Source organism: Tenrec ecaudatus, chromosome 12, assembly GCF_050624435.1.
Source record: "Tenrec ecaudatus isolate mTenEca1 chromosome 12, mTenEca1.hap1, whole genome shotgun sequence".
In the NCBI taxonomy this organism is placed as follows: domain Eukaryota; kingdom Metazoa; phylum Chordata; class Mammalia; order Afrosoricida; family Tenrecidae; genus Tenrec; species Tenrec ecaudatus.
Window position 1 is genome coordinate 13,252,510 of NC_134541.1, and position 143,177 is coordinate 13,395,686.

Genomic DNA, 143,177 nt, shown 5'->3' on the forward strand with positions numbered 1-143,177 from the left:
AGTGTGAATTGTCTTCAAAACAGTAGGCCTAGTTTTTGGTGGTTATAGTGTGTGGGGTAAGGGTTCGGATTCTTCACCCCTCCCCCACCCCCAGCATGGAAATCTAAGTGACCAAGCATTAGTTCAATTAACAAAATACAACACAGGGAATACTGATTCTGCAAAGGGTGGTGGTATAATTTGGGGACAGATATGAGTGAATGGTTGAACAACATGATGAACAGTTTACTATTGGTCTCTGAATTGCACATGTGAAGACTGTGGGAATGTGACATGTTTTGTTACATTGAAACAACACACACGAAAAAACAAACCCTTACTGCCATCAGTGGATGCCGACTCAGATACTCTATGGACAGGGTAGAACTGCTCCTCTGGGTTTCAGAGTCTGTAAATCTTTATGGGTGTAGAAAGCCTCATCTTTCCCCTATGGAGAAGCTGGTGGTTTCAAACTGCTGACTTGTGGTTAGCAGCACAATGCACAACCACGATGGTGCCAGAGCTCACACACTATGCCAGCAGTGCTACACACGTGGGTAAATTTATTCCAATTAAAAAAGAAAGGAAAGATTTCTTTCTGCGTATAGAGAAAAAAATAAGCAAACATTATATGGTGTTATGTCAGTGCTCAAAGCATTATTTTTCAAGCTCTCTGTAGATTAGAAGAGTTGTAAAGAAAATGTTGGGGCAAAATGATAGGCAAATAAAGTGGGAGGGGGACTTTTGAAGGTTAACACAGTCTATGGAAATCATGCCATTTGCATTTGGGCTACAATGTACCAACCTTGATTTTATCTGTAGGGCAAACAACAGCTATCAAAGAAATCCTTGCCAGACATTATTGCAAATGGGGGTGGGGATTTCAAAACGTACTGATTCATCGTAGGGCATTCTGATACGATTCTTTTCTTAGGCCTGATAATCTCACTGTCGTTATGTAGAAGACTCATTTTTCTATGGGATTACTGCTGATATATTGAGGCAGGAAGCAACGTATTTTTAAATAATCCAGCAGCAGCAACAACAACAAAAAATGTAAATCTATGCATTTCCATAGACACATCTGGAAGAATGGTTAACAATTGTTGAATCCGGATGGAGACGGTACAGGCATTCTTTGTATTAAAGACATTGGGAAGAGGGGACATTTTGTGAGTGAAACAAAACTTATTTTCAAGCGAGATTATTCTGGCTACCTTGAGGTTTCTGGTCCAGAGCCTTCCCTGGACTACATCACTTCATCTCCCTCGCACGTCTGTGGGATTGACCACTCTAGACCTGTTTCAGCCCAGGGTGATTAAGCCAAGATCTGAACCTGCATCTGTCTGAGTCAAAATTCTTTGCTTCCTTTTTTTTTTTTTGTTTAAGCTTTTCATCTCTCCTCCTAGAATGCTTAGAGGATCTTGGGAGAGCAACCTGCATTTCTTCTCTACATACCAGGCTTCACAGGTGTTGCCAGAAGTCCTGGCAACCATTTGATGCAGGAGAATGTTACTATGAACATTCTCCACTTCATGAAAGCACAGAGAAGTTAAGCAATTCACCTAAGGTCACACAGCTAAGTGAAAGAGCTAGAAGTTAGGTAACCTAGACAGCCCGACCCTAAAGCTCTCTACTTAACTGGTTTAAAAACACACAAACCACCATACTTTTAAAAGTATAATTTCTTTAGGGCAGTGGTTCTCAACTTTTCTAATGCCGAGACCCTTTCATACAGTTCTTCATGTGGTGGTGACCCCCCAACCATAAAATAATTTTTGTTGCTACTTCATCACTGTCATTTTGCTGGTGTTATGAATTGGGCAACCCCTGTGAAAGAGTTGTTCGACCCATTTTGGGGGTTGCGACGCACAGGTTGAGAACTGCTGCTTTAGGTTGGTTCTCAAAGTATAATCCTCTGGTCTCCTGACTACTTCCAGCATACTGAAACGGTTCCTTCGGTTCTGATGTATCCACTTGGGGGACACTGGTCTCTCTGTTCAGTTGACAGCTCCCTAAAGCTGGGGCTGGCTCGCCAGCCCTCTAAACCTGGGCTTCTGTGACCACTCTGCTCTCTGAGGTGTTCTGGCCTGAAAGTGATCTGAAGACACAGGTTCTAGGGATAGGAAACCAATTTGCTTGCTGGCTGAACATTAGGGCCTACATGGAATTCGGAGGGAGTTATAACTCCAAGGTCAAGGGTCTGCCTCGGCAGACAGGTCAGTAGAGAAATGAGCCCTCACTGGAACGCGTGGGTCAATAGCTTCTCCCTCTCCAAAACGGTTTCCTCATTTGCACAGTCGGGATCTGAGAGCACCCATCTCATAGCACTGATGGATGGAGTTAAGGAGATAGCTCAAGTCTGGTGTTCTCGGTGCATGCCCTCCCACAACTGTTACCACTACATTTGCAATGTTTCTGTGGGGTTCCACCTTGCCCACATTCTAAGTTCATGTTTTTTTGACTCTTCCTGCCTCCCTGGATTTATCCACACCGGCCTTGGCTGGATTCAACCTGGGGACCCCAGGGTTTTCCCTGTCTCAGGGCCTTTGCATCTGCTGTTTCTCCTGGTGGGAATGCTCTTTGCCTAGCTTATTCTAAAACCATTTGGCTATGCCAGGTTCCCCCCACCCTCTTCTCTCTCAGTTCATGTCAACTCCTGAGCGAGGCCTTCCATGAGCACCCTTGTCTGTTTCCAACACATTCTCCCTTTTTATTGTGCTCACATGACTAAACAGTGCATATTGTGAATGGATTAGCTTCTTTTCCCCCTCCTCCTTGAGTGTAAATTCCAAGACAGGGATTTTGTCTGCTGTGCTTTCTATTAATCTCCAGATCTAAGAACGGTGTTTGTCGTCTGTCTGGCGTTCAGTAAGTAAATGGCTAATTGAATGAATGAATGAAGAATGAATGAATGAATGTCATAGCAGGCTGTGCCCCTGGGTTAACAAGTCCCGCTCTTCTGCAGCAGTGGGCAAAGAGCCTGGTCCGGTATTTTGGACTGCCCCTAGGTCCCTAGTTGGGGGTGCCCGTGCGTGGAGCCCACTGCCACAGGAGTGACGCTTTCCAATAGCCTGGGCGGTGGCCGCGAGCGGAGAGGGGCTGTCGCCATTTGGCCCCTTAGCTGTGGGCCGCCGAACCGCTGCGGGGGTCGAGCGGCGAGAGCGCGCGGGCCCGGGTCTTTTGCGACGGTGCCCAGCGGCGCTGGCCCCGCCCCGCCCCGCCCTCCCGCCCCGCCCCCGCCGCTGCGCTCGTTCGGGGCCGCTCCGGCTCCCGCCCGCTTCAAGTGGCCCGGCCCGCGGCGGCCGGTGGCTGGGAGCGGCGAGGCGGCGGCGGCGAGCGGCGGCCCGGGAGGCCCGCGAGGAGGTGGCCGAGGCCCAGGCGGCGGTCCAGGCGGACGGGAACGGCGGGAGCAGGCCCGGCCCGGCCCGCAGGCGGATGCGCGGTTGCAGCATGAGCGTCCGCCGGGGGCTGCTGCGGCTGCCGCGCCGCTCGCTGCTGGCCGCGCTCTTCTTCTTCTCGCTGTCGTCGTCGCTGCTCTACTTCGTCTATGTGGCGCCCGGCATAGGTAGGTGGGGGCTCTGTTTGGAGGGGAGCGAGGGAGCCCCCGCCCCGCGCCCCAGGGGACGCCTGGACATTCCCGCCCGTGCACCCCGACAGGCTCCCGGAAACCACCGCCCCTCCCGGCGCATCCCCGAGCGGCGCCGGGCCCCCTTTCCCGCCCGCGCCTCCCGGGGCTCAGAACTCCCGCGCCCCCTCCCCGGGGTCCTGTGCAGCCCCCGTTCCCGGCATTCCTCGCTCACGGACCCCTCCGCCCCTGCGCCCGGATCGCCAGGCTTCCCCACCTTCGGGTTCCATCCATCCTTCCCCGCCGCTTCCTGCTCCCGGAGCACGCTCCGCGCCCTTTCTTCCCAGCACTTCCCTGCGGTCCCCCGCCAGGTCCTCCGCCGGCGCGCGATCGCCCTCGGAGCAGCTGGGTTCCAATCCCCGGCCATGTGGAGAGCTCTGCCCGCTCCGGGCTCCGAACCTGAGCTCCCAAGGCGCCGCCTCCCCTTCTCCCGAGGGGCGGGGGGGGCCCTCCTCTCCGCTCCCCCGTGCCAAGGGCACACTCTTGTCACCTCCCCCTCCCCCTCCCCCCCCCCCCGCCCTCCCCGTCCTCAGCTAGAGTTTCCTCCTGAATCCACGACCCGGGGAAGGCGTGCGGTCTGGTCTCTTCCTTTCGTTTCCTGCGCTCCTGTGACCCCAAGGATGGAAGGTGTCTTCCCAGTATCCGATGCCGCCTGCTCTGGGGACCGAGGGGAAGTTTAAGTGGGCCCTGGAGGATGAGCTGTGACCAGGGCTGTCGGGAAATGGTACCAGGTGGGAAGGGGGAGTCTGGAAGGAAAGATGGAGTACGTACTCATTCTTCCATTGTAAGGAAAGACGGCTTGTCTGACCGCCGAACCCCCGCCCCCATCACGGCCACAAAAGTAGACTGTCAGGACTCCAGAAAGGAACAAGTGCAGAGTGAAGGTGAAGGGCAGCTGACACAGAGGTCAGCCTCGGATGGGGATCCAGTGTGACCAGTGTGGTCTTCGGCAAGTTGCTCAAAACCAAACTCCCTGCCGTCCATTCGATGCCGACTCATAGTGAGAGCAGAGCTGCCCACGTGTGTTTCCGAGACGGTAACTTGACCGGAGTAGAAAGGCCCGTCTCCACTCACCCCCACCCCATGAAGCAGCTGGTGGTTTCCAACCCAGGACCTGGTGAATCACTAAGCTACCAGGGCTCCCTGGTCAAATTACTAAGCCTCACCTTCTCTGTAAAATGGGAGTCCTAATCCGAACCTCAGTGGTTTAAGAATAGAAATTGATAAGCCCTTAACACCGTGCTTTCAAAAGATGGCAGCTATTCTATGTAATTTTGTAGACAGAAGGAAGTAGGTGGAAGGCTTGAGGAATTTTCGTGACTTGGCAATGCTGAGGGGCTCTAGAGAAAACCTCTGTTTGGGTGGCTTAGTGGGGAGGTGTGTAAATGCTGTCATAAAATTCTGGGTAACTTGAATGGCAGGAAAGGGGTGATGATTTAGCTGCTGGGAAATACCTTTTTGGATCGTAATAGCTATTTCTCTGTTCATCTGTCAACACTCAGCAGATCGCCAAACAGAAGTTGCCAGCTAATGCAGGAGGCTCTCATCTGATTTTTTCTTTTAAACATATTTCCCTCAATGGCTAATACTGATGTTTTACACCAGAAATCAGACGTGGGAAGATAGAGTAAGCAGCGTATCAGCTTGCCCAAGCAGTTACTAAGTGTCTTAGCAGGAAACACACCCCTCTAGGAAGCTACTGTAGGCGCCCTGGTGGTGTCGTGGTTGCGCATTGGGCTGTGATCCTCATGGATGGCAGTTCGAAACCTCCAGCCGCTCCTTGGGAGAAAGACTGGGCTTTCTACTCTTGTAAGCACTCAGAGTCTTGGAAACCCACTGGGGGAGGTCACTGTGAGTCAGCATTGGCTACATTAGCAGTGAGTGGAGAAGCTACAATATGTGGCCCATAGGGGTTGATGGCATTTTTTGGCAGAAGATGAAGAGATGAGTTATTATTAGTGGGATTAGCTCAGTGGGAAGAGATTCTTAGTATATCGAATATTGGGCTCTAATAGAAATGGGTATCAAACAATGGATGTGAACCTAGAGGCAGTCTTGGATTCATACCCCTTTTAGCATGATTTCCAGGGAAGCCAGCCCCTAACACATCATTACGGGTCTGGTAGGTGCAATTGTACAGCGATAATAAGTAAAGATCATAGTAAAGTTATAGAGAACATGAGAGATATTAGAGAAGTATTGAAATAAATGGAGTCAAACACGTTTCATGATAGCATGCTCACTTCTGCCCCTCTTGATGGTCCACGTGGAGGGAGAGAGAGAGAGAGAGTTTAATGCTAGCCCAGGCCCCTTTTATATTCTCTGGGGACGTGCAAGCCCCCTAATTACAGGTGAGGACATACGTCACTGGAAGGGGCTGTCCTATAGGTAACACAGTCATGAGAGGGGGGTGGTCTAGGGACATACACGCAATAGGAAGGGGAGGGATTGGGGTTATACATGTGACAAGATGGGCAGATCCTAGGTTTAGGATGGTGACTTAACCTTGACCTATTCCCTAGATCTCCATAGGAACCATTGTCAGTAGGGTGTAAACCCCACCTACTAGAACCAAATAGATGTCTGCAGGAGTCCATTGTCTTTTACAGCAGGGAGTGGGGCCTGCCATATAGTCTGACAACTGATCTGGATCTGGTAGAATGTCTGAGCATCTGGCCTCCCCCCACAACATGACTAAACATGACAGCTATTTCTGGGGTGGGTGTATAAACCAGCCATATCTGAATGGTGAACCATCCCCATTGGACTGGTACGCACCTTTTGATTAGCAGGGTTAGAAGCCAGATTTTCTAACAGAAATGAATTTGTCAGTTTAGTTAAACTTTGTCAACCGTGGCTTTTGAGGTCAGTGGCACCCCAGTGTAAAGTGATATGTTTAGATGGCTACTTCATTGATAACTGAAAAAGATGCGAAGAAGCCTTAAGAAAAAAAAAAACAACCCTAAAACATAAGTCTCTTAAAGGGCACTTGCTTTTATGAGTCCTGTTCTGGGAGCGGGAAAGGAGAGGGTACAGAGGATGGGTGTGGAGTGGTTTGACGCCTCTTCGAGCAGTCCTGGTGACACGTGCAGCAGTTTGGCAGTTTTACTTTCCTGACAATGAACTTAACATTTCCAAAGGGCCGTCTTTGGACAGTGGGGTGGCAAATCTTTTCAAAAGACGAAGGTAATCTAGGGAAATACCAGGAACCCTGGTGACGCCGTGGTCAGGTGCTCAGCCTTGAACTTAAAGGCTCATGGAACCCGGCGGCCGGAGCTCCCTCTGTGAGAGAAACCTGGGCAGTCTGTTTTATTTAGTAACATGAGAGCCTTGTAAACCCTGAGACAATTTGACTCTGCTCTGTAGGGTTGTCTTTAAAAAAAAAAAAGGTAAATATAAGATGGTATGTGACTTAGGTTGCTTGAAACAATTATAAATATGAACTTGAATAGGATGACCCACGTGGAATTTCTGTCTCAGCAGTCTCAAACAGTTGTATATCAACCATTCATGTAGTTCACCTTAAATTATGTCTTTCCAAGAGATGACACTTCCGTTCTCTGGCACCGTTGATTGTGTCAGGCCTGTATTTCCTCCTGGATTTCACTCCCCCCCCCCCCCCTTCTTTGGCCTTTGATTTGCTTCTCTGGTGGCTCCAGGGCGAAAGAGAGTCCATCATGACTCCCCAGAGTGTGTTGTAAGGCTCTCCAGAAATAGGTAGGTGGCCTTGAGTGGAAAATAAGAGACAACCCCTGTGTGATAAGTGTTTTAAGTTGCGGGTGAGGAAGTGTAACCAGGAAAAGGAAGTTCAGCCTTGTCATGCCAGTGAGCCTTCATCTCTTAGAGGTGACCTTTCATCAGAGCTAATGGAAACTCCATTGGGCCTGACTCATTTGTGAAATGGGGGAATGGTACCCCCTGGGCTAGAAAGCCATAGTAGGAGGACTCTTACTAAGTGTGATGTCACTTACTTGTAATAAATACAGGGAGCTCTTCTTAGTTACTTCCTTCTTGTTTTCCCCAACAGTTTTATTGGCACGTGGTTTACATATCATTACAACTCACTGTAGTTCATTCAGTCACATCAAGGAGAATTGTACAATCATTACCATTATCAGTTTTAGAGCACCCCACCCCCTTTAATGGTGACATCACCTTCAAAATGAATTCAGCTATCAGGATCTGTTCTAGCGCCCCTCCTCCACCTCACCACCTTCATTAATACTCCCTCCATCCCCTTTTCGTCCCTATTTAGCTATTTGACCATCCTTGTGACACTCCCAGTTTATATATGCATGTATATATATATAAACTTGAGGTTCATCAGATTATGATGTTTTTGTTATCAATGAAAAACAGCAAGAGACCAAAGTTATTCTATAGGGCCTTTTAATTTTTACATTAGCAATTTTAGAAGCAGACCTAAAAGCGTGGGGCAGAAGGTGTAAGCAGGTGGTAGATATGAAAAATGGGAAGGGAACGTCGAGGTGCCAGTGATGAAGCATATAAATGGACACCTGCGACTTCTCTCCAGTCCCCGCCCCACTGCGATTTTCATTTAATCGCTGTTGAAATACATCTATTTCTCTGAAGGCTCTGAAGAAAACTTTGAACTTGCTGATGGCCCTTTAACTTTGAAAAACAAAAACAAATGAAGGCCTAATCTTTTAAAACATAACAGAAGGCAGCTATTTATAGATGCATGTATGAAATGCTGATGCTGGCATGGTAAGGTTGTATCGAGGTTATTGACCTTTGAGACTTGCTAAAGTGTTGTAATAATCAGTTCTTTGAAAATTCAACTGGATTTTCTCCTGGCCTCTGGTGATTGAAGAACGGAAGTGGTGAATGATTATTTCCCTCCTGGTCTGGCCTATTTAGTTGTGAAACCCTATCCCTCCCCCCACACCCTCACATATTAGTCTATTTCTTAATGCAGAGCCTTAAAACAAAGGAAGAAACCTGAAGTTTCCCAACACTCCATCAGTTGATGAGCTTGTGGAAAAATGTGACACTTGGTCTGGTGGAACGGGTGAACTGACATGTCTGTGTACCACCAGCTGCGTAAGGCCTGACCCAGCTTGGTTCTTCAGGGTCTCCTCTGGGAGTCATGCCTGATTGGAATACCAGATTCATCTAAAACCATTGGGGAAATGGGGCAATTCCGCTTTGTTTCTTAGCCAGGAGCCCTTGGATCCTGAGGGTCTCAGAGAAGACTTCGTGAGGATTGAAGGGGGCTGCACACACACCATGATGGAGCAAGGGGGAGAGCTGGCCTACTTAGTGTTAAGAAACATCTGATTTGTGGCTAGGACTTTGGGAGGCCAAACCCACACCAAACGTATCCCATGTAGTCAATTTTCACTCATAGCATTCTTGTAGGGTAGTGTTGAACTGCCCGTCTGGATTTCCAAGACGGTCGGTGAGTAGGCTAGCTCATAACCCACTACTGCACCGGAGCTCAATGGGCAATTCTAATCCCACCTGATAGAACCATATGACCTTGAGCAAGCCACTTGATTTCTATGATCTTAAATTTAGCTCCCATACACACAGAAAGGAAAAAAAAAAAAAAGTAAAACTGTTTCAGAAACTGAAACTGTATTCTGGTCAGACTTTTCCTGAGCTGTTTCTAGATACAGAAAGTTGACAATTTGTTTACGTCTCATATCGGTGGCGGTAGTTTGGTTATCAGTCTTGAACCTAAGAGTTTTTGAAGAAGATAAAGTTTGAAGTCGTGGTATACAACTTTTCCTCATAACCACAGGGCATTTTCACACACCCCTCAGTCATAAGAAGAATGCAGATAGACCCCTTTTTCCTTTCCAAATGCTTCAAAGCACTTTCTGTGTTTTTCTGGAATGAAATACATCTGAGAAAATGAGGACTCTTTCATTTTAGAGAATTTAAAAGCCACATCCCTGTTAAAGATAGCTTTCTCTTTCCCTAACACACATATCCTCTCTCTCTGTCTGTCTGTCTGTCTGTCTGTCTGTCTCTCTCTCTCTCTCTCTCTCTCACACACACACACCACACATACACACTTTCTCTGCATGTAGTGTGTCAGGCTTAGGAGAAACCACTGTTTGGAGACCAGGCTGAGGCCCAAAGCCTGGACAGCAACTCTTTTGATGAAACTGTGCGCTCTGTTCTGTCTCCTCCAGGATTTTGGAACTGGCCTAGTATTGGGCGGTCTTTGGAAGCAGCCATTCAGATCGTGAATTGGCTAGCCCAGAGGTCCCCAGACTTTTTTGTACTGCCGCCCCCTTTTCAGAAAAAAAAATAGGGCTCAGCATCCCCGGGCAATTAGGCACTTTGTTGTTGCAGCCCGCCGCCCAGGATAGCTTTTTCAGCCACCCCTGGGTGGCTCCAGCACTCCCCATGGGACCATGTCCCACACATTGGGAAACATTGCTTTTGGCCTGTAGATGATTGGGCGCCAAACCTGACTGCTCTTCTCCTGAACTTGCCAGACAGTGTCGGCCGCATAGACTCAGCACCAGAAAGAGGGGGGCTCACTTGTTGGGACCACTTTTGAGAGAGAAGTCCCAAAGCGGTGGAAAGTGAAGTGCTACTGGCTTGTTTGCTTCCTGGAAATGCACCATCTTTTAGATTATGGAAGACAGATGCTGGCGACAGCCAACCATGTGCAGCCAGCATGAAGGGAGAGGTTTGGTGCTCGGGGGACCCATGAAAGAAAGACCCGGAGCCATGTGGAGGGGGACGTTTGTCAAGATAAGGATAATCTGCCACCGACAGAGTGGGCGTAGGTCTAAAAGAAGTTACGCGCCCGCCCTGCCTGGAGAAGGGGCAAACCCCACTTGTGCTCTCAGTGAAAGGGCAGTTATTCTTTAGTGTCTGCTGGTTGTTAGTTACCTTCCAGGTGGTTGTAACTCATAGCGACCTTAGAGCCAACAGAGCACAACACTGCCTGGTCCTGCACTAGCCCCTTAATTGTTCTGCTGAAGTCTCTAGGATGAGCCAACTAAAAGTAAGCTTCCTGTGCAAGCGAAGTGTACATTGTAGACATTTGTGAGGAAACAGATGAGAGGAATTGGACATCCGTTGGTCGATAAGCCAGGAGTTGAGTGTCTGCCTATGAGGTTGCCAGCCACAGGAGATATTTCCATGGAAACTTTTGGCTGCTCTTATTTTAGAGACCCAGCAAGTCCAGGTTTGGTCATTCATTGGCTCATGGTTGGGAGTGAGTGAGTGAAAGGTAACCCTTGAGGCACATATACAATCTAATTGAAAAGACAAGGACTAGTTAAAGGGATAATTCGGGAAAAGAGTAGAAGACAGTAGATCATCAATTTGCTAAGTTGTGTGATTCTGACTCTTAATGAAATCAGATGTGTGGAAGAAGAAATTCCTTCAACAACTAACTTTTTTTGGATACCCCCTCTGTTGGATACTTGGGTGTTGAGCCTTTTAGAAGTGAACAAGGTGGAACATTTCTGGTCCCATGGGGGCTTTTATTGAAAATGGGAGGTTTCTGCCCCGCATACTTTTACTCTATCACGGTGGTTCTTAACCTGTGGGTCGAGACCCCTTTGGGGGTCGAACGACCCTTTCACAGGGGTCGCCCGATTCATAACAGTAGCAAAATGACAGTGATGAAGTAGCGGTGAAAATAATTTTATTGTTGGAGGGTCACCCCCACATGAGGAACTGTATGAAAGGGTGGCGGCATTAGGAAGTTTGAGAACCACTGCTCTAACGAGAGAGGCAGTATCCATGCTGATTTCAGGTAGGGGTAGGAGTGACCGAGGGGCCGCTTTCGATCGAGTGCTCAGCCTCGTTGAAGAGGTGAAGGGAAGAACCAGTCACTCAGGCAAGAGTGGTGGGACTGGGTGGTGGGTTATATAGCCCATGTAAAGACCCCGAGGCAGGGTGCACTTGTACCCATGTTGACGGATCCCAGCGAGTGAGAAAAGAAGGGTGGGAGTCAGATCAAAGGACCCTGTAGGCCGTGGGAGGAGACACTGTAGAATAAGAGTCCATGCTAGCCTCACAATCATCCAGACCTAACTTCCAATCCAATAGAAGATACTACCTTTCTCCCAAGGTTGTTATGAAGGTCAAATAGAGAGTGCGCACCCAAGGTCTTAGCTAGGAGCTTGACACAAAATCCCATGGTGTTGTTGGGTACTGTTGAGTTGTTTCTGACTGTATACAGGTAACAGCACATTGCACTTCCCTGCCCTCTGCCAGCCCCCAGACAGCCATCCTCACAGTGCACGTCCTGTGTCCAGCCATCTCATTGAGGCTCTTCTTAACCACCGACCCTCTGCCAAGCATGATGCCCTCCTGTAGGGACTGATTCCTCCGGAAACCACGTCTCAAGTGAGACAGGCTCACCGTCCTTGCCTCTAAGGAGCGTTCTTTCAAGGTAGATCCGTTTGTTCTTCTGGCAGTCCACAGGATGTTCAGTATTCTTTGCCAACAGCGCCCCTCAAAGGATCTTAGGTCTCCATTTTTTGTTGTCCCTGAGGTGATTGCAAAGACTCTGGCTTGGGCCAAGTGGACTTCAGTCCTCAAGGTGGCATCTAGGCATCTGTATACTCGATAGAGGACTTTTGCAGCACATTTGCCCAAACCCATAGATACTTTGATTTCATAACTGTACCTCCCTGGTGCTGCTTGCCCTCTGTTTATGATGATCACTTATAACCGTAGAACGTGTCCTTTGGTTTACTGCTCAGTACTCATCTGAGGTTTTGGAGGGCTAAATCCCAGCCTAACTTGGCCAGTCATGAAACGTGAAACTTTTATCTCAGTCTCTCCATCTATAAACTGAGAAAATTGGACGGTAATACAGATTTTGGGGGTCCTTCTCAGATCTGGAGGTATGATTCTGAGTATGTGTGAGTTGAACCTACACCTGGAAAGAATATGCCCCCCCCCCCCAAATCCAGCAGTGAAGACCTCTCACTCCCACCCCCACCTGCCAGCACCATTTTTTCAAATTCAAGTTCTCCATTTCCCTCATCTCCCACCTTTGATGAGGTGCTGAGACATAGATCTGAGTGGCTGTGGGATGGTGGGTTCTTGAGTATAATCACCAAATGTCACCGGTTCACTTTTTTTGTTGAATGAAGTTCATCCCATTTCCACTGCCGTCAAGTTAATTTGAACTCTGTGACCTGTGAGGGGCCCTGGTTCACAGTGGCTGTATTGGGCTGCTAAGATCAAGGTCAGCGGTTCTACATGAGTCAAAAATTACAGTCTCAAAAGCCCACAGGGGCAGTCCTCTCCTGTCCGATAGGGTCACCCTGCATGGGGGTCAACTCGTTGACCTTCGGTGACCTTCAGTGACCTTCAGGACAGCCGAGAGCTGCCCAGCTGGGTTTCCCAGGGTGTGACCTTTCAGAGGCACTCTGTCACGATTTTCCCCTCGGAGTGGCTGCTAGGTTCAAGCTGCCAGCCTTTGAGGTAGCAGCCCAAGTGCTTAGCCACGGTGCCACCGAGACCCTCACACTTTAAATGCGATTGTTTTAGAGCACTTCCTTGGGAAGAATTCAAGACATGGCCTTTACCCCGCCAACGTCTTCTTCTGTGGCCACTGGCGGGGAGGTGAGGGGAAGGAAAAAAGAAATTTGTGTTGTGTCAATCTGAGGGATAAAGCGGACAGGTTTTCATTAGAAGCTATTTGATGATAAGAGCGTTTATTTATTTTTTCTTCCTTTTGGGTTGGGTGTTCTTTTGTCTCCTGGGCAATCCTTTTAAATTTTAATCTGCTAAGTGAGCCCCTCCGCAAGGGTCACACGTGTGCTTTTAAGCACGAAGTAGAGCCCTGGACTCATGAGTGGCTGCCTTAACCCCAGTTCTCTAGGGAGTGGGTCGTCCGAGGAAAACCAGTCTTTTTTTTTTTTTTAATCTTTACAAGTCAACACTTCACATATATTGGTCTGAAAAGCCTGCTGATACATAAATAATTTCCTTCTCTGAAAACCAGTCTTAACGTTTCGACTCAGTTGTTCTTTTTCAGCGACCATGCGGGACTGACGATCTCCCAGACCCTTGCCGCCCCACAAGTCCAGTGTCTTCCCGACTTGGGAATCACTCTGAACCATTGCTGAGTGCGGGCCCTGGCTATTGTTCCTCCGCCTCTGTAGGTTACAGAGGCCCGGGAGCTGGCTGCGACTAGACCAGAGCCTGCTCATTGTTGCCGAGCCAGCAGTGCCTTAGCTACTGTCATCAATTATGGAGAATTGTCCTCTGGGCGATTGGTGGCCTAATTATGATGACGAGACATGTTGTGGAGTTGCAGGTTGTCAGAGAGCGCAGTATTGTGTTTTAAAACTCAGATGAATCTAGACTATACTAGTGACGCCACACACCCCCAACTATTTATTGTTTTTACTCAAGAGCTGCAAAACGCTTAAGTATCCGCCCTGGGGGCGGGAGTGTCTTGCTCAGTTTGGGTGCTTCACTTTCCAGGTAGGTTCTGAGTGTGTGCTGGACACATATTTTAAGCCCTTCGCCGGCTAAATTCTCATGTGTTGAGCAGCCATCAACTTGGAAAGATGATTATATTTTTTTCCTCACAGAATTGTGAATCACCCTCTTGTGGAGAGCTCCATGTTTAGACCTAAATTATAGTCCCGACCATGATGAGCACCTGGTTCCTGACTGAACGACAGCATCTATTTTCACTGCTCCGGTACCAGTCAGTTGTGACATACGTTGAATACTTATTATTTTTTTAGGCTTTAAGTTTTCATCTTTACTGCTTTGTATTGTCGGTATCTTTCTAAACTGGAGAGTGTTTTGAATCTCTCTTCCTGCCAGCGAGTGGATGCCAACGGATCCTAATAATCCCCCTGTAGATTTCCCAGACTAACTGTTTCTGGGACTACCCAGAAAGCACCGTCTTGAGGGTGGGGTAGAGAGGGGGAACCGATTACCTGGATCTACATATAACCTCCTCCCTGGGGGACGGACAACAGAAAAGTGGGTGAACGGAGATGTCGGACAGTGTAAGACATGACAAAATAATTTGTGAATTATCAAGGGATCATGAGAGACTGGGGAGCGGGAAGGGAGGGGGAAAATGAGCTGATGCCAGGGGCTTGAGTGGAGAGCAAATGTTTTGAGAATGATGAGGGCAACGAATGTACAAATGTGCTTTACACAATGGGTGTGTGCATGGATTGTGATAAGAGTTGTATGAGCCCCTAATAAAATGATTTTTTAAAAAAGCACTATCTTCCCTCTAAGCAGCTGGTGGTTTCAAACTGCCGACCTTTCGGATCACAGCCCAACTTGTAACCATGATGCGACCAGGGTTCCCGGTGCTTTGAATCGTAAGGCACAGCCCTGAGCATCTACAAGTGGACATCCGAGCCGGATAACATGGGCACAGCGCCCGCTCCCGCTCCTAACCAGCTGCTCCAGAGGGACAACAGCATGAAGCCAGGTGCCGCTCAGCTCAGCGTCCCCCGGGGACGACTTGTGTGGAGTGGCTGCTGTCTGAGCTGCTGCCTGTTGGCCTCTGCCTCATCAAGATCAGGAAGTAACATTTTCCCAAATATCGCGCTGCGGTCATGGTTCCTAGTTAAAAAAAGGAAGAATCCTTTATTCTCGTTCGGAGAAATGGCAAAAATCACCAACTTACGGAGGCCAAAGCCGATGACGTAATGGCCCGTTTAAGGAAGTCGAGCCAGCTGTGGCAAAAGTGATGCGCGTAGACGGAACTTTTCTTAAAAAAGGGTATTTAATCCGTTCACCTTTTCCGAAAAGCTTATTTTACCCACTTCCTCCTCATCTTTCGCGGAAGGCGGGGAGGTTCTGGGCCTGGGAGAGCCCTAGCACGTCACATGCAGGTGACTCTGAAATGCACGAGTAAAACTGGAACCTGAATGAGCAAGTCACTTCCAAGTGAATCTGCCTTCTCGCTGGAGAGGACGATACTGTTTATGTTAATCCACATTTTGACTGAATTCCTTTTGCCCCAAACGACTCTGTGCTTTTAAAATATGCTACTTTGGTGAACATTGTCATTTAACTCTAGCCCCTCAGTGTAGCCCTCCTCTGCCCCTGAGCCTCATGGCACTGTGGATGGGCGCTCTTGCCTGGGGAGGTCGGCCTTTGAACCCTCCAGCCAGCGCCCTGAGGAAGGAGGGTGTAATCCGCCTGCATGAAGATTGACAGCCTTGGACACCCTGTGGGTCGGTTCTCCGGTCACGGATGGCAGTGGGTTGGGATTTTTTTGAACATCTCTGTAGACCATTGCTGGGCATTTCTATAGAACTATATTACTGACCTGACTTCTGAGAAAGCAGAACTAAAGGCTTTTTTGGTTTCTTAAGATTTGAAAGTACATTTGGTGGGGTTTTTTTTCTTTCAATTCTTGATTCTTTATCTTTAAAGTGGTGCTCTCCATTTGCCACACGTGAGATGCCCTGTCAAGTCAGACTGATGAAACAGCGACTGTTTTACTTGATATTTTTGAGTTGATTATTTTGCTTACCAAGACCAAACTCTTAAGTTTTGCTCATTTCTGCTTTGGATTGCAGTTTTCTGCAAGTGCCTATGAGCAAGAGCCAGATGTTGGCACACACACTGTTTGTTGTGTGGGGAAATACAGTGTACTGGTAATGAATAGTATGGAAGAGAAATGTGGTAGACATTATAGATTAGTGAACAGAGTGAACGAGGCAGGCTCCAGGTACATATATACATCCATGTGTACATGTATGTGTGTGTTTATATATATGTTTTTATACAGAAATAACATTTTGGTTGTAAAAAAAGGCAAGTTCATTTTACTTGGCATTTTGTGGGCCTCTCCAATCTCCATTCACCAGCACCTGCTCTTTTGCACGTATTTAAGAACAGGTGGTGGTTATAAAGGTGAGTGTGGTGTGCTTGGTGTTTTTGTCTTCAGCCCTTGAGAACCGGAAGTTCCTTTCTCACCGGAGCACACCATTGTCCCCTGCCTCCCCAAGCCACACGGCCCAGCCACAGGGTAGCTGGTTGGGGATGAGGATTGGGCTGAGCTGCCCATGTGATTCCCAGAAGACTGTGGGATGTGACTGGCGTAGAGGTTTTTTTTGGGTTTTTTTGTTTTGTTTCCTTTGTCACATCAGAAAAGGAAGAGATTGCCCAGAGAGGAGGAAATGCATGCATATAACATGCAAAACCTGCTGGACTTTCACAACTCAGAGGTGGGCAAATTCTGTAATTTGTGGTGGCGTCCACCCCCATCCCCCGTTATCAGCTGAAATACAAGAGTGTTTATTTAAATGTGAGCGGTAATGGATGATAAAACAAAGACAGCTGGCTGCTTAGAAAACTGCCTTTATTTTAGAAATCAAGGGGAAGAATGACAAACTTGGTTCTGCACCTGCCCATTCAGGCTCCTTCCTCCAAGTTAACGTTGTGAATTCATTCAGGGTGTGGGTTACAGTAGTGAGCAGAGCAGGTCCCAGGTCCCAGGGAGCATGTAAGCCATCGACTCCAGAGCCTGGCTTCCCGTAGTACATACTCACGGTGTTGCGAGGGACTATCTGTTTATTATAATCACTTTATTTGGGAGCTCTTGCAAGTATTATATCAATCGATCATTCAGTTAGAGCAAGCATAATTGTACAGTTGCTACCACCATCAGTTTCAAAACTTTTTCTTCCTTCTTGAACTCTTTGATATCAGCTCCCCTTTAACCCCCCTCCCTCAGGAACCCTTATTATATATTATTATTATTGCCGCATCTTATATATCATCCAATATATCTGTCCACCTCTAATTCTGTTATTCATTCCCCTGGAGTGGGGTTATACAGTCATCATTGCTATTGGTTGCCTCCCCTCCCCCAGCCTTCCCTTCCCATACCCTCAGGGAGTCATTACTTGCAGGGCTTGATACTTGTAAAAAAACTTGTTTCAATGAAGGTCAGTCCGTTCAACTGACTTTCCTTGGTGTTTACATTCTCGAATAGCCAGGGATACATTTTAACTTAGGGAGCCTAAAGAATTGTAAAGGTTGTCTTGTAAAAGACACTTAGTTTATTTTCCACCCCTTTGGTTGTACAGGTTCTTGGTGATGTTCATAGATACCTGGCATGCTTCTGCCTTGTAGTCTTCAGAGCAGAGGCACGGTGAGGGCATCGAGCAGTGACCTAGTTTACTTCATCACACACCCCCTGGACCAACGGGGGTAGGGTAGGTTTACAGGCCTCAGCCTCAGTGTCGAGCTTAGAAGAGGTTCTTTTTCTTCCCCTTTGGCTGGCTCCTCTACTGCTCCTTCTCAGACCCCTAGCTCCGTGTGAGTGCATGGGCCTCCGTTTCTCATTTCATTGATGTCCTAACTGCCTAGAATAGTGTGTGGCACACCACCAATCCCAGCTGGGGGGGGGGGGGGGAAGGCGGGGCTTTCTGTTTGTAAGAGTAGGCTTGTCTTAAAGGGCTTTCTTGGCTATAACCTTTATGGGAATCGAGCCTCAGGCTTTTCTTCCGTGCTGCCACGCTGGGTGGGTCAGGTTAACCCAGCCCACTGCCATGTGATCTCGAATGACTCATGGTGAGGTTAGCTAAAACAAAACAAAAATCTCCTGTTGTCTGTGAGTTTGTTCTGAACCACAGTGACTTGTAAGATGGTTACAGCTGCCCCGTAGGGTTTCCTGGCATCTTGTTGGAAGCCCACTTCCTCCTCGTCCATGGAAGCTGCCGGTTGGTTCCGAGCCAGATGTTTGTCAGCAGCTGGGCTCTTAACCCACTGCACCACCGGGGCTCCTGGTTAGTAGTTGAGTACCCACCAATTGGACCCCATTTGGTGCACAATGAAGTGCATGCTTCATATGTATTTATTTTGTTAGGAAAGTGGAGGTTGTGGTAGGTACATACTCTGTCAACTTGTGAAGGGGTGGAGTCTAGCCTATCAATCAGGTCACAGCCAATGAGGTCTCTGTGTCGGCATGGCCGTCTCATGAGGATTCTGGGAATGTCTGTCTTCCTCCCGGGAGTGGGACACACGCTCTCTCTAACCCCTGGGAGACATTCCTGTTAACAAGCCACGTGGACCTACGCAGACAGAGCCAGAGCTCTCCGAACTGAAGGAGGAGCCACATGGGGACCCACGCCAGGGCTGAGATGTGGCCACCACCACTGTATCCCCTGTGATCTTCCTGCTCTCAGTGTCATTGCATGTGTTATGGGAGTCTGAGAGGAATTTACAGACTGGTTTCAGACATATGGGCTAATATTGGACTTATGGACTTGATCTGGGCTGGGATGTTTTTCTTAGATACAATTACTCTTTGATAGAAAGCGCTCTCACATATATAGGAGTGTCTCTGGATTTAAAGTTTGGAAATGTATACCCAGCCAGTTCCCTGCTTACTTGCCAATGTTAAGGCCACTGTCAAACTGTCTGTGTTTCAAGGCAAAGGGGCAAAAAGAATCATCTGAAAAAAACGATGGATTTGTAAAACTGTTCATAATTGACAGTATGATTCATTAAGCAGTTTCAGATTAATCATGCTCAGTACAATCAGATTGATGACTGTGGGCAGCTAGTTGGTGGGCAGATAGATGATGAGTGGGAGTTATAAGTTTTGTCTATTTAGAAGTCAAGTAGGATTTTAATCCTTAGAAGTCATAAAGAAGTGCTGTATACACTTGATTATATAAGCTGACCTGAATGTCAGCTGAGGCACCTAATTTTACCATAAAAATAAGGTGAGCAGATTTTAACATTGGTAAAAGCGGGACACCAGCCGGGCACCATTGATAAAACTGGCGAAAGAGCCACATGGCAGCCGAAAACCGTATACCCTAACTTGTCGTGCATTCTTTCCAGAAATTGGGACTTTTAAAAAACACTGCGGGACGTGGGAAAAACTGTTAAAAATCAGGACTGTCCCGCCAAAAGCAGGATGTCTGGTCACCTTACACAAAAACTGCATAAAAAATGTGCTGAAAAACTTGGATTATGCATGAACAAAGTCACAAAGGTTTAGGTTTTACGTGTATTTAATGATGCTGTGCCACGCCAGCTTATAAATGAATGTGTGGACGGTTTGTGTTCTCCCTAAACTTGGAATTGAGATGAAAAAGGAGTAATAAACGGAAGAAACTGCTCAATCTTGATTTAGAGTTGCACGAACACAGCTAGGAGTATTGTTCCCAATTGTTCATTAGGAAAATATTTAGTTGATGCTGTAACTGGCGTGGGTTACAAATTTCTGATAAAGGTATACCTTGGCATCCTGCATATGTTTGCTAATCTCTGCTTTGAGAGGTGGCTTATGCCTAGGACATGAGAAATTGTTGGGCATTTTACTTCTTCCCAAGAGAGAAGGAAAAAGCACTTTCTGAAATTGGAAGACCATGTGGGCTCCTGGAAAGCAAGTCTGATTCATAGTAGATCGTTTCTCCCTTTTCTTCCCTGACCTGGGGCCACAGATTCGGGAGTCCTGGAACATCTCTGCCCAACTCATGAGCCTGGTCTTTTGTATGATTTCCCTCTGGACCCACGTGTGACCCCAGCAGTTGGTATGGTGACCAGACACCATCTAATTCTTCAGTCTCAGGGTGGTGGAGGCTCTGATTGGGAGTCTTCTGTGCTGGTTGGAAGGTGGAGAGAAGCTTGCCTCTTCTACACTAGGATTACTGTGTAAGTTTTCCATAAGAGCTTGAACCGGGCCGTACTAGACCCATCAGATGCATAGCCTGCACGGGCAACCATTCACGGTCCATCTAGTGAGGTGTGTTGTGAAGGTGGGGCAGGGCTTGGGTTTGGGTATTGGCTTAGTTTTCTGCTTCATTGTTGGCTTAGCACGCCTAACCTTTTCACTGGCTTTTGCAAAGCCTGCCAAATTGGAAGAAGGGTGTGAATTCAAGATATTTGGGTTTCTTTTGGCACTGGGGAATTATCACCATGCAGGAGCACCTTTCGGGTGAACTTTATGCTTAAGGTGTAATTTTTTTAAGGTGTAATTTTTAAAAAACAACTTTTATTGTAGAAGATCTCAAACATACAAAAATAGTGCAACTGGTGTATTGGGCTCCACGGACAGTGGTAAAGTTGTGACGCAGCCAGGGAGCCATCATGGGAAACGGGAAGGGGGAAGGGCCGGCTGCCAGACCCCCCAGAACAGAACACGGCAACAAAAACACACGTGTAGGCAGCTTTGTAACCTGGCTCTTTAAAGCTTCCGGATGCTTGGATCTCGCTTGCCTGGCTCTCTCCGTGAGTGTTTTATCCGTACAAAGGAAGATGGGGTGACTGTGGAGGCCCAGGAGAGCCTCTTTGCCCGTTTGCCTGGCCCGGAATCAAGTCCTGCACCAAGGAGTTCCCGCACTCCCTGCTTTCACAATCCCTTCATCACAGGGCAGGGAAGGCAGGCAGGCTTCCCTGTGAGCATGAACACCTGGGTGGACAGGCACTCGGAACTCAGGGGCGCAGCAGCCACTTACAAGGACATTTCCAGAGGTTCTCTTTTCTTTTTCTTTTCCTGACCTGACCTTCTTGAACTCTCAAAGTGTGGGACAGGAAGAAGAAAGGTAGACAGGTTTTCCCAGAGTAAACCTTCCTGTGCTGGCCTGAGACCTCTCAGGTGCTGCTACAGGAGCAGGTGGCCGGGCTGCTGGTGAGGCTGAGGGTTCTGGGCTGGGGAGCTGGGGAGTTGCCACTTACTGTTCAGGGGTGCAACACCTGTGCCTTTTTGGCTTCCTTGCCCCACCATCTCAGTACCCTCCCCTCCCCTGCATGGGTTGCTGATTTCTGTAGCCTTTTGTATTAGCTTTGACCAAAACCCAACGCAAACTTTTCCCCAGAAAGAGTGGTGAAAAATACCCCCCTTAGGGCTTGTTTTGTCAAAAAAAAATGTTGCAGCTTGTGTCTGGTGACATTCCTCAGACAGATTAAATGCCACCGCGATCTAATGGTTATATGGCCCTCTTCATGACTTCGCTCTGTGATTGAAGGAGTCAAACACTCCGCTTTGTGTAGATTGGAAGCTTAGTATAATACTTGTGAAAAGCCAAGTTTTTCACATTGTGAATTTTGAACACTTGCCAGTAAGCTGTTGTAAGTTTTGTGTCATCGGAAACAGTCTCCAGAATGATTCATGCTTAATTAGAATTCGGCAAATATTACCACCCTGTTGTGCTGAGCAATATTTTTAAGCTATTAAATCAATTTTAAGCACTATAAAAAACCCAAATTACAATAATTTATTCATAATCAGCTTTTTGTCACGTGTGTTTTCATATGTTTGTTTCCTAATTTTCATACACACGGGCAGATACTTGAAAACGTGCTATCTTAGGAATGGAGGGGCTGCGAGAATTGATTTTACAGGGTGGCAGCAATTTAATAATGGCTGTGTTAGAACAATCTCTTACAAGCTTTTTGCTTTAAACTCTCTTCCTGGCTGGTTCTGTGTTCTACCACTCCAGCCAAACAAAGCATCTTAAAGGAAGGCTGTCGAGAACACCTGCCTGCTGTCTTCACCTTTACCTGGAAAACTTGATGGGAGAGTCTAACCTTGTTGGTGTTGAGTCTCCTTAATCTCAATCCTGAGCACTATCCACAGAGGTCAATGGCAGAATTTAAAACGTCATGAAAGGTCCTAGCAGGCTGGCTAATTTAATGGGAGAGTGTAATGGGTTTTCTGTTTCCTCCTTTGGGAAATCTACAAAGAGAAAAGCTAGGGACTTTTCTCAGAAACCTGTTGGGACGTCAGTGAATTTCGCTGCCATTGAGTTGTCCCTTATCAGTTTGCCAGGGGTAACAACATCGTGAGTGATTGAGAAGCTCTTGGGGGATCCTCAGAGGACTCCTCAGAACCCAAGAGGGATGGGCTGGCCGCCATCCCAGGCATGACCCTGGCTGCTGGGTTCTTTCAAATCCAGCCTGTTTGTCAAGCCTGTAGTTAAAAGCAAGGCTTTAAAGTGGATCATTCTGGTTTGACCCCTATGCCGAGCATTTGCTGTTCCACCTCAGGACTCTGAATCAGAGTCTAGAGTTTAACAAGATCCCCGGGGATTCTTCTGTCCCAGACTAAGACTCTGGTCAAAATGTAGGTGGGAACGCAAATTCCCAGCAGGAGTCAAACCCTGGTTGAGAATAAAGATGTCAGGTTCGCTTCTACTGCCCTTTCTAGGCTGGCCTGCTCTTTCCTGGCCCTCAGAAGGTTCCCACCTGGAAACGCTGTGGAGCATTGGATGATTAGCTTGAAACCAGTGGGCAGTTCCTTTTTTGACACCTTCTTGTTTTTAATGATGAAGTCCATCGATACACAATGTGGGGGTGGTTTTGATGTTATGTGATTTACGCTTTCTGTAGGGGTAGCGTATGTTCCTACACATCACCGTGCTATGCAAAAGCACAGAACAAAGGGACAAAAATGGGGTTAGACGCATAATCCTCCAAAACCTGTGAAAAGCAAAGGAGCTAGGTAAAAAGGTAGTGGCGCTTCATAAATTTAAGTCATTGAGACATCCTGTAAGTACGATTCATTACTTTGAAAAAGACCCCAAGTTTGCATGTAGAAGTGGGTCAGACGTGCTATGAAGTGGGGGAAGAAGAGTTGTTTGAGATTGCATTGCAAGTTCTAACAGCAGATGCGTTACCCTCTGATGTGTGAGGGGTCTGCAGATCAGTGTGTTTTCACGAGTATTTCTCGCTGATGAAATTGTGCATGAGCAAACACAACATTCAAGCTATGCTTACATCATTCCCAAATCAATCAGTTGCTTCGGACCAAATTTGTATTTTGAAGACGAGCAGTCTAACAGTACTGACAGCATAAGATAAAATGGAACTTTTATACAGATGTGAAAATTTTCAAAGAGTAGAATATGCTATGTCTTCAGAGATTGCTCATTCTTCTTGGTGGAGTGTGGTACTTAGAAGTCAAAATCGGGTGCTGAAGGTAGTCATTGCTATTGGGATGTTGAGTCTCGTAGGCCTCCGCGGCATGTAAAAACCCAAATTCCCTGCCGTCAAGTTGATTCCGACTCCTAGCGACTTTATGTACACACACACACACAGAGACCTATATTTCTATAGGTATGTATGGAAAGTGAGGAAGAATCGATGTATTGGAAAAGAATATTGAAAGTACCATGAGCTGCCAAAGGAACAAATCTGCCTTGGATAGAAATGTAACCCGAATGCTACTTTGAGGCAAGGATGGTGAGACTTGGTCTTACTCCTTTTGGACATGTTGTCAGGAGAGACCAGTCCCTGGAGAGAAGGGCAGCATCTTTGGTGAAGCCCTCGATGAGATGGGTGGACGGACACAGTGGCTGCTACCACGGGCTCCAGCATAAGGACCACCATGAGGCCGACTCAGGACGGGCAGTGAGCTTCCTTCTGTTGCACGGAGTATCGCCGTGCTCTGACCCAAGTCGACAGCACCTAACAATGAACACAGTCATTGGAGCCTCTGCGCTGACACCAGTACCCTCCCCTCTAATCCAGCCCCTCTGGGCCCATTCTTGTCTTCTCCCTTGCCATATCCTTTCTCTGCTAGGGAGAAATCTGCCCCCCCCCCTCCCTAAGATCAGAATTTACTTGAATGATTCCTCTCTGTACCCTTTCCACAGCCTCTAAGTATGCATCCATTCTATTTACTGGACTGTCTTCCTTCTCCACTTAGGGCCCAGTCACATCACTACCCTCCCGCAGGATGCCCTCCAGACCCTTCTAGGTAGTTAGTGGCTTCTCCCCTGTGGACACAGCTCATCCCTGCTTGGATTCACTTCCTGCTCCGGTCCCTCGCCCCCTCCCTGCTCAGATGCTCTCCTCTCCATGCCCCCGCCACTCCCTGAAGGGCAGCTCTTGCCACCTGCGGTGCTTACACCCTTCTGGACCATGGCAACTCCCCCATCACCCCCTGGCACGCGGACCTGCCTTGTTGGCCCACCGCATGACTTTGGGACGAATTCATCTCAGAACAAAAGGGGAACGGGAAGGACTCGTAAAAGTTTTTGTTCAGTAAGTTCACATTTTGGGAGACAGTTATTTGCCTTAACTTTGTCATGTGGCCTGCATCCTGAAAATGAAGTCACTCTAGCCGTCTGAGAAGAGCTCTGGTGACATACTAGGTCACACACTGAGCTGCTAACCACAAGGTCAGTGGTTCAAACCCCCAAGCCGCTTTGTAGGAGAAAGATGGGGCTATCTACTCCTGTAAAGAGCTAAAGTCTCAGAAATCCAAAGGTGCAGCTTTACTTTCTTATGGGTCAGAATTGATTCGACGGCAGGGAGTTTGCTTTTTGGTTTTATACTGGCCTGTAAGAAAAAAAAATGTTTTGGTCTGAAATTCTTTAAATGCTAGTTTTTTAAAAAATATAAAGTGTTTCTGTATGTTCAGGCTTGTCTTGATACTTCCTGAAGGCTGGACATCTTCAGCGAGCCAGCAGACGACACAATTATGATGAACGGCCCTCCTTCTAAGTTTTCTTTTTAAATTATTTATTGGGGCCTCTTACAGCTCTTATAACATTCCATATATAAGTTGTATCAAGCATGTTTGTACATATGAGCATATTTGTGCATATGTTGCCATCATCATTTCCAAAACATTTTCTGCTTGAGCTCTTGGTATCAGCTTTTTACCCCTCCCTCCCCCATCTTAAGGAACTCTAGGGCTGCCGCCATGGGTTAGGCTCTGGGGATGCTAACCACGAAAGGTTGACAGTTTGAACCCACCAGCCACTCCGCAGGAGAAAGATGAGGCAGTCTGCTTCTGTAAAGATTTACAGCCATGGAAACCCCGTGGGGCATTAACTGGGTTGCTGTGAGTTGCAGTCGACCACTGCAGGGGGTCTATTTCTCTCTCTCTTTTTGGTTTAATCTTGCTTATGCCTTTGATAAGGACTATAGTACTGTGGTGTTGGAGAAACCGGCTTCCCAGAAGTGGCTGTTTTTGTCAGCAGTTTGAAATAAGCAGGCTCATGAGCTGAGATTCCTGTCCTTCCTCCTCCCGTGTCCGAAGTCCATCCTCTAGGGCAACAGCGCAGCTGCTTCCTTCTTCCCAGCCCTTGCTCTGTGCCAGCCCCTACACTACTACTTTGCCTGGGGGGAGGCGGGGGCCCTGGCAGCCCAAGACTGCGGGGGGCGGGTAGTTCACCAATGAGGAAGCCGAGGCCTGGAGAGGTCAGATAACCGGTTCAAACTCGCTTCGCTTGAAAAGAGCAAAACCATAGTTTGAACCAGAGCCAGCTGTTCTCCAGGGCCCTGGTGGCGTGGTGGTTGTACATGCAGCTGCTAACCGGAAAGACAGGTCCCGGGTTCCAAACCCACCAGGCACTCTGTGGGAAAAGGACGTAGCCACCTGTTTCTGTGGAGATCATGACTTTGAAAACCAAACAGGGCACTTTCTCTTCTGTCCTGTGGGTTCACTATGGGTCTTAACTCACTCCCTGCCCATGTTTTTGTTGTTGTTTTACATGCTCTTCAACAGAGGTGCCCAGGGGGCGCAGTGGTAGCGCACTGGGCTGATAACCACAGGCCAGCAGTTTGGAACCACCAGCCGCCCCGTGGGAGAAAGATGAGGCTTTCTATTCCCATGAAGAGTTGCAGTTTGGGAACCCCTCAGGGACCATTAGTTCCACTTGCCCTTATAGGGTCTCTGTGAGTCTGAAGGAGCTCAGTGGCGCGAGTCTGTTTTTTGGGGTCACAATGGTGTTTGCCACCCAAAGGTTGGTGGTTCAAACCCACCTTGCCCCCTCCATGGGAGAGAAGACCCACTGAATTCCTCCGTTAAGGATTTACCAAAACAACAGCCCAAACCATGGCCATCAAGGCAATTCTGACGCGTAGGGACCTTATAAGACAGACTAGCATTGCCCCATGGGGTTTCTGAGGCTGTAAATCGTTCCAGAAACAGACCGCTAAGACCTTTCTCCCACGGTGACTGTTGCGTTCCCACAGGGACCTTTCAGTTGGTAACTGAGTGCTTAGCCCCGGGTCACCAGCAGCCCCCCGTAAAGACGGCTGCTTAGGGAATGTGCTGGGGCAGTTCTGCTTTGTTCCGAGGGGTCACGATGAGGCAGAGCTGACTTGGGGTACATATGATTGTGTTACCTCAGTGGTGTTAGGATAGCTGTGCATACACCCAGTTCCACAGTCAATGTTTTTGATTTCCTTTTGATTTATGGGAGAGCAAATATAAACTCTTAAAAGTCAATACCATTAGCTTTCTGGAGACAGACACTGGATTACTTTGTACTGGAGTAAGCCCAAAGCCAGGAGAGGTGCAAAGCCTGGGAACACACTGCTTCTCCCCTCTGGGGATGCTGCCTTTCCTTATACAGAGCTGGTACTTTGAAGCACGAAGAGCAGTGTTTCTCATTTTCCTCCCTGGGAAGGAATTTGAAAATCAGAATCTTACAGAATGTTATATTTCAGCTGTCTGATTCTTAGACTTCCGCTGGAGGATGGACGGATGGGCCACTCCTGGATTTGTAGGGAGAAAAGGGGGATCCTGGTGGCAGGGGCGGTTGGGGGAAGGAGGGTGCCCTGAGTTCCATATAGAACAGGCAGTTTGACAGGAGAAAAGGTTTGTTTTCTCCATATCTCTTTTAGACTTTGCTATCGTTTGGTCCCAACGTCTGATTTTTTTCCTTGGACCCCAGTGGAGCTTGTGGGTTAGATGTCTGACTGCTAACTGTAAGGTTAGTGGTTCAAGGCCACCTGCTACTCCATAGGAGAAAGATGAGGTTGTCAGTGCTCGCAAAGTCTGTGCTCATAAAATGTAGTCTCTCATAACCCTCTATAGCAGCGGTTCTCAACCTGTGGGTCGCGACCCCTTTGGGGGGTGGGGGTGGAATGACCCTTTCACGGAGGTTGCCGGATTCATAACAATAGCAAAATGACAGTTATGAAATAGCAGTGAAATAATTGTATGGTTGAGGGGTGGTCACCAAAACACGAGGAACTGTATGAAAGGGCCGAGGCATTCGGAAGGTTATAAACCATTGCTCTGTAGGCTCACTACAAATTGAAATGGATTCAGTGGTAGTAGGTTTTGGTTATATTTTGGAATTGAAAGAAAGTACAGGCAGCGTAGCATGCATGCCCCTTAGCAGTGAGGATGGTGGGCAGGACTTGGTGCCACCCTGTGGCCATGCTATCAGGGGCCCGTCCTAGAAGACGTCGAGCTTGGGGAAACAAGCGGGTCTTTGAAAAAGAGGAAGCCCTTGGTGACTGGACCGGCACAGGGCCTGGAGCAGGGGGCCCTAGCCTGGCAGTGATGGTGAGAACCGGGCAGGACGGGGCTGTGTTCCTCTTGTTGTGCGGAGTTAGAACCAAAGCAGTGGCACCTGAGAGCTCCAGAGGCTGAGAAAGGAGCTTTGGTGAGGGAATGATTACATGCTGCACACCGGAAAGCTCGACTGGACAGACCCAGAGGCTCAGAGGGAGAAAGACCTGCTGATCTGCTTCTGCTTCCATGAAGATGAATCATCCCCGGCCGCCACCTCACCCCCCATGGTGTTGAGTTGATTCTGACTCATGGCAACCCTGTAGGACAGGGTAGAACTGCCCCATAGGCTTTCCTAGGCAGCAGACTGCCTCTCCCGGGGTGCAGTCTCTGGGTCGGAATTGATGCAATTTGACCATGACCAGGGCTTCTTCAGTAACAATTCCGGAGATTGCTGTGAGTCAGAAACAAACCCCCTTGAAGGGCCCCTAACAATCACAATGGGAATGGAACCAGACCTGGATGAAGAGGCGCTGATCACCCTCAGGATTTGCCCTGTGACTGGTGTCAGGCATTTGGGCGGCAGCTGGGCCTGGACTTGGGGAACCTGCCCCAAGGCGATGTCTTAGGCCGGCATTCTTCTTTATGCAAAGCTGCAGGCCTGCCCTGGGGTCAAACTGGCACCTGAGCCTCTGAGCCCAGAGCTGAGCCTTTCAGTCTCTTACAGTGAGAGGAACGCATGCCTGTCCCTTGATGATGTAGAATCACAAGAATAGTAAGGATATTTATATTCAAAATTCCTAGACTCCTGGAAGTCAGAGGTGTAGAAAGCTTACTTGTCACCTGGCCTGCAGACTGTTAGGAGCACTTAGCAAGCCACCCCCACTGTGCTCTGCCCTGATTTTGGCAGAGAGTATGAGCACCTGGGTGATAGAGAAGCCCAGCGGCCGGGGCAGCACTGCCTGAGCTTTGCTGTGTGTTCTTTGGGTGCCTCTCAGCCAGTTACAGGACCTCTGTGGTTCCAGCTCCTCCTGGGGTGGGCATGGTGACAGGTCCTACCTTTCTTTGCAAGGTGTCTGGCAAGGGCATCAGGGCAGACAGCTCCCCTGCCTACCGAGAGATTGTCATCGGAGATGGGTTTTAGGGGCGCACTGTGGGGCAAGCGCTGCACTGGCCTGCTTACGGTCTGTGGTTCCTACCAGCTGCTCTGAGGGAGGATGGGCAGGCGGTCTGCTCTCAGAAGGACTTACAAACGGAAGGTCCCCATGCATAGCAGGTTCCACAGCTGTCTCATTCAGGGTCTCCCCCTGTCTCATTGGTGTCAGGTCAGAGATTCTCAACAGCAGACGATGATACCAAGATACATATTTTTTTTTGGAGGGGGAGGCGCTGGGGGTCTTGGGAGTGAGGCAGAAAGAAGCTTGTGTATAAAGAGAGCAAAGGTGTACTCATGCCGGTTTTAAAATTCGACTGCGGTGAGCCAGCTGAAAGGGAAACCCTCAGTGAGTGAGGAGAAGGAAAGCGGGTGAGGCGACTGCCTGATGCCGCCTCACCAACCCGGGGCCCAAGGTGTGGGGTGGGCAGCAAGGGTCAAGAGGTGTCAGGGGCAGTCACCGGAGCTCTGGAATCAGTGTGATGGCCAGTCAGAGGTTTGAGGGGCATTCCCACTCATTCACTGCCATCCGGTAGGTTCCGACCCACGGCGACCCGTAGGACAGAAAACAGTCCCTGTGGGTCTCTTACAGGAGCGCAAAGCCTCCTCTTACCTCCTACAGAACGGATGGTGGTTTCAGACTACTGACCTTGTGGTGAGTCGCCCGCCCAACATGCCACCCCTGCACCACCAGCGCTCCTGGGGGGTTGCTGCGTAGCTTCTCCTTATTTCAGATAAAGTCATCAGAACACGCAATTTGGAAGGTGCCACAAAACAAATTTAAAGAGAGGCCCAAAGCCTCACAACCCAAAGATAACTCACTAGTAGCCAGCTGTGGTGGGATATGATACTTTTTTTTCCTATTCGTTCGTTTATTTATGCAACTGTTATTTATTTAGAAAATGCCAGTAGATGTCAGTGACCACTGAGCATTAGAAAAAAGCATGGCCCGTTCCGGGAGAGAACCAACATGGTCGTCCACGTCACAAAGATTATACAGCCTTGGAGTCCCTGGGGGCAGTTCTGCTCAGGCCTGTAGAACTTTGTGAGTCTGAATCTACTTGATGGCAGTGGAGTTTCACCTTTTTATTTTTTAATCATTTTATTGGAGGCTTTCACAACTCTTGTTACAATCCATACATCAATTGTATCTGACATATTCGTACATCTATTCCATCGTTCTTTTCTATACATTTACTTTCCATTGAGCCCTTGGGATCAGTCCCCCCCCTCCCCCAACCCTCATGGCACCTTGTTAGATGGTAGATTGCTAATTATTCAATTCTCACACCAACCGCAGTCTCCCTTCCCCTCTGGTTTCTGTTGTTCTTCCTCCTGGCTGGGGGTGTGTGGTTATGTGCCATTCATTGCAATCGGTGCCCCCTCCCTCCCCACCTCTCCCCACCTTCTCCCAACCCCTTTGGTATCTCTATTCCCATTCCTGTTCCTGGGTTCCATGTGTTGTGAGTTTTATCTCTTGCCTATACCTATGTACATTCTCCCATCTAGTATACATGTACATAGGCCAAATACCCCTATTGTTATGGATAAGTGTATTTACATAAGCGTACACCTCTGATAGTTTGCCTATCTATGCCTTTGCTTCCTAGAGCTTGCCTCTGTTTCCTTTTGCCTCCTCCTGCCCTGCCATCACTTTCCCCCTTCTTCCACCTCTTAGTGCTTCCTCTCCACTAGCTTGGTGTTGCTCTAATACTCACAGGATCTCTACCCTCTCCTGGATGCTGCTTCCTCTTCCTCAGTTGTTCCCCTGCCCATGACGCTCTCCGCCCACCACACCCTTCTCCCCAGGGGATATGTATAATTAAAAAAATCCCAAACATAGCTGAGCTCCCTCATAGATGTTCGGTGTGATATAGTGGCTAAAATGTTAAAGTATCTTCTAGAAGCAAAGCACCTGTCAGATTTCCAGGCTTGTAAGAACATGGGAACTCTTCACCTCACAGAAGAACGTTCTTTGGCCAGTGTCTAACTTCTAAAGCAGACCAGATTCCCGTCTTTGTTGGGATAACTTGTATTTTCCCACCAGGGACGAACTTAGGAATGAGTAATAATCATAATAAAAAATAATAAATTGCTTACTTAACTCTGGCAGAAGTTTTGCTAGTTCAGCAAGCTCCTATCTGTTTATGTGTTAAATAGTAATCCAGGGGGAGAGCATGGACATAACTAGCTAATTTGTGATCACTGACTGGTTGCCAGATCCAGAGATGTAATCGGGGTTCACAGCAGAGGAAGCACTCCATTCCTGCAAGGAAAAGATTATGTTTGTCACGTGCAGAAAGGAAGCCAAATATAAGTATCCAAGAGGTAAAGATGAAGCTTTATGAGTGGGGATTCTTCCCGAGAATAATGATTTGTTTCAAATATACAGAATATGCGGTCAGAAATGGAGCCATTCAACTGTGGGACCTAAGAATCATTGGGTTCTTCATCTGTACTATATTGAGAATCTGAAGACTACTTGGAAAACGTACTGTCCTGGAAATCGTCCAGCAGCATAAGCCCTGTCCAGGAGCACTTTTGTCAAGATACTTTCTAGGGATAACACGCGATACAAGTCTATCCGCCCCCATCCTTCCGCCCTGAACTTCAGTTTGGATATTTTCTGTTGGCTGGACTTCTGGTTGGTGAAGTCTCTCTTTGACTGGGTCTGATTCAATGGTAAACCCGTCTACAATGTTTTAATTTCTTCTCGGTTCTGGAATTTTTATTTGTTTCTCTTTTTTCCCATGAATTCCAATTTTCTGGCAAGATTCTCCATTTTCCTCATCTCAGTTCTTGTTTCCCCTCCTCTGTTTTCTTTTAAATAATTTTAATCGGGGGCTCGTACAACTCTTCTCACCGTCCGTCCATCCATCCATCCATCCATCCATCCATCCATCCATCCATCCATCCATCCATCGTGTTAAGCACATTTGTACATTTGTTGCCATCATACTTCTCAGAACATTTGCTTTCCACTTGAGCCCTTGGTATCAGCTCATTTTTTTACCCTCCCTCCTCACCCTTCCCTCTCTCATGAACCCTTGATAATTTATAAATTATTATTATTTTGATTTCTTAAAGGTGCTGGACCCCCGTGAGACAGACTAGCACCGCCCCATAGGGTTTTCCTGACTGTGATCAGCCAGACGCAGGGGGCCAGGCCTTTTCCCCACGGAGCTGCCGTCCTTTGGGTTAGACCGCAGCCGTTCTCAACCTGTGGGTTGAGACTTCTTTGGGGGTGGAGTGACCCTTTCACAGGGGTTGTCTGATTCATAACGGCAGCAAAATGACAGTGATGAAGTAGCAACGAAAACAATATTATGGTTGAATCGGGGTTACCACACCATGAGGAGCTGTATGCAAGGGTTGAGTGTGGCACGAGGAAGGTGGAGAACCACTGGGTTAGAGGTTTAGCATCCTGGCCTCTTAAGCCTCCATGTTTATTTCTTCACGTCTCAGATAGCGCCAAATGCCAGTCTCCCCGCCTCTTCGTGGCAGTGTTCCGCGGCCTCGGTGGTTTGCCTACTTCCTCTGCCAGGTGCCCCATGCCCCGTGCCTGCAATTGGCAGGTTCCCCGAGGGAGAAACGGCAGCTGCAGTAAGTTGGTGCAGCTCTCAGGGGTTCATTCTTCTCTGAGATGTGTCCCCTCAAGGTCTGGTTGCTTCAGCAGCTCTCCATGCTCTTTAACCCCTTTCTTTGTGTAGAAATGTTATGCAGTTTTCCTCCTTGCTTGCGTTAGGAGCTCTGATCTAGTCAGAGGTCGATGAGAGACTGCCCAGGTCTAGCACACAGTGGGCTTTCTTTGTACCCTCTCTTACGGGAAGGAGGTGACTGTCAGCTGTGCTCCAGTTACTGAGGAAGACATGCTTGATTCAAAGGAAGTGAGAAAGAAATATCTGTTTATTCATCTAACCACCACCAGCCAATATCTACTTACCCTTCATACACCTCTACTATAACTTTTTCTCCGAGGGAGCAATAGTTATTTAAAAGCGTGTTGCTAAGCTCATCTCTGTTAGTATTTTGATAGGATAAAATTTTTTTTGGCTAAGTTGCAGAAGTTTTATTTATTTTTATTTTAAAACATTTTATTGGGGGCTCTTGCAACTCTTATCACCATCCATCCATCCATGGTGTCCAGCACATTTATTTATTTATTTTTACATTTTATTAGGGGCTCATACAAATCTTATCACAATCCATACATATACCTACATCAATTGTATAAAGCACATCCGTACATTCTTTGCCCTAATCATTTTCAAAGCATTTGCTCTCCACTTAAGCCCTTTGCATCAGGTCCTCTTTTTTCCCCCCCTCCCTCCCCCTCCCTCATGAACCCTTGATAATTTATAGATTTTTATTTTGTCAGATCTTGCCCTATCCGGAGTCTCCCTTCCCCCCTTCTCTGCCGTCCGTCTCCCAGGGAGGAGGTCACATGTGGATCCTTGTAATCAGTTCCCCCTTTCCAAGTCACTCACCCTCTACTCTCCCAGTATCGCCCCTCACACCCCTGGATTCCCTGTGCCTCCAGCTTCCATATGCACCAGTGTACAACCTCTGCCCTATCCAGCCCTGCAAGGTAGAATTCGGATCATGGTAGTTGGCGGGAGGAAGCATCCAGGATCTGGGGGAAAGCTGTGTTCTTCATCGGTACTACATCGCACCATGACTGTCCCATCGCCTCTCCTAAACCCCTCTGTGAGGGGATCTCCAGTGGCTGACACGGGCCTTGGGTCTCCACTCTGCACTTCCCCCTTCATTCAATGTGGCACACATATACATACATATATATATATATATATATTATTTTTTTAACATGATGCCTTATACCTGGTCCCTTTGGCACCTCGTGATCGCACAGGCTGGTGTGCTTTTTCCATGTGGGCTTTGTTGCTTCTGAGCTAGATGGCCACTTGTTCACCTTCAAGCCTTTAAGACCCCAGACTCTATCTCTTTTGATAGCCGGGCACCATCAGCTTTCTTCGCCACATTTGCTTATGCACCCGTTTGTCATTGGCGATCGTATCATGGAGGTGTGCAGTCAATGATATGATTTTTTGTTCTTTGATGCCTGATAACTGATCCCTTTGGGACCACTCGATCACACAGGCTGGTGTGTTCTTCCATGTGGACTTTGTTGCTTCTGAGCTAGATGGCCGCTTGTTTATCTTCAAGCCTTTCAGACCCCAGTCACTATCTTTTTTGATAGCCGGGCACCATCAGCTTTCTTCAACGATTGGATAGTTCTTATGAAGGAATCCTGGTGGTGTAGTGGTTCTATGTTGCTCTGCTAAGCCTGAGGTCAGCAGTTCAAAACCACTAGCCAGCTTTGAGGGAGAAAGATGAGGCTTTCTACTCTTCAAGAGTTAGAGTCTTGGAGACTCAGAGGGGCAGTTCTACCCTGCCCCATAAGGTTGCTATGAGTCAGAATTTACTCAATGGCAGTGAGGTTTTTTTTTTGTTTTTAATGTTGGAGTATAGGTACTGTCCTGTGCATCCCTGTCCTTCACCAGCTAGATGCCAAGGGCAGTTCCCCACCCGTTTGTGACAACTAGGAATGGCACCTCATAGTCCGAAGCATCCCCTGGTTGAGAACCACTGGTGCAAAGGGAGGGGTGCCATGCCCAACTTGGGTGATCACCAGAGGAGCCGTTGTGAATTCTGACGATTGGACTGTATTCCAGCTTCGGCTCCTGCCCGATGGCTTGATGGTAGAAACTGGGGAGCTGCACAATGGCTCTAAGAGTAAATGCACTCTATCCCCGCTTTAGTCAGCTAGCCCTCTGTGAATTGGGAGCAGGGTTCGCTTGCTCTAAGGGTGACCAGAGACTCTCGGGGTGTCCAGAGCTGTTGTGCTGCCATTTCTCATCACGGCTCTGAACGCCAGGCTCCTGTTGGCCGTTGCTCTCCAGGGTGCTCCTGCCCCTGGCCACCCCATGGACAGCAGAGGAAAGGTGGCCTGACCTTGTGCCGTCCTCACCAGCAGGATTGAGTCCAGGGTGGCTTTTCCAGCCTTGGCGGTGGCTCTCCATGCCTGGTCTTTGGGCTGTGAGGCTGGGATGGACAGAGAAGGTTGGAGCCAACGTGCCCCTGGCACTTAGTCACTAGGTAAGACTCCTCCTTCCAGGCCTTTCTTCACAGTCTTTCTTAGCCCGGAAGCCCCATGACAGCCTGGTATTTGAAATACTGATGGGGCAACTTGCAGTATTAACTGCAACATACAAACCACCACAGCATGACAGACTGACAAAGGAGTGGTAGAACACATGTACCCAAGCCAAACTCACGGCCATCAAGTTGATTCCAACTCCTGGCAACCCTATTGGACAGGGGAGAACAGCCCCTGTGGATTTCTGTACCTTTAAGGAAGCAGACAGCCTCATCTTTCTTCCTCGGAGCCGCTGGTGCATTTGAACACCTGATCTAGCGGTTAGCAACCCACTGTGCCATTAGGGCACCTTCAGACACATGCACAGGAGTTCTTTAAGCGGAGGGGGGGCCCACTAGACACAGGAGTCTATTCAGAATTTAAAGGACCATTTGGAACTTCAGGTAAGAAGGACAGAGAGCGAGGTCAGAATAGGGCTAAAACCCAGGGCTCAAAAAGAACCAGACACAGTTTAGAATAATCTTAACCGAATGGACCTTTCCTGAATGGTATGGGGCTGGCCAAAATTATGTAAGCCGCTTGCTACGCTCTCGCTCTTAGGCTGCAGACATCTTACTGTTTTCCAAGTCATTGTGCTTGGATGCCAGCGCGCCTATTAATTATGCACAACCTTTTGCCGGTGCCGTCTGCTGGGTGCTGAGTCAGAGGAGACTGCTGTGGCGGCCCCCGCAGCACTCACACTCCACCCTTTGTCTAGCACATTGAGCTCGTAGAAAGCCGCTCTTTAAACCCGTAACCACAGCGCCCAGGAGCAGGGTGTCTCCGGTCGTCTCCTCTTCAAGAAGGAGGCTAGAAGCCCGGCCCAGGGCTGCCTGCACAGGAGGGATGGCCTGCTGTGGAGCATCCGGCTCAATGTTAGGCGAATGGTAGCTTTCCAGGACAATCGGGGTGTCCCCGCTTCCCTCGCTGCTGTCTGCAGGTTCCAATCTCTAACATTTTACAGGCTCCCACCACGCTGCCTAGGGGGAGGTAAAATGTCGGGGCGGGGATGGGACCAGCCATTAGTTGTTCAGTGAGCACTACTGCTGTGAGCTTTCTACTCCCGCAAACAGTTCCGGTCTCAGAAAACCCACAGGACGCCCCTGTGAGTCAGCACTGACTCGTTGGCGGCGCCAGTACAACTCTCCCCACCTTCGCCGACCCGCCTGGTGCTGGATGGTGGCTCTGCACCTGACCTTTGGAACTCAGCCGTTGCTTTCCAATTCGTGCCTGTCTGGGCCTCTGAGGGTTTTTCCTGACTGATTGCTTCGGAAATACCGTCTGATGAGGGGTCATGGGTGGCCGTGGGATTTTGAAGCAGCTGGTTTGTGCTGTGGGATGAGGGGCCACCTCTCGCCCCTGCTGAAGCACCTTCTGGAGGTGGGGCCCCGGAGAAAGCAGGTAGGGCTCCCACGAGCGTCACGTCTCAGGCTAGTCTCAGCCCCTTGCTTAGGTGTGACACATCGCAGCATGAACTCGCGGTGGTGTATTAAGGGCTTAAACTGGGATTTTCCCAGAGTGGCTTTTAAATGCAGCTTAGCAGTGGTTTCCTTGATCCGAAGACTAGAACGGATAAAATAACAGCAGTGTGGGAGCTAGCTCTCTGTACACTTGGTAACTTTTCTCAAAATTGAAAGTGATAGGAACAGAGAACCTTGCACACACATTATTGCTTCCCTGTCCCGTAGGTGGTCAGCACATCTGTGGGGAATTCGTTTGGATGGCAAGGGATGAGACCACGTGACTTCTATCTTAAAAGGCTGCCTCTGGCGGCCAAGGCCAGACTAGGATGGGTGAGGTGTGAGGCAGAGAGAGTGGAGTGCCCATGAACGGGCACAGGAAGACAGCAGGTGGGGCCGGTTTGTGGGCAGCAAGGCCAGTCATTTGGGTTTGGACAACTTGCGGCTGGCTGAGATGACTGTGGAGTCCCCTGAGTGGAGAGGCAGGGTTGGTGGGGGCTCTCCATGCCTGGTCTTTGGGCTGCAAGGATGGGCTGGACTTAGAAGGCTGGAGGCAGCGTGCACCTGGCACTTCATCACGAGGTGTGCTGAGATCACCAAGGTAGTGAACGTAGATGGAGCCAGTTCAGGTCTGCACCTCCAACATGAGCGAGAGCGACCATAGCCTTGTCTGCAGTGTTGCTGCGAGACCTTGTGAGCATTCATGCTGATGGCTGGTGCTTGTTGTCAGACTTTAGACTCTGAAGTGGCTTTTAAGTCTAGAACCGTAATGTGCTTGCGGCCAGGTGTCCCTGGGTGGTCCAGATGTCTGAGTACTTGGCTACTGACCTGATGGCCAGTGGCACCTATCTACCCAGAAGTACCTGTGCACAAAGGCCTGGTGATCTCATTCCAGAAGGTGCTGACCATTGAGAACTCAGATAGAGGCAGCTCTGTTCTACAGCTATGGGGTCGCCATGAGGCGCAGTTGGCAACTTTTTTCCTTGACCTTACTAGCAGAGTGATTGTTCTTGATAGTGCGCCCTCTCTTTCTCCCTTCATTGAGTGATTAATAGAAACTTCTTGTACTGAGTCTTATTTCTAAGAGGACTGCTTTCCTACACAGGGGTCCCCACAGCTCTGCCTGTGTCGCAGAATAATTGTGGTCTGGGTGTCTGGGGCGCTCTAAGAGCTTGTGGAAGCGGCCCTTCAGCACGCGTAGTCATCTCGTTTATTTGTACTACTGTAAAATTACAACAGTGATGTTAAGTAGCTAGATGGTTTGCTTTCTGGGAACACAACTTGGTGGGTCTCAGCCAAGCATAAGGCATTTTTAATCACAGGATGACTTGTTTTGCATTTGAAATGGAAAGCATTTGAAAGTGACAGTGAAATTTAGGGATCAAGTCAGCATCGATGTTCTTCTGGAAACAGTAACATGTCTTCAGGCGCAAATGTTCTGGAGAGCCTGATTTTCCTGTTTGCTCACGTAACTGACTGCTGAGCTTGGGGCAGGGCGTGGACTGTTTGCCTGCCTGCCTGTCACCTCCCAGCAGGTGCAGTGGGAAGACAGCTCCTCTGTCACAGCTCCCTCCGTAGCCTGTCGGCTACAATGCCAGAATTGATGGCCGTGATTTGCATTGTGGGAAGAGCTGGCTCTCCTCTGGGGCCCAGGGGTCAAGTCTTCTGTAGGCCAGGCGGACATGTGAAGGAGACGGGTGGTTTCATGCCGGTGGTACTGCAGACGGGGCTCAGCAGAGAATGAGGGTCGGGGGTGGCAGAGAATGACAAAGAACAGAATGACGTGTGTAGCTTTACTTCAGGGCCGGCAACTGCGAAACAGTAGATGTGTATGTTGATTTCAAAATTACGGGCAAAAGAAAGTTGGAAGCAGGATGACATTTCCCAGGTGGATCCTGGGTTTAGTCTAATTTTCAACGAGTGCTTCAACGGATTCATACTTATGACCCTCGGTGCATCTATGCACGTGCATATATGAGAGTCACTGGGCATCTTGTTAAGTGGTGGGCTCTGATTCAGAATCTGTTGGGTGGGGTGGGGGGCAACCTCTCTAACCAGAGCAACCAAACCAATGGGAGCCCTGACTCCAGTAGAACCTTTGGGGAGCTCCCCACAGGGTACCCCATCATCCCAGCAAGTCTGACAAGGAAGCAAAACTACCCATTTTTCCCTCCTTTGGTCTTGTGGCAAGCTTTGTGTTTGGGCCCTAGATTTTTTTTTTTTTTTTTGCTCGGGGCTCCCGGAAGCCTGAGGACTAAAATGTTGTCACCGGGAGCAGTGCGTGGCAGTGGCTCCAGACACCAGAGGTACAATTTACCTTTTTAATCTTTGTGCCATTTCAGATGTTGCCTGACCAAGACCAGTGTGGTCATGGTTTTCTAAGAAACAATTTTAATAGGAAATTGGACTTTCTAATGAAAATAATAATGAGGAATTGAGCTGAGGAGACTAGCACCTTCCTTGTACTTTGCTCAATAGATCGCTGACTCGGCCGAATTCCTTGGTGGCTCCATCCTGCTGTGGTGGCAGTGGTGGTACAGACAGAGGGGAGGAAGAGAACTGGAACAGAAACACAGAGTCCACATTGAGCCCAACACCGCACAGGACTTGTTCCGGGCTGTTCATTGGGCCAGGGATGCATGCTCAGACAATAACAGTGGTATCTGGTGAACACAGAAAGGCTTTATTAACCTTTTAAAAATGTTAATGGCAAACGACCAAAGTCCAAGTGCAAAGGTCAGGAACTTGTTTTTTTAAATCATTTTATTGGGGACTCACACAGCTCTTATCACCATCCATCCATCCATCCATCTATCCACCCGTCCATCGTGTCATTTGTACATTTGTTGCCATCCTCATTTTCAAAACATTCTCTTTCTACTTCAGCCCTTGGTATCAGCTCCTCATTTTTCCCCTCTCTCCCCCATTGTCTCTCAGGAACCCTTGATAATTTATAAATTATTATTTTTTCATGCTCCAGGAACTTCTTAAGTTGGATCAGAGTGCTGCTTGATTCTCAGCTTGTTTTTCTATCAAATGGGAATATGATAAGAATAATATCTCCTTTATAGAAATTAAGCGAAGCCCCGGAACTCGTAGCTCCTTGTTTGATGAAGGGGTGCACAGGAAGACGTCACCTGACAGGAGCATGCCTGGTTTCATGTCACCCTCCCTTCTTCCCAGGCTCGGTAACCACCAACAATGCATCCTAGGCTTTTTTCACGCTCTGATGGCCAGCTCCGTATGGGGCCTGCCTTTCGGAGTTTGCACCCACCCAGTGGGTGTGTACACTTCAGGACTCCCGGCTGGCACCCAGCTAGTGGGGAACGCCCAGCCCTTTGCAGCAGGAAGGCACCTGCATTCTTGGAACTGTGGTGAGTAAGCCCAGGGCTATAAATAATGCGCTGACAGGCCTCCAATCTGGCCCAGTTCCAGGGGTGGTGTTGCTTTTCTGTCTGGGGTCCTTCAGGCTGTCTTTGGGAAATTAGCAAGCAAGGTGTCCTTCATTCTCTTCATGTAGTCTAGGTGCCCGAGGCTTGTCTGACAGGAGCGGGGGGTGGGGGGGGTGGCCCACTTCTAATGCCTTCAGAGTCTCACCTTGTTGCTCTCCGCTGCTCGGAAGCAAAAGGAAGGAAAATGAAACGATCGCTGTGTATCCTAAGGTGGAAATTCAAATGCTGGCATAGGATTTGAGAGGAACTTCACCCATCACATTAACCACATACGTACGCCACGTTGCCAGGTGTCACCCAGACTGTGTGCTGCATTCTGATGATCTGTCTTTTCTGTCTCACCATACAGCTGCATGTGGGGGCGGGGGGAGGGATTTCCACTCTTACTCCATGAGGTGGTTCAGATGCAGAAATCAGGACTAGAGCAATGACTCTCAGGTCGTCATTTTACTGGAGAATGAGATGGCATGGCCTCTGAGAAACCTTCCTTGAACATAACTATCAACAAAGACTTGGATTTGGGACCAGGGATCAGAGTGGTAATGAGCTAAGTGGTAGGGAAAGAGGGGGTAAAATACAAACAATGCATAGTTCACCTCAGCCAAGGCGCAAGTTGGTCCATTCTGGAAATGCTGCTCTGGGGAAGCTGAGACCAGGGAGTGAACTGCATATTTTATAATTCTGTCAGGTTTAGTCTGTGTCTGTAGGATTATCTTTAGGGCCAGACTCTGTGTGTGTGTGTGTGTGTGTGTGTGTGTGTGTGTGTGTGTGTGAGAGAGAGAGAGAGAGAGAGAGAGACACTTTGAGACTTGTCATATTAAAAAACAAAACAGAAGCGTGTGTGCTTCAGCCGGGGGCGAGAATCAGCTCCACGCAAGAGGCGCTGTGAGGTGGTGTGGGTGCAGACGGCTGTTCTCAAACCGCAGAGCCAAATTTAACTGCCATCCTGTCGATGCTGATGCCGACTCTATAGCGACCCTCTAGGACAGGGTAGATCTGCCCCCTGTGGGGTTTCCAGACTAACTCTTCAGCTCTGGAGCAGCTGGTGGTTTCGAACTGCTGATCTTGCAGATCACATCCCAGCGTATAACCACTGGACCACGAGAGGTTGGTAAAAAGTCAGAGAGCTCTCTGGCTAATACACCCGAGTTCTTCCTAAAAGGCTGCAGAAATACCCCCGAGGAGCAAAGATGTTGGCACAAATAGAATGTGTTTTCAAAGGTAAGGCCTAGCCCTCTGAGGGCAGGTAGTATTGGAATGCCTCCATGTGGGGAGAGACCCACAGCAGCCTTCTTTCGCCTCCCAGGACAACGGTTCCTGGCCCATCCAGCAGCCAGCAGGGGATTCAGCACCCCAAACCCAGAGAGGGAAGGCCACATGGCCTTGGTCCACACTCTCCCACCCAAGATGGACCCTCCATCAGCCAGCACTGTTTCAGGGGGCCGTGGGGCCTCAGCAGACCTCACAGCCACTGGGCAACTGAGTGCTGATAGCGGTGCCCGTTCGAGAAGGAAGGGTCAGTCGGTAGTAGGTGCATCTTCAGTTGGCTCTGTAAGGGCCTCTCTCAACCACCTCTGCTTGCTGACAGGGTCAGAGCCTCTGTGTTGTTTACTGCTCCCTGCATAAAGCCCTCAGCACCAATGCAGGCACCAGGATTAGTGACCTGCTGCGAGTGTCCTTTTCTGGACTGGGCTGGGCTTTAGCTTCAGAACACACACACACACACACACACACACACACACACACACACACACACACACTTTGCCTTCCCCCTGTAGGTGACTTTCTCTTTTATTCTGATACTGTTAACAGCTCTTCCCACAACCACAATGTTATATGTGTCTGGGATTATAGGTAAGATTCGATCTTAATAGTATCTGAATTCCTCCAGGGATTGTTACAGTTACATGTTAGGGGCAGGCAGCTGAAAAGCTTCTTGGGGCTTCCGACTGGGGCATGGGGGACAAGGCGGTAATAAAAGCCTCCACCCTAAAGGCGCAGGTCATTTGATGAAGAACGAGGACTCCTGATAGGGTGGCAGAGCTTTGCTGCCCAGTCCTGTGACCCGGCTCCCAAGAGTCAGTTGCTCACCCGCTTCCACGATTGGCCGCATTGTGCAAGTAAAGTCTAGAGTGGCAGATTGGGTTCCTCTTTCACGGTGACCTAATTGTGAAGCGCGCAGATGGCTACTGACAGTTTACGAATGCTAGGCGTTTGGTGGTTTTAAAAATAACCGTGAGAAGGGAAAACCAAGGTGAGAAGAGACACCAGAAATCAAATAGCCGCATGAGGAATTGGATCTTAGGGCAGTGCAAGAAACCAAGCGGGAACACAGACAGACAGACACAGACAGCGTATTTGCTCCATGCTTTGGTCGGAGACCTTGCTCTGAGGGCTTGCTCCCTATGCGCTGAGCCTCTTGTGGAAGCCTCTGGCTTAGGGGCTCCCCCACCGGTGGCTGGACAAATGCACAGGGTCACGTGCAGCTCTGAACACCAGACTGGCCCGTTGGGCCTGGTGAGGAACAGTAATTGGCCTTGGGGTAAACGAGGAGGCGCCTTAGGATCTGCTCCCTTGATGAATTCACTCCCTCTGGCAACCTTGTTAGTCTTTAAAAATAAAGCACCGAATCTATTACAGAACACCGTAATTCAATTTCGGTGCAGTTCAGTGCCGGGTAGTTGTCTGCACCAGGACTTACTGAGATGGCACTCCCCTCCTGCTTTGCATTTCAGTTGGTTTTGTTGGGGGTCAGAAACGCAGGCCTGGAATCTGTACTTCTTTCCCTTTGAGTGAGCTCAGGAATAATGTAATTGGAGAGCTGCCCCGGGAGCCCTCTCAGGGATGCCAGCTGTTCAGGAGGGCTGGGCATGGTCTTCCACTTGAATCCTTTCCCATTCCCCTCCCTTCCCTCGCCGAGAAACCCTGCTGGGTTAAGCCTTGGGCTTCTGACCACAGGGCCCCAAGGTCAGTGGGTGGAATCCACCAGCTGCCTCAAGTGAGGGAGACTAGGCTCTTGGCTTGCTCCATCAGGATTTGCAGTCTCACAAACTCAGGGTAGGGGGTGGGGCCTGCAGGGTCTCCATGCCCATGGTGGAGGGTTTGCTGCCGCCCCTGCAATCTCCCACCCCCCAGGTTCTTGCTTTGTTCTGATAGTTTTACTGGGAAGTTTTCCTTTCCCACATCTTGGGGATTTTGCCTTAAGTCCCAGGCAGTTAAAAAAAAATGTTTATAACAACCTCCCCAAGTCACATATATTTGGTTGTGCTTCTTTGGTCTCAAATGGCAGATTTCTAGGCCATTCCTACCTGCCCCCCCAGCCCCCACCCCCACCATTGCAGTCACTTAGGAGTCGAGACCAATGGTCTTGTGAAAGGCCCCGCATTCTGGAATTTCCAGGGCCACTGTAACGTGCTCTTCCTCACTGTACATTGGAAAATTGTTCCAAAAACTTGATCAGATTTAGGTTAGAGTTTTGGGCAAGAATATTTTGAAACCTTGTTGGGGTGTGTGCCTTGGAGACCACACATCTTCAGGTGCTTTCTCTGCAGTGTTTGCCTTCTTACACCAGTGATGGCTCTGACGTCACGCATTTCACCATTGATGTCATAATATCAGCTGGGATTAGGCTTGCTGCCACCATTGTACTCCCAGAGTAGATAACTCCATTATATCTGTTATAATCTTACAGGATAAAAATAATATGATTATAATATATTAGCCCCATAGGACATGGAGATTAGTAATCTTCTTTTCAAAAGAGGATCGAGAGGGAGACCAGGGAACTGACTGTGGAAGACTGGTTTTGGAGTGGCCCAGGAACCGTGCCGGGGACTTAATCCTAGCGACGACCACCAGAAGCCCCGGAAGTTTTAGGATAATTTCCACTCATTGAGGCAAGTGAAGGCAGAGTCATGAGCTGTCTGAATTAACATTCTCTGTTTTACTTCTCTGGGTTCTAATGCACATTGCAGTGGCTACACAGAACGCAGACAAAAATTCCTGATTGAAGGGGTCAATAAGAAAGATAGCGAGTTGCAGTGCCGCTGAGCAATTCTCAGAGTTGAATTGCTTATCAGGACAGGTCACAAAGTTCTTTCCAGTCTGCTAATCAGAGCCCAAAGGGACATACCAGGGACATACCACCTTGCTGTGAGCCCCAACTTGCAGGCATTCAGCTCCAGCTCCATGCATCAGCAACCCCAGCTTCCTGAATTAAGTGCCAAGAAGCACCCCGCTCTGTAAGCAAGCCTCCTGCCCGTAGCTTTACTCACTCCATGGATTGGGAAATCCATCGCTCTGTTCCACGCTCTGACCCCTGGTTCTGCTGCTGCTCCTGCGGATGGTCTATGGTATCTTCTGAATCCAGGAGGTTCGCTGTGCCAACATCTTGGGTCCGTAGAACACGCTCCACTCCTGGCTCTTCCTGCTAGGGAGATCTCTCCTGCTTCTCTGAGGGTGCGTTTCATACACAGCAGGATGGCATTGCAGGGACTCCTGTTTACAGTTACTCACAGGTGCATCCTGTCAGTATGTCCATCCTCCCAACCCTCACTCTTTCTTACCAGAACCTTACAGGAGAAGGTTGGTTGGTGGGAGGTAGAGGTTTTGGTTAGCAGAGCCACATTAAATAATTCACTGCCCTGCAAATAATGTTTTGGGATGGGGGAAATTATTTGGCTTTGAGGCAGTTACAGATAAGGAAAGCCCTTATTAAGACAAAAATTTGGTTAGGTTTATGTACTATTTTTCCTACTATAAAAATATGTATGATTGTCATTTGTAAACAAAGACCTCCACCTAAGGCAGCATCCCCCATACTAGGTGAGCCTAAGGCAGCATCCCCCATACTAGGTGGGTGCTATGTCAAAAGGGTGTTTACAGTTACTCCAGAAAACTGTGAAACTCGGGGTCAGTCAGTTCAAACAAGATCTTTGACTGTTAGAACATGGGTGCAGTATCAAGCAAGGTGAACCCGGAGATTCTGTGAACAAAGGGAGAAAGCCCAGATTACCTTTCATTCTGCTAAGAAGCAGAGGTACACATGAACATTTTGACATATAATTTCTAAAATTGACGTTTGCATATTGTTAACCGTCTGAGGAGTTGTAAAAAATTAAATAATGGGTAATTCTCTTAATTATTTAGTGCTGCTGTAACAGAAATACCACAGGTGGATGGCTTTACCAAACGGAAATTTCCCTCTCACAGTGTAGGAGGCTGGAAGTTGGAATTCAGAAGTCTAGCGCTAGGGGAAGGTTTTCTCTTTGTGGGCCCTGGGAGCAGGTCCTTGTCTCCTTTCAGCATTTTGTGGACTGGTGTCTCTTGGAGATCGCCATGTGTCTCAGCAGCATTCTTCTCCTGGGTCAAGGCCAGCGGGTTTTCAACGTGTGGGTCTCGACTCCTGGGGAGGGGGGAGGGGATTTGAGCAACCCTTTTATAGGGGTAACCTAAGGCCATTGGGAAACACAGATTTCCGATGGCTTTAGGAACTGAGACACCGCTCTTCCATCCTCTCCAGGAGGGCCCGCCCACATGCAGATACACCCATCTACGAGTACCCAGTCCATGCTACGTCATGCTTCAAGACAAAATTTTGTTTATTTGCCATTAGAAATATTTCACAAAATGTAATTACATATTGTTTTAGTGATTAATCAACTATAATTATGTTCAATCTGTAACAATGAAATACATCCTGCATATCAGATATGTACATGGCGATTCATAGCAGTAGCAAAATGACAGTTATTAAAATAAGTAGCAACGAAAATAATTTTATGGTTGGCGTTCACACAACATGAGGAACTGTATGAAAGGGTCACAGCACTAGGAAGGTTGAGAGCCACTGGTCTAGGAGATTCCCAGCGCTGGGACCCAGAGTCCAAAGACTGTGCTGTGCACCCAGCTCTTCTTGCTTAGTGGGCCTGAGGTCCCTCTTTCTCTGCTCATTTTCCTCCTCTTTCATCTCTTGTAAGATAAAAAGTAATGCAGGCCACATGCCAGGTAAAGCCTCCTTTCAGTTGATTGGCCGGTGGCATCAGCTCACATCCTTGGAGATGATTGTATCCCAGTTCTGCCAAATTACGTCATTACTTAACTGCCAAACACTGAGAATCATGGCCCAGCCAAATTGATACATATTTTGTGGGTAGACAGCTCAGCCCCATGACATGATGGCTTTTCCCCCTGTGGTATGTCAATACGGGGATCATTGAAATGTAGCAGCTACCTACTTAGCACCTTTTCCACAGCCCACACATCAAATGCTCCTATCCATCGCCCCCTTTGCCTGACAATTGAAGAATTGGAAATGTTTTGTGTATTAATGTCAGCTAGCATGCTGGGGACACTCAGTTTGTCAGAGTCCTTAAGTTTTCCCTGCTTAGCAAATATAACGACTTGTAGAGAAAATTGGAAAACCAAGAAAGAAGCAAAAAAGTCCCTCCCTCTTTCCAAGACCTTACCTTCGCTTCCAGTCTTTGCCTCTTGAATGTGAATGTGCTCCCGCCGCACCCCCCAGCCATAGCATCTTCCGCCCGTGGGACAGGACATGTTTCCTGTGGCTTGAATGCGATTTTCTCTGATGGGCATGCCACATAAAGTTTCCACGGCTGTGTAGGAGCCCACCCAATGTGTGTGTCAGTTTATGAGCTGCAGTTACGGTTCACCTTGAGTGTTTTCCAGGCTTTTGCTCAAGGAGTACTTCAGTGCAAAGCGCTTTGTGTGTTAGACGCCGCCCTCATTTGGGACGCATTCCTTGAGGTTGCTGGAGCAGAGGGCATAACTTCGTATGGCTCTTTGGCCCATTTGTAATTTCCCCAAAGGGTTAGGCTGATGTATACTCAGAAAAGCGCATTTGGCAAAGCATCAGTTTCCGTGTGCCTTTTTTCTGGCCTTTAGGATCTTTCTTGAGTGACTACAAAGAACACCCTCCACCCCACCCCCACCCCACCCCCATATCTTTCCCTTCTGACTTCAAGAGCCCTACCACACGGCCATGCAAGCACCTCTTGTGCTGAGATGCAGTGCGTGCATTTAATGACATGCCGACTGGGTGTCAGACCTTGGCTATGCGAAGACAGATCAGATACCAGATACGGAGGAGCCTGCAGCCTGCTCCCCTGGAGAGGCAGGCCCTGCTCCGAATCTCTAATCACTTCATCATCTCTAATCTCATGACAGGGCCCTGGACAAAGGGAGCTCGGTATGAGTTTGGAAGGAGCGGAATGTTGGGAGTAGGCAGCCGTAATGTGGGAGTGGTGGTGTCAGGAGAAGCTATGGAAAGTGACATTTGAGTTTAGGGTGGGCAGGAATCACCAGAGACTGTTGGGACAGGAGGCTTTTCAGGAACTTCTTCTTTTAAAATTATTAATAAATCATGTATTGGGGGCTCTGACAGCTCTTAAAACAATCCATACATCAGTGTTTCAGACACATCTGTACCTATGTGGCCATCATCATTTAGGAACGTCATTGTTGAACAGATGTTCCTGCACCGGGCCCGCCACCTTGTCGATTCTGACCCATTGCCACCCTGTAGCAGAGTGGAACTGCCCACAGGGTTTCCAAGCACCATCTTTATAGAAGCGGACCCACACATCTTCCTTCCACAGAGCGATTGGTGGGTTGGAATCGCCGGCCCGTCTCTCAGAAGCTGTGTGCTGTAGCCACTGCGCTACCACTACCAGGGCAGGGCAGGACTGGAGAGGTGGGCGAGGCTTGTGCAGGTGCACCTCTGGAGAGCTGCCTGAACTTCTGGCATGCTCTCATCTGGAATAGCTCTCCTGGCACACGCTAACACGCTAACTCCCACGCTCCCCGCGGGCATCTGCCGACAGGGGATGCTCCCAATGGTCGGAAGGTTATTTATACTTGTAAAGAACTAAACATGTTGTCTGGAGACTGGTATTTCCAGACGTGGAGAAGGAATCGTGTTATTCAGAATTTGCGAGGGAACAAAGCTGAAGTTTAGATCTGTTAAGTGATTGGCACTTCATCTGTTTAGGCAGCGTTTTTTGTCTCTAATCTCATGTAGAGCTTAATCATTTAACGGATTACAGACTTGCAGGCCAGCGGGAAAGTTTACAGGGTACTTCATTAGCTGTTAATTTTTAGCAGTTGGGGTTTTGTTTTTGAATGGTTGTGGGTAATAACTTGAGGCTAAAAAGCATAACTTATGATTGTCTTTTAATGGTTTTCTGTTTCAAATGGGTGAAGCTAATAAAGCAAAAGATGATCAAATGTGGTTTCCCCCCCAAAAAAATAGTTTTTAGAAACTCTATACTCTGTTAATAAATATTAGCCCTGCACCCCACCCACCACGTGACAAGTTTTCTCCAAACACATTTTGTATAAAAGCTGTCACAGAACAGCTTGAGGATTGTTAAATAAATGAGCTAAAATTTTTGGTTCGCCTTTCCTTGTCTCCCAACCAGATGATCTGCTTTAGTTTTGTTTCTCAACTGCATGTGGGTCTTAGTGGTGCCCAAGCCCAGGTGAGTGACCAGTGTGTTCAGGGGAAATCCATACCCCTCCTGGGTGTCTCACATTTACAGAATTGTATAAAACCTTACAAGCTTCAGGGCCGCCCATGCTGTGCTGAGCAGAGTTCTGCTTTGGCAGTTCAAATCCACGAGCAGCTCCCGAGGAAAAAGACGGAGCCGTCAGCTCATATAGCGATTGACACCTCGGACATCCTTCCTGGAGCCCCCGAGTTGAGATGAACTCTGTGGCAGTGGGTCTACTGTGTTGAGTATAGAGACTTCCGCTACTGAGGTGGACGACTGGAAGCCAGTTACACGTGAGGTATTGGCAGCAGAGGATCCAAATAAAAGCCATCAGTAAGCAAAGTGTAGGCAGGACGCATGGCAGTGGCTTCAAAGGGTTCTCAGGTGTTGAGGACCTCAGAGATGATATACCCAAACCAAACTCACTGCCATCAAGTCGATTCGGACTCATGGCCACCCGAGAGGACAGGGTAGAGCGCCTCTGGGTTTCCGAGACTGTCACTCTTGGCAGGAGTAGAAAGCCTCGTCTTTGTCCCAAGGTGTAGCAGCTGGTGGTTTCAAACTGCTAAACTTGTGGTTAGCACTATGCAATGTGCCAAAACCTGGGCCTCAGGAGACTAAGACTTGCTGTGGAATTTTGAGAGTGTCCTGTTGTGAAACCTTGGTTAATTATCTAATCTTCAGTCGCCTTTATATCTAAAATGAGGGTAAAATAAAATTGAATCCAACGAGGGCAATGACCCACACGCCAATGTACGGATGCAAGGAAATCACGCACACAGGGATTAGGCATGACACAGAGAGAACTCAGTGTTTGTGCCTACTTATGGGAACTCACCTCTGTAGGTGGGAGAGGTGGGCTCTTTTTCCACAGGAGAGCATGAGCTCGGGTTGGTCTGGGTAAGAAGTATGTTGAGGGAGAGCCTGTGATGACGCCCGTCTACTTCCCCGTAGTTTTGATTCCCGTGTATTTGATGAACGGACGAGGCGTGTGAATGCTCAGTCTCCCCCTTTTTCCCCGTGTATTCCTGTTCAGCTCTGGTCTCCTTCTGTTCCCTCCCCTCCTCCCTGCCCCTTGCTTTATTTTGAAAGTGCAGGCTTATGGATGAGTGAGAACCATCCTCTGGCCCTAGGTCAGATCCAGAGCTGTCCTGCAGCCTGCTCGATCCAGAGCTGTCCTGCAGCCTGCTCGATGCTGTATAAATCACCCATTGTGCATTGTGCGGTCTCTGAAACTGAGAACAAAGGTGCTCGCTGTGAGCGAGTCCAGGGGAGGAAAACCTGGCCCAGCAAGTCCACCCAGAACACCAGACAACACCTTTGCCGACTGGGCTGTCCCCCAGCCTGTTGCCACTCCTCCTGGCTGTGGTCAGGAGCCCTCATGTGCACCTCCTGACCCACAGATGTTCTCTCCTTCAGGATCGTAGAAGACATGGTCTTCTCCCTGCTGCTTCATATAGCGGGAATGTGTTGACACTGTAAGATTCGGACACTGAACTCTGAGTCATCAAATGAGATTCCACATACCCACCCAGCCATGTTCGGGTTAGCCACAGAAATGCTTCCCTTTAAGGCAGTAGTTCTCAACCTGTGGGCTGCGACCCCTTTGGGGGGGTCAAACAACCCTTTCACAGGGGTCACCTGATTCATCACAGTAGCAAAACGACAGTGATGAAGTAGCAACGGAAATAATGTTATGGTTGGGGGTCACCACCACGCGAGGAACTGCATGAAAGGGGTCGTGGCGTGAGGAAGGTTGCGAACCGCTGCCTTAAGGAACTGGGGTTTAGATCCTAACAAGTTCAGATCTCCTCTGGAGTCTCGGACTTTGAATAGGGGTACATTTATTTTGGTTGACAACCTATTTGTCCCCCTGGACAAAAGCCAAGACGCTTCTTCAGCGTCACTGCTTTCAGGATGAGGTGCATACCTTCCTCAGAACCATGGGAGGCCCTTGGGGAATTGTCCTGATTGATCTCTCTCTGTGGACCATGCATACCATTCATTCCCACCATACCTCGCCCTTTCCGTTCTCACCGTGTTTCCTCCTTTCAGACCCTTGCTCTTCCTTTATGCTGTCTGTGTCCAGAGCGTCTTCTTCACGGCCCTAGTCTGGAGTCACCCTCTCTTCCTGGGAACGGGTTTTCCGACCTTCCCCCTCCAGGCGTGATTTCATAGCCTGCCGTGTTCACGGAGTGCTTCCCCAGCACAGCCTTGGCCATGGGATTTTGTCTGGCTCTTCCCCGAGACGAGCATAGCGGGGCTTGGTGCGCATTCATGTCGTTGTATCCCCGGAGCAGAGGGCAGCGGCTGGTCCATGGGATGTCAATGTTGGGTGAATGAATGAACGCTTGGCCGGGAAAGGATTCTGACTCATTTGTGTCGGGGCTGCAGTGTGAGAGACATTGTAAAATAATCCTCGTGTCTCTGGCTGGTGTTCTAGAGCTGCGGTTTTCATATGCTCTGGGACAGGTGGCGTTCTCAGGCAGTGCAGTGCTGTTGCCACCCATAAGCTCTGCTCTAAGTCTGACAGGACAGTAACCTATGGCCACACGTTTACCTCACAACCGCCCAGTGTTCTTTTAGAACAAATGCACTGGAGCTGGCCCCAATCCCAACGACGTGGACATCTCCCCTCCCAGAAGAATGCTCTGCAGAGGACAGCACTGAAGCTACAGCTCAGGGAGGGGGGCCCGGCTGACGAGAGCACACAGGAGCGAAGGAGCGAGAGTAAAACACATCCTGGCCCACCAAGCCCCACGGACAATATTCCAGCTCAGAGCAGCCAGTACACAGGACCATAGGACCGGCCCCACCACAAGACAAGATGTCTCTCACCCATTGAGCTAAGAGGGACAACACTGGGGGCACAGTGTGGGAATTTTGCCTGATCTGACCCCCCACCACACTGGGGTGAAACGCTGAGGGCGTGCAACAGAGCAGCAAGGGGAGCAAAGCAATGAAGTCCCCAGGGAATACCAAAAATAGACTTTGGGTCCAGGCCTGGCACCCCATCAGACTCAACTGGAAAACACGCCTAAAGGTCAATAAACAGACCCAGAACTATTTATGGGCTTTCTTTTTTTTTTCTGTTGTTTTGTTTTGCGTTTTTGTGCTTATTATTGTCTCTGTATGTCTAGATAGGCGGGATAAACAATCGAGGGGAGAAAACAATGGGACCAGTTGTTCCCGGGGACATGGGAGAGGTGGAGGTGGAGGAAAGGAAGTGGGGTTAACCAACCCAGGGGCAAGGGAACAACAAGTAATCTAAAATCAACTGTGAGCAGGGTGCAGGATACCTGGTAGAGCTTGAATAAGGGCAATGTAACCGAGAGGAATTACTGAAACCCGAGTGAAGGCTGAACATGAGAGTGGGACAAGAGTAAAGTAAAAGGAAATAGAGGAAGGAACTAGGAGGCAAAGGGCATTTATAGAGGTCTAAATACAGGCATGTACACATATAAATATATTTACATATAATGATAGGGGAATAGACCTATGTACATATATTTATATGTTAAGTATCAAGGTAGCAGATGACATTGGGCCTCAACTCAAGTACTCCCTCAATGCAAGAACACTTTGTCCTAATAACCTGGCATTCTGTGATGCTCACCTTCCTGACAAAATGGGTGCATAAGCAAATGTGATGAAGAAAGCTGAAGGTGTCCGACTATCAAAAGAGATAGCATCTGGGGTCTTAAAGGCTTGAAGACAAACAAGCAGCCATCTAGCTCAAAGCAATAAAGTTCACAATGAGGAAGCACATCAGCCCATGTGATCATGAGGTGTCGATGGGGTCAGGTATCAGACTTCAATGACAAAGAACAAAAAATCATATTACTGTGAATGAGGGGGAGTGCAGAGTGGAGACCACCTGAAGACAATTGGACATCCCCCTACAGAAGGGTCACAAGGAAGAGATGAGCCAGTCGGTGCAGTACAGCACCGATGAAACATACAACTTTCCTCTAGTTCCTTAATACTCCCTCTTCTCCCCCCCCCCCCCACTATCATGACCCAGTTCTACCTTGCAAATCTGGCTGGACCAGAGCTTCTACGGAGCTGGGAACACAGGGAATCCAGGACAGATAAACCCCTCAGGACCAATAATGAGAGTAGCAATACCAGGAGGGGAAGGTGGGGAGAGGAAGGGGAAATGGATCACAATGATCTACATATAACCCCCTCCCTGGGGGATGGACAACAGAAAAGTGGGTGAAAGGAGACATCAGTCAGCGTAAGACATGAAAAAATAATTTATAAATTATCAAGGGTTTGTCAGGGAGGGGGAGAGGGAGGGAGGGGAAAAATGAGCTGATACCAAGGGCTCAAGTAGCAAGAAAATGTTTTGAAACTGATGGCAACAAATGTACAAATGTGCTTGACACAATGGATACAAGTATGTAGTATGATAAGAGCTATATGAGCCCCCAACACAATTATTTAAGAAAAAGAAACAAACGTAATTTGTGGGTACCAGTCCCCACAATTGAACTGGTGGAAGGGGCAGTTGTATAATTGAGGGGTAAGATTAAAGAGACATCAGACAAGATGGGGCATGCAATTGCTCACCTCCCAGACGGCCATGATCTTAGCAGCCACGTCCGTGCAGAACGGGCGAATATATTTCCAGTCACAGCATATATACGTTTCGGGGACATGCAAGTCCCCTAATTATGTCATCACAGGAAGGCATACGTGCAATAGGAGAGGAACGAGCTAGGGGTGTACATGCAATAGGAAGGGGAGATGCTGGCGGGGGGGGGGTACACATGTAACAAGATGGACGGACTCTAGATTCAAGATGGCAGCCTAGCCTTGGTCCTCCTTGGGTTGGCGTGACCTTGTCTTTGGGCTCTCCTGTAGGGGAACAGCCCACTATCCTTATTGGAAGGGAGTGGGCCCTACTTGGAGTGGGACAGACTATAGAGTCTGATTGCTCCCTCAGGGAGATAACCTTTAAGCAGTTGACCTCCAAGTGTATAGTCAACCAGGTGTAGCAGGCAGTGTAGTAGGTCTGGCATGTAATATGGGGGACAACCTGGACAAGACCTTTCTGTAACCCATAGTAACTAAGCTGCTCAGCCCACTGACGATGTACGCAGTCCCCAGTGGCTGGCATTGTGCCACATATGCTGCTGTAGCTGTTGCACATACGCGCATGTGTGCACACTGTCTGCACAGTTCCTTAGTGAACGGCTTGAAGGTGTGAGGCTTGACCTATGAACACCCCCATGCACTTCACCTAAGAACAAAATTCCTCACGGTTACTCCTAAACACCTTAGTATTAACCTCGTCATGTCTAATCGGCACCCTTGGTTTTCTCACAAATGACCTTCAGACCCCCTCCGTTTCCCACCCCCGTTATGTATTCAGTCAGGAGGAGCGGTGGTGGCGGGTCCTTACATGTTGGGCTGCTAACCACAGGGTCTGCAGTTCAAAACCACTAGTTGTTCCTTGAGGGAAAGCCGAGGCACCCTCCTCCTGTAAAGAGCGGCCACCTCGGAAACCCACAGGAGCCGGTCTACCCCATCCTGTAGGCTCCTGGGCGGCGGCGTGGACTCCAGGACAGTGAGTTCAATTTGCTTTTCATGCGCTCAGGTTTCATTCACTGTGTGTGGCTATGGTTCTTCAATCCAGGACAGTCTTTTTATTGCTATTTGTCATGACACTACATTTAAGAGTCTAGCTTGACTGTTGTGCAGAATGCCCCACATACGTCACAGATTGCTTTCATTGTTCATACGTGGAGTTGCGAGAGCCTGCGCGTGGAGCTGCTGTCTGGTCAGTTTCGTCACATTAAGAGGCGCTCAGGGTCAGGTTCGAACTCTGGGTTTGTTGAGTTGGAGCGTGGGGTCCAGGCGGTGACCTCATAGGTCTCTCTGGATGGTAGAGATGCCCTTTTCCTGGTCACCCAGACCTCCCATGTGAGGGGATGCTTTGAGCCTGTGTCACTGCCCGCTTCAACAACTCTCTCGCCACTAGGCATGCTAAGCTCTAGGATTCCCTGCAGTTCTTTGTGTCCTCAGTGTAGCTCCTACTAAGAATATACAGAAAGTTTCTCTTTAAAAAAAAAATCATTTTATTGGGGCTCTTACAGCTCTTACAATAATCCATACATCCATTGTATCTAGCACATTAATACATATGTTTTCATCATCATTTTCTAAACATTTTTTTTTCTATTTGGGCCCTTGGTATCCTCTCCTCTTTTTTCCCCTCCCTCCCCCACCCTCCAACCCTCATGACCCCTTGATAAATGATAAATGATTATTATTTTTATATCTTACACCATCCAGTGTCTCCCTTCACCTACATTTCTGTTGTTCATTCGGGGGTATGCGTCAATCATTGCAATCGGTTCCCCCTTTCTCCTCCACCTTCCCCCTACCCTCATGGTATCGCTACTCTCCTTACTGTTCTGAGGGGCTTATCTGCCCTGGATTCCCATCTGTACCAGTGTGCATGCTCCGGTCTAGCCAGGTTTGTAAATAGACAGTTTCTCTGATCAAAAGTAACATGAATTCTTTTCTATGAGTTATGCTTTCAGATTGATCAATGGCTAGAATTACTTATTTCTGTGTATATTCAGTTGGGGTATTTTCTTGTTTTTGCTTTAGTTTGTAAAATGGGTAAAGCACTTAAAATAATACCCAAAGGTTCTTTGGGGAAGCTTCAGACCTATCTCTAGCCCCTCCTTCCACCTTGTTCCCTGAACCCATTCCTCAGAGTAGTAGTTTTGATGGGTTTCTGGCTCACCTTTCTAGTGTTTCCTTCTGTGAAAATAGCATGGGCGAATGTAACTGTGAGGCATACCCAGACTGCCTTGGTCCCAGGCCCCTGAACCAATTTTGCAAGCCGTTCTAATCTGCAATCGTGTGCATGTCCCAGTCACGGTCTGGGGTCCCACCTGCCTCCGAGAGGAGTGGAGCTGCCACCAGTCATGAGTCTGTGACGTTTCCCCTCTTCTTCAGATCCTTTTTAAGGGGCCACATTCCTGTGGTTCCTCGTCTCCCTCATCAGATGATTTGTCTTCGTCTTGTTTAAGTCGGAATGTCTTCGTAAGTTTAAAAAAATATATAAAATCCTCTTATTTCTTAAACAAGACTTTAAGCAGACACATACATCCTCTGAAGGACCATACAAGCTCCACAAGGAATGGGAATATGTTCACTTGGCCAGAAGGAATTGTAGAATTCCTTGAAGAACAGATTTGCACAGTGAAGCTGGTTAATTGCAACATTTCGGATTCCCCTCCTAGGCCCGGCATGCCGTGCCCACTCCCTTTGGGCCGAAGATGATTGCAGTTTGGAAGACTCCGTTGTGGACTGTCCCAACGCAGTCATTCATTTGTGCAAATATGTACTGTGCACCGTCTGCGTTCTAGATACATCCTGGTACCCCAGGGCGTGGCACTGAGGGAGCAAGAAGACCACCACCCTTGTCCTCGTGAAGCTCCCATTCTAGTGGTTGGGGCAGGGGGGGATGTCAACAAATAATGTCTAATACGTGCCGAGTAGAAAAATAAAGCAGGGCAGGGGGTGGAGGTGTGTAGAGTGTGAGAGCTTTTTAAAGCATCTTCAGGACAGGCATGGCATTCTTATCTCAGGTGGTTTTCGGAGGCAAATGGAACAAGTGTCAAGCACACACCACACTGAGGAGAAACTAGAACTCTTGAGTGAATAAGACTGTTTCTCCCTCTTGGGTTAAACGTATCATTATTTGGCTCCCAATCTGGAATGTCAGATTGTATTTTGAGAGGAATTTGTATGAGTCAGAGTCACTTATTAATGTGCGTGGTCAGCCGAAAGTCATGTCACCTGACTCACCGGGACAGGGAGGCTGGCTGGAATTCTAACGGGGGGGGGAGCGAGTGCCTCCCCAAGAAGGTGAAGGACAGGCGTGAAGGCCCTGAAGTGAGACCCTGTGCTTTGCTCCCAGAGCCATGGTCCGAGGCTAGCCTCTGGGTGGGAATGTCCATTCTCCAGGTTTACTTTATAAGAGATCCCTCCGTCTAGATAGTGGACACATTCCTGACTGAACTTGGACTCAAACATGGTCTTATTTTAGCATTTACAGTTTCCTGTTGCAGTATGTCAGTTCACTGTGCTGTTTCACTCATTCCCAGCCCCCCTCCACCCTCCAGTGGCCCAGTCGCAGGCCTAAAAAGGACCCAGAAGAGTAGGTCCCTCAAGCTCACTGCCAACTCAGAGGGACCCTATAGGACAAGGTAGAACTGCCCCGGTGGGTTTCCAAGACTGGAACTCTATAGGAGTAGGGGGCCCTGTCTTTCTCCCTCAGAGTGACTGGCGGTTTTGAATGGCTGACCTTGTGGGTAAGTCCCAAATGGAACCACTATATCACCAAGGCTCCTTCTAGTAGAGTAGGCACTCTGTACGTATTTATTGAAATAACGGATTTAACCTCGGGGCTCCCATTTACAACTGGTTCAAAAGAACACAAAGCAAAGTGGATTCAGCCTCTGTTGATCAGAACCGTATGACTGGAAAGCACTCTCCAAGTTTGACTTCACTATGACGTTGGGCAAATTACCTCTGGTGAACTTGACTTTCTTAGTGAAATGACACATCAGGATGACTTCTACTTCACAGTGATGTGGCTTCCAAATGCGATACCTTGAACCCTGATGGAATGCCAGTGTGCGTGCATATGTGCGTCCTCGGTGAGGGCAGAGCTGGGGGCTAACTTGAACCGCAGACCTATTGGTTTACTCTAGAAAATAGACCCAACAAAACATATTGTGTGTGTGTGTGTGTGTGTGTTGGGGGGTGCTTCAGAAATTTCCTGGGGAAATTCCATTATCTCTTCATTGCCATTTCCCCACAAATCTACCAGAGCCTTCTCATACCAATTCACCTGGTTTTCCACGAACAACTTTGTGGCATTGATGACGGTCCTCAGGTGGTACACCTGTCAGCACCCTCCTCATCTGAACGAGTTCTCCCTCATTCACAGAAACACCGCCCCCGTGCTCTTTTTCAAGCTTTGGAGTGGCTTGTTGACTTTTTTTTTTGGCTTGTTGTAATAATTAGCGTTTTGTGTTTTACTTCTCTAGTTGGTCTCTAGGTTCCAATATCCTTTGCAATTGCTACACAGAACTCACAGACAAAACTCACCAGCCAAGGGTTTGTTAGGAAGGTAACAAGTTTTAATGCCACTGAGAAATGCTCAGGGTTGTTTATCAGAACATGTTACAAAGTTCTGTCAAGTCTGCTGATAAAATGCACAGTGCTTCCTGAAGGCTTAAGCTCCGTGGGTCAGCAAACCCAGCTTCCTGAATTAAGTGCCAGAGGCACACCCCACTCCAATAAGCCTCAGCCCAAAGGCTCTCAGCTCCCCTTCTGTGGGTCAGCAAGTCCAGCTTCCCCAGTTAAGTGCCCAGAGGCACCCCACTCCTCAAGCCAGCCTCCTGCACAAAAACATTCAGCTCTGCTCGCTCCGTGGGTTAGGAAGTCCGTCACTGTCCCATACTCTGGCTCCTGGTTCTGCTGCTGCTGCTCTCATGTTACACCTGTCCTCTGGATCCAGGAGGCTCACTGTGCAGGGGTCTCGGATGCCCTCCACACCTGGCTCTTGCTGGTGGTGAGATCCCTCCGCCTGTCTCTCAGAGGGCTTGTGTATTCACAGCAGGATGGTGCTCCAGGGAATCCTGTTCGCAGTTAGTCACAGGTGAATCCCCACCTTCAGTGTCTTCCCCACCTTCTTTCCAGATCCATGCAGGGAAAGATCATTTAGTGGGAGTTAGGGACTTTGGTCAGAAGAGCCACTGCACCCCACCCCCCAATTGCTGTTGTCAGTTTGATCCCATAGACTCACCATCACGGAGTTGATTTTGACTCAGAGCTGCACTGTGGGGGTTCTGAGACTTTAAATTTTTGTAGGAACAGTCAGCCTCATCTTTTGTCCTCAGAGTTGCTGGTGGGTTAGAATCACTGGTCTAGCAGTTAGCAGTTCAATGCATAACCCCCCTGTACACCAGAGTTCCTCATAGACTGTTAAAGTTCCGTGTACACTGTTACAGAGAGCACACTGCTTAAAGCAAACCGTTGGAACGAGTTAAGCTGCTGTTTGGTTTTAGACAAAATGTGAATAGGAGGCAAGCCCCCAATTGTCTGAAGGCCGGTCTAGGTGCCGAAGGCTTCCTTGAGCCATGAAGGGTTCAGAGGGCTTGGGAAGCAGAACGTTGGCCGCAGAAGGAGCCCAGGGGTGACAGGAGGAAGCAGTGAGGCAGAGAGAAAGCATTCAAGCTGAGGAACCGTGTGGCTAAGTCTGCAATTAAGCAAGATCAGCCTGCAGCTTTGTGTGGGGGTCAAAGATTTGGGGCTGCTGGCTGTAGCCTGGATGAGCAAGGCATTAGCACTGAACAGTTGAATGCACGCTCAGTCTGGTTCCAACCCAGCTTTCGCCGCTGCCCTTGGTGAAGAAAACTGGCTGTTGTCTGAATGTTGGGCACCCTTGTGGCACAGACAGGCTCTGTGCTGCCCTGTGGTAGAAATATCTGCTATCTACACCGCCCACCTCCCCATAGATTGAGCCCACTGGAATCAAGTCAATTTCGACTCACAGTGTGACCCTGTAGGACAGAGTATCTATCGTGTCCCCATCTTGCTCTCCCAGAGAAGCTGCTGGGCTTGCTCAGCCAGCCTTCCCATGCACTTGACCGCTGTGCCATCGGGGCTCCTGGTCCTGTAAGCTTAGTTCAGCAAGCTCCCTGGGCGGCCGGCAGAAAAAGTCCAGGCTGGGCCCTGCTGAGAACTTTCCTTTCTCCCCCAGGTTAACTGGGCGGGGGATCGTGTTGAAAATGTAGGTTCTGATTTGGTATATCTGGAGTGGAGGGGACAAGTTCTCAGCAGGTGGTCGACCTGGATGGAATTGGTCGGAAGTCCTGGAGAAAGGGAAGAGGACAGCCCCCACACACTCCTCCATCTGGGGCTGTTTGGAGGCGGGAGGAAGCCAGCGGCCATGCCCGGTGCAGTGGCGAAGGGAAGCTGGAAAGCCTAGGGGAGGTGGCGATAGACAGAGGAGACCTGTGGCCCCAGCCCTTGGTCTCTGGTCTCCATTTCTGTTCTCAAAGACCACCCACCTGTGTAGCAGTGTGTTCAAGAAGGTGTCAGGGCATGGGGGGCTGTCACCCAAGTGTTAAGCGCACTGACCAAATTCTTTCAACTGCCATTGAGTCAGTGCTGACTCATAGGAGCCCCCTGTGGGTTTTCCGAGGCTGTAACTGTTTAAGGGAGTTTAAAAGGCCAGTCTTGCTCCCGTGGAGCTGCTGCTGGTCTCTAACTGCCGCCATGCGGATCTCAGCCCAACTTATAACCTCTATACCATCAGGGGTCTAATCACTAAGTTAGCCATTTGATTAGTATTCGGTTGAAAGGAAAGGTTATGTACAGCAGATAGGTACCGACTACCTCCTGTGACCAGCACTGTGTGTGCTGCCTGCTGGCCACAGCAGGTGCGCGAGAACTGGATTTCAGAGGCTGCGTGGAATTGTGCTCTGGTGCGATCCGCGGCTGCCTTTTTGCCTCTACTTTTTGCAGCTGAGAAGTGACCACTCTAGCTCATCTCTCCTCTGACCCGGCTGGAGTACACACAGCCCCTGGGCTGTGAACGAGGTCAGTCCCAACTGCGGCTTTAGTAGAACTGGTAGGTCAATCAGAGCAGGTGTGCTGGCTTCAGATTTAGCCTCCTTTTCATTGCAAGAGGGAGAAAGGGGCTCTCTACTCCCTTAAAGAGTTACTGTCTCGAAAACCCACGGGGCAGCTCTGCCCTGTCCTGGGGTTGGGGGCTGGGGGAGGGGGGAGCTCTGAGTGGCATTGGCTCGAGGACATCGAGTTTGGTTTTGATTTTTTTTCTAAGTGCCAGAAAAGACTTGAGATGAAACCTTTTCCTGGATGTAAACTGTGGCAGGTGGTGCAGCAAGCAGGGTGATTGGATGAAGAATTTGTTTCATGCGGGAGTTTGGTTTCATCACTTGGTTGATTCTGGCACAGTGACCCGTAGGGCCCCCAGGGACTGCCCAGTGGGCTTCTTGGCTTCAAGGCTTTTCAGGAGCAGGTAGCTTCCTCGTTCTCAGGTTCAAACCATTAACCTTGCTGTTAGCTCCGTCAGGAGCCCACTTCCGCCACCAGGGCATGCTGCTCACCTCAAAGGAAGGGCCGGTTTACCTCACAGGAAGGAGCCTTAGGCCCACGCCAACGGTTAAGTCTCATGATGAGTCTGGCATTGGCATGGGGAGTGCCCTTCCAGTCAGTGCCGACCACAGTGTGAAACCACCTCCTCTTTCTGAAAGCATCGTGTTTGGTTTCTTATTTCACGGCGAATCATTGGCAAGCTCTGACGTCCTTGTGTAATGTTGGCCTCTTGGTGTAACCCGTCACCTGTGTAAGCACCAAACAAAATCGTTTGGAATAAAGTAAATTCACTTCTGTGTTAGTCCTGATAGACTAGAGAAACAAATCCATAGAAACTCATATGTGTGTAAGAGAGAGACTTATATAAAGGGCAATTAATTGTACATTAAGAAAGCATCCCAACCCAGTCCAGTTCAAGCCCATAAGTCCAATATTAGCCCATATGTCTGATACCAATCTATAAAGTCCTCTTCAGACTCACGAAACATATGCAATAATGCCGAATACAGGAAGATCACAGGCCAGTGGGTGGGGAGTCTTATAGATCCAGTGGCATTGTAAGCATCTCAGCACTGATAGGAGTCTGTCTCTGTGTGGCTTCTCCAGGTCTAGGGTTCTGGCTGCATCAGGTAGGTCCATGTGGCTTCTCCTCAGGGATGTCTCACAGGGAGTCAGCCTTGTCAGTAGAGAATCTCTAAGGGAGTGAGTTAAGAGAAAGTATATCTCCCACCTCCAAGGAGGAAAATACAGGAGTTCCCAGAATCCTCAGGAGAAGGCCATGCCCACAAAGAGGCTTCATTGGCTACAATCCGATTGACAGACTAGACTCCACCCCTTCAATCTTAATCCTCTCAAGTCCCAAATTGACATATTATGTAACTACCACAACTTCTAAACTCCATCCATTCATCTTTTTTTTTTTTTTAAACTGCCCCTTATGTGCAGGGCATGTCAACGTAGCATGTCTTGTTGAAGAACCAGAACTGACGGCCCAGGCCCCCTGTGTATTACATCCGAGCCCCTGCCTAGGGCCAAGTGTTGTCAATGATGTCACTTCCCTGTACACACACACACACACACACACACACACACAAATCTAGATCTGTAAAATGTCCCCTTTCACAGAGTGAGGGTAAGTTAGAAGATAGGGTTTAAAACCTCACAGTTTGTTTACACAAAGTAGCATCGCATTTGAGGTTCTAAGTGAATTTAGGAATACTGTCTGATTAGTTTATGGCTAAATGCTTGGCTGCTTGCCGAGAGAGCGGTGGTTTGAATCTATCCAGTGACTCCCAGATGCCCCTTAGGAGAAAGAAGTGGCAGCAGCTTCCATAAAGACTTAAAAAAAAAAAGGACCCCCCCCCTCCAAAAAACCCCAAACAAACAAACAAACAAACAAACCAAAAACCGCATTGCTCTTGAGTCAGTTTGGACTCATAGTGACCTTTTAGGATGGGGTAGAACTTCCCCTGTGTGTTTCCAAGACTAAATCTAATGAGGAGTAGAAGGCCTCTCCTTTTCTCCCACGGAGTGAGCAGCTAGTGGTTTCAAACTCCTGACCTTGAGGTTAGCAGCTCAGTTCATACATAGCCCATGATGCCACCAGGGTACCTGCTATTGAATTGATTCCTCCTCATTTCCAAGGTTGTTTACATGATGACATTGCATTATGGGGCAGTTCTAGTCTGTCCTGAGTTGGAATCAACTCAACAGTAATAGGTTTTGTTTGAACTTCGAGCATGTTATCATCGAGCGTCGTCAGGAAAATCCAGGTACAGATGGCTCTCCTAAGATGATGAATTACGTGGGGGCAGGCTTTGAGGTCCAGGCGTGGGGCATCAGAAGCCCTACAGTCTACCACCAATGTGGTGGCCAGGTAGGGGTGGGGGGTGGTTTTGTTGGGTACAGACTTGTGCAGGATAGGAAAACATTCTCATACTCTCTCTTTGGTAATTATTCATATTTTAAAATGAATATAGAATCGCCTTTGGATGCAGTTAAGAATGGGGTTAGGAGTTGGACCACTAATTTCAAGGTTGAAGGTTCAAATTTATCAGCAATTGCACAGAAGAGCGATGAGGCTGCTCTCGTAAAGACGTTTATAGACTCAAAAACTAAAGAGCAGTTCCATTCTGCTAGGTCCAGTCATCACGAGTCAGAATCAACTTGATGGCAGTGGCCTTGGGGGTTTATGTTACAGCACAAGCCCCAGTTAGTGCCGTTTATAAATGCCAGGAGACTGACTTATCGATGGAAAAGGCTGGTGAGCAGCAGCAGCCGGGTTGCGGCAACGGGAGCAAAATGAGCGCAAGTGAGACCCAAACGTGAAGTAGATGCCCGGCAGACGGTCCAGGGCCCATGCTTAGTAATTGTTGAGATAGAGGCTACAGAAAGCCGTAAGCAGACTCTGAGCGTTCCCAGCATGTCTCCAAGGTGTGCAGTGCTGGTGAGGCAGCCAGGTGAGGGTGCTCTTGATTGAAGTGGGCACGTGGTGGCACAGACCCTTCCGTGAGTGAGTGTCCGGCAGAGTTAGATGCCGGCCTGCGGAGCAAGGAGGACTCCGAGTGTGATGATCATGTCCGCACAGGACAACAGCCTACACGGCTGCAGGAATCAGGAGTCCAGCAGCGACGAGCTGACAATCTGGTCTGAAAGCAGATCGGAGGACGGAGTAGGCGTGGGAAGTGTTTCCAACAGGACCTGACATCTGTGTCTTGTTGATTTGTATGTTGGCGGAGTACTGTTTAAAGGTTATGACTGTGCTCGTTTGGGGAGCTTTAAACACAGTTTAAAACAACGCCCGTGATCCTCATTCCCCCTAGGAGAGCCACTCAAGACTTTCTCTCCTTTGGAAATGCATTCGGTTTCCTTGTGGACGAGAGAAGCCCGATTGTCTTTGATTACGTGGCCAGTTCGCCTGTGGACTCACCTGCCTCAGGAAATGGGGTGTTTATCTGGGACTTGCCATGCTCCCCTCTCTCGCCTGCTAAAAATATCTAGCACACACACACACACACACATACACAAAACAACACCAAAATAATAGTGTTGGCCATGTTGGAGAGGACCTGGCCTGGCCGCAACAGGTGCTGAGGCAACACCTTGTTACATTAATGAAAAGAGATTGAGGTAGACGTCTTGGGGTGGGTTTGGGGGTTTATGTGACAGGGCAAGTCCCAGTTAGTGTCATTTTTCAATGCCATGCGGCTTGTTGGCAGATAAAGGCTAGTTGGGCGTTTTGGGGGTGGGATGGCAGAGCTTTTTGGTGATACCTTATTATACAGCCTTGAAATAACCCAAATATCTGTAAGTAGAGGACTGGTGCAGTACATGTAACAAAATAATGCCTGAGTGGAGTACGATTTTGCACATCTGCAAATACTGATGGAGAAATATTCGTATACTACTCAGTGACAAAAGGCAAGAGATCTATACAAGGTTAGAACATTTTCTGCTTAAACAAAGTGTGTGTGTGTGTGTGTGTGTGTGAGAGAGAGAGAGAGAGAGAGAGAGAGAGAGAGAGAGAGAGAGAGAGAGAGAGAGAGAGAGAGAGAGAGAGAGAGAATATGTGTTATACAATTTAGGGGAAAAGGTTGTCAGGATACACTCACTTGTTGTTGGACTTTCACATCATGCTGTAAAATATACTTACTTACAAATGATAGCCTCTTGTTTCACAATTACCATATACAGCATCTTTCCTTCACTGAAAGAGTTCAGCAGGATTGTGTGTGGAAAGTTGGCTAGGAAAAGGCCTAAGAAAAAGGGGAGCAGGAACTGTGGGAATCTAAATAGCCATTTGTTAGGAGTCTGTTCTAATTGACACTTGAACCATTTACCCCAGTGCTCTGGGCATCTGGGCTGGAGCCAGCGGGTAGTGGGGACTGGCATTCTGGCATTCTTTTCCCATCTCTGCAAATCCCACTGGGAAGACTTGGAGCCATCAGCCACCACTTCCAAAAAGACTGCTAGGAGCGGACTGAAATGGACGTGTTTCCAGTCGGCAGAACGAGCACTGGTTTTTCCCTCTGTGTGTACTGGCCAGCAAACATTTAGGAGGGGAACGTAAAGAGAGCAGAGAGGCCTCTTAAAAATAATTGATTAATAAAAGTTGTTTTGGTAACCACATCGCTAGAACACAGATTGGAACTTCAAAGGCCAAGTGGAATTAAAAAATTTTGGGGGGAGGAAACTGCTGAATATTCACAGAAACTCCTTAAACCTTACCCAGGACCTAAGGCATGCCGGTCTCCTAAAAACAGTGACCTTGAGTGGAAAATAAGAACAGGGCACTGTCGGATTTTAGAGCTCCAAGGTTTGAGAGGTTCCAAAGAAGAAAGAAACCCGTAAGTTGTGTTTGTTTTTACGTGTTCCGATTGCCTTTGCATTCACCCCCTTTTCCCTTCGCTTCTCTTTCCTGCAGTGAACACCTACCTCTTCATGATGCAAGCTCAAGGCATCCTGATCCGGGACAACATGAGAACAATCGGGGCTCAGGTGTACGAGCAGGTGGTTCGGAGTGCTTATGCCAAGAGGAATAGCAGCGTAAACGACTCAGGTATATTTTTAGCAAAGAGCTGTTCTGATTAGAAGTTCTTCCCAAGAGAGAGAAAATCGGTTTGAATAAGTATTTTAATGGGGGCTGGGAGGCTTTGGCTTAAAACACAACTCGTGTAAAATGAACCCTGGTTCATTTTGGTAACAGGATATTAAATGCCTATTTTTTTTGTCAAGAACATCAACCGTTTCTACCTAGACAGTCGTTCTGTGATGCTGATTAGATTCTTCAAGGAGCGCACTCATGCTCACCGTCGTGTTCCTCCCCATCACACAGACTCACTGCCTCTTACACTCCGTATCTACGCTCTAGAGTCGCTCTGGTCCCATATAACTAATACTTTTTGTTTGGTCCCAGGTAGAAAAGAGTACGGGGCTCAAGACCACTCTTTACCAGTTTAAGCTAAACAGTTGCTTGAGTTTTAAGAAGACGTCAGGGGAAAGTTTTGTTCTGAGGTTTAAAGGCGATCTCAGGGCAAGGGGGGGTGGTGCTGGTGCTGCCCATCCAGACTCAGAGGTTCCAGAAAGACTAAATTCCATGAGCATTTGCAATTCTGATCCTCATCTCTCCCCTTTTGATCAGAATTTTCCTATGGACTCCTGGGTCACGATGTTTAATAAGAGTGGCCACCTAGTTCTTTGGGTCTCGTGGCAAAGGGGTGTTTTTTTAACACCTTCCAGACAGGTCTGGAGACTCTCTCTCCAGACTGTGGTTGGGAGTGGCATCGCCATCAGTGTCTTGCCACAGCGTATATACTTAAGGCGCCAACAACATAGAAGCATCAGAAGCTGTGTCGGGGGGAAAATGGGATATTTTGTTTCAAAGAATTTAATTCATCTAACCAACGGGGAAAAGAGAATTGGGTTGAGCTTCCTGGTACTCACTTCCTGGTTTATCCTTGTTTGTTCTGTGATTGTGAGTTGCACTTGGCAGTGGTCAGGATGGTCGGGGTGCCCTGGCTGATCTTACAGGAAGAGCAACTCCACCTCTGCCCTGCCTACTGGACTAGACTTGAATTATTGCCACCTCATGGAAGGCTCCACTGACACTTAAGAATGATGATGATGAGTTTGTAAGCCGACAGATTACAGTTACAGAAGCAACTTCCGGAAGACATAGTTAATAGCTACCTTTGGGATACCTTCCCCAGCCAGGTGTGGTTTATTTCTTGCTACATCAGTGCATTTGGTGACCATACCTGTTGAGTATCTGAGGAAACATTTCAGACACTGCCCCGAGAGTACACATCTCTGCCTCAACTTTCAAAACTTTGGCCTGTGGCCTTTATTACATTACCCCAAACCAAACTCACTGCCTGGGGTCAATTCTATCCTATAGGACAGGGTAGAACTGCCCTCATGCATTTCTGAGAATGTAACTCTATGGGAGTTAGAAGCCTCACCTTTTCCCCTCAGAGCAGCTGGTAGTTTCAAACTGCTGACCTTGCAGTTAGCAGCCCAAGGCACAGCCACTACGCCACCCAGGCTCCTTTGTTATATTCCAGGCACCACTTCTATAAAGAGGAAATGAGAACACTGGTTCTGCACCTTATCAGAACTCAGTGTTCCCGAGCAATGGTCTTGACTTGCGCTAGGAAAGCGCTGTGTCAACTTTCCCCTCTGAGCTCACGGTAGCCTTTCTCCCTTTCCTTTGAACGCTTCCAGAAATCCAGTACAGGAAGTCTTCCTGTGGTTAAATGAACTCTCAGACTTCTCCAGCCCAAGGATTGTTTTCATTTTAAAACATAGATTCTGAGATTGCAATTTGCAAACCATTCTGAGACTGATGTGACTCTGAACTGAGTTCACCCAAGCCTAGTCTGAAAGGGGGTGCACTTTGGAAAGCAGTCGTCCATCCAGCCTGTTCTCGGTCCTTCTGGAGCAAGCCCATTGTACAATGTGAGCCTGCTTTGCAGACGCTGCACATGAGAAGCATTCTGTGTGTTTAGGATCTCAAGAGAAAACTTTGCCTTTTAAGAGGAGTCAAATCCTTACAAGGATCCAGTATATCCTAATTCATCGGGCTGGCCAGCTGAGCAGTGCCAAAGGACTGTAGTCAACACACCCACAAGCCTTGGGCACTTATTTTGTTGTTTACAAGAATAAGAGTTTGGGACAGCTTGCTGGAGCTCTGACCCACGCCTGTGCCGTTCCCAAAGTCCATGGACCAGGCTGAGCGTGTGAGTGCCAGCGTTGTCTGAGCTCCTCGTACGTGGGCTCATCTGGATGACTCCACTTGACAGTCCATCGTAGACAAAGAATTTCACAATATTGCCTACCCCCCCTTTGTAATAATTTAAAAAATTGTGCTTCAGTTGAAAGTGCACAGAGCAAATTCGTTTCCCACAGTCAGCAGTTTATATGTAAAATAAAGCATCCCCCCCACTATGTCAGCACCCTCCCCATTTCTGCCCTGGATCCCCCATTTCCTTTCATCTGGATTTTCTCCTTCCTCCCTTCTCATCTTTGGGCAGGTGCGTCCGTTTTTGGTCTTGTATAATTGGAAGGCTACAATTCGGTCTTGTGTCATCCCAAGGAACCCCTTTCTCTTGAGTGCTGTTGCTCCTTTTATGGGCCTGTCTGTTGTTTCACTAAGAGGTGGTCCCTGGAAATGGTCTCAATCCAGGTCAGGAAGGGAGAGGGGATGGTTATCATTCTGGAGTTTCTTCAATCTCTTGTCAAACCAGTAAGTCTAGTCTTTTTTATTAGAAACTTGATTTTTCTTTTCTGTTCTGTCCAGGACCCTTTGTTGTGATATATTAGTCAAAGCTACTGGGTGTGTATCCGTATACCATCTAGTTTTTCTGGTCTCAAGGATGTATCATCTAGTTCTTCTGGTTTCCGGGTCATGTCGTATTATGGTTCAGATGGACCCTGAGCCCTGGGGCTTATGGCTCCTTTGAGTCTTTGGTTTTCTGTAACCCCCTCTGAACTGTGTGTTAGGCTGGGTTGACTAGAGAAACAAATCTAGGGACACATACACATACATTATATATATATGTATTTATATATATGAAGAGCTTTATGTCAAAGAGCAATTGTATATTGAGAAAACATACCAGCCCAGTCCAGATCAAGTCCATATGTCTGATACTAGCCCATAAGTCCGATACTAGTCCATAAATTCCTCTTCAGACTCACACAGCACATGCATTGCTGCCAAATGCAGGAAGATCACAGGCCAATGGATGAAGTCTTGTGGATCCAGTGGGGGTGGAAGCATCTCAGTGCTGGCGTGGATTTCCACGTGGATCCTACAACTTTCCTAGTGTCTCAACCACAGGAAAGTGAAGTAGAGAGAGTGTGGCCCCTTCCAGGGAGAAAGAGAGGAAGTTCCCAGAATGCTCATGGGAAGGCCACGCCCACAAGGAGGCATCATCAGGCTGTGACCTGATTGACAGGCTAAACTCAGCCCTTCACTCTTTTATCAAGTTGAAACTGTATACCTCGCACACTCTGTGAGAGGAGACCAACAAAGTATCTTGAGTGATTGCTTGCAAGCTTTTTAAGATCTTATCCCCTACTCACCAAAGTAGGATACAGACACGTCTATGAACTCTGTTGCGCCAACTGATGTAGATGTCCCTCAAGCCCATGGTCTTTGCCTTCAAGCCTAGGGACTCGTGAACTATTTGGTGTTATGTCTGTTTCCATGACGGTACCCTTTTGTATACTCTTTCATATATGATCTACATGCAGCACATATATGTTAGAAATATCTACAACCACCCGTGTGTGTGCAGGTAGGCATGCTGCTTCACACCCTCACACACCTCCCAGGTGAAGGTCTATCTGCCTGTGGCCACTTTGTAAATTACTGTTAATGGGATTCATGCCCGTCTTCTATCTAGTTAGTCATTTTCCCTCCTTCCCCTCTCCCATCTCTTAATACCCATTAAAGCATATTATTGTTTTTGCTGCGTGGAAACCTCTTCCTGTTTGTTGTTTGTTCTTGAGAATGGCTTTGTTCAATCTGCAGCCTTTTGTGATGAGCTTCCTCCACTCAGCATGGCATCCCCCAAGCCCTCCTCGTTGTGAGATGTTTCGTGGGTCTTTTGTTATTCTTCACGTTCTTTTCCTGTGTGTGTGCCCTGTGGGTTGTTTATCCTCTCAGCCCTGGTGGACCTTCACTGTTTCCATCTTCCTGCTCGTGTGTAAGCGCGTGGTTTACATGGAGACAAATCCTCTTGGGAAGATGGCATGTGACTGTCCCGAACCCCTGCCAAAGACGTGCTTCTAGTTAAGCGATGGAACCAGGGGAGCCTGGAGCTTCCTGAGCTCTTTCTCCCGCATCACGAGGCAAAGGAACGTTGCTGTCACGACGCTTATTGATGCCAAGAGCCTGGGCTTCTGCAAGGCTCAGTGGCACTGGAACTCACCTGGGCATCACGTCTCACCTGGTAAGGTAAAGGAGTGCACAGCAGGACTCCTCCCTGTACTGGCCCTCAGGCATAAGGAAGGAGCTTCCCCCGGGAGAGTACCTAGTGACCCATTACTATTCTGAAATTGTTATTACCCCAGGAGTTCTCCCGCACATCCCTTTTGTGTTTAGTGTATCTTTCCTCCATCCACGGGGAGTCTTTGCCACCAGGAACAGCCGGCCGTGTACCAGTAATGCACAGCACTCAGACCATCTCATAGAATCCTCACGAGATCCCCGTAAGGCAGCTATTGGACCCCTTTTTATGGATATAGGGGTTGTGGCACCTGGAAGTACAGAATTCCATGCAGCGGTGGGGCGCTGATGCAGTGCTAAGGCCAGGGCTTGTCCTCTGGACCCAGCATGCCCCAGAGCCTTTGTTATCTCCCTGTTCCCAGTACCAGGTACCCTGCCGGCACACAGGCACACAGTGAATGGCCACCGAATGCAGGACCGGGTACCCTGCTGGCACCTGGGCACACAGTGAATGCCCACTGAGTGCAGACCAGGTACCCCGCCGGCACACGGGCACACAGTGAATGCGCACATTTAACAAGGACACACAGAACATGTTTAAGATTCCATCTTGATTGGCTTCTGCATTTCTAGCACCTCCTCGGTGATCCCGGAGGAAAGAGGGCCTACCATTCCCCGGGAAGTGATCTTCATTTCCTCCCCGGATTGGTCCCGCTGCACTTCTCTGCCCTGCACGGAACAGAGCATATTCTGGCCCAGAAGCTGCTGGGATAACTGAGCGCAGCCACCTCCACCCGCAGCCCTGTGGTCTCCGGGAAGGCTGCCTAGGTGGGCCACCGGCTCGCCCTGGGAGTGATGCTGCGGTGCACACCCTGCTCAAAGGCCTCATTAGTCCAAGGGCAGGTGTGCCACTCGTGTGTGGCACTTAGTTGTACGTACATGGCATCTAAGGGATGTTGGTTTTCTTTAAGCGTAAAGGCCAGGCGTGGTGATTTTCTGCTATTACTGTATTTGAGAGGCCCAGGACCGTGTGCCAGGACATAAGCTGACGTAATGACCTAGAGAAGCTTCTAGATGTTCCTGGGACCCATTGGCACATGAGGTTGTGAATCCTGCAGGATCTAAGAGCAGTGGGGGAAATGCTCAAATGTGTATTGGCATTAGGAGAGAAGTCTCTCATACACCCGGTCCAGCCACTTAGCTTTATGGATGAGATGAGTGTTTCCAGGGGCTATTCTACCTAAGAACTCTCAACCAGGCTGTGAGCTTGCTACCCCCCGTGAATTTTCATGTGACAGAGCATGACAGCGGGGGTGCGTGCGTAAGTACGTACGTGCAGCCCCAACACCCCTTCTAGTCACATACTCAGAAAAGGTCTCATTGCCCACATGACTGGAAACAAGGGTGACTTCCAAGAGCAAGTAAGACGAGCCCTGTCCCTCCCTGCCCGTGTGCGTTGTCATCTGTTCCGTGAGGAGGGGTCTGGGTGGTCTTCGCTGTGCCTTCTCTCCCTGGGAGGAGTTCCTCCTGAAGGTGCCACCTCTTGATGAAGGTTAGTCCAGTTCTTATTTACAGGCACTGGACCAGGTAAGGAGCCCTGGTGGCTTAATAGTTCCATTATTGGGCTGCAATCCTTAAGGCTAGCAGTTTGAAACCACTGGCCTCTTTGAGAGAGAAAAACAGAGCTTTCTACTCCCATAAAGTTAGCGTCTCAGAAACCCACCAGGGCAGCCCTACCCTGTCCTATAGGGTTCCTATGAGTTGGAATCGACTCTACGGCTGTGAGTTTTGGGGTTTATTTGGGGTCCTGGTGGCATCTATGCCTTCCAAAGTTTTTCGAAGCACAGAACCAAGTGGTTATGGCCTCGTCTCTCCGGTGAAGGGAAGCAGTCACTTCTTCCTGGCCTCTGTTGACCACTGGAATTGGCTGATGAGCTTTTAAAACCACTGGTGCCCGCCCCACACTGCCCATTCTTGTTTAATCTCATTGGCCTGTGGTGCCACCCGGCATTCGGATTTTTAATTGCTTCCATAGCAATTCTAACCGAGGCTGAGCACCCCTGGCATGAAGGGGGGTTGCCCAAGCAACTGTCCATGGGCAGAAGTGCTGCTCTGTGAAAGCCACGGAGTCACGGCCATTGACCCGTCGGCAGGGTGCTTAAAGCTTCCTGTCTTATCAGCATAAAGGTAACCGCTTTCTTGACCCGTCTGCCTCCCTTGTTGGAAGACCACGTCCTGATTTGAACTAGACTGGGTGGCGTCTTGGCTGTACATTGAGCTGTTAACTGCAAGGTTGGCAGTTCAAAACCAGCTGCTCCATAGGAGAAAGGCGGGGCTTTCTACTCCAGAAAGAGTTACAGTCCCGGAAACTCACAGGGGCAGTTCCGCCCTGTCCCATAGGGTCCCAGTGAGTCGGCATCAACTCAATGGCAGTGAGTCTGTTTGTTTGGGGAAGTGTCCATTGAAAAGGGAAACCATGCCACAGATGCCCAGCAAGCACTTCTCTGAAGTCCCCCCACCCCCACCCCATGCACACTAGGGGCCGTTTCTAGGTGCCGGAGAGAGAGAAGAGTCAGGGTTCCCCACAGTTAGCCTGGGGCTCCATTGTCAGCCTGGCCAGTTCGAGTCCTCTTGCCTCCTTTACATCTTTCCCACTGGTGGTGAGAAAGTCCGTTGAATTGTTTTCTTTCTACAAAGGGTTTCCCCCTCCTTTCTTTCCCAAGGGGTGGGCAAGGTTACGGAACACTCTCCCTTGGTCGCAGTGCATTTGAAGGGGGGTATGTGTTAATTGCTATCCTATTAGTTTAGTAATATGAAGAAAGAATTATGTGGAGGAGTGTTTGGACTTTCGTTTCGTACTCATGGTTACCAGGCCTATGATAACCGGTCTTTGAAAGACGTGGGAAGCTTATCTGTCTTCAAACAAATCCCAAAGAACAGGGGCATCAAGGTCGGACAATGTCTGGCCGCCGTCACCATCCTCTTCCTCTTCCAGCTTCCCCCTCTTCCTGCTTTGACACCCTGCACCCCGCTTTGGCTGTCGTTCGAGGCTTGAGTCCAGCAGAATGATCGTCTCTTCCCCTGTTGTTGACTTCCTTATGAAAATACTATGAGAATACAGCTGGGAATTACTTTGCCTTCTAGGCAAGTGTAATTACTGCTGTGCCTTCTCCAACCGGCTTCCTCCTCCACACGTGTGTGCGTCGCCCGTTCGTAGGTTGTACAAACATATAGTCCATTCTTGGGTTCTAGTGTACATGCAACGTTCAAGTGTGTGGGGTTTTGTTGGTGGTGTTGGTTTTGTTTTCAGAAGCAATGTTAGAATCCAACATAATAATTAGTTCTGCACAAGGAAGTGAAAACTTCGAAGAAGGATCAGTCTAGGTCAGGCTTGCCTGTTTGTATGTCGGGCCATGTATAACTCTGCTGACCTGTAATGCCACCTTTAACACGCATGCTGGCTGGCTTGCGCCTTCATGGAAGTTAATCCGCTCCAGATGGGCAAAGGGAAAAACAAAGGGTCACCCAGTTTAGACTCCAGAGCCCCTAGCAGCTCAGGAATGAACAATACACGGAGGGCTTTGGAAGCAGGAATAAAAGTAGGGGCTGAGATACGGACTGGCTGAAGGCTGTTTTAAAAAGCAGCCAAAGACCCGATCCCCTTCCCCATCCCGACAAAAGACGAACTCTCGCAGTGGTCAAAGAGAGGGCCTCTGGATCTGGGGTCACCAAACATGGCTTAGGGTAGTGGTTCTCCACCTTCCTAATGCCGCGACCCTTTAGTACAGTTCCTCATGTTGTGGTGGCCCCCAACCATCAAATTATTTTCATTGCTACTTCATCACTGTCATTTTGCTACTGTTATGAATCGTCATGTAAATATCTGATAGGCGGGATATATTTTCATTGTTACAAATTGAACATCATTAAAGCATAGTGATTTGTCACAAAAACAATATGTGATTCTATTTTGTGAAAGATTTATTTCTAATGGCCAGTAAATGAAATTTTGACTTGAAGCATGGTGTAGCATGGGTACCAGTTTTTAGGCCCGGTAATCGTAGGTGGGCGTATCTGCAAGTGGGCGGACCCTCCTGGAAATGGATAGAGGAGCCGTGTCTCAGTTCCTAAGACCACCACAAGTCTGTGTTTTCCCATGGTCTCAGACGACCCTTATGAAAGGGTCATTTGACCCCCAAGGGGGTCTTGACCCACAAGTTGAGAACCGCTGCTATAGATAAATAACCTAAAATGGAGGATCAAGATGAGCCCTTGTGAAGTTCAGAAGGCAGTCTGACCTTGTTCTGGATTCCTAGGAGAAATCGTCTGAGACCACATCCTGCATCTGAGAATGCAGCAGAGGCTAATTAGTGGTGTTGACCAGCCAGCAGGGCCCACCTGGGGCCCCGTGTTGACTAACTTCACCAGACAGACTGTTGCTGAGTAGATCATGACTGTGGTGGAGCTTCCTGGTTGGGAAAGGAAATGTCCTCAGTTCTTGAATCTACCTGGGATGTGGATGCTCAGCCCTGAGACCCCTCCCAGACCTTGGCCCAGGCTTCTCTTTATTTCTGTCCTTTGTTGTTGTGTGAGAGCCGTTATTGTTTCCTGGGAGCTCCAAGGTCCTTCCTGCGATTATAGAACCCAGAGGAGTAAGGGGGGTGGGGCTGCAGTGGAGGGGGTCACATGGACTCAGAGGTTCAGCTGGTAGAGGAAGAAGAGCTGAGTGGGCAGTTGGCACCTGAGCTGAAGGGGGAAGCTGAGCTTTGTGTTGGATGCAGCTGGCCGGTGGATTGGCGTGTGTTATATGCCACACAATTGGACACCAGTGGTGGGTGGTTGTAGCCTCCCTGGTTTACATTTCCACACATGGCAGAGTCAGCAGGATTCCCCAGAGTAACCCTCCCTGCCATGGCACTACAGACCAACAGAGGTCAATACTCAACAAAAAGTCTAGGTCTAGAGGTGAGAACCATTCCTTTAGAAACTCAGAAATGGAAGGGCCTTTGGAAATTGTATGTGTATGATTCTACGCTGAGAGTGGGCAGGCTGCGATACACCAAGACTAGAGATGCTGGGCAGAGGGGCAGTAGGGGTTACCCATTAACTTTTTATTTTAACGGACAGATTTTTTTTTTAAACTGGTAAGTAGCTAATCCAAGCTTCTGCTTCCACAAAAGATGAAATCTAAGAAGAGAGGGATTCTCTGGTCTGAGCTGCCCTTTTCTTTAACTCCCTAGATTATCCTCTTGACTTGAATCACAGTGAAACCTTCCTGCAAACCACAACTTTCCTTCCGGAAGACTTCACCTATTTCGCCAACCGCACCTGCCCCGAAAGACTCCCTTCCATGAGTGAGTAGAGCCCCGCAAGTGGCCTTCCTTCCTCTGCTTGTCAGAGCTCTACTCCGGGTAGAGGCTCGCCCCTACAGGCTCTACATTTGTACATTCTCTTAGAATGAAATGCTTTGCTGCCCCCTCGGAAGCAAATGACTGTGAGAGTCATTTGTGGCCCCAAAGTCCCGGGAGCCTTTCTGGAGGCTTGCCTGTGTGCTCTGGAATACCCTTTTCCTGCCACGTAGCCCTCTCTTCCTGCCCGTGCCTCCTCCTCAGTGACTGGCCTGGTAGAGGGCCGTGTGTGTATTTCAGTCAGGCAAGAATGTAGACAGCCTGCTCTGCCAGCATACATGCCCCTCTGATACTCATGACGGCTGGCTTGGTAGTCGGGAGGTTCCTTTCTCTTCACATGCTGGTGGTTAAACTTTCTTCATGTACCTTTCTCTCTTTTTCCTTTTTGAATCCATGTGTAATCCAAACAGTGGCATTAAATGAACACCCAAGGAGTCTTGGGAGCTTCTTCGGCCGTTCTGCCTCTGGGCCGTGGCCAGTGTCCGGAACTTGGGCATGACGTGTTGGGCTGGCCGCGGGCTGTCTGAGCTGCGTTCGTGTCTCCCCTTGGGGAGGGCTAGCTCCGGCAGAGGAGCTGTCTGAGAGACGGATCCTTTTCAGCTGCTGTTTGCAGCAAGTCTTGATTTCTTTCCACAAAGCAGAATTCAAAAGTCCCAATTTCTTGAGCTTGCTGCTTTGTACAGGTGACAGTGGTGAAGGAAGGGCCCAAAGGCACTGAGTTGGGACAGCAGAGGAAGGGCCTTCCTTACCAGTTAGAGACCAAAGTCAACTCAGGAAGCAGTGACCATCCCCAGAGAATAACACCCTGCAAAGAGCCTGTTCTCCACCAATTTCATCCTGTCTCTTCTCTGCTCAGAGGGCCCAATAGACATAAACATGAGTGAAATCGGAATGGACGCCATTCATGAACTCTTCTCCAAAGACCCCACCATCAAGCTCGGAGGTCACTGGGAGCCCTCCGACTGCATGCCTCGATGGAAGGTAGGGTGAAGGCTGGCCCACCCCGAGCCCACAGATCTGAATCGCCACGCGACTCTGGCATTTCATTATTTACTTCCTTCTGCCTGCTCCATGGGAGGGCGTGCATTTGAGAGAAGTGCTTTGGGAGGAAGGGCTTGCCCATTGCCTCCCCTGTAGCTCCTGTGTGCTAGACTGTGCATGGTCCCCATTACTGAGCAGGGGGCCCCTCTGGGGTGCCTAAGAAGAAGGCAGGCTAAGCCGGGGGGGTGTTGGGGAGGGCACTGGCTTTCTTGTGGCACATTTCACAGTACATCATGCCTTACTCTCTCCTCTGGTTGCTAGGTCACTCAGCCTCATTGCCGTCAAGTCGATGCTGACTCAGAGCAACCCCATAGCACAGGGTAGAACTGCCCCTGTGGGTTGCTGAGGCTGTGTATTTTTACTCCTCTTCTGTCTCCAAAGAGTGGCTGGTGGTTTCAAACTGCTGACCTTGTGGTTAAGTAGCACGGTGTATGACCTACTAGGCCACCAGGTCTTGGGCTCCTTTCTGCGATCAAAAGCAGAACCATTGAGTCTGGTGGTTCCCGTCATGGCAGCAGTCAAAAGGTGGAGCCCTGGCGATGCTGTCAGGTGAGCCATAGACCAATAGCCACAAAGTCATCAGTTTGAAGCCACCAGCTGCTTCAAAGGGGAAAGATGAGGCTGCCTGCTCCGTGCAGATCGACAGCCTTAGAAACCCACTATGAGTTTCCAAGTGAGGTGCTATCAACTCTCTGACAGTGGGCTTGGGTGTTTTTTTTTTTGGGGGGGGGAGGTTTCTAGTCAGGAGACATCAGTGGTGTGAATCAACCTAAGGACCAGCATTGATTTTTAAAAAGCGTAAGAGAAAATAGTTAGCATGTGGTACACAATATTTGCAACACATGCTAGTCTGTCTTCTTAATGCTTTGTATGTTGGATACTTTCTGGGAGTGTACTGTCCCAGGATGCTTCTTTGTATCTGTCACTGGTTCCCAACCGGACTTGGTCTACTGCTCCCTTTTCAGAAAAAGAAAAAACAAACAAACAACTCAGCACCCCCCTGGCATTTAAAAGCTTTGTACTACAGCTCATAATCCAGAATAAAGTGTCATATCGGCTTTTACAGGATCCCCTGCCTGTCCCACCCCCACCCCATGCCCAGAGTGGCACCACCCAATTTGGGAAACACTGTTCTGTGTCATGAAGTAGGTTCATGTACCTGTGACACAGCGACGACTCTGTCTCTTCCTGTGAGGGCTGGTCTGCTCCGTGCAGGGCATGACACGTGAGGGTATGATTCTTGTACTCCCAAAGGCCCCCTTGCCAGCACGGGTCTCTATTCAGAGGAGGGTGAGGGCAAGGCAGCCTCCTAGAACTCCCTAAGAATGGGTACCCATTCTGCAGGACTGTCCTGCCAGCAGGAAAAGGCCCAGGGCCCTAACTGGGTGATTTCTTTGTCAGGTGGCGATCCTCATCCCGTTCCGGAACCGCCACGAGCATTTGCCAGTGCTGCTCAGGCACCTGATCCCCATGCTCCAGCGCCAGCGCCTGCGGTTTGCGTTTTACGTGGTTGAGCAAGTGAGTGGTCCTCTTTGTCATTCTTTCTCTTCTGAGACGGAGTGCATCAGTACAGTCCGTCTGGGGCTAGAGGAGCCGGCACATTGACAGGCTCCAGAAGAGTCCTGCCCTCCCTCTGGGGCAGGAAGAACCACCGTTCTGAGCCCCTTGCCAACTGGAGTCCAGGGTGCAGGTGATTTGCTGGGAACAAAGGCCCCTTGTCAGGTGGCATTGCCACTTCCTGCTTTGGTTGGTTTCTTCAGGCCCAGGAAGTCCCCTAGAGATAAGGATGGGTGGCAGGGCCAGCACAGAGGAGAAGGCCTCAGGGTCGGGAGGCTCCTGGCTGCTGTTAATTAGCCATGCGACCTGAGACTTTCACGAGCTGCTCTCTCTGGGCCTCAGGTTTCGATTAAGTGTGTAATCCTTCCAGCGGAGTCGCTGTAGACAGAAGAGGGGGGTTCCGGACCCTTCCCTTGTGCTCATTGCTAGACTTCTGACTCCTCCATCCTCCTTTTCAGTCCCTTCAAAACTCAAGGTCTCTGGGCTCCGTGCCTCCTGATTCATACCATTGAGTCACTGAGTGAGTGGGCCAGGCTGGACCTGATATCACCTGAGCCCTGGGGTCTTCCCCAGCCTTTCGGGTACTTGCTCCCTCAGGCAAGGCCACAGCAAGCAGATGGGCCACAGAGAGTGCTTGTAACCCCAAAGCTCCGCTGTTTGCAGGCGGGCACCCAACCCTTCAATCGGGCCATGCTTTTCAACGTCGGCTTCCAAGAAGCAATGAAGGACTTGGATTGGGACTGTCTGATTTTCCATGATGTGGACCACATACCCGAAAGCGATCGTAACTATTACGGCTGTGGGCAGATGCCAAGGCACTTTGCAACCAAGCTGGATAAGTACATGTATCTGTGAGTGTCATTTCTCTTGACTAAAGAGGGTGAAATCTAGAAGGATCTGAGTTAGATATGGTCCAAATGTCCATCAACTCCTGAGTGGATAAATAAATGACCTGTAACTAGCTCTACCTTGGGGTGGCAGGGGTGGGGTTGGGGTGGGGGTGGTAATTGGTATGCAATGCTGATTAAGTTTGAAAGCACGACGTGCCGTGGAAGGAGCCAGTGGCAAAAGACCACTCGCATGGGGGCTCCGGTTTCTGTGCAGTGCCCAGAGTAGACAGATCTCAGACCAAAGGGTTCATTGTTGCCCAGGGCGGGGCAGAACAAGAACAGAGGAAGTCGTTGCTCAATGGGCGCCAAGGACAGAAGGGCAGGGGACACACCGGTGGAAGGCTCTAGAATGGGCTGTGGTAACGATTGCCTAACTGCCTACGCTGATGAAAACCAACGAACCGGGCTAAGTGGGCGAATTCAATGGCATGTCAAATCCTATCTCAATTAAGCTGTTATAAAAAGTCGGCTGGGGAAAACGAACTCCAGTCAGCTGCTGAGATTGATACCTCTCGGCAAGAGGAAAGGGTTTCAGGTGGTTCCGGGCAGTAGCAGGACAGCCCTGTGTTACGGAAGGCTTGGTTCTCGGGAGCAGGGTGGGGGCTGCTGTGGAGGGAGGGAGAAGTCCTGGGGGATTGACGCTGTGTTTTCCCCCCAGGCTTCCTTACACCGAGTTCTTTGGCGGCGTGAGCGGCTTAACGGTGGAACAGTTCCGGAAGATCAATGGGTTCCCCAATGCATTCTGGGGCTGGGGTGGAGAGGATGACGACCTCTGGAACAGGTACCCGCACCCCCCACCCCACCCCACCCCGCCCCACCCCGGTGCCTGTGAAGAAGGCGGCCTTAGGCCTTGCCAGACCAGCGAGGCCCAGTAGAAATACGGTATCCACCAGCCAGGCCACTGAAGGAAGATGTAGTTGCCATGTGGTAACAGATGTCACACGAAAACAAAAAGCCGCATAGGTGAAGCGTATTTTAGTTTCAGCGATAGGGCTTATGCAATATTGGCACGTGCTATCATTTCCACATGCAGTCCGAGTGAAAATTATGCATGAGGTGCTTCCCGTCCGTTTCCTCCTCTGGGTCTTTTCTTTGCGGAGCACGCTTTCCTTCTGACCGCCCGCGTTTCAGGTGCTCAGCGGCCACATGAGGTCCGGGCCTTCAGGGCGCACGAAACAGGCCATTCTGGCTCCCGCTGGGTTCTGGGACGGCTGGTTTCTTCCGTGCCAGAGACTTGACTATTTGGAGTTTGTTGGCATCATGTTTATCCATGGAACGTCACAAACAAATGCATAAACAGCTCTGACCATCGGGAGAAAGCGGAACACAACATCCTAGCCATTGACTCTGTCCTTTTCTCAGAAACCAAATCCTTTCACAGGGTGGGGTTTTTTCCCTCTTCTAGGAAACAATTTTTTTTAATGGGTGTGGGTTTAAAAATGAAATTAATTGTCTACAGTCTGAACCCTCAGGCTGGGAACTGGCTACTGTTTCAATGAATTTCACATCTTTTCAAAATGATGGTGCGCAGTGACTTAATGGTCTGATTTTTTAAAAAAATCATCTTACCTGTCATCATCAGGCCTCACATTAAAGGCTAATAGTTGTCTTTGGAATTTCTTTTCTTTTTTAAGTTCACACAAGGTAAATGCCTCCTCTGAGCCCTTGAAGTACCCAGCGGTTAGGCAGTGGAAGACTGGGGCTCAGGACCTGTTGTTCACCTTGGGCCTTGGGGCCGGTGCTTCTTTGCCGTGGGGGGCTGTTGTGTGCCTTGTTGGGACAGCCACACACCCCCCCCCCCAGATATTGCCTCAGCCCCAGTAGCCAGGTTCATCGGGTCGTCAGGCATTTAAGTAAAGGAGTCCCGTAAGAAGCCTGCTCTGTTCCGGGCTCAGGTGTGCACCTTCACCTGCCGCCATCGCGCGGGGCCCCGGGCCTGTCGCTGGTCGTCGTGGCCTCTGATGTGCACACTAGCATCTCTGCTGCTACAGCAGGGTCCGGGGCTCCTGAAACGGGGCTGAGCACCCCTCGGATAATCTCTGAGCCGCACGTCCTCCTCTTCTTGACCTTGCACGGTGACCTCATCCATGCCAAACGTGGTGGATTTTTACAAATCAGCTCGCCTTTATCGAATCTTTCCAAAGCCGTCCACTTGTCTTACGTGGACTCAGTAGCCTAGCTTGTTTTTGCTTGTTCACTGTGGGTAATTTAATGTATTTATGTGACTACAATAACATGACACGGCCTTGGTAAGCCTCCCCCCGCGCCCCCCCCCACCATACACACACCTGGTGTGGTGCAGGCATAGTAGAGAATGGCCAAGTCCTGGCCAGTGGGTGCTGGGGGGGTCCAGGAGAACCTCACACCCCTGGGAGTCAGTTACATGGAGGTGAGCTGAGAGAGCACTCCCTGTGCCTGACTGAACAGAAGTGTGTGTGACGGTCACCTGGGGACACAGGCAGGTCTGTCTAAACACCCATTCTCTTTGGACAGAGTACAGAATGCAGGCTACTCAGTGAGCCGGCCCGAGGGTGACACTGGGAAGTACAAGTCCATCCCCCATCACCATCGAGGAGAAGTCCAGTTTCTTGGGAGGTCAGTGCAATCTATTGATCCCTCTTCAAATATCCTCCGTACCTTGTATTTCATAGCGATTACTCGTTGGCAAGGTCAGCTGTTTGAAACCACCGGCTCCCTCTGAGGGAGAAAGGACAAGGCTTCCTGCTTACAGTCTCGGACCCTTTCCTAAAGGGTCTTAGGAGTCAGAACTGACTCTTGAGGGCAGAGTAGAGCCCTGCGGTGGCCCCACACCCCCTTAAGCCTAGGGCCACACTTTCTGATTTAACTTGGAGGCAGGCTTGTGGGAGAAATCAAACTCTCTCAAGGAAAGTGCCCGTTCCACTCCTGCCTGAAGCTGTGCCCAGGTCTCCCCTGCAGGCTCCAGGGAGCTGTATAAAAATCCACGCAGGTCGCCGTCTCCGAGTGACCTTGCACAGCTGCGGGGACAGCTGAGCTGGCACCCGTCCTGTGTGCGCCACTTCAGGGAGGGCATCCAAACGGCTATTTCTGCACCAGCAGTTGCTCTTCCGCCCCCTGCGAATCGGCACAGACTGGTCCTGCCTGACGCGCAGGATGGGGGGCAGCTCCCACTTGCCCTTCCGTGTTGGCTATAGTTGCCCTCGCTTGGAAGCCACTGAGCCCACTCCTCCCACAGACCATTTCTGCCTCACAAACCACCTTCACGCGCCCTGTGTGCAGCTTTTGAGTCCTGAGCAGACTCGGCCTTTTCTTGTACCCACTTCCCGTCCCCGCGCCCATGCCGACTCCCGGCGAGCCTGCACCGGGGGAACTGTCCCTGGGGGTGTCCGAGAGTGTGGCTCCTTACGGGAGCAGGAAGCCGCCTCTTTCTCCTGCTTTTAGACCAGCACACGGCTAACAAGACCCGTACACACCTGTGCCGGCTTACCTGAGTTGAGAACGATGGTCTTTAGTAACCAGGGGCCGCCTGGGACCCCAGCTTGGCCTGACTGGGCGGGTGGTAGGGGTGACCCTTTTTGTCTGTGTCCATGGGTCAGGGGCAGTTTGCTCTAGACGATGGGTCAGCTCTGGGGTCTTGGCCATTAGGTCTGTTGTCAGGGTCTTGAGGGCCACTTCTCAGCAGACGCCCCGGTGGCGTGGTAGGCTGGGCTGGTAACCACAAGGTCAGCAGTTTGAACTTGCTAGTGACTCCCAGGGAGAAGGGTGAGGCCGCCCAGCCCTATAAGGAGTTAGTCTCTGAAACCCACAGGGGCAGTTCTACCCTGCCCTGCAGGGTCGCTGTGACTCAGATTGACTCAGTGGCTCCTGGCTTGGTTTGACCATGTCCTTGCTCTGGGATCGTAGGCCTTGGTTTGCCCATTAAGTGAAGTCCCGCTGTCATAGTTGGCGGGGGAAGGAAGCATGCCTAGGCGCATTTACCTGGAGCTGCACTCCCCCGTGTCTCCCCACACCCTGTGAAGGGGGGCCCTTGGGCCATGTCGTCCTCTGGGCTCTGCCCAGCGCTGTCCTGCGAGTCTGAGGAGGCCACCGTCCAGGCAGCTCTGTTCTCTGCTTGCAGGTACGCTCTGCTGAGGAAGTCCCGGGAGCGGCAGGGGGTGGACGGACTCAACAACTTGAACTACTTTGCAAACGTCACCTTCGACGCCTTGTACAAGAACATCACGGTCAACCTGACGCCGGAGCTGGCGCAGGTGCCGGAGTACTGAGTCGAGGCAGGAACTCCAGTGTGCTTTCCTCATCGCCACCGAGAAAGAAAGCAGCCTGGTGAGATGCTGGGCCACCAGGGAGAGGCTGCAGCGCCTGCAGCGCCGGAGCATCACAGGGTGCAGGGAGAGAGCCTGCGCGAGGCGCCGGCACCGTCCTGACCTCCTGTGCCGTGGGCGCTCAGAACGCACCGCATCGGGACTGCTTTCAGTGGCTACCAGACGACCTCTGTCCTGCTGCTCACCTCCCTCCTGTCTCTTGCCCCTCGTCCCCCCTTCAGCCACGACCTCCAGGGCGGGTACACAGGATCTGCCGTGGTCCTGCCGGGGGACCCCACCCCTACGGGTGGCCCCTGGGCCCCCTTGGCGTTCAGCAAAGAGGGGCAAAGGCACCACAAGGCAGCTGCGTCGTCCGTCAGCTCAAGTGAAGCTCCACACACCATCCTCCTACCCCGCGGGTGTTTGTTCTCTGTGTTCCATTCACAACAGACAAAACCAACCAATCCCCTGCTTCGAGAGGGGACCAGGGGTGGGGGCGGGGGGCGGGGCAGATCAATAGACATCTCCATAACGATCACTTCTTGAAGAAGTAGAATTGTAAATAAGCCATGTAAAATGCCTTCTGAAGATTTAATTTTGTAGCTGGCTCCAGTTCCCACTGAGGGCTTGTATACTGGGTCCTGATTTGGTCGGCAGATGGCAGGGCCTCCTGTCAGGAACTGCTGCTCCTAAATGGTATTCCCTTGAGGAGGGGATGGGGGTGCATGGAGTGCGGGGGGAACACTGCCCAGAGGACCGCCGGCCAGTTTGTTGCTGGTAGCTGCTTTGTCCCTTCCTCTCCCCACTTCTTCCAAAAAGTCCAGCCCTTCACACCTACTCAGCCATGATGCTCTTCCCCGGTCTCCCATTAAGCGGGAGGGGGCTCCCTGCCCTCGGATCCACCCTGTTCTCCCTACTCCCCCAAGTCCAGCTCCTCTGCTTACCCAGCCCCAGAGAGGGGGAGGTGTGGGGCTTACCCCGTAAGGAACTTAGCTGTGACTTCTGGCATCCATGCCTAACTGCCAGCTGGCCCCACCCTCCACCCAGACCCTCTGAGCCTGTGACGAGCCGGGGGACAGTGTGCCCTGCGGGAGGCTCGTGCAGTAGGGGTGGAGGTGGGGGCCGAATGAGACCACCTTAACAAGGGCTTCAGGCCAGTGAAGGTCTAGACTCCACAGAGAGCCCTCCACCTCTACGCCCCCCTCACATTTTGAATTCACACTCTCAATGACTTTTGAGTTTGTACCTCCTTGTTTTTCTCTGAGCCAGATCCATAGGCGTCGTCGGGTTCTATGGAATTCTGAGAAACGCCAGTTTTGTTGGCGCCCCCCTTCCGTAAGTCCTATTTATAGATCATGACTAGCAGTGTTTTCTGAAGAGAGCTCCCCCACTTTAATTGCCTTGTTTGCCTTCGATTTCCTGAATTTTCATGGTTTACATGGGAAGGGTGTGTGCGTGGGGTGTAGATGTGTACATATGTGTGGGGTGGGGCTTTTCCATTGCACGTGTTGGTCCTGTGGACAGATGATCCCCCACATACACCGTGGGAGTGACTGGCCAGGCCTCACTTTGTCTGTGCGCTTTGCTTCCGTGGCGGGACAGCGGGTGCGGCCTTGTGGGACGACACTGCTGGATAAAGAACACTCCCACCAGCTGCTATGAGAGAGCAGGGTGCCCTTGAGGATGCTGGTCGGGAGTGGCGCGGCTCAAGCGCCTCGTCGCACGCAGCGCGTGCTGGGGAGCAGTCTCGTGCGCCAACGTGACCACAGAGGTTGGCCAGACTAGACTGTCCTTTGTTCGTGGTGCACATCGTAGCAATAAAGACGTCTCCTCGCCCTCACCCAAGGATGGGGAACGTGACAGAGGACCGACTGCCGAGGGGCTCCAGGAGCTCGGCCCGGGCGGACGCCTCTCCCCCACTCTCGAGAGGTCAGGGTGCCGGGTGGGTGTCTGGGAGGTCCTGGTAACAGACTGCTGGCCAGGTGCTCTCGCCCAGTGGGAACGAGAAGGGTGGCTGAGGGACAGCGGGTTCCCTTCTTAGCCGCCCTCACGGCAGCGGCGTGGCTTCCATCTCCGGCGGTGACGTCCAAGGGGGTTTCATGCCTGTGGACTCTCCCCGTCGGCACTGGCAGCTGTGGGCCCAGAGAGGTGAATATTGTGTTGAAAAGGTAACCAAACAGCCAGCTGGGTGCAGGAGCTGTTTGTAGCGTGAATTCTCTATCATTAAAAAAAAAACAATAAAGTAGCCTATTTTGGGCAGCTGAAATTCTCCCAGGCGACGGGTGGGGGATCCCTCTCTCACTCCTGCCTCTGATGGCTTCACAGAGGGCATGCTGAAGGAAGGGCTGCAAGCCTGCCGGGCCCCCTTTCTCACTGTTTTCTTGTTTGCCATTTGTTTTAACAAACAGAAGGTTATTCTCTTGCCGTTCAGGAGGCAAATCATTTGATTCTGGGTGGGTGGGGGGCCCCCGCTCTTGGGGCCAAGCATTCTCTGTCAGCTCCAGGGGGAGGGGCTCGCCTCTGAGCTTCTCCGGAGAGCACCACTCCTTTCTCCCCAGTTGTTTTCAGGGGGTCCCAGGGTAGAGCATTGTTTGTAAAATTCTGGGGTGCTCCTGACAGCCCCCTCGCAGTCTCCACGGCGTTGGGTGTGGCTCGAGGGTCCCCTTGGCTGCTCTGTGTGATCTGATTCGACTTTGATTCTGTTCTTCAGCCTTGCCCTTATGTCCCAAGGAGGTGCCGGGGGTACGTTTTTTGCACTGAAATCTCAAGATGTTTTAAAGAACACTTTTCACAAGAAAATAGTCCTGTGTCATGACATTATTTACTCATGTGTTTGTACATTTTTGTATGTTAATTTATGAATGATTTTTTTCAGTAAAAAAATACATATTCAAGAACCAAACCTTGGTGGTCGCTTCACTCGTGTCTTGGATGGCTTCCTTGAGGCCCTGCCTTCTCTCTGCCAGCAGCAGCCACCTCCTCAGGTCTCTCTAGCAACGTGGCTCCCCCTGGGCTGGGTGCGCCCAAGGATGCTCTCAAGGGGAATAACAGGCCCCCAGCTGTGGTCCGGCCAGTGGTGATGATGGACGCTGAGGTGGGATCTCAGAGCTGCTGTGCCAGCCCGGCCTGGCCCACTCTGGGCTTATTTACAGAGGTGCTGGTGATGTTGGTGCAGGCACCTAGGCAGTAGGTGTCAGGCGAGGGAGCATGGTGTCCAGGTGCTGGGGAGAGAGCTATAGGCCAAACCAGATGGGGTCAGAGACCCTTTAAAGCTTCCCTGCCCATGTGGGGCTTGACTACAACATCACAGCTGGGCCTGTGCCCTGAAGGAGATAGGGACCAGGAAGTAGGGCTCACGGGGAGCTGCCGGAGCTGAGGTGGCTAGGGGAACCCGGGCATGGCTTGTCTGGGGAGATGGTTAAGTTCAGGCAGTAGGAGTGTGTGTGAGGTGAGTAGATAGCTCGGGGGCAGCTGTCGGGGAGGACCTGTGTGTGGACAGCCTGAGGGATGGAGGACCCACTTGAGCCTTCACTGATAGGATGGCCAGTGCCGACCCCACTGGACACCCTGGGCTCAGGCCGTTGGTATGTTGAACGTGGAGGGAGATGGGGATTCGAAACAATCAGGCAGACACAGAGGTGGGTGTACAGGTCCAGGCAGGAGTCAAAGCAGATGGGTGTGTAGGGTCCTGGGCAGGGGAGCGAAGAGACCTGGCTACGTGATGGGTACAGGCCCAGCTGCTAATCAAGCGATCATTCCTCTGAGCCCACCGACGATGTGGCCATCTGCTCCCGTCCAGCTGTGGTGAGGCGCCATCGGGTTCCCACTCGGAGTGACCCGTGCATAACAGAACCGGACACTGCCCGCTCGTGCGCCAGTTTCACCACTGTTCTTATGTCCGGGCCCACTGCTGCTGCCCCAGTGTCCGTCCCTGTCATGGGGGCCCTTCCTCTCGATCACTGCCCCTCCACTTGACCTAGCAGGATATCCCCCTCCAGGGCGTGGTCACCTCTCCTGACAACACGTCCAAAGGACATGAGGCGATGTCTCCTGTTCTTGGCTCTGGGGAGTGTCCGGGCTGGACTTCTTCCAAGACCGGTTTGTTGGGTCCTTCTGCAGCCACGGTGCTTCATCGATATTCTTCTTTGGTCTTCCTCAGGCAGCGCCCCATTTCCACGTGAAGCAACCGAAAATAGACCGTGCCACCCACAGGGTTTTCAGTGGTCCGTTCCTCTGCACTGGACAGTCTATTCCCTCTGACCCTGCGAGTATTTGAAGTTCAAGGGGGTAGCTTTCAGCACCACATCTGCACACACGCCCCTGCCGCACGGCAAACAGGCAGACGCGTGGTGGCATAAAGCTTGACCGGCTTGGAAACCCTGTGTGAGCCGTCCTACTCTGTCCTGTGAAGGTGCCCTGGGAACACCATGCGTTAGACTCCACTGGACTGGGTTCGGAGTCAGGGGTCGTTGAGATCATGAGCTTTGAGATTGCTTAGCGGTTGGGGAGAGCCACTGGGTGTGCCTGGCTCCGGTGGAGGTTTTGATCTATCTGGTGGTGAATGACATGGAGTTTGGTGGCCATTTGGATGGCCTCCTTGGTCCACAAGTCTGTGGTAGTCCTTTGCCCATGTTACGGCTGGGTGGCCCATTGGTTGTGGAGGTTGACACCTGTGCAGGTTACTGGATTCTGGTCTCCGAAGATGTTCTCCAGTCTCTTCACTTGACTGTCAGCTGGAGACGGCTCTGCCTCGTACACACAGGCAGATCAGTGAGCATGGAACCAGGCTTTCTCCTCCCGTACAGAGTGACAGTCTCTAGACGGGAGCATGAACCCAGGTATAGGCAAGAGATACAACTCACAACACATGGAAACCAGGAACAGGAATGGGAATAGAGATACCAAAAGGGTGGGGAGGGAGGAGGGCACCGATCTCAATGAATGGCACATAACCACACCCCCCCATCCAGGGGGAAGAACAGAAACCAGAGTTCAGAAGGGAGACAGCCGTCGGTATGAAATTTGAAAATAATTAGCAATCTATCAAGGGGCCACGAGGGCTTGGGGGTGGGGGTTGGAGGGAAAAAGTAGGAGCTGATCCCATCGGCTCAATGGAAAGTAAATGTCTAGAACGATGGAATATATGTTCAAATATGTCAGATACAATTGATGTGTGAACTGTAACAAGTTATAAGAACCCCCAATAATTCATCCATAAAGAGAAATGAGTTTCTAATGCATGCTACAATGTGGATGAACCTCAAAAACCTTATCCTAAGTGAAATAAATCTCAGAAGAATCATATAGCATGATCACACTTCTATGAAATATCTCGAATAGACAAATACGTAGACACAGAAAGTAGATTAACATTTATCGTGGCCTGGGGTGGTGAGTTATTGTTTAATGGGTACTGAGTTTCTGCTTGGGGAGGCCAAACAACCAAAAACAAAAAACCCAAACCAAAAAACCACTGCAAACTGATTAATGGTGAATATAATAAAAGGCTACTAAATTGTATTTTTAAAAAAACACAATAAAATGATTTAAAAAAAAAGAAATTGGAAGCAAAAAATGAAGAATGACAGTCTTGGAAACCCGGTGGGGCGGGGGGGAGTTCTCCTGTGCCCTATTGGGTCACTATGGGGTGGCGTGGACTCAGTGAGGTTTGTTTTGAGACCACTGTCCCTTAGACCTCACAGTTCTGTGTCCTAGGCCAGGCACCTGGCCCCAAGCAGAGAGCAAAACTGTGCGGCAGTCTTGTTGGAAGAAAGACAGAAGCCTTGTGCAGTGTGTGTGTGGCTTTCAGGGAGCGGTGACAAGGTATCCCAGTTGCCCCTCCAGCTCCTGTCAGCCCGGAGCTGTTTGTTGGGCTCTGTTCTGTTTTTGATCTGGTCAGAATGTCAGGCACAAAAATAAAGACCCGGCCCTCATTGTCTGAGCCCCCAGGGATCTCTGGCCCTGCAGCTGTGACTGGGATCAGAGACTGAACATCACAGCGCGTGTTCTTCCTGCTCGGTGCCTGCCTTCCCTTGGCAGCCTTGATGTTCCGCGTTTCTGTGCCCCTGTCCCTTCTCCTGGTCACTTCCTTTCTCTGTGTTGACTCAGCTTGCTGGGCTGCTCTTGTCTGATGCGGCAACGCGGTTTCCTTCCGAGCTTGTTGGTGGCTTGTCTGTGCTGCCCGGTGGGGGAGCAGCCGGTGCCCCCCGGAGGAGTCCTATTCCCTGAGCTCCTAGTTCCAGGGGCTCTGGTGGGGCGGCGGTGACGAGTTGGGCTGCTAGCTGAAAAGCCAAGCATTTGAAACCACTAGCCTCTCTTTGGGAGAAAGACAGGGCTCTGCACCCCCATAAAGGGCGACAGTCTCAGGAACCCACGGGGCCAGTTCTCCCCTGCCCTGTAGGGTCACTGGTCACAGTGAGTCCGCATTGACGTGGTGGCAGTGAGTTTGGTTTGGTTGGCTTTATCTGGAGCCCTGGTGGCAGGGAGTTAAGCACTGGGCTGCTAATTGCAAGGTCAGCAGTTCAAAACCACCAGCTGCTCCGTGGGAGGAAGACAGGGCTTTCTACTTCCAGAAAGAGTGACCGTCTCAGAGACCCTCAGGGGCAGTTCCTCCCAGCCCCTTGGGCTGCTGTGAGCCGGCATCGCCTCGATGGCAGGGAGGTTGTCTGGTGGTGGCCTTTTCTGGAGGCAGCTGGGTGCTGAGGAGGAGCTGCAGAGACCACGATCCAGGGCCGGAACTCAGCTAGACAGCTTTCACCATCCCCATTTCCTCTAGACTTGGGATGGAGCTTTACACCCCACTTTCACCCAGCCCTTCCATTGCCCCCCACAAAAAGTGGGGCCTCCCGTGTGACTGCTTCACCCAGGTAGCTCTGTGGCCCTGGCATCAGATCCCGTGGGCTCTGTGGGTCACGTGTCTAGTGGCAGGGCTTGGGGCCAGGAGGAAGGGCTGGTCTCGGGGCTGCCACGGGAAGCTGGGTGGCTCCTGAACCCCGGGAACATCTGCCACATACTGCGGAAGCCATTCCGCACGTGGCGGGTGGCCGTCCTCTCCACGCTGGCTTCTCGCTGCTGGCTCACCGGGGTGGTGAACCGAAATTGTTAAACCTCGATCAGGTCCCCCAGGGAACAGCCTACCCCCTCCACCTGTAGTGAGGAGCTGGTGGTTGAGTTTCGGTTGTGTCCTAGGAGGCTTCTGGTGGCCAATGGTCAGAGCCTCCAGCTGCTCACTATATGGTCAGCGGTTCGAGCCCCCTAGCTGCCCAGCAAGAAAACGCTGTGCAGTCGGCTTCCAGTCAGTCTGACTCCGAGTCGCTCTGTAGGACGAAAGAGAGCTGTTTCTCGGGGTTTCTGAGATGTAGTCCTTTTCTCCCAAAGAGCAGCGTGTGGGTTTGAACCTCTGATCTTGTAGGCTCCCCTTCGCCAGGGGCTTCCACACTCACTGCCATTGAGTCAGCTCTGACTCTCGGCCACCTGAGACCCCAGAGCAGAACTGCCCCCGTGGGTTGCACATCTTTACAGGCGCCCTTGGGAGGCCGTCGGTTTGAACTGCTGACCTCACAGTTAGCCTTCCAATTTATAACCGCTGCATCACCGGGGCGCCTTATGTTAGGGTCAGCCCTCTTCCATATCCACTTCCAGCCAGAGAAACGCCTGGCCAAGACCTGGTCCCCTTCTCCAGCGGGTGGTCGACAAGGGGTCAAGACGCAGTCCCCTTGCCCCAGGGGGCTGCATGAAGAAGGGCCACCCCAGGTCCCTCTCGTGCGCTGTCCGCAAGAGCACGTCAATCAACCGCCCAGGTGCAAAGCTCAGCCTCAGCCTGTGTCCCTGTGAGCACAATAAAAGATGAAGATTAGAAGAAACATAAATATTACGTGTCACTGTGACGACGTGGCGGAGGAGACCCCAACCCAGCCCCGCCCAGACTAAGTCCTTGAGCTCTGCCTGACCCCAGCCTCTCCTGTCCCCCAGCTCTGAGCTTCACACAAGCCAGAATTAGAGCCACGAGCCGTCCCCAGAACCTCGCTCTGAGTGCTGTGGACAGCTGGGTCTGTTTGAAGTGGGCGTGTGCTTTTAGTGACTAGAAGGGAGGGTGGCGCGGTGAGTCATGTGGCTCAACCCCTCTCTGGAGGCATTGCCAGGCTGGTCAGTGGCTGTGTTTCCTGTGCCCGGAGAGCCCCACCTGTCATCCTGACCCAAAACAGTGAAATGACTTTCAGATTGTAAATGGGATGCAATCACCTGAAAAGTCCTGTTTCTGAAACTTTTTCCCACTTTCACTTCCTCATCCCTCACAAGAGCACCCGTGCTGCTGGCCAGGGGCTTACGTGCCATCCTAAGGGAAGCCAGGCCCTGCCCTAAGGTGTTGGGCGGAGGAGACAGGCATCGAACCATTCTCTTCCTCATGGTTCTGAATGAATGAGTGCTCTATTTGTCTGAGTTCAGAGAGCTTTGAATGTCACACAGAAGAGTTTGTTGCCTGTTCTATCGGCAGTGGGAAGGCAAGGGGGTTCTTGAGAGGCATGGTGAAGGTAGCATTCAGGTGGACTATTTAGCTAGTTCCCTGGTCGTCTCTCCATTTGTCCATCTTCTCATGTAGTGAATTTTTTGGATCACCTACTGTGTGTCGGGCATTCAGTATCACCACTCACATTTATTCTCTTCCTGTGAGAACTTGGACAAGCTAGAAGGTCATGCGGGCCTTCGAAGGGGAGCCTAGGGCCACAGATGGCGGTCTGAATGCTCAGGTGGGCCCTCAGGTGGGGGTCGGCGGGGGGCGGTTGGGGCAGAGCAAGCAGAGAGTCTGGGTGTGATTGTCAGGGCAGTCCCCAGGTCACTGGACACCCCAGGGCCACCATGCTCTGAGGTTCCCACCAGGCCCGGTGGGCCCCGAATCTACACCAAGAATGTGACACCTTGCGCAGTAGGGGGGCACACTTTGGAGAGGCTGCTGAACCCAGCCAGGGGACTCTGGGGTGGGACAGGTGGATTCCTGGTTGCCCCGCTTCCTGTCTGAGACCTTTGAGCAGTGACCTGACTTCTCTGAATCTTACTTTCTTCATCTGGACAATGATTGATATGGACATAAGCACATAACAAAGACACACCATCCTGAGCCGGGACCGACCCTCATCTTTTACCAGAGGAGCAGCTGGTGAGTTTGAACCTCCGACCTTTTGGTTAGCAGCTGACTGCTTCCCCATCATGCCATGGGGGCGCCTGCTATCATAATAGTCATAGTCATAGGATTAAATGAGATACACACGTGTACATAGTGTTATAGGGTGCCAAAGACCCCACCCCAAATATCATTTAAAGAGAACACTAAAGAGATAAAGACAATATACCTAGACACACAGATACATCATCCGCATGACGGGGGCCACAGCACGAGGTGGAAATGGCATCCAAAGGCTCATGAGATGCCAAGCTTAACCAAGGGCATACGTGGGCAAAGGGAACTGTCCCCACAGTATGATGGGTGGCAGATCAATTCCGTCTCAGGCGGGCCTACAGGGACGGGACCATGCTTGGGACATGTGCATAGCTAGAAGGGTTGACAAGATTGGTCCAGGTCCTTCTGACCCAGGAAGTCAGGGTGATACTGATAGGGCATGACTCATGACTGTGTGACCCCTGTATCTTCTCCAGCACAGTGATCTCTATCAGGGACACACCTTGGCAAGCCCCTTCCCTGGAATGGTTGGAAAGGGGTGGTGACCATCTGCTCTCCAAGGCATTCTGCCAGAGGGCAAGGCTATCCACAGCCTGGGTTAATGATCAGAAAGCATTCAATGGAGGCTTTATCTTTGCAGATGGATTTTGGGCTCTCACTGCCATCCATACCCTTTTGCGAACCGGGGTGCTCAGAATTCAAGTTCTGATACAATAGATGCTCAATAAATAGTGGCTGTTTCTGGTGACTTTTATTCGGTTGTGCTTTTCTGGCCTATAGAAGCAGAGTCTCCTGCAGCAGCTCCCTGTAACCTGGGTGCGGCTGGGCCTCGGGTCTCAGTGGAACAGTGGGGAGCCATAGGTCCCAAGTCCAAAGGAGAGCCTCTGCAGCTGCCGCCGCCCCCCCTCCCACTGTTTGTCCTGCCCTTCCGCCCTCCTGGTCTGACTCTTATCAGCAGCTGACCAGGAGGGTACAAAGTAGAGAGGGAGGGGCACAAAGAAGTGGGTAGGGTTGGGCAGCAGGTGCACTCGGAACTGTCGCCCCCCCCCCCACTCCTCCGTGACCCTGTTGAGGTCATTGGAATGGAACCACCAGCTGCTCCAAGGGAGCGAGCTGAGGCTTTTTGCTGCTGTAAAGGGCTACAGTCTCGGAAACCCAGTGTCTGCCCTACGGACCCACGATGAATCCGACTAGACCCAATGGCAGAACAGCAACGGGAAAGGCTAGAGCTGGCGGCAGCTTGTCACTAAGCCTCCTGGGAGGCATTCAGCCCCGCCGGGTGCAGAAAGGGTGATGCCCTGGACAGTTCCTGGGCCAGGCACCAAGGATAAATGCTGGGTGGACACCTTCCCAGGCAGCCCAGGCCAGCTCAAGGCTAGCTCCGGGCCCCACTTGGTCACTCATCAGAGTCACTGGCAGGGTCTATGTCCTCCCCTGTCTCATATCTTCAGACCCAACCCCACTGCCTTTGATATGCAGTTACTCTACAGGACAGAGTGGAGCTGCTCCCCAGGGTTCTGACACTTATGGGAGCAGACTGCCTCATCTTTCTCCCTGGGAGCGGCTGGTGGGTTTGAACGTCTGACCTTGCAGTGCCTATTCCACGGTGACACAAGGGCTTCTGTAGTGTAGGCTCTTCATCCCTGCCAGCACATAGTGTCACCTAGACATTCTAGGACAGGGCTTGGTCAAAAGCTGGCTGTGTGACCTCAGGCAGACAGATCACTAAGCCTCTGGAGCCCCGGTTCCTCCACCATACAGTGGGCGCAGTAGCAGTGGTTAAAGGAACCCACTCCTTCATTGGTGCAGCAGTGCATGTGTGGCTGAAAGGTTTAGGGTTCAGATCCGCCCAGGAGCTTTCTGTGACTATGACAGCCTGGGTCCTGCTCTGCCACATGGGTTTACTGAGTCAGAATCGAGACCAAGTAGCACACAAGTGTGGTTAAGCCCTGGGAGGATTTAAAATGCCTGTAAGACGCAGCCGCTCCCCTGCTCAAAACCTGCCAGTGGCTCCCACTGCACCCAGAAAGAAGTCCTGACCCCGCACTCCATCAGGCCTCCTGACTCCCCCAGGCCCCCGCCCACTCCCACCACTCAGGGCTCCTCACTGCTCCTCTGGGCTCCCTCCCAGTCTCGGCCCCACCCCCTGGACTTCCACCCTGGCTGCTGCTTCTGCCTGGACTGCCTCCTCCTGTGATTCACAGAACTGTTCGTCAGCCTCCCTCAGAGCCCACTCCTCAGCGAGGCTCCCCCCCCCCCCCACTGCCCCACTTCACAGCACTAGATGCCACTACCGAGAATCGTACTGGTCTCCTTGCCCCTTGCCCGTCCCTGGGCTCAGAGCCCCAATCAGCAGCACGCGGTGGGTGCTCGGTCAACATTACTCAACCAATGCATTTTGTAAAAGCTCTCTTGCCATCAAGTAGATTCTGACTCATAGCACCCCCGTGGGACAGAGCACAGCTGCCTCGTGGGGTTTCCAGAGTTGTAATCTACGGATGCAGACAGCCACGTCCTTCTCTCGCGGGCCGGCTGGTGGGTTTCAACTCTCTACCTTTCTGCTAGAAGCTTAGTGCTTCAGCACTTCACTGCCTGGTCTGTGTGGCAGGTTTCCCCATCCATCCACCCATCCACCCACCCACCCACCCATCCATCCATCCATCCCACCCACCCATCCATCCATTCATCCATCCACCCATCCATCCATCCACCCCCACCCACCCACCCACCCATCCATCCATCCATCCATCCATCCATCCATCCATCCATCCACCCACCCACCCATCCATCCAAAACCACTTCCCTAAGCACCTGCTGTGTGCCAGGCCTGAGCTGAGTGTGGGCGGAGTGGTGGCAATGCGTTGTGCGAGTTCTCAGAGGAAGGTGGTGATACGCCACCTCCCAGACCCTCCGTGCCTCACAGGAAGGCGCCCAGGGTCTCAGGAAGGCCAAGCTGTCTCCACACACTTGTTCTCTCTTGTCCGGCTGCAGCCAGGCTTCCAGTAGATCTTTCGGGCCTGGGCCACTGCCTCTGCGCTGGTGTCTAAGCTTGGCCTCTGCTTTGTGCTCTCCGAGCTGCGACTGCGCCCCAGTCCAGTCCGAGACCACGCGTGGGCTCATGCACACACGTGTCCCCTCTTCTCACCCTCCTCACAGCCTGTTCCTTTCGGAGTCTCTCTTTGGAGCATCACACCTACCTCCTGGCCAGGAAAGCTTTGTCACAGCTTGTGACACTTCCGCTTGCCTGCCTCCTGCTGGGCCAGCCTGGATTCTCAGGACCCCCACCAACAGGCTCCTCAGATTTTGCCCAGTCCTCTCACCCAGTCCCTGATCTAGGGGCCTCACCATCCCTCTGAGACGGCCCCAAACCCACCCTGACCTCCATGCCAAGTGTCTTGCTGTTACTGCCCTTTCTCCCTGGCTCACTGCACAGAGTCCATTCCAACTTGGGTGATCCTACAGGACAGGGTAGAATTGCCCCTGTGGGTTCCCGAGACTGCAGCTCCACGAGAACAGAAAGCTTCTTTCTTCCCCCATGAAACGACCAGTGGTTTCGAACTGCTGGCTTTGTGGTCAGCAACCCAGTCCAACCACTACACTACCAGGGCCCCTCTCTGCCCTGCCTAGGGCTCTCATTATCCCCACTGTACAGCTGGGGGGAAACTGAGGCTCTGAGGGTAAGATCACTTGTCCAAGCTGGAAAGGAGGCAAGCTGGGACTGGAAGCCCAGTCTACCTGAACCCCAATCCCATGGCCTCCCTGCTCCTCTGCTGCCCCTGCCCCTCAGTACCACTGCACCCCCACACTCACATCCACCGGGCAGCTGTGAGGGTGCCTCTCAGATGTTGTTAGCTGATAGGGGACCGTAGGCAGGCGCTAAGTCCAGGAGGGAGAGGCCCTGGTGGTGCAGTGGCTGAAGCAATGGCTGGGCACAGGAAGAATGGCAGTATGCACTTACCACCAGCTGCTCTGCGAAGAAAGAGGTGGCAGTCTGTCTGCATCCATGAAGATTTACAGCCTTGGCAACCCTATCGGCCAGTCTACTCTGTCGCTACGAGTCAGAATCGACTCAACGTCAGGTAGTGGAATTCCAACAGAACAAGTGCCCTTTAAGGCAGAGGAGCGGACACTCAGGGCAGCGACAGCCACAGGAAGAGAGAGGCAGAAGATGCAATGATGGAGCTGCAAGATATGCAAGGGACCACTGGCACTGCAGGTCACCAGCAGAAGAGGCAGGGACATCTCTCCTCCGGAGCCTTCACAGTCTGCAGCCACCTGCATCTTGCCCTGGGGCCACCACATGGTGAGTGAGACTACACTCAAACCTCTCAGGGAAAAACTGCATTCGTACACAGCTGCCTACGTACTGCCGCTGAGAGGTGGGGGGAGGGATGGTGCTGAGGCTCAGAGAAGGGACTGGACGACACCCTCTCAGCTCCAGGGTGGGGCTGTGGGACCTCCAACATGGTGGGCAGCTGCACCCAGCTTCCCAGTCCCCAGTGGTGGAGTGTCTACTTTCTCCCCCCTCCCAGAGAAACTCGAGTCTCCCACCTGGTGCTTCCTGGGAGCCTGGGCTGTCCCACATCCCTCACTCCTGGCCCGCTGGCCCTAGTTCAGTCCATTGAGTTCCTGAAGAACCCATCGCCCCAGTGCCCGGGGCCTGCTTGCCCCTCAGCTCTGCTCTCAGATGGATGGGCTCCCAGCCTGTGTGTCTGCTTTCCCCTCTGCCACGAAAGCCACTTCGTCAGTCTCTCGTGACCAGTCCCTTTCATCTTGGGAGCCACAGCTCCAGCATCCACTTCAAAGAGGCCCTTCCTGCCCTCTGTCCGCACTAGAGCAGAGGAAGCTCCAAGTCAGGGGAGCAGCGTGGAGGTGTGTGGCTGAGCCCAACAGTGAAGCAGTCAGGCTCTGGGCCTGGAGGCCTCTCCTGAGGAGGTAGTCTGGAGGACAGGGAGGGAGAAGGCACACTCTTCTCTGGGAGGGAGGTAGCAGTGAGTGCAAAGGTCCTGAGGCAGGAAGGTGCAGAGGGTAGATGCCATGGGAGGTGTGTGTGTGTGTGTGTGTGTGTGTGTGTGTGCGCGCGCGCGCACATGCAGGTATAGGGCAGGTAGGGTGGGTGCTCAGAGTTGAGCGGCTAGGGCAGAGGGAATGAGGGGCCAGAGGGAAAATGAGGCCAGGGAGAAGTGGGGGGCAGGTCATGTGTGGGTCTTGGAAGCCGAGAGGAGGAGGGCAGCTCCAGGACAGGATCTGACTTTAAATTCTTCTCAGGTGGCCTGCTAGAGCAGTCCTTTGGGGGAGGATATTGTTTGGTTTCCATAGCAGGGATGAGGTGAGGCGGGACCCACCGCAAAGACAGATCTGGTTCCAAAGTCACTGTTTATAAGATCTGGCTCCAGGGTTGCCTGGTGCCAGTCGCCTCGGCCAGCCGCTGTGTGCTGGCGCCACCCGGTGGCTTCAGGGCCACTGAACCTAGTTAGAAATCTGCCCAGTGCTCAGGGATGGATGCACCCAGCCTTCTGCAGGGCAGTGGCAAGGGCCAACTCCTCCAGGGCTCACGGAGCACCCGGCTCCCAACAGTGTTTTATTTGGATGGAACCACACTCTGCCTCCACACTCACTGTCCCCTGAGCATGGCTGCCCTTCCCTGGAAACAACCTCTTTCCCTTTCTTGCCCCCTTCTCTCCCCCCAACTCTTCCTCCTCCTCCTGGGCCACTGCCACCAGACAGCTGCACCCTCCCCAAATGTTCAGGGAGTCCTTCCCACTGCTCTCCGCCTGTCACCCCAAGTCCTATCCATCACCAAATCCTGTCCCCTTCAAAACACTTCCAGAATCTCGCCACCTCTGCCTGGACCCTCCCAGCTCCCCTCACCCCTTCCTTCAAGCCTCCACCCTGGACACATGGTCAGTCCTCCCCATGAACACTAATAGGCTGTGTGACCTTTGGCAGGCTAACTAACCTCTCAGCTTCTTATCAGGAATGAGAATCACGCCTGTCTTTTTGTGTTCTGAGAGCATTGCATGAGCTGATCCTTGTCAAGTATGTAAAACAGGGTGTGGTGCCCCATGTGTTCACAGGAGCCAGCTTCTGACATCAGTCAGCACTCCCAGCCTTTCCCCCACCGCACCCAACCCCCAGGTCCCTGAAGGGGAGGGCTCCTGTCTGAGTCATCCTTAGTCCTTTGTACAAGGCAAACCAACCCCGCTGCCCAGGCTTCTTCCAACTCATATCATAGGATTTCTGAGGCTGTAAAGCTTTCCGGGGGCGGATAGCCTCATCTTCCTCCTGAGGAGCAGCTGGTGAGTTTGAACCGCCGGTCTGTGGTTAGCCACCCAAAGCTTTCTTTCTGTACATAGCAAGTACCCCCCCCCCCCCAAACAAACAAACTCACTGCCACTGGGTTAATGTCGGCTCCTCATGACCCTATAGGACAGGGTAGAACTGCCCCGGGGAGTTTCCCAGATAGCAGCCTGGTGATGTCGTGGTTATGTGACCCGCATGGCGGCAGCTCCAAACCACCAGCAGCTCAGCAGGAGAAAGAGTGGGCTTTTGATTTCTATGAAAAGTGGCAGTCTCAGAACCCACAGGGGTCGCTATGCGTCAGCGTGGACTCTCTCGATGGCAGCGAGAGTTCTTTGCTGGGGTCGAGTGCCCGTCTTCCTCCCGAATTGCTGTTGCTGGTGGTTTCAAATGGTTGACTTCCAGCTAGCAGCCCAATGCTAACAGTTTCATTAAATGCTGGCCTTGAGGGAAGGACATTGGTGTTTGGAGTCTCGTTTGTTTGCCACTCAGGGCAGGGCAGCCACAGCTGCCCCATGAAATATAGTGATTTATTGTTGCTGAGACTAAACACTGTAGACTATACACCAGGTCAACAGTGTGCACAGGTACGATTATCCTCACCCCCCCCCCTTGCCACTCTGGTCCTCCCCCGTGACCCCCACGAGTGTCTTCTCTACCTGTTCCCGTTCCAAGTTCTGTTGTCACTTTGACCCCACAGAGATAGTTCTGCAAAGAGCCCAGTGGTCAACGCTCACCTTCTTTGCGAATACCTTAAACTCCTGTTTGCCCCCCAGAAGAATTTACTTCAAAGGACGGCATTGAATCGGCAGCTCCGGGAGATGGACGTGTCTGATCAGATCAAACAGGAGCAGATGAAGGGGGAGGAGGAGACAGTGGAGTACTGCCTGGCCCACCAGGCCTTGAGGACTATGTTCTTGCTCAGAGCAGCCAGTCCACAGAGATGACCACATGGCCAGCCCCACTATGAGACATGATGGGGACAACACCAGAGACACAGTGTGAGAATTGCACCTGATCTGATCCCGCCACATCGAGGCAAACCACTAAGGGGGGTGCAACAGAACAAGGGAACAGAGCAGCGAGGTCCCTAGGGAATGCTGAAGGTGGACTTTGGATCCAGGGCGTGGTGCCCCAACAGACTGGACTGGAAAACACTCCTAAAGGCCAACAAACAATCCTTGAACTAACTACAAGCTTTTCTTTCTTGTTGTGTTTTGTTTTGATTTTTTTGGTCATTGGTTTGTTGTTGTTTTGTTGTACATTGTTGCTTGGTTTTGCTCTGTCTTGTTTTTGCGCCTGTTATTATCTCTGCAGGTCTGTCTAAATAAGATAGGCTGGATGAACAATCTGGAGGAGAAAACAATGGGACCAACGGTTCCTGGGGGGACATGGAAGAGGGGGAGGTGGGGGGAAGGGTAGTGGTGTTAACAAACCCAGGGACAAGGGAACAACAAGTGATCCAAATCAGTGGGGAGGAGGGTTTGGGAGGCCTGTAGGGCATGATCAAGGGTAATGTAACCAAGAGGAATTGCTGAAACCCAGGTGGCGACTTAGCTTGGTGGTGGGACAGGAGGAAAGTCAAAGGAAATAGAGGAAAGAGCTGGTAGGCAAAGGGCATTTATAGAGGTCTAGATAAAGGCATGTACATATGTAAATAAATTTATATATGAGGATGGGGAAATAGATCTATGTGCATATATTTATAGGTTTAGTATTAAGGTAGCAGAAGGACATTGGGCCTCCACTCAAGTAGTCCCTCAATGCAAGAATACTTTCTTTTATTAAATAGGCATTCTATGATGCTCACCTTTCCCACATAACCGCTGAAGACAAAGCAGGTGAATAAGCAAATGTGGTGAAGAAAGCTGATGGTGCCCGGCTATCAAAAGATATAGCGTCTGGGGTCTTAAAGTCTTGAAGGTAAACAAGCAGCCATCTAGCTCAGAAGCAGCAAAGCCCACGTGGAAGAAGATCATAAGATGTGCGATCACAAGATGTCAAAGGGATCAGGTATCAGGCATCATCAGAACAAAAAATCTTATCATAGTGAATGAGGGGGGAAATTCAGGGAGGAGACCCAAAGCCCACTTGTAGGCCACTGGACATCCCCTTACAGAAGGGTCTCGGGGAGGAGACGAGCCAGTCAGGGTGCGATGCAGCAATGATGAAAAATACAACTTTCCTCTAGTTCCTAAATGCTTCCTCCCCAACCCCCCTCCCCCCACTATCATGATCCCATGATTCACCTTGCAAGTCTGGCTAGACCAGAGGATGTACACTGGTACAGATAGGAACTGGAAACACAGGGAATCCAAGGCAGATGATCCCTTCAGGACCAGTGGTGTGAGTGGCGGTACTGGGAGGGTGGAAGAAGGGTGGGTTGGAAAGGGGGAACCGATTACAAGGATCTGCATGTGACCATCTCCCTGGGGAATGGACAACAGAAAAGTGGGTGAAGGGAGATATCGGACAGGGCAAGATATGACAAAATAGTAATTTATAAATTATCAAGGGTTCATGAGGGAGCGGGGAGTGGGGAGGAAGAGGAAAAATGAGGAGCTGATGCCAGGGACTTCAGTGGAGAGCAAATGTTTTGAAAATGATGAGGGCAATGAATGTACAAATGTGCTTTACACAATTGATGTATGTATGGATTGTGATAAGAGTTGTATGAGCCCCTAATAAAACGATTAAAAAAGAGAGGGAGATAGACCTTGTGCAGCAGATATGCCCAATGACATTTAAAAAAACCCAACTCCTGTTTGATTTTCGACTCCTTCGAGTGGAGGAGAAAGTGAGCCAGGAGACTGCGCAGACAGGACCATGGCCCAGCTTTGGAAAATCCGGAGCAGCTGGGAAGGGCTGCCATTCCCTGAGTGACCAGCAGGAGGCGATTGACGATCAGCGACTCCTCCATGGCCCAGAGGCCCCAGGTCTACAGGTGCACAGCCCCTCGGGGAATCTGCTCCCTAAGACACCTCACTTGCCTCACCCTAGGTCAGCCCAGCAGGAGGGCTCAGGCGGAAGGAACAGCAGGTACAAAGACCCTGCACTGACTCAGGAGCCCAGTAATTGAGTCTGGCTCAAGTGGTATGAAGAGGGATGGGATGGGGCGGGCTACGGGTAGCAGGATGAGGTGGAGATGGTAGGATCCAATTGGAGACTTGTCTTCGAGACACAGGACATGCAGTGTGCTCTGGGGTCACCTCCTGCCAGACCCTCAGAGGGTTCTCCTTTCACAGAGGCTTAGAGAGCCCATATGATGCCCCAAAGCTAGGAAGTGGTGGCTTGGGATTTGAACTGGCAGCACCCTGTAGCTTTGTGCTTGAAGTGCTGCCGTATGCCCTGACCCTGAAGAAGAAATGACTGCACTGAGTCCTTCCGGTGCGGTTCATGGTCTCTCACTATGACTTGACTTGCTTTTGTAGAAAAAGAGCCAAAGGTCAGAGAAGGAGAGGGGCCTTCCCAAGGTCACACAGTCCCCCCCATTCCCCTCCTCCCCCACCGAGTGTGAGCCAGGAATTCAAGTTTGGGATCTAGGCTCGAATCTTCTCTGAGCACTGAATCATCCCTATCTGTCTCCCCAGACATGCGTCTCAGTGAGCCGGCTTCAGCACTGGAAACTTCCTGTCAGGAGCAGAGCGGAAACCCTGTGTCATCAGTCACAGATTAGAGAGAATTGAGTGAATAAACACAACAAGACCTAAGCCGATTTATTATAGAGAGCCCTGCCCAAATTTGGAGCCGGAGGCTGGCTGCACGTCATTCTCAGGATCAGAGAAGCGTGTTGGCAAGCGCCAGGGCCTGGGAGCCCGTTGGCAGCTAGGTAGCATCTCCCCTTGAGCAGCTCAGAGCATCTGCAGGAGCATCTTGAAAGAAGAACGTTCTCTCTGAAAGATGTCCTGGGCGGCCCTGGCGGTTGTTGGACACTCATCCTTGAACCGAAAGGCCAGCAGTTAGAGGGTAGCTGATGGCTAGTCTTGAGCCACCAGGGAGAAAGGCCTGGTGACCTTCCCAAAAGATTATAGCCTAGAAAACGCCGTGGGACATGTCTTCTCTGTTGCATTAGGTCACTGTGGGTTGACTTGAGGGCACCTACCAATGAAAGGGATGCTGGTGGTGTAGTAGGTAACACATTGGGCCACTAACTGCAAGGTTGGCAGTTCGAACCCACTAGCTGCTCCCAGGGAGGAAGATGAGGCTTTCTGCTCTTTCCACAAGCCACAGTCTCAGAAACCCACAGGGGACCAGTTCTACTCTCTTCTGTAAGGTCCCTGTGAGTCAGCATTGACTCAATGGCAGTGGGTTTGGGGGGGTTTACATCCTCGGAAACCTACCGGGATAGTTCTACTCTGCCCTATAAGGTCACTGTGAGTTCACATCCCCTCAGTGGCACTGGGTTTACCAGCAGCAGGGATGGCCTTGAATTCCCCAGCATGAGTCTATGACCCCAGGGCCAGGTCACAGCCTCCTCCTCTGCCTTTCAGGGTTCTTGAGCCCCGTGCTTAGGGAGACTGGGGTCTGTCTGTGTCTCAGGGGTCCAGGGGCTCCGAATCCAGCTGTCTCTTCTCAGTGCCCCACCCCCCCATGGCCAGGCCCCTCAGGGCAGAGTATACAGCTGGCACTCAACATGGCCTTCAAAGTGTTTGGCGGTTAGTGTTTTTGTCGTTGTTTTTAACAGAAAAATGTTCCCTGCACCACCAACCCTTTCCTGGGCAGGATTTGGAAACCATGATCCAGATGGGAAATTATTTTAGGGAAGAGGAACCGCTACAATTACAGGCCATTCTGGCGCCAGTGCCTGCTGGGACTAGTTAGGCCCGGCCCTGGAACTTTCCCGAGGTGGGGCTGGTGGGCCTGAGTCAGGGCGCATGGCCAGCAGGGACCTTTGACAGGGTGTCCCAGCTGAGCTGGGTTCCAGCCACATGAGCCCCTTTAGGGCAGGAATATTGGCTACTGTGTTTTGGAGGGCTGTCGGTACACACACCCACACTCACTTCTCATCACACCCCAAGAGGACAGGAGCTGGAATGTATCCCTGGCCAAGTCTCTGCGCCCAGGCACCATTTTGCTGAAAATCCTGAGTCTGGAAGGCGGACCCTGGAGGCTGGATACTCTGTAGGTCCACCAGCCCCCGGCCTGCGAAAGAGAAATGGTAAGGAAATGGAAGGGAACATGGATTCAAAGAGATTTAAAAGATAGATTAAAAGCAATTGAAAAACAAAACGAAAAACCACAGAAGACACAAAGGGACATAAATACAAAGTACAAGACTGGTGATCAAGGGCAATGTAGCCGAGAGGAATTAGTGAAGCCTGAATGAAGGCTGAACATGATAGTGGGACAAGAGGAAAGGAAAAGGAAATAGAGGAAAGCACTAGGAGGCAAAGGGCATTTATAGAGGTCTGATTACAGGCACGTTCATATGTAAATATATATATATATATATATGATAGGGAAATAGATCTATGTACATATATGTATATGTTAAGTGTTAAGGTGGCAGACAGATGTTGGGTCTCCCTCAACGCAAGAACACTTTGTTCTAATAACCTGGCATTCCGTAATGCTCAGCTTCCCGACACGATCGCTGAAGACAAAGCGGTGCATAAGGAAAGGTGGCAAAGAAAGCTGATGGTGCCGGCTATCAAGAGATATAGTGTCTGGGGTCTTAAAGGCTTGAAGATAAACAAGCGGCCACCTAGCTGAGAAGCAACAAAGCCCACATGGAAGAAACACACCAGCTTGTGTGATCATGAGGTGTCGATGGGGTCGGATATCGGGCATCAAAGACCCAGAACAAAAAAATTGTATCAATGTGAATGAGGGGGAGTGCAGAGTGGAAACCCAAAACCCATCTGTAGCTAATTGGACATCCCCTGACAGAAGGGTCACAAGGAAGAGATGAGTGAGTCAGGGTGCAGTACAGCACCTTTGAAACATACAATTTTCCTTTAGTACTTTAGTGCTTCCTCCCCACCAGTATCACAACCCCAATTCTACCTTACAATTCTGGCTAGACCAGATCATGTCTACTAGCACAGATAAGAGCTCGCAACACAGGGAATCCGGGACAGATAAACCCCTCAGGACCAATAATGAAAGTAGTGATACCAGGAGGGAAGGGGAAGGGGGGACCGATCACAATGATCTACATATAATCCCCTCCCTGGGGGACAGACAACAGAAAAGTGGGTGAAGGGAGACATCGGGTCAGTGTAAGGCATGAAAAATCAATAATTTATAAATTATCAAGGGTTCATGAGGGAGGGAGGGATGGAGGAGGGTGGGGAAGGGAGGGGGGGGGAATGTGGAGCTGATACCAAGGGCTCAAGTGGAAAGAAATGTTTTGAGAACAATGATGGGAACAAGTGTACAAACGTGCTCAACACAACGGATAGACGTATGGATTGTGATAAGAGTTGTAAGAACTCCCAATAGAATGATTTGATAATAATAAGAAGAAGAATGGTGGGAGGAACCCAAAGAAACCCCTTCCTAGGATTGGTCTGAACAGCTACTAAGCACCTGGCTGCCAACAGAAAGGTTGGCGGTTCAAACCTACCCAGAACGCCTGGTGATCTGCTTCTGAAAGAGTTGCCGTTCTTAGGTGGTGTTTGGACTCACAGCATCAGAACCAAACACCACCGGTCCTGAGCCAGACGCACAGTTGCTGCTGTATGTCAGCTCATTGTTGAAGCCACTGTGTCAGGCCCTCTTGTCCAGGACCTGCCTCATCTTCGATGCTCCTCTGCGCTACCAAGCACCATGTCTGTCTCCAGGGACTGGTCTCTCCTGACAACATGTCCAAAGTACCTGGGACAAAGTCTCGCTGCCTTGCCTCCCCGTCTTTGCCGTCTGGCTGCACTTATTCCAAGGCAGATCTGTTGGTTCTTTTGGCAGGCCATGTTGCTTCAATATTCTTTGCCAACACGGTAGTTCAAATGTGTTGGCTTTTTCACTTCCGCATGGACCAGACCATGGCTTGGATCAGATGTACCTGAGTCTTTAAAGTAACCTCGTTGCTTTTCAGCATGTTAAAGGAGTCTTGTGCAGCAGAGTGACCGCTGGACAAAGAATAAGGGGACATCAAAGAAGTATCGAGGCCTCAGAGAGGTAGTGCTGACAGACCACGGGCATGGCGTCAGGTAAAGCTGCTTCCGAGACCATCGAAGAAGCCCTCGGGGCAGCGGGCTCACTATGAGTTGGAATCAACTCAACAGTATCCAACAGACACCACCACCAGTCGTGGTCCAGTGGGAGACGAATCCACCGCATGTGCTATCAATCAGTGGAGGTTTGCAGGCTGCTGCGATGCTGAGTTATGGAAGGAAGATCCCAACATCAGCACCTGGGGGAAAACTCATCCACACTCTTGCAATGGGCTGATGAGGCAACCTTGCTTGCAGCAAGCAGAGAAGACGTGAAGTGCTTACTGGGGAAGACCAAAGACTATCTTGACATGAAGAAACCAAAAATTCTCACCCCTGGTCCAGTAAGCAATGTCCTGATAAGCAGAGGACCAATTGAAGTCATCAGGGGGTTCGATGTTCTTGGGTTCACCCTCCCCATCGGTAGTCAGGAAATCGAACGAGGTGTAACACTGGGCAAATCTGCTGTACAAGGTCTCAGAGCAGAGGTGTCCCCTTGAGAACTCGGGGGCATCTGGTCTAAGCGGAGCGATTGTCCATGAACTCGGCTGCATGTGGAAGCCCGGTAAAGACGAAGGAAGACCAAAGAAGAACGGATGCCTTTGAATCACGGTGTTGGCAACTCACCTTGAAGACGCCACAGACTGGCAGAGCAGCAACACAACAACCGCAAGTCTGTCTTGGAAGAAATACAGCCAGGAAGTTCCTTAGGTTCAAGGACGGTGGGACTTCGTTTCATAGACTGTAGACATGCTGTTAAGAGAGACGATTCCCGGAGAAGGATGTCGCGCTTGGTGAAGTGGAGAATCCGTGAGGAAGAGGACAAGGAGACCCTCCCGGAGATGGACCGACACCGCCGCTGCCGGCTCAAGCATGGGAACCTTGGTGAGGACGGGCCGCCCAGGGAAGGGGGTTGTCTGCTGTACACGGGCCACATCGATGAATTCTAACCACAGTAAGGTACTGGACAGATGTCAGCGGCACTTCCAGACAAAGTCAGACTAGAAAGAAAGACCTGACAATCTACTTCAGCCAGATGGAAACCCAGTGGATCGCGGACGAGGCAGGACCGGGCGGCGTCTCACTCTGCTGGGCGTGGGGCCACCAGCAGCTGGGGGCCCTTGACATCAGCTTACACCACTGTTTGGCTACATCGTCTCTTTTCTCCGGCTGTACGACAAAAAATGATAGGTGTGTGGACTGAGACCCCGTCTCCTGCAAGGGAAAACCGGAAACACAAACTCACTGCCCACGAGTCGAGGCTGACTCACAGCCACCCTACAGGACGGAGTAGAACTGCCCCAGTGGGTTTCCGAGATGCTAACTCTGTGGAGCAGAAGTCTCATATTTCTCCCACAGAGCGGCTGGTGTTTTTGAATTGCTGACCTTGCGGTTAGCAGCCCAAGGAGTGGATGTTCAACCTGTCATGGGACCGGGCAGTGTGTTGCCCTGCTGTGCATGGGGCTGCTGAGGGCTGGGAGTTTGGACGGCAGCTTACTGCATCAACAACATCAACAAGGGGAGTAGCCGAGCACCCTCATCCTCAGACGCAGCAGTTTCACCTTCAGAAAGCTGCCCTACGGGCAGGCTAGTGCCAGCTCACAACACACGGCCATGGGTGTGGGGTGGCGTGGGGGTGTCAGCAGTGAAAGAGAAGGACTGAGACAATCCTAAAGGTTACCAGTGGGGGCTTCTGGGAAGACATCAGCAATGCTGGGCTCCAAGCGCAGCTTCCCTGCCTCCTGGCCGAGTGGCCATGGGACAGTTCCTCATCTTTGTGCCTCGCAGGGACCCAGGGATAACAAGAAGGCTCACCTCTGATATTCTTGCTAGGAGCCCTGGTGGTGCGGAGGTTGAGCGCATGCTGTTAATGGAATGGTTGGTGGTTCAATCCCACTCGCTGTTCCGAGGTGGAAACTGTGGCCGGCTGTTTTCCTAGGGACGCCAGTCTTGGAAGCAGGGCTCTGTCCTGCGGGACTGCTCCAAGTCGGGATCGGCTCAGCGGCTGGGGGCTGGGTTTGGGAAGATTGTTGTGACCCTTGATGAGTTCATTCACGTGGGATAGTTGACACACAGCCTGAGTGGTGAGTGTCTGTGCACTGCAGTGTTTCAAAGGACAGAAATGCTGTGGACTTTTCCAGAAGGTCACAGGGAGCCACAGAGCGTTACAGGACAGCCGTTCTGGGCCTGGGTGAGGCAAGTAAGATGCCTTTGGTGGAAAATAGCAGGGGGCCTCTCCCTGCACCCCACCCCCCTGCAATCTACTTCTTCAGTCTGTGCCCTGGACGGCACTCCAGTCCCACCCGAGGTCCTGCCCTGCCCAAGAGCAGGCCAAGGGATGATGGGGTTTGAACTTTAGGAGCTGCTGCGTGGAGAACCCGCCCTGCAGGGTGAAGACCGATGCAGGGAGAGGTGTGGCCGCTGTCTGGGCAGTGGTCCCCAGGAGGGAGGGGGCTCTGATTGGGACTTCCTTCTTCCTGGGTAGTGGCACCCTGTCCTCCTTCCCACGCAAAGCCGCGTGACCTTGGGCGAGCTCATTCCCCTCTGTGCTTCCCCTCCGTGTTCCCATCTGTGAAGTGGGGGACCATCGCAGCACGGGCCTCAGAGGACGGCTGTGGGGGTTCAGAGAGGGAGCGCGTGTCAAGCATTGGCTTCCCGGAATTGCAGGCCGCCTCGGTCCCCATTATCACTGCCATTGTCACCACCTTCTTCCCTGTAAGTCTGGAGTCTAGCCCACTGAAACTGGGCCGGCTTCCCACTAATCTCACTCGGATCTGTGGAAGCCCCAGCAGCCCCACTGCGGACAGACACACGACCCGAGGTGGATGTGATGCAGGGGCATATGGCATGTCCCTTCCTGGCTTCAGCCCCTGCGTGTCCCACCAGTGTGACTGGACACAAACATCTCTCACCATCCTGTGGCCCTGCCACTTAGGAGCGGGGAAGGTGATCTCCTCATCCATCTGTCCTGCTCTAAAGCAGGGACAAAACTAGCCATCTGTCAGGCTCCCTGCCAACTGCCACAGGGGCTGCCTTGCTTTCTGCTGTTGTTTGGGGCTCCCCCTGGGCTCTGCATGAGAGCAACCCCCAAGAACCAAGCATCTCCCGGGCCTGCGCTGTCCTCACCACTGCAGCCACTGTGTCAGTCCCTCTCAGTGTGGAGGGTCTTCCTGTCTTTCAGGGATCCTTGACTTCACAAAGCCCCATGTGCTTTTCCAGGCGCCGGTCTCTCCTGGACACAGGACCCAAGTTCCTGAGATGTTCTCGCCTCTAAGGAGCCGTCTGGTGGTCCTTCCTCAAAGATAGAAGCTTCCTTCTGCAGGCAGTCCATGGTATAGTCCATATTCCTCACCAGCCCCTTCCTTCAAAGGCACCCATTCTTTAGGGGGTGGGCTGTTCAGGAGGGGAGGGAGTGGAGATGGTGTGTGTATGTGCGTGTGTGTGCGTGTGTGTGTGTGTGAACCACAGGAATAGAGGGTTTAACGGGGTATTGTTGATCTCACTCAATTCTTGAGATGAGCTGTGTAAGTATCTCTAGCATGTTCCTTTGAAACTCCCCCCGCCCCCACCCCCTCCTGTCCCCCAAATCCCCCAGATTCTTTCTCCATCAGATGTAAGTAGTGGTCTGAGTGGTTTAAAAAAAAAAGGAGGAAATGTGAACTTGAAATGGACTTGGAGTCTTCAGTGACAAACAAGTTCATCTCCAACAAACAAACAAACAAACAAACAAACAAACAAACACACTCCTCTAGTTCTTTAATCCTTCCTCCCCCCACCGTTCATTATGAGCTCAGTCCAATCCAGAAATTTCCGCTAGACCAGTGTGCAGGCAGTAGCACAGACAAGAGCTTTCAATATATGGAATTCAGGAAAGACAAGCCCCCTCAGAAACAGTAATGGGAGCAGCGACTCCGGGAGGACAGAGGAAGGGAAGAGAAGGGGGAAGAAGGGAGGGAAGGGAGAATGGATCGCAATGAGGCAGAATAACCCCCCCGGGAAGAGTCCCAGGAGAGCAGGTGAAGGCAAGATATGTGCACAAAGTAATAACAACATATATTTATTAAGGGTGGCAGGGTGGGGGAGGAGGAGCTGATCTCGAAGGACTCAAGAAGAAAGATATCGTAGAGAAATTGTTGATGCCAGTGATGGAACCTGTCGGCTTGACATGACGGGTGTATGGTTTGTCATAACATATACAAGAGCCCACAATAGAGCGCTTTGTTTTAAAAAGAACACAAAACAACAGACCTGTTCTTCTGCGTGGCCCGCCTCATTCACTGCGCAGCCTGCACAGGCAGTGAGGCGATGGCAAACCCCGAGGCTAGACTCAGGTCACGGTCGTCCTCCAAGTGACATGTTGGCTCTGCTGACACGACGGTACCCGGTTGACGGCTGTTTCTGGGGCATCGACCCTGGATCCCCGTAGAACGAAACCCTGGAGGGTGTTGTCACCTGCACTTCGCGTGATGTCGCTCTCCGGCCCACTGGCGAGGCTTCTCTTCCCTCTGCATGGAGGCACCGTCCGCACTGACTGAAGGCTGCAGCCTTTGGTAGCGGTCAGTCCTCCTTGCTGTCAGCAAGCACGGTCACATCCTCTGCATATGGCCGAGCCACCTGGCCAGCATGCTTCTGTCGGTAAGCTGCACTGTGGCGGGGGTGTTGCTGCGAGACTGCATCACAGAGCAGCAGGGGCACCTTCCCCACCAAGACAGTCCACCCCTTTGGTGATCAAACGGCCTTTTCTTTTTTTATGTCTCCCAGGGAGTGTGCCAAGGGAGGGAGGGAGGGAGGGAGAGAGGGAGGGAGAGAGGGAGGGGAGATAGATAGATAGATAGATAGATAGATAGAGAGAGAGAGAGAGAGAGAGAGAGAGAGAGAGAGAGAGAGAGAGAGACAGACCCAAACGGCCTTTTCACAGGGGTCGCCTAAGACCATCGGGAAATACATATTTCCAATGGTCAAGAACTGAGACACCGCTCTATCCATGTCCAGGCGGGTCTGCCTACAGGCACTTATGCCCACCTACGAGTACCTGGTGTGATGACATCATCACACCAACCCTATCACATACAGCCCATACAAATACAGGTACATGTGACAGGGTTGGCGCCATAATGCGCTTATGAGGACCAGTCACACTTGCGTAGAGAGCAGCTACTGCATAGAAAGCAGCTGCTGTGTTGAAAGCAGCTACTCTGCTAAAAGCAGCTACTGTGTTGGAAGCAGCAGTATTGGAGGTAAAACTTTACTTCAAGAATTATAATAGCATATATGCTTAAAGCATATCACTATGCTTTAATTATGTTCAATTTTTAACAATGAAAATACATCCTGCCTAGCAGATGTTTACATGACGATTCATAACAGTAGCCAAAGTACAGTGATGAAGGAGCAATAAAAATAATGTTATGGCTGGGGGGTCACCACACATGAGGAGCTGTGTGAAAGGTAGCAGCCATAGGAAGGTTGAGAACCGCTGGCCTAGGAGGAAGGAGGTGGTGGTCGACCTCTGGAAAAGCCAGCCAGTGAGAACCTTACAGCTTCTTTGCTGGCCTCGGGGACGTTCCCTGACAAGTCTGGCAACCTGTTGTACAAGTTCAGGCCGCATGCATGCATGTCAATGTCCAATGACGTAAAGAGTCTGGAAAGCTGTGGGTCGTTCTTAGTAGAGGTTCAAGGGACAGATAAGGGACACTTAACTTCATGTTTGTTTAGCGTGCCTTTGCTTGAATTCCATCACAAAGGGAGGCTGCTTTTCTAATGCTTGAAACACAGGCAAGGGTGTTGAAGGGAGAGCATTCAGCTGGCATGGAGCCACCCAACAAAAACGGGCTTTCCCTCTACCTTTCTCTCTCTCTCTCTCTCTCTCTCTCTCTCTCTCTCTCACACACACACACACACACACACACACACACACACACACACACACACATGCGCGCGCTTTTTCTGATCTCGTTCTCAAAACAGCCCCATGACCAAGTGAGCTGCTCCAGAGAAAGTCTGGTCTTTATGACTGTGTTGCCAGGCAACAGGGATGACTCATGGTGATGGAGTAGAACTTCCCTGGAGGGCTTTCTAGACGGTCATCTCTAGGATCGCACTGGCGAGGGTGGCGCCAGAGCAGGAAGTAGGTTTTGCTCTGTTGTATACAGGGTCGCTATGGGTTGGAACCGACAACCCCAGCAGTCTTTATGAGCGTAGATCACCCAAGGGCTTTCCTTCCAAGGAGCCACTGGGTGGCGGGGGGATTTGAAACCAGCAGCCTAGCACTTAACCACTGCACCGCCAGGACCCCCGGCACACGGCTAGACCCAACTCCCACCCGCCCTCTGCCTCGGAATCGACTGTGACTCGTAGTACCCCTGTGGGAACAGAGTAGAACTACCTCATTGGGCTTCCCAGGTGGTTATCTTTACAGGAGCGGACTGCCACATCTTTCTTCCACGGGAAGGCTGGTGGGTTTGAACAACGGGCTTTTTAGCCCCGTGCTTAGCCATTATTCCAGCAGGGCCCTTACACTCTCCTATAGAAATCTGTTACCATCCATTCTGACGCATAGTGAGCCCACGGGACAGAGTCGCACTGGCCACACGTGTCCTGATTTACCTGGATAGAAGCACAGCCCGCCACCGTTTTGTCTCTTGCCTTCTTTCACTTGCTCATCTTGTTGGTCTTGGTGTCGCGGTTGCATACTGGGCTACTAGCTATGAGATCAGTAGTTTGAAGCCACCAGCCACTCTGTGGGAGAAAGATGAGGCTTTGGATGCCTGTAGAGAGCTATAGTCTTGAAAACGCACAGGGGCAGCTCTACCCTGTGCTGCAGGGTCCCTTGCATCAGAGTGGGCTTTGTTGAGAGTTGGAGCTTGCCCGTGCACCCTCCTTTGTCACTCGATGTAGTACTCACCAGTCCACAGGCAGCTCATATTTGACTTCGTCATCCCTTCATTGGCGGGTCTTAGGTCAACTCCAGCACTTGGCTCTTAAATCTCCTGCCATCCTGACATATATCATGAAGGCATCCCGGCCCCATCCAACTCAAGTCTGTAGGTCCGATGCTAATCCGTAAGTCCCTCTGCAGGCCAGTGACACGGAAAAGGAAAGCAGGTGGGTACAAAGATGAGTGAATCCAAGGTTGGTAGGATAGTGGCAGGGTGCTGACAGCTCCCAGGATTGGGGGATCCACCTGGAGCCACCCCTTGAGGCAGGCAGAGTTCCACAGGCAGAGGGGCAGAGAGCGATTCCTCTGTCCGTCTTGCTCTGAAACACAAGCTTAGAGCATCCAGGAACTGTCATTCAGCTGTGACTGGATTGACATGTTTGATTCCCTGCGGGTCAGCAGTGTCTAGTGCCCACAATCCCTAGTTTCCACAGGGGGGCTTCAAAGAGTTCATGGGAATATTCCACCATCTCTTCATTCCATTTTCCCGCAAACTTTCCCCTGCAGGCTCCGTGGGAGCCCCACAGGGGAGGCCTCAGACGGGGCCAGCTCAACAGAGCGAGCCGCTCACACGTGCACCCTAAAATGAGCTGCATTATTTTGTGTGTGTTTTTCACTGACTGACGTCTCCTGCTCCCCCGCCCTCCTTTCACCCAGTGTGCCAAGCTCCCTGAGTACTGCCATGCTGCAAAGTATTTACGTGTGTTTCCTTCGTGGCCCATGGTGCACGCCTGTCCTTGGGTGGAACATTTTTCAGTCATGAGGAAACCTGGGCCAGAGCCTGGCTCCTTTGAACCCGGGAAGACACACAGGGCCTGGAGGGAAGGAGGGAGCGACTTACAGCCGCTACGTGACTAATGCTGAGCCTGCCTGGCTCCCCAAGGTCAGAGATGGCTGTGCCTGGGCCGCCTGGGGCGCCTATGGAGGGGGGTGGTGGCAGAGAGAGGAGTCGTGGCCCACTTGAGCTGCTCCCTCCTCAGGCCTCCTTTCAGGGGCGTCCTCTCAGCCTGCAGGAGAAATGAGGTGGGAGCTAGGAGAGTGGGACCACCACACCTCCGCCCTCACGTGGGAGCAGAACGATGGTCAGGGAAGTGTCATGACCGGCAGGCAGGTCAGAGTCACAGCTTCCTGGCCTTCCTCCTGGCAGGTGGGGCCTCAGAGCCACAGGTCCAGAGTCACCTTGGCTCCTCCCTTCCTTCATCCACCACTTTCTTATCCACCCACCCAGTGGGTCATCCCGGAAGCGGCCAACACTGGGCAGCAAGCCTGGTGGGCTGTCCTCTGGGAGCTGACACTGATGCGTGCCTGTCCAGTGGGCAGAGTGGTGGTGCCCCCACCTCCTCCCCAGGTGTCCACACTGTGCTCCCCAGAACCCCTGAACGCATTTCCTCACATTTCAGAGGTAGTCAAGGGTGAAGGGGAATGCACGATGCTAATCAGCTGACCCAGAAGGAGGCGCTCCCCCCTGGGGCACTAGGTGGCTTCAGTATCTCTATCTCTCACTGCCTTTGCATCAATGCCGATGCATAGCGACCCCAGACTATCACTATTTACGGGAGTAAAAAGCCCAGTCTTTCTGCTGAGGAGCTGCTGGTGGTTTCGAACTGCCAGCCCTGTGGCTTGCAGCCCAACACCTAACCACGACGTCACAGTAGAATCACCAGGGTCTCTAAAAGTGATAGAAGGAGGCAGGAGCCGGGGAGAGATCTGCAGATGCTCCTGGTTTGGCTCTAAGATGGAGGAACGCCACTTGAAGAGACAAGACTGTGGCCTCCCCTTGACAGCCTCCCTGCCTGCACTTGGATCTTGTTTTACTTACATTCGTTTTGTTGTTCGGTTGTTACAGAGCAAATTCGTTTCCCACTGGAGAGTCTGGGCAGCAGGGTTCGGGATGTCAGATGCGTTCCCACCTAGTGTGCCGCTCTCTTCATTTCCACTCGGGTTCCTCCTGGTCAGTCAGTCAAATGTCTTGTCTTCTCCCTTCCTGCCACCTCATCTTTGCTCTGAGGACAGCGGTGTCCTTTGGACCTCATGTCATTGACAGTTCTGAGGAACACGTTCCTCTAAGGCGTCACCGTTTGTTTCCTGGGAGCCCTCTGGTGCCGTGGGCTCAGTGTTGGGCGGGAGCCTCACACTTACCTGCCAAGGTGGCTGGTTCAAGGACACCAGAGGCTCCGAGGGAGAAAGATGAGGCTGTCTGCTCCCATAGGGAATCAATGGAGACCGTGTCCAGGGTCACCGTGTGTCATGTTGGGATTAGGGAATCGATGGAGACCGTGTCCAGGGTCACCGTGTGTCATGTTGGGATTGACCCAATGGCAGTTGGCTTGGCTTGGGTCTATCATTTGGCTGAAAATGATCTCTGGTTGTCAGGAGTCTCAGGGCCAGGGTCCAGGGGGCTCTTTGAGCCTCTGTCAGACCAGTAGATCCAGTCTCTTTTTTTGCTAATTGGATTTTTTGTTCTACATTTCTCCCCACGCTGGCTGGAACCCTCTGCTGGGAGCCTGGTCAGAGAGGTAGGTAATGGAAGTCAGGCCCCACCTAGTTCTGGTCCCCAGATTCCATCGGCTGTGGCTCATGGGGGATGTTAAGCCCCTGGACTGCCTGATCCTGGAGTCTTCATTTGTTTTCACTTTGCTCCAGATGGAAAGAGACGGTAGCTGGATCTTCGGTGGCCACCCCCAAGCTTTTAAGACCCTGGACGCTACTCACTGAAGTAAGCTGCAGACACAGTCTTTGGTCCTTCACCTTGGAGTGTAGGAACTTCATCCAACGAGGGTCAACCCCTGGATTGGAGCTCACTCACCCCGAACCACACCCGTTGCCATCAAGTCGATTCTGACCCATGGTGACCCTGTAAGGTCATCCCCAAAGGGCAGAGGTTCTCAATCTGTGGGTTGCGACACAACCCCTTGGGGGAGTCGAATGACCCTTTAGGGACTGAGACACGGCTCTTCTATCCATCTCCAGGCAGGTCCGCCCACATGCAGATACGCCCTCCTATGAGTACCCGGCATGAAGACTGGTACCCATGCTACACCATGCTTCAAGACAAAATTTCATGTATTTGTCATTAGAAATAAGTATTTCACAATATAGAATTACATATTGTTGTAATGAATCCCTATGCTTTCATGATGCTCAATTTGTACCGTGAAAATACATCCTGCCTATTAGATATTTACATGATGATTCATAACAGTAGCAACATGACAGTGATGAAGTAGCATTGAAAATAATGTTATGGTTGGGGGTCACCACAACAGGAGGAACTGTATGAAAGGGCCTCAGCATTAGGCAGGTTGAGAACCGCTGCCCTAGGGCATCCACATCTGCAAATCCTCATGGAAGCAGACCTGTTAGCGGTGGAGCGCTTTAACCATGGCCCTAAAAGGCCCTTTGACCTCTAGTCCAGCGAGGCCCATTTTTCAACCCCTGTGAGACAGTACATAGGTGCTGTTAAAAGCCACCAAGTCTGTGGTGACTTTGACAGGGACCACCGGAAAGAGACCCTCAATAGAGAAGTACAACAAATCCCACACAGCATGCCAGGCAGCGGTGCGGGCTGTGGAGGACATGAAGCCAGCATGCAGATGGGAGTGCTGGGGGGTGGCTTGGCCATTTTTAACAGCGTGGACACCTCATGCACGGAGGAGGGGGTGTTTTAGCAGAGTCCTGAAGGGTCTCGGTGGGTGTGGACCAGGCAGTGAGAACAGCAAGTACAAAGGCTCGAGGTGGGAGCGGGCCGGATGTGTTCCGGTCGGTACAGCTGGGCCTGCGTGGGTGAAGGGCCAGTAAAAAGGCCTGGCACATCATAACGCCTCAACAAACACCCCAAGATCTCTTAGGACCGAGCGTGGTGGAGGGCTAGCCTCAGGCCAGGGTGTGCCTCTCCTAAAGCTGCCACCGAGCCCATGTCCAGCCCTTTGCCAGCTCTGACCAGGCCTGCGGAAGTGATTGGCGAGCACTTCCTGCCTCATCTCGGGGACTGATACGGCCTGGCGCAGGCGGGTGTGGAGGCGGCAGCCCAGCCTGGCACAGACATCTCGACCTCTCACTCACCCGGAATGGCCAGAGCTGGGAGGAGAGGCTGCTCGGTCTTCTCTGAGCACAGTCCAGCGGGCTGGCACAGGCCCAGCATCTGGGTAGTTGGGTCGTGGCCAGAAGAAAATAGTCACTGGTTTCCCCCAACTTCGTGACCTGGCACTGGTGGCTCATTCTCCCAGGCCCACCCGCTGTTGGGCTCCATCAATCCTACAGCCTTCAGCCACATCCTGCTCATCAGCACCAAACCCAACCCAATGCTGTAGTCAGTTCTGAGTCACCGCAAGGCCACAGGACCGAGACGAACTGCCCGTGGGGTTTCCGAAGTTGTAAATCCATGCAGAAGCAGATAAAGGACCTTGTCATTCTCCTGTAGGGCCACGGACTGCCTATCTTTTGGTTAATTGCTGAGTATTTGAATCCATCTTAGGCTGTGCTCAGAGGATCCGGGGTGGGGGGAGTGGTTACACATTGGGCCACTAACTTGCAAGGCCAGCAGTTTGAAACCACCAGCCATCCCTAGGGAGACGGATAGGGCTTTCTATCCCCTAAAGCAGTGGTTCTCAACCTTCCTCATGCCGCGACCCTTTCATATAGTTCCTCATGTGGTGGTGACCCCGCAACCATAAAGTTATTTTCGTTGCTACTTCATAATTGTCATTTTGCTACTGTGATGAATCAGGTGACCCCCGTGAAAGGGTCATTTGAACCCCAAAAGGGTCGAGACCCACAGGTTGAGAACCACTGCCCCAAAGAGTTCCAGTCTTGGAAACTCACCCTGTCCTATCAGGTTGCTATGGGTTGGCATCACCTCGATGGCAGTGAGTCTGGCTTGGTTTGGAGAGGGTGGGTTCAAAGGAGCCCCAGTGGCGAAGTAGGTTATGTAATTGTGTGAGTCTGGATAGACTAGCGAAACAAATTCACAGACACTCGAATGTGTATAGGAAAGAGCTTTATATAAAGAGTAATTGTACATTAAGAAAACATTCCAGCCCAGTCCAGATTAAGTCCATAAATCCGGTATTAGCCCTCTGTCCAGTACCAGTCTGTAAATTCCTCTTCAGACTCAAGTAACGCTTTCAAGGACACTGAGCGCGGCTGCTGGGAGATCACAGGCCAGTGGGTGGAGAGTCTTGTGGATCCAGTGGCAGTGGAAGCATTTCAGCGCTGGCTGTATAACTCCATGTGGCTTGTCAACAGGAATGTCTCACAGGGAGTGTGTGTGTGTTATCCCCGTAGTGCCTCCAAATGAGGTCATCAAACTGCTACCTGATCGACTGGCTAAACTCCACCCCTTCACTCTTAAGAGTCTCAAGTTGACACCAGATTACGGAACTGCCACAGTAATGGAGCGTGTGTATGTGAGGGGGCTTCAGATAGTTCGTGGAAAAATGGAATGCAGAGTGAATGGAGATAGGTCAAAAAATGTTTCTGCTAAGGCTCAGCCACATGTGCGTGTGTTTATTCTCAACAAAACGTGTTTAGAGATGGCTGTGCGGCCCGCGGACGGCTGCAGGCAAGTCCTCTCAGCAGTACGGTTACTTGTCGTGGTCTCATTAGGGTCTCTTCACAAAAGAAAAGTGCCCGGGGTACGTGTGTGTGTGAGAACTAATATCAAATTTTTAGCAAAATTCAAGTGGACGTCTTCCTAAATCACGGAAGCTTTGCAGTAAGTTCACAGACTGTTTCCCCACATAAAACAAATAGTTATAGGTTGACCGCGTGCTTTAAGGAAGGTGAGAAGACACCAGAGATGAGCCAGGAAAGGGAAGACGGGCAACCTTGAGGAATGAAGGACCTGGGCATGGCGTCCAGGAGCAGATGGGAGGAGACTGTGGACTGGCCACCGGTGCAAGAGCGGTGGACGGCTCAAGAGTCTCGATTTTCAGGGACCACCTTGGCCTCAGCAAGCTTTCAGCTCAATGGGCACCAAGAGTGGTGTGTAGACATCAGCGAGCGCTAAGAGCTGATCTTCCCATCCGTCTCTTAAGCAAGGTCAAAGCCAATGGAGATGAGTTTCGGGAATGAGTCATAACAGGAGATGAAGCTTGGATTTCCCAATGGGTTCCAGAGTGCAAAATCCCAGGACAGTAGGAGCTTCCCAGGGGATCTGCTGCGTCAGATAAAGTCAAGGCATTGATGTACTGGTGACTGCTCTTTGGTTATTCTTGATCAGTTCCCTCACCCCCACCCCCTAGAAAGACACAGGATGGTCAGGGGACTTATCATAAAGCCATTTTAAGCAAATAGAAGAGTGGATTGATAAGAAAAAAAGCCAGGAAAAATGTCCCCATCATGGCAATGCATCTGTTTATCCTTTGTGTGAAGCAAGGGCTATCCTGGGAGAGTTTAGTTGGGAAAACTTAGTCCATCACCCTATAGCCCTGATCTTGTCCCTTCAGATTTCTCTTTGTTCCCAAGCAATGTTTACAAGGAGCACGATATAGATATGCAGACACACACATGCATATTTAACAAAAGAGGGACGGAAGACTCATCATTCTTGTCTTCGTTTCTGTAACCGATCCCATGGTTGAGAACTACCTTCTTCTGCCACCCGCTGTGTATTCTCTTTGCCCCGGCTGGTTATGGATCTTTGCGTGGAGTGACCCAAATCTTCCTCTCTGAAGGATCTAGGCCATTAGCAGCCATGTTGGAATTTGGTTGCTGTAGTTTTCCACTGACTTTAATCATAGGCATGGCAGTACGAAGAGACTCCCTAAGGAATCTCCCGCATTTCAGATATACTCTAGGTGGGAGCATTCCTCCGTTTGGAACGAAGACCTCTAGACCCACAGAGCATAGGGGTCACTGGGGCAGGAAGCAAGGTGAGATATATATGTATCATTTTATTGGGAGCTCTTATAACTCTTATAACAAGTTCTTATATCAATTGTATCGAGCATATTTGTACATATGTTGCCATCATCAATTTCATAACATTTTCTTTCCTCTTGAGCCCTTGGTATCCTCTTTTCTTCCCCCCCCACCTTCCCACTCCTATGAACCCTTGATAAATTATAAATTATTATTGCTTTCATATGTTACATCATCTACTGTCTCCCTTTAACCATGTTTCTGTTGTTTGTTCCTCTTGGTGGGGGGTGGTTATATGTCGATCCTTATAATCGATTCCCCCCTTTTTCCCATTCTCCCCCAACTTTCACCCTATCTTCATGGTATCGATACTCCCATTACTGTTCCTGGAGGATTTATCTGTCTTGGATTCTGTGTGCTGAGAGCTCTTATCTGTGCCAGTGTACATGCTCAGATTTGTAAGGTAGAACTGGGGTCATGATAGTGGGGGATGGGGTGGGGAGAAGCATTAAAGAACTAGAAGAAAGTTGTGAGTTTCACTCTGGCTGACTTGTCCCTTCCTTGCATTCCTTCTGTGAGGGGATGTCCAATTGTCTACATGTGGGTTTGCATTGGTATGATTGTTCTGATCCTGTTGGCACCTGATCCTGTTGACACCTCGTGATCACACAGGCTGGCATGCCTCTTCTGTGTGGGCTCTTTTGCTTCCCTGCTAGATGGCCACTTGTTTAACTTCAAGTCTTTGAGATCCCAGGCACTATATCTTTTGATAGCTGGTCACCATCAGCTTTCTTCACCACATTTGCTTATGTACCCATTTTATATTCAGTGATCATGTCGGAAAGGGGAGCATCAGAATGCCTGGTTATTAGAATAAAGTATTCTTGCATTGAAGGGGGACTTGAGTAGAGGCCCCAAACATTCATCTGCTATCTTGATACTTATCATTTACATATATGTACATAGACCTATATTCCTATCATTGTATATATATATATACATACATATACAAGCCTGTATTTATACTTCTATAAATGTCTTTTGACTCCTAGTTCTTTCCGCTATTTCCTTTTACTTTCCTCCTGTCCCACTATCATGTTTGACCTTCATTCAGCTTTCAGTAATTCCTTTTGGCTACATTGCATTTGATCAAACCCCAGGTTTTCTACACCTTCCTTGCCAGATTTTAAATTTCTTGTTGTTCCCTTCTCCCTGGGTTTGTTGGCTCCTTTCTCCCTTTTCCCCACCTCCCCCACTCCGTTGTCTCCCTGGGAACTGTCAGTCCTGTTGTTTTCTCCCCCTGGATTTTTTATCTTGCCTATTTTATATAGAAAGACATGAAAAGAAGGAAGAAGAAGAAAGTATGTGTGTGTGTGGGGGGGAGGAGGAACCTATAAATAGTTCCTGGTCTGTCTGCTGACCCTTATGTATGCTTTCCAATTGAGTCTGATGAGGTGCCAAGCCCTGCCTTCCAAGTCTGAAGTCTCTTTTCAGGATTCCTCAGGGACTTCGCGTTGCTTTGCTCCCCTTGCTGATCTGTTGCGCTCCCTTTGTGTTTTGCCCTGGTGTGGGAGGTCAGATTGGACACAATTCCCGCACTGTGTCTCCAGTGTTGCCCCCTGCAGCGCTGTGGGTCAGTGAGGAGACATCTTGTGTCGGGGTAGGACAGGTCTTTTGGTCTTCTCTGTGCCTTGGCTGCTCTAAGCAGGAGTGGCTTCTTCAGGGCTTGGTGAGCCAGGATGTGGTTCTCTCTCCCTCTCCCTCCCCCTCTCTCTCTTTCCCTCTTAGTTTGCAGACCCACCACTCTTCCTGGGCTGTATCTTTAGTGCTTTCCTCTGTAGTGCAATCTCCTTGGGAGGGGGTCAACGTAGCTGGGATTGGGGCCAGCCCCACAGACCTCTCTGTTAGTTCACTGCTTCTTGACGGCATGTTGCCTTTAAGGCTGGGCATACCAGGTTGAGGTCTGGTCCCTCTCTCCCTTTCCTGTGGAGACATAAACAATACCCTCCTCATAGATGGGTTAGTGCCCTGATTCCCCACTATCCACATCCTCTTTTTTGTTTCCTCTCCCCCTCTTTTTCAGTTGGCTGCCATATGTACCCCTGGGGTGGGTCTGACCCCTGCTGGGGTGCCTGGGCCTCATCCCAAGAATTTGTGCATTTAGTGGCTTCTCCCCCATCCCCCTTGGGAAGCAGGGTTTTTTTCTTTAGTACATTAGGTACAATAATAAGTGATGTCACTCCCATTTGTAGCCTCTGATTCCTGGATCCTTGATACCTGGGTATGAGAGAAACAGCACCACATATCAGACAAGGGTTGAGAGCGTACATAGCCTCCTGGAGAACATTGCCTCAATCCTGCAAAGTAATGCTCCTAGCTGGGGCCATGAGTGTATCTTTAGAAGGCCATTCTATCGAGCCAGCTGCTACAGGATTGTGGAAAACATGGAAAGACCAGTGAATTCCATACCCATTGAGTCCATACCCATCGTTGCACTGTATTTGCTGTGAAGTGAGTCTCTTGATCTAAGTCAATGCCATGTGGGATGCCATGACAGCAGACGTATCATTCTATAAGTCCACAGACAGTAGTTTGGGAAGAAGCACTGCACGTAAAGTAGGCAGACCAGTATCCAGAGCACGATGCATGTCTATCCCAATAAGAACAAAATATTGTCCTTCCAATGACAGAGCAGTCCAATGTAACCAACCTGCCACCAGATGGCTGACTGACCACTCACCCAACCCTTGCCCTGCCCCAAGAATGGTGCTGTATTGAGAACTCAGTGTTAGTGTCTGATGCAGGCAGCTTGGGCGCTCAGTCATGTTTGTAGACAAGCTGACCGTGGTGAACGGAAGCCCATGTTGCTGAGCACATGCGTAGCCTCCATCCCTGTCCCCAGAACTGTTTTGTTGATGAGCCCATTGAGCAATGATAGGCATGGTAGGGGAAAGGATGACTAGTGTCTACAGGACACGTCATCCTAAGCATTTGATTGCTAAAATCCTTGAGACACAAATATCTTTATTTTTTTTGACCCATCCCGAGAGGTCTATCCACATACCTCTTAGCCATAAATCCTTGTCACCAAATGTTCAATCTCATCCCTCCCAAGTCTCTGATCCTTCAGCCAAACAACTGGCCACAGTTCATCAATCAGTCTACAAATGCACATCTGGCAGCTCCTCTTTCCAAGCAAAATAAACAATCAAGTGCACTGCTCCAAATGTGCCCATTGGAAGGATCTCCTTCCCCACTGTCCTTTGGGGAGGCCACAGGAAGGGGCTGTAGTGTTACAGCCGTCCACTCTCCATGCAGGACCATCTGTGAGCCAGGCATGGGTTTCCTCTTCCTCGGTCAACTCATCATACGAACCCCCCGTGAGTCTGGGAAAGGAACACAGGGCTAACAGGAGTGGAGACCATGGACATTTGGACCATAACCTCCTGTAACTTATACGTGCCATTGTCAGGTCCTGCTCAAGCCTGATTTTGTACCTACCACTTCCATTTAAAGTTGGAGGGCATGCCCAACTTTGTGACTCTGTGGGTCAGACAACACCCAGCTTCTGGTGGACCACTCGGGCCACAGAGTGACTTGGTGGCCACGGTAAGACATTTAGTTTCTACTAACAGCTTCTGTGTCTGCCACTGTCACTTCAAGAACTATTGGATCATAGATAATGTAGCCAAGTGGCAGCATAGTTTGCACGGCAGCCTGAACCTGTTGCTAAACATTCCTTGTTCTGGACCTCACACAAAGCTAGCAGCTCTTTCGGTCACTTGATAAACAAGCTGGTGCAGCACACCCAAAGGAGGGTTACGTTGCCTCCAACACCCGCTACATGCTGTGACTGCTTACCAATTGTAGGAGGGATCCGATGCAACACAAGGCTTTAGAAGGACTGTTTGGCATGCCTCATACCCCTGGACCCCTCGAAACTTCACTGAGGTGTGAGGTGCCTGAATTGTTGTCTGTTTAATTTCCCGCCCTTCAGCATGTGAATGTCATCAGTGTCACAGAGCAGTGTGACATTGTGTGGGAAGGAAAGGTGATTAAGATCTCTGTGGACTAAAGTATGATGCATGCAGAGCTGTAGAGTTGATATATTTCTGAGGCAGGACAGTGAAGGTGTATTGCTAACCTTGCCAACCGCAAGCAAACTGCTTTGGGTATTGGAGAAAAATGCATGCCCAGCTCAACAGTGGCATACCAGGTACCAGGAGACGCATTCATCGACTTCAGAAAGAAACCGCATCCAGAACGGCAGCTGCCGTTGGCATCACCACCTGGTTAAGTTTACGACAATCGCCGCCATTCTCCAGGATGCATCTGTTTTTGTTCGTTTGTTTGTTGCACGGGCAAATAGGAAAGTTGAGAGGGCATGGGGTGGGAATCATCGCCCCTGAACCTTGCAGGGTGGCAGCAGAGTCTGCGGCCTCTCCAGGACGGAGGTCTCTCTGGGTTACTGGTTCCCAGGTAAGGCCAGTTCTCACGGTGCTCATTGTAAGTGACCTACCATGGGAGACTTTACTCTGTACGGCAGGCACCCGGGGTGGGGTCTCTGCCGTCGCCAAGTCGATCTATTCCAATTATGGATTGTGGACTGAGGAAATCACTACCGAACGGGTTCAGGAACCCCCTGGACCCACTGTGAGTGGACCTGAGCGAGGACGCCATTAATCACCGAATCTCTATCCACCCTCACTCGACCCGAGGGCCACAGTGATGTTCAGTCCCCTAGAACGAGTGTGTCAGGTCACAGCTAGGGAGTGGTCAGTAAGCCTCGGAGAATCTAATTATCCCCATTCTCCTAGTGAACAGTAAGTAACTCTTGTCAAGACTGACGGCCTCTTGGGGGATGGCTGGCTGGGAGAAATGTGAACGGTACAAATTCCTGGCAAAGCGGCGAGGTCCTTCCCTCAAGGGGCCCTGGCTTCTTCATTCAAGGGGTTGAGGGTGGGAACTGATTGATGGGCTCTGACTCTGCTCTGAGGACTCCAGTAACACTGCCTTTCACTCGGGCCTAGAATTCCTCAGCTTGTACAGGTTGAGTAAACGGTAGATTTCCCTTCTATTTAATTCCTAGGGATGCCGTTACTAAGTAACCAAAGCTGTAAGTCCATCGTTGTTAGACTATTTGGATGTCTGCTTAGACGTTGCTGTCCGTGATGATCTTCACCTCTACCTTGGTCTTCCAGACACAAAGACTGCAGCCTTCCGTACGGACTTCAACCCAATGCAGAGAAAACCAAAATGCCTCACCACTAGACCAACAGACAACATCGTTATAGGGGGAACAAATCAGAGTTGTCAAAGATTTTGTTTTACTTGGATCCACAACCGATGCTCACCGAAATAACACTCAAGAAATCAAACCGTGCTGCTCCCTTGGGCAAATCTGCTACACAAGACCCCCTCAAAGCATGACAGAGCAAAGAGATGACTCTGAGGAGTAAGGTGTGGCTGATATTTTCAACCGCCTCGTATTCATGTGGAAACTGGACACTGAATAAGGAAGCCCACAGAAGAAGGGGTGGATCTGAATGGTGGTGTTGGTGAAGCCTATTGGGCTGCCAGAAGGACACACCAACCTGTCCCAGAAGACACACAGCCTGCATGCTCCTTAGAATTGAGGATGGCGAGCCTCGTCTCATGTACTTTGGACGTGTTATCTGGAGGGACCAGTCCCCGGAGAAGGACTTCATGCTTCAAAAGTAGGAAACTCGCCAACATCTAGATTTTGGCGCGTCTTGAGAAACCAGAAGGTCTGGCAGTGTGGTCATTGGAGCCAAGTAGCGGTTGCCAGGGGCCCACCCATTTCTGACTCCTGCGGGGCTCCCGGGGCCCTGGAGTTTGCAGTGTTGGAATCCAAAGATCGGATTTCATTGATCCACTCACTCATTTGTTAACTCATGGGTAGGGCACACCTCCCACTTCCTGAGGAAGGAAAGAAGGCTTAGTGAGGGACGTGACTTAGCAGGGCCGCACAGGCTGTACCCTTGCCACAGCTGGCTGACTCTAACCCTCAAAGGTCTTTGTCTGAAAGTGATTAAGAACTGACTAAATGCTGGGCAGAGACCACAGAGAACCAGAACAGACATGATCAGGTTTCCTGGTCGAATGTCATTTTTTAGGGCTTGGAGCAAAGCAACCAACAAATAAATATATGGTTGAAGCTGGGTCCAGTGCTATGAGTAAAATGGGGCTGGGCACAGTGCAGTCAGGGCACAGGGAGAGGGAGAAGGCGATGGCACAGTTGAGACCCGAGGAATGAGGGTCTGAGGCCAAGGGATTGGGATTTCCCATCCTCCTCCTGTGGACCACTAAAAGGCTGGTGACGCACGTGGCTCTGGAGTCAGGCTGCCTGGGGCAAAGTCCCAACCCCGGCACAGTCTTGCTGGGTGACCTTGGGTGAGGGACTCAACCGCTCTGTGCCTCAGTTTCCAAATCTGTAAAACAGGTGGCTGCCTCAGAGGCACAAGGCGCAGGGTGAGATGAACTCCGAATCCTAGTGAGTGAGTGACTTGAGACACAGTAGGAACTCAGTCCAGGGGACTATGGTCAGAATGTCCCACTGCTGCTATTGTTGCTATAATGGTTTTCGTTCTATGAAACCCAAGACAGGTAAGTCTATAGAGAGCAACTAGATAGCTACTGCAGGAGGCGCTCTGGTGGCTTAGTGGTTATGCATTGGGTTGCTAACCAGAAGGTCAGCAGTTTGAAACCACCAGCTGCTCCGAGGGAGAAAGATTGGGCTTTCTCTATTCTTATAAAGAGTTAGTCTTGGAAACTCACAGGGGCAACGGTGGCCAAAAAAGCCAGTTGACGAGTGTCTGAGTAAGGCTATGCCTCGTAGGGTTTTCAAAGGCTGTGTTGTTGGAAACAGAGCACCAGACCTTTCTTCCAATTTGTCTCTGGGTAGACTTGAACCTCCAGATTGGTTAGCAAGCAGTCAAGTGCATGAACTATCTGTACCACCTCAACGCCTTTCTGATGGATGGATGGATGGATGGATGGATGGAGGGAGGGAGGGAGGGAGGGAGGGAGGGAGGGAGGGAGGGAGGCAGGCAGGAGTGAACAGATCTTACTCCTGAAGTAAAATTACTGGGTCATCCCAACTCCAGGCTCGCTCAAGCCCAAGGTCCATGGGAAAAGGAGTCTTGGCAGAGCAGGGGGAGAGGAGCAGGGTGCAGAGACAGAGGGCAGGGTGGAGACACGTGGGTCTGGACAAGCAATAATCACAGCCTTCTCAGATCTCAGCCCATGGTTTCCTGGCTGTGACCTTGGGCTTGTTGCTTCACTCCTCTTTGCCTTCACTTCTTGTTTGCCAAATGGGAGAATACATCACCACCGTGTTTCCAGGGTTTTCCGTGGGAAGTCCAGTGCCCCTTATGAATAACTCTCCTTCCCCCCCTCCGATCACCCTTGCAATCACTAACAAGCTTTAGTTTCTGTCCCTGTGCTCAGTCTGCACATCCCCAAAGGTGCCCTGGTGGTTGCGAGTTGGACTGCTAACTTCAAGGTCTGCAGTTCAAACCCACCAGGTACCCCAAGGGAGCAAGATGAGGCATTTTACTCTCATAAAGAGTCACAGTTTCAGAAACCCATTAGGGCTGTTCTACCCTGACCTGTAGAGTCCTGATGAGTCGAGTCCACTCAAAAAGCACTGAGCTTTTGGGTTTGAGGTACATTTCCTACAATCAGGGTCACACATCACCTGACCGTTTGTTTCTGATGCGCTTCACCCAGCATTGGGTTGCGAGACCCACCCATGCAGCGTGGACCACAACTTCATTTCTACTGATGGCTGAATAATAAATATTCCATGGCCTCCAGGTGGTATGGTTTTCTCTTCTAAACTAAAGGTTGGGAGCTCTGCCCCACCCAAGCACTGCAGAGGAAAGGCCTGGCGATAGGCAGGAAATTCCACGGAGCAGTTCCACTTTGAAGCATGTGGGGTCACCATCAGGTGGCCCTGGCACAGGATGACAATAGGCGTTGGTGTTTTTGCATTCCCTTTCGGCAGGGACATTCCATGTTCTGTTTACCCGTTCGTCTGCTGATGGGCACTTGGGTGCCCACCCCACTCGACTGTGAACCCTGTTAGATGCATGTCTGTGTGAAGTTTTCCGAGTCCACAGCTAGGATTTAAATGGTTGGGCTGGGCATACGTTTATGTGCTGAACACAAGATTAGCGGGTCGAACCCACCAGATGTTTGGAGGGAGAATGGCAAGGCTGTTTACTTCCGTGAAGAAGGTGGCAGGGAATTTGGCGTTGTGATAACTCAAAGCCCCCTGGTGGTGCAGTTGTGCAGTGTTCGGCTGCCAACTACACGGCTGTGGTTTGAACCCACCAGTGGGCTTCGCAGGAGAGAGAGAAGCCGAGGTTGCCTGCGCCCGTAAGGACTTCGACCAACAAGACCGTGTGGGGTGGTTCTGCTCTGTCCTATAGGTTGCTATGGGGTCTCCAGGAGCCGGGGTGGCCTCGACAGCACGCAGGCATGTGATAATCCTGCGTTTAACTTTTGGAGAGACTTCCGAATTGTCCTCCACAGTGGCGGCTCCATTGTGCATGCCCCCCAGGAGTGGATGGGGGCTCTACTTCCTCCTGCTGCTCCCTGACCCTTGTTTCACTGATACCAGTCTTCCTAAAAAGGGGTGCGTGTGATATGAAGCAATATATCCCCCCACCCCCCTGCCCGGTGATTCAGATGCGCAGTAAGGATGGAGAAGCATCAGTCTTGGTTTAGAAACATCCAGAAACACGCTGGCATCCTACAAGGGGAAAGAGAGGGCCAAACGAGAACTTCTGTTTCCCGGATCTTTCAGACACCTTCCAGAAGATCCCATTTGAGCGGCAGGCCAAAGACAGAAAGAAAGGAGATGGTAGTAGGCATCCATGCACCCACACGCACACGCACATGCGCACGCACCACCTGCGAGGCCATTCACAGTGCGAGAGGTCGTCAGCTCCAAGGAGCACCACTTCCTGCCAAAATCTCTGCTTCACTGATGCACGGCTCTTGTGTGAGTCTGGGTAGGCTAGAGAAACAAATCCGCAGAAACTCATTTGTATATGAGAGAGTTTTATATAAAGGCGATGTGTACATAAAGCATCCCAACCCAGTCCAATCCAAGCCCATAAGTCTGACATTAGCCCCTATGCCCGACATGAATCTACAAAGTCCTCCTCCACCTCACCAAACACACACTATGATGCCAAATGCAGGAGGAAAGCCGAGTCAGGGAATGTGTAAGTATTGCGGCACAGGCAGGGGTCTCCACATGGCTGCTCCAGCACCCAGGGCTGCATCGGGGTAGGTCCATGTGGCTTCTCCTTGGGGAGAAGTGAGCCTTGCCAGCTGAAGCAGGGAACTGGCTAAGGCAGCTGCACCCTGGTCCGACCAGAAAGTAAGAGACCTGAGAACTAAAAAGAAGAGGCTCTCAGAGCCATTTATCTCTCTGCTCTTTAGTTAATCCCACATGTGATTATCATCCAGGCTGGCACAATAAACCTTAACATCACAGCTCTCAACAAGATTGACAACCTCTAGGGGTCACCCCCCCTGCCCCCAGAGGTTAGAGGTGACACTTCAGACCCTTAAAGGTGACCCTGGGATGGAGCTTCACCCTCAAGACCTTCTCCCTGGTTGCTCTGCTCACCCGGAGCTCCCTGCCTCACGGACACGCCCTCTTTGTGGGCCCAGAGACAGCCCTCTCACAACTGCCATCTGTAGAAACGTTTAAGTTGAGAAAGGCTGGTTCTCAGGGCAAGATGTTCAGACTCAGCCCCTCACCTCCCTCTCTCCCGCTGAAAAAGGCCAAGCCTGAGCACAAGAAGCAGACTCTTTTATTCCACACGCCTCTCAGGGAAACAAATGCTCTCAAATCCCATGCCAATCGGAGGGTGGGGATATGTGTGGCTCTGGGTCCTTCTCTGGAACGCGTTGGGTGCCAAGCCCAGGAAACAGACAGACAGGTGCTGGTTCCTGGCTCCAACCCTCATTTCTTAGAGACTCTTGACCCCTGACCTCTGGCCCTGTCCCCAACTTTTCTCCTTCCCAATCTCTTGGACCCAGACTGGCCAGCCTGTGCAGGAAGGAAAAGGGAGTTCACAGAATAAACATTTACCCTGGAAGTCTGGGCTCCTGTTTGGGGGAGTTTTACCGGACTTCACACGGTTTCTCCGGTAGGTGCCATGGTGGGTTCTTTCTGCCTACACTCCGAGATCCAACCCCCCATCCCTGGCTCTGATGGTCAGGGCAAGGGGGTAAATGTGTGGCTGCCAACGGGAAGCTCACTAGTCCAAACCCAGCAGCCACTCGGTAGGCGGAAGGTAAGGCAGTGGCAGTGGCTTCCTTCAAGAACACAGCCTTGCAGACCGCAGAGGGCCATCTGGGGAGCCCTAGGAATAGAAAACAAGAGGATGGGCCCCCAATCCCACTGCCCTGAGTCAGTGCTGACTCACAGCCACATGATATGACAAAGTAGAACTGCCCCCTGAAGGTTTCCAAGAGGGTCATTCGTTACCGGAACAGACGACCTCATCTTTCTCCCATGGAGCAGTTGGCGGATTCAAACTGCTGGCCTTGTTGTCAGCAGTCCAGTGCATGACCCACGACGCCACCAGGGCTCCCTTGACTGGACAGCAGCGGATGTGATCTCCAGCACCACGTCCAACCCTCCCCTCCCCCACGAAACACCCCCCTCCCCCAGGGAAAGCTGCTCACCTGTTTAGAAGGGATCTCCAACGACCCCATCTCACTAAACTGTTGCCCCAAGCCCTGTCCACACACAGCCTGCAGATTCCCCAGCCATCAGTGCTGCGCCGGGCCTGAGTTCCAATCCTGCCACTGCTTCGCTGAGCAAGCTGGAGAGGACATGGAGGCTTAGAGAGGTCAGAGGCAGGGCTTCCCAACTGGGACCACCCAGTCCCCCTCTAGGGTTGCTAGCTGCACCACGGACAGCCGAAACAACAAACAAGTCGTTCTGGGAAGAAGTACCGCCCCAGTGCTCCTTAGAGGCAAAGATGATGAGATATACCTACTTACCTATCTTACCTTCTTTGGACAGGTTGTCAGCAGAGACCAGTCCCTGGAGAAGGACGTGATGTTTGGTAAAGAAGAGGGGCAGTGAAGAGATGGGCTGCCACCGTGGCTGCCACCATGGGCTCAGACAGAGGAACCACCATGAGGACCTGGCGGTGTTTGTTCTGTGGGGCGGGGGCATATGGGTCAGAGCGGACTCAGCGGCACCTAACGGCCACAGCATAGGGTCACAAGGAGGCAGAATTCACACGATGGCAGTGAGAGTGTGGACACAGGTTGGTCTGTTACCACCGGGGCAGGGGTGTTACTAGTTTCTCCTGGGTGAGCCCCTGGGGAGGTGGTCGGCAGCCCGAGTGCCCAGAACAGCCCCCGCCCTGCTGCCGCCACAAAGAATGACCCACAGCAAATGCCGACCATGCAGCAGCGGAGGGATCTGGATACAACGGGGACACTCACCTCCCGAGGGTACTGCGAGAATAGAAGTCACTCAGGACAGCAGCTAACCATTGGGTCTGACACAAGGTCAATGCTCACCCGGGCTGCTAGGGTAACCGTGGGATCCTCCATCTCTGGACTTCCAGCTCTGGAGCTCTCCCTCAGCACAGCGTCTCGGCTACACAAAGAGGGTCCCCCAGAGTTGTGCAAAGAGGCTGTCCCCCATCACTGCTGCCGCCCACCAGCCCCAGCTCCAGGGTCTTACTTTCAGAAGCTGAAGTCACCTTCTCCACTGGGGTTCTCAGACCCGGGAGCGGGCACGTTAGTGAGCATCTCAGCGCCCAGTGACTGCCAACGCATGCGCTTCAGAGCCACGGGCTGCGGGGGTGGGGCGCAGTTCAAATGCAGGGACTGCATCTGTCTAGGACCCTAGGAATCTGTATTTCTTTTGGGGACACGTACAACTTTTATCACAATCCATCCATCCATTGTATCAAGCACATTTGTTGCCATCATCATTCTCAAATCATTTGCTTTCTGCTTGAATCCTTGGTATCAGTTCCACATTTTCCCCCTCCCTCCCCGCTCCTCTTTCCTTCATGAGTCCTTGATAATTTATAAATTATTATTATTTTGTCATATCTTACACTGTCCAACGTCTCCCTTCACCCACCTTTCTGTTGTCCATCCCCCCAGGGAGGAGGTTATATGTAGATCCTTGTAATCAGTTCCCCCTTTCCACCCACCCTCCCTCCACAGGAATCTGCATTTCAGCAAACTCCCCCAGCTCTGATGCCGCACTTGGAAAAAAGACTCTCCGCTCCCACGGGTCGCTCCCCTTTCTAAAACCATCAGTGGCTCCCGAGTCTGAGTGCCCCCTTGCCCTCATTCATCCCAGGGTTCAGGAGTAGCCTCGTCGACATCTCTGGACACTGGTTGTGGACTGACTCTGTTGTGGTTTCTAACTATGGGGACTGTGTATTATAGAGTAGGCCTGCCCCAGGGACCACCTTCATGGAAGCAGATGGGTGGGTCTCATTGTCCTGCCCTGTCACTGGGTGGTTTTGAACTGCCAACCTTTTTGTTTCCAACTGAGTGCAAATCACACCGTCTGGGGGCCTCTCCCATCTGGGCATTAGCATTTGCCGGACCTCGGGCCTCGAACACCCTGCAGGCCCTCCTCCTCCCATCTCCTCTGGTTGGTTCCTGGGGGTGCTGGACTGGGAGTCAGGCTCCTCAGGGTTTTTAGCCTCGTTGAGCATAGCTTTCATCCTCTTGGGCCTCAGTTTCTCTGCTTCCTGATCCTGGGAACAGACAGACTCCAGTCTCTACATCCGCCAGCTGGACAGCCCCACTCAGCCATTGGGTCAGCAGTCTGTTTTCCTGGCAGGTGCTTGGCGCTAAGTCACACTGCTGAGCAATTCCAGGGAAGTTACGCTCCAGCGAGCGCCTTGGCTGCAATTTCTTTGGCCAAATCAGCGTCTCCCCACCTTATCACCAACCCACTCATAATATTTAGACATCTGATTTCTAGCAGAATTAACTGGTGAGTCAGAGAGAGAGCGGCTATGGCCGGTCAGTGAACCCACCTCCCAGCCTCCCCTCCCCCTCCAGAGGAACGTACCTTCCAGGAAGAGAACCGCATCTCTCCTGCCAGCACTTCCTCATGTGGGTGCATGGTCACCGAGGCCCAGAGACAAGAACCAACTTGCCGACAGCACCACGGCCGGCTGGGGGAATGTATACGTCCCAATGTCACCCAGCATCTGCTGAATACAAGTCCCCGTGGCAGGAGTTGGGAGACAGGACTCAGCAGCATAGGAAAAACATCGCTTGGTGGCATTTTGAGGAGCCTGGGTGGCACAGTGGTCGCACGTTGGGTTGCGACCCGCAAGCTTAGCAGTTTGAAACCACCAGCAGCTCTTCCAGAGAAAGAGGGGGCTTCCCACTCTTGCTGAGAGTGAGTCTCAGTATCCCACGGGGGCAATTCTATCCTGCCTTACAGGGTGGATACCAGTTGGCATCGACTCAATGGTAAGTGAGTTTGTTTGTTTGGGGGTTGCTGGCAGTTGAGTCATGGCCAAAGACATCTATTTTAAAGAATGACCTTCTTGTATTTAGATCTTCTTTTTTTTTAATCATGGTGAAAAGATATACAACAAAACACGCACCAATCCAACCAATTTTGTCTGTAGAATTCCATGACCCATTCAGATCATTGCCACCTCTCAGGTTAATTTTGTACATGATGAGAGACAGGGAATCTAGCTTCATCCGTTTATTCCAATGCCCTATATTTTATAGGCGATCTTTTTCTCCCCTTTCTCTCTCCTTTCACAGCGGATCTCTCATGTTTGTTGTTGTTGAGCACACACACAAGTCCATCCACACAGGCCAGCCCTCCCGCGTGCACAGCGCACGGGTATCAATGACACGCTTTGAGAGGTGCATCCATTCTTGAGGTTTCCTCTGAGCAGTTCCCTCCTCCGTTAACATAAACTCCCCGCCTCCCTACGTTTCCTAGCTAATCTCTCCCGTGGCTGTTGTCCACGTGATCCCAGATGGATAGATCTTCAAAGGACACACAATGCTGAAAGAAGGCAGACATTCGTTCGTAGGTAAGCTACACTGTTGTTCCGTGTTAAGAAGACTCAGGACATTGAGGGGATGGCAGCCAATGTCACTCACCAACATGTGGATACACTGTTGAATGGAAAGCTCTTTTGTTCTGGAAGCTTTCGTCTGTACCACAATTAAAAGCAAACAAACACGCTTCAGGGAATAGTTTTGGTCGAATACTCAGTGCAAGAGTTTGGAGGGCTCACCAGCAACCTGCTTGGTAAAGCAGTGGGGCATCAAAAGAGAGGAAGTCCTTTGATAAGCTGGATTAGCACAGTGGCTGCATCAATGGGCTCAGACATAGGAACAACAGACCGGACCGGGTAGTGTTTCATTCTGTGGCACAGAGGGTGGCTATGAGTTAGCACCGAGTCCACATCTACTAACAATACCATCCAACCTCCATAGAGCCAGAAAGTCTGGATTCCAGGAGAATGTAAAAATCCCATTTTACATATTCCACCTTTTGATCAAGATTCTTCTATAGAATATTTTTTATTCTTTTAAAATAAAAACATTTTATTGGGTGAATTTTTTGGTCAAAGTGGGATGCAGTAGATGGCAAAGCCTCTTGATCATGTTGAAGGACGACACTGGTAAAGCTACGATTAGGTCCTGGGTACCACACTACGTACTTTACATAGATTAGCCTATGTTTATTCCTCACCATAACCCCTTGGGAACACTGTGGTTTTCCAGACAATGCAACCAAGGCACAGTGAGGATAAAAAACTCACCCAAGGTCACTGTTTGTCGGGAATGATGGGTGGCCTTCAGACACATCAGGTCCAACTCTTTGGGAGAAAGGCCTGGCAATGGGCTGCCACACCAATCAAACAAGAAAACCCTCTGGGGTGTGGGAACTCACACGGAAGGAAACATGACAAGGACTCTGCCCCCTAACTCATAACAAAGGCATCTGGAAAGCTGGTATTCCATGGTAGGAAAGCCTCCACTTTGGTTAAGTTAGAGATAATGTCCAAGTACATTGTCCTGCTTTAAATATCATTCCCAGATTCTTTCCTAATAACTATGCTGCCTTAAAATGAACACATGGTTGATTGTATCTCCTTTCAGAAGCAGACATCCTGCTGCTACCTCTTCCTGCTGTTTCACCCAGCCCCCCTCATACCTTCCCCCATTGCAGGCATTAGGTTTCCTCACCTGTGAGCTCAGGGACCTTACTGTAGATTCCACCTACATGTCTTATGGCTACCTACAAATATCCCAAGATAGTAAAGCTCCTCTCTCTTCTCCCACCACCAAGAGGGGCTGAGGTGAGCGTGCTACTATGAAATGTGTCTGACTCTTTTATTTTATCCTCTCTCCTATCTTTCCTATCCTCCATGGCTTCACTATAATCTTTACATATTATAACCATATAATTGCACCTACTGATGCTTTGGTTGTTAGAGGCTGGTTTCCTCTAACACTGGGGCAGTTCTATTGTGTCACACGAGGCCCTCATGAATTGGAGTGGACACTACACAAGCAATACCAGCACCCATCCCTGGAGATTGTAACTGTCCCCTTCCATGGCAATGTCCTTAGAGACATGGTAAATAAAGAATGCTGAGATGAGGAGTCCATGCTAGAAGACCCAAGTGGGCCTGATAGGCCATCACATCCTTACCTGAGAAAATCAGAGGGACCAAACAGGCACACAGATGAGAAGAAGGCTATGAGACTCCGAGTGATGTGGTCACAAGCAAGGGAATGCCAGGAGCTGCCTGAAACTGGGAAAAACAAGAGACGGATTTTCCCAGAGCCTCGGAGGGAAGCATGGCCCTGCCAACACCTTGGTTTGGGCCCAGGGTCTCTGACGCTTAGATCTGGTCTGAGAAGACACATTTCTGTTGCTTGAAGCTTCCAAATGGGTGGCCGTGATGGGGCCACAGGAAATGATGACAGCTACTGACTGGCCAACCTAGACACTGTGACATTCTCAGCCTCACAAACATGCCCTGTTATGCTCCTTTGGCCTTTGGGTGTCCTAGTCCTGCAAGAACGTAGACCAGATGACTAAGGCATGGGATGGACCAGCCACCCTGCTCCCAGAGGCTGAGGCTGCATCTTGTGATGAGCTGAGCTGCTTACCAGCTAGAGGCCAGTGACCACGAAATGGTTACACGAGAGTCAGTAGATTGCTATAGTCAGTTTGCTCACTTCCATCAGTCCATGCTGAGTCATGGCGAGCCCCCTGTGTGTTTCCGAGACGCTCTGTTGACGGGAGTAGAAAGCCTGTCTTTCTCCCAAAGAGGAGCTTCCAAACTGCCAACCAGTGGATCGCAGTCCAACTCGTAACCACGACACCACCAGGGTTCCTTGACTTAAAATACATACACACACACACACACACACACACACACATATAGTTAATTAAAATTGAAGGGGAAAAGCCCTCATTGTCTGCATACCCTACTGCCAAGAGTCCATTCAACATTCACGGATGGTGACTGAAAAGTATGCGTCTCAACCTCCTTTTTTTTTTCCTTGAAGAGTCTTTCTGCAAGAGGCTCCCTCATTGTCACCCTCCTAGGGTTCAGGGTCTGGAAAACATCTGTGTCGCCAGACAAACCTGCACACAGCCTCTTTTTCACGTGTCAAGTGGACGACCGGCTGCAACTCAACACATCTCGCCTTTTACCTTAGCTGCGAAGGAAGCCCGACCCAAGGGGACTGGCTCATCTCAGGTGCCTGGTAACATCTGCCGGTGCTCTCTTGAATGGAGGCTGAACAGTTCATATTTGCCTTCAACCCGGAGAACTTGGTAGAAGAGGCCAACCTTCATGCTCAGCCTTTTCTGACTGACACATGGGAACACCATGAGTCAACATGGGCTTGATGTGAGCTCATCTTACTGAGAAAGAGACATTCCTGCTGTTGGGATGAACGGTCTGGCAGCATGTAACTACTACTAAGGGTCATTTTGACCCGACATTAGGAGGGACTGTGTCAGGGTGACGCCCATATGGAGGACAGCAGAGCTGAGAGGTGGAGAGAAATGAGCCTGGTGACATCATTGGTGCCCCCTGAGTGGCACATTGGTGCCCCCACAGTGGCCCACTGTGGCAGTTACTTAATCTCCTGTCAACTTTTGAAGGGGTGGAGTCTACCTGTCCATCAGGTCACAGCTTGAGGACCTCCTTTGGAGGCACAACGGAAATTAGTAGCTCACTACAGGCCAGATACACTCTCTGCTAGACATTCCTGTTGACAAGCCACATGGAGACACACTGATGGAGCCAGATCCCTGGACCTGGAGGAGCCATGTAGAGACCCACACCAGCACTGAGATGCAGAACCACCGCCACTGGATCCACAAGACTTTTTACCGACTGGCCTGTGTTTTTCCTGCATTCAGCATCATTGCATGTGCTGTGTGAGTCTGAAGAGGACTTTATAGACTGGTGTCAGACATATGGGCTAATAGTGGACTTATGGACTTGATCTGGACCAGGCTGGACTGTTTTCTCAATATACAATTGCTCTCTATAAGCTCTTTCTCACACACATCTCTGAATTTGTTTCTCTAGTCAACCCAAACTAACCCATCCACCCTGTCAGATGATTTGCTCAGTAGACAGATTAAGAATGATGAAAGGCTACATCCCCAGGACACATCTTTCCTGATCCTAAACCACGTAGTAGCCCCTTGCTCTATTGTAACGTCCACGTAGACCATGGTCTACGTGACCACAAGCAGCTCGTGTGCCAGAAATTATTGTCAGCTTGAGCCAGTGAATTCTTTCTGGGAGGGACAGAGGCCAATATGGGTCACATTTCCATTACTAGCAGCTGAAAACATCCGGCCATGATATGGAGACAAATAACACTCATGCTGAACACTTCATTGAAGAGGTAAAGTGAGATTTTCTTCTAGGGGATGTCATAGTTTCCTAGCGATGCTGTGGCAGAAATTCCGTAAGTGTGTGGTCTGATGGGACAGAAATTCATTTACTCACTGTCTGGCAGTGAAAACCGAACTCTCAGAGGTAGTGGGTCCTTCTTGTTGGTAGCATCGAGCCTTCCTTGGCCCTTGGTGATCTCACATGGAATCAGTCTTCCCCGGGATATGCTGATGTCTGCATCCAACCTGTTCTCTTCATAACTCAGAAGTGATTAGGTTTTGAGCCCATCTGGCACTGGCAGGCTTTCATTAATATAACAAAGAAAAACCCATTTCTAACCAGGATCCTGGACACACAAGTAGGAGTGTAGGAGTCCCCACATTTTCAGGGGACACAACACTCAATCCATAACAGGGGACAGAGGCCACAGGACATTAGGAGTATTGGAACCGCTGAAATTTGTCCTGCCAGTGGTGGATGGGAATAGAGGAAAGCCAGATTTCAGAAAGGGGCATCCTGGGTGTCTAATGCTGGCTTCACCAATTCAAGTTCCACAGTCTTGACCGAAGGAGTCAGGATTCCTCCTACCCAGGGTCATCATGAGAACACACGGGGCTGACCCATCTCTAAAGCTTCTTGCAGAGCGACTGCTCATGGCATGGCACGCCCTTTGTTGACAGGCTTCATCAAGCTAGTTCCTACTCAGAGCCGCCTTCTACACAATGGAATGAAAAACCGCCCGGCCCAGCACCGTCCTCATAATTACTGCTATGTTTGAACCCACTGTTGCAGACACGACGGCGACTTTATAAGTCACTTAGAATGTCCTGGCCTTGCCTTCTCAGAGGTCAGCTTCCCAGCGATCAAGGTGCACACAGCAGACGCCGTCTGGGAGAGGAATGGGAGAGGGGAGAAAATTGAATCACTGAGCTATGACCAGAAACACCTAAAGGAAGCCGGCCTTATCTAGATGAACTGAGCCCATTGCTGCCGAGTCCGTTCCAAATCATAGTGACTCCACGGGACAGAGAAGAACTGCCCTGTAGCGTCCCCAAGGCTACAAATCTTTGTGTATTGTTGTGTTGCTGGAGGCGATGCTACAAGTGTTTAAAATACCAGCAGGGTCACCCATGGTGGACAGGTTTCAGGGGGGCTATAAGACACACTAGGAAGGGCCTGGCCATCTACTTCTAAATACTATTGGCCAGTGGAAACCGTCAGGGGAACATGGTGAACCGCTCTGATTGGAAGGTACTCAAATCAGGCCCAAGGAAGAGCTGCCCCCTGAAAGCAGAGTCAACCTTCATGACTTGGATGTCAGGCTTTGAGCACTGGAATTTGCTAATGGAAGAGGCTAAAAGTGAGAAAAAAAAAAAGCAGAAATCATCCTTAATGTTGTGTCTGGACTAGAGCTGATATGGCATGACTTGAAATAAGAAGAAACAATTGCAAACTTCCATTAAAAATCAGAAGTAGAATGTAGAAAATATGAGTCTAGGAAAGTTGGAAGTCATCAAAAATGACATGAAATGCAAACAGATGGATAGTTGTGATTGTTAGCTTTTGTGTCCACATGGCTGGGCCATGATTCTCGGTGGTTTGGCAGTTAACACCTAGTAATCACCCATGGGTTGATTGATACAATGTAATTACAGCCAATTAATTGTAAGAAGATTAGGGAGGAGCATAACACCCTTAGTTCACAGCCCTGATGCAAGCAATTGAAAAAGAGCTTCCTTGGGGGTTTGGCCTGCTTCCAATATAAGCAGACACTGTGGAAAAGATTGTTTGCTTTTTGTGGGTCAGGAGCCTACATCTGGCTTAATGACCTCTAGTTCTTTGGACTTGAGTCAATCCATATTGCTTGTTAATCCTGGGGGTTGTCAGCAGCCTGGATTCATCTTCCTCTGCAGCCACCAGCTTGTGGTCTTCCTGCCAATCTTAGATCCATCAGCCCCCAAAGCTACTCAAGTCAGGAAAAGCCTGCAGGTTAACATCTGATCCACTGATTTCTCATCTGAACCTGCTTGGATTTGGACTTGCCTCTGTCTACAATTGTGTAAGCCATGCTCTTGTTAACATCAATGTAAGTGTAAGTATGAAAATAAACATATATAAGTGTCACTGATTTTACTTCTTGAGCGAGCCCAGCCTAAAACAATATCCTAAGCATTAGCCGCGAGTTGAAATCAGCTGGCACTGCACTCGCCACACATCTTTTTTTTTTAAGTGTAAAAGTTCTTTTACAAATGTAAAAAAAGAAAATGATGAGGGCAAAGAATGTACAGATGTGCTTTATACAATTGATGTATGTATATGTATGGATTGTGATAAGAGTTGTATGAGCCCCTAATAAAATGTTTTAAAAAAACGTTCTTTTACGAGTCTTTTCTTTAATGTTAATACATTTTATTTAAGAAAATTTACACGTCTTTCATTCACTGCCCATCAATCAAAGTCACCTTCGTTCCTGCAAATCTTGTGAAGATTTATATTCATTTTAAAAATAATCTGGCACCATTATCAATCTAATGTCTCATTTCCACAGACCATCAGAGAGTAATCGGGGAATTACTTTGACGGACTCCACTTTCCAGTAGCCATTGATCTCAGATCTGTCACAATCTGGCTGTTTTAGTCTCCAGTTAAAAATGGACACACTTCCAACATTCTTTGCCTGGACTCCTTTCCAATGAATCCTTTCAGGGCCATTTTAGGATGTGAGTAGGTAGACTCTTGCTTCCTCGTCTGTTGTTCAGCGTTGACCCGGAGTGGGGGGGGATCTGTAGGCCACTGACGGGGGGGGGGGGGGGGGGAGGGGACCTGTAGGCCACATCAGTACCAGAAAGTCCAGGCCTCTGGTTCTCAAGATAAAACCTAAAGAAGAGACAATCTTAGTGTCCCATGGTAATAGCACAATCAGAAGGTCAAGTCAACACAACTAAGACAGCCTTGAAGATCGATGCGCTGGTGTGATGATCATATGTAATGGTGTGCGTCACACACAGCGGCCTTAAATGCCTGTGTCAAGGCTAACACATTATCTAACTGGTTTGTGTCGGCTCCAAGGCACCTGGAATGGAATGCCTGGAATCTGTGTCCACAAAAATCAGACATTAGAAACCTTACCGTGCTCCAGATTGACCCAAGGGTGGGTTTGCCATGTGTAGCATCAACTCAAGGGCTCCTGGTCGAGTTGTGTATTGGTCTGGAAATCCAATTTCTATTTTAGAGAAACAAATCCACAGAAACTCATATAAGAGAGAGTTTTATGTAAAGGTTACGTGCACATCAAGAAAACATCCCAACCCAGTGCTGCCCAAGCCCACAAGTCCAACATTAACCCATATGTCCGACACCAATCCACAAAGTACTCCTCCGTCTCACAAAACACACACTATGACGCTGACTGCAGGAGGAAAGCTGAATCAGTGAACGTGTAAGCATCTCAGCTCTGGCAGGGGTCTCCACACAGCTGCTCCAGCACCCAGGGCTGCATCGGGGTAGGTCCATATGGCTTCTCCTCAGGGATGTCTTGCAGGAAATCAGCCTTGCCAGCTGACGCAGGGAACTGGCTAAGGCAGCGGTACTGTGGAGCAACCATCACAAAGCAAAAGACCCAAGAACTAGAAAGGCGAGGCTCACCGAGCCATTTATTGCTCTGCCCTTCAATTAACCCCACATGTGTTTATCAGCCAGGTTGGCACAATTAACTACTTCAAATTGTATGTCCTTTCTGATCTGTATCCAAATCAACACCCCACTGTGAGTTCTGGGTTGCAAACGAGGATTTATTTTTGCATCTGTCTTTTGAGTGTTGATCCACAAATTAAACAGACACAAGCCAAAGTGCTAGGCACTGGTCATTTGTAGTTTGGCGATGTAATTAGTCTACTGTGCCAGCAATGACACATCAAAGAGGAGCGGTATCACATTCATGGTCAAAAGGAACGTTTCAAGATTTAGCCTAAATACCTTGCTGTCAGTGCTAGGTCAATCATCGCACACCTACAAGGAAGACCAGGTCCTTTGATTATTAATCAGGTTTATGCACTAGCCATATCAAAGATGAAAAAAATTGAAGTTTTTTTAACCAACTTCTGCAGTTTAAAATGAATCAACTATCTAACCGAGATGCAAATGCAAATTTATTGATGTCAACACATAATGGATTTATTATTTTAAAAAAATGAATTAAATATGTTTTAACATTTTCAGATTATTTATAATATGGTAAATAATAGATACAATCCACATGAACATAAGTTCTAACTTTTAAAAATGTAATTAATTTTGATTGGCATATAATTCACATTCATACAATTCAACAGTCCAGTCACATTAAGAAGGAGTGTGCAATCATCACCGGTTAATTTAAGAACATTTTATTCTTTCCCATAGTCATTGTTGTTAGACTCCATTTCCCCCTAATCTCACCTGCCATGTCCCTAGGTAGCTATTAACCCAGTTCCAGTGACTGACTGTAGATTTACCTATCCTGGGTTTCATAGACAGAAGAAACATACAAATCAAAATCAAGAAGCTCAAGATGCCCTTATAGGCACCATTGATTGATATTCAAAAGCTGGAAGCAAGTAAGAAGGGTCAGTGTGTGGAACACGTGGCTGTCGTGACAGACATGGAGGGTCACAAGACACAGTTCTGCAAGACTAACTACTGATTCACTGGAAACGACTCTTTCCAACAACATAAATGGCAACTATACACGCGGGTCTTGTCAGACAGAACACACGACTGACAATATCTGTGGAAAGGGTGGTGGAAGAGCCGAGTAAAATCAATTAGAACAAGATCGGGGGCCAACTGTGGGACAGACCACCAGTGACTCATGCGCAGTTCAAGTTGAAGCTGGAGAAAAAGAAGGCAAGTTCATGGGACCCAAAGTGCAGCCTAGAGTGGGTCCCACCTGAATGTGGAGACAGCAAAAGACTATGATTAAGACCAGATGAGCTGTGGATGACATCAGGGACATCCTACGTGAACAAAGCAAAAGGCCACTAAGAACACAGGAAAGAAAAAAAAGGCCAAAGTAGACATCAGAAGAGACCCTGAAACTTGAGCAGCTAGAGTGAACGGAAGAAAAGACCAAGTAAAAGGGCTGAACAGAAGGGTTCAAAGGGCAGCCTGAGAAAACAAAGTATTATAATGAACCATGCAAAGACCCGGAGTTAGCAGACTTAAAGGGAAGCCCACCCTTGGCATTTCTCAAGCTGAAAGAACTGAAGGGGCAGTCTTGAAAGTGTCTATGCACAGAGAAAACCAAAATCCTCATAACCGGACCAATCGATAACATCACGAGCAAGGGAGAAGAGAGTGTGGACCAATCGATAACATCACGAGCAAGGGAGAAGAGAGTGTGGACCAATCGATAACATCACAAGCAAGGGAGAAGAGAGTGTGGACCAATCGATAACATCACGAGCAGGGGAGAAGAGAGTGTGGACCATTCGATAACATCACGAGCAGGGGAGAAGACAGTGAAGTTGCCAAGGGTTTCATCTTGCTTGGATCCATGATTGATGCTCAGGGAAGCAGCAGTCAAGAAATTAAATCTGCTGCTCAAGACCTCTTCAGAGCATGGAAAAGTAAGAATGTTCCTCTGCGGACTAGGGTGCACCTGACCCAAGCAATGGTATTTTCAACTGCCTCATAGGCATGTGAACATTGGGCATTGAATAAGGAAGACTGAGGAAGCAATGTGTTTGGATTATGAGTGTTGGTGAAGACATTGACAGCTCCATGGGCTGTCAGCAGAACAAATAAATCTGTCTTGGAAGCCGTCCAGCCAGAGTGCTCCTTAGAAGCAAGAACAGTGAGATTTTTGTCTCACGTATTCTGGACATGCTACCAGGAGAGACCAGTCTCTGGAAAAGGACATTGCACTTGGTCAAGTAGAACTCACAGCCATTCAGTCAATTCCCACTGCCCTTGAGTCCCCCCCATAGGACAGGGTTGAATTGCTCCTGTGCCTTTCCAAGACTGTAA

General features: G+C 50.3%; 1 protein-coding gene and 1 non-coding gene across 2 annotated transcripts; one reads left to right on the top strand and one right to left on the bottom strand.

Moving 5' to 3' along the window:
- The first annotated feature begins 3,267 nt into the window (after positions 1–3,267).
- B4GALT5 (beta-1,4-galactosyltransferase 5) lies at positions 3,268–85,700 on the top strand. Its single transcript, XM_075528580.1, has 9 exons — positions 3,268–3,547; positions 65,082–65,216; positions 74,852–74,965; positions 75,876–76,000; positions 77,462–77,578; positions 78,281–78,468; positions 79,166–79,288; positions 81,001–81,102; positions 82,604–85,700. The coding sequence occupies exons 1-9, from the start codon at positions 3,418–3,420 to the stop codon at positions 82,749–82,751; spliced, it is 1,182 nt and encodes a 393-aa protein (XP_075384695.1). The 5' UTR covers positions 3,268–3,417; the 3' UTR covers positions 82,752–85,700.
- A 55,197-nt stretch (positions 85,701–140,897) lies between these two features.
- On the bottom strand, positions 140,898–141,025 carry LOC142423695 (small nucleolar RNA SNORA40). Its single transcript, XR_012779298.1, has one exon. It is a non-coding gene; the product is annotated as a small nucleolar RNA SNORA40 (small nucleolar RNA).
- Positions 141,026–143,177: the final 2,152 nt, after the last annotated feature.

What these genes read in the sequence shown, in the direction of transcription:
- B4GALT5 (XM_075528580.1), top strand. Translation starts at nt 3,418, where the DNA reads ATGCGCGGTTGCAGCATGAGCGTCCGCCGGGGGCTGCTGCGGCTGCCG. An exon ending in CGAAAGACTCCCTTCCATGA is followed by an intron (nt 74,966 to 75,875) that starts GTGAGTAGAGCC and finishes TTCTCTGCTCAG; the next exon opens with AGGGCCCAATAGACATAAAC. An exon ending in CGTTTTACGTGGTTGAGCAA is followed by an intron (nt 77,579 to 78,280) that starts GTGAGTGGTCCT and finishes CGCTGTTTGCAG; the next exon opens with GCGGGCACCCAACCCTTCAA.